At 51.9% G+C, this 138806-nt stretch overlaps 1 protein-coding gene across 1 annotated transcript; it reads left to right on the top strand.

Moving 5' to 3' along the window:
* Positions 1-39840: 39840 nt before the first annotated feature.
* LOC142497958 (ly6/PLAUR domain-containing protein 3-like) lies at positions 39841-111247 on the top strand. The gene is made up of 5 exons (XM_075606430.1): positions 39841-40075; positions 87805-87942; positions 88866-89036; positions 108796-108942; positions 110045-111247. Exons 1-5 carry the CDS (start codon positions 39997-39999, stop codon positions 110485-110487), a joined length of 978 nt encoding a protein of 325 aa, XP_075462545.1. The 5' UTR covers positions 39841-39996; the 3' UTR covers positions 110488-111247.
* Positions 111248-138806: the final 27559 nt, after the last annotated feature.

Here is a 138806-nt window from a genome sequence, read left to right on the forward strand (position 1 = left end):
ATAAAACCGGACACAGAGAGGACTGGCCATAAAACCGGACACAGAGACTGGCCATAAAACCGGACACAGAGAGGACTGGCCATAAAACCGGACACAGAGAGGACTGGCCATAAACCCGGACACAGAGAGGACTGGCCATAAACCCGGCCACAGAGAGGACTGGCCATAAAACCGCACACCGAGACTGGCAATAAAACCGACCACAGAGAGGACTGGTCATAAAACCGGACACAGGGAGGACTGGCCATAAACCCGGCCACAGAGAGGACTGGCCATAAAACCGGACACAGGGAGGACTGGCCATAACCCGGACACAGAGAGGACTGGCAATAAAACCGCACACCGAGACTGGCCATAAAACCGGACACAGAGAGGGCTGGCCATAAAACCGGACACAGAGAGGACTGGCCATAAAACCGGACACAGAGACTGGCCATAAAACCGGACACAGAGAGGGCTGGTCATAAAACCGGACACAGAGAGGGCTGGCCATAAAACTGGACACAGAGAGGACTGGCCATAAAACCGGACACAGAGACTGGCCATAAAACCGGACACAGAGAGGACTGGCCATAAAACCGGACACAGAGAGGACTGGCCATAAAACCGGACACAGAGAGGGCTGGCCATAAAACCGGACACAGAGAGGACTGGCCATAAAACCGGACACAGAGACTGGCCATAAAACCGGACACAGAGAGGGCTGGTCATAAAACCGGACACAGAGAGGACTGGCCATAAAACCGGACACAGGGAGGACTGGCCATAAAACCGGACACAGGGAGGACTGGCTATAAAACCGGACACAGAGAGGACTGGTCATAAAACCGGTCACAGAGAGGACTGGCCATAAAATCGGACACAGAGAGGACTGGCCATAAAACCAGACACAGAGAGGACTGGCCATAAAACCGGACACAGAGAGGACTGGCTATAAAACCGGATACAGAGAGGACTGGCCATAAAACCGGACACAGGGAGGACTGGCCATAAAAACGGACACAGGGAGGGCTGGCCATAAAACCTGACACAGAGAGGACTGGCCATAAAACCAGACACATAGACTGGCCATAAAACCGGCCACAGAGAGGACTGGTCATAAAACCGGACACAGAGACTGGTCATAAAACCGGCCACAGAGAGGACTGGCCATAAAACCGGACACAGAGACTGGCCATAAAACCGGACACAGAGACTGGTCATAAACCCGGCCACAGGAAGGGCTGGCCATAAAACCGGACACAGAGACTGGCCATAAAACTGGACACAGAGAGGAGTGGCCATAAAACCGGACACAGAGAGGACTGGCCATAACACCGGACACAGAGAGGACTGGCCATAAACCCGGCCACAGGGAGGACTGGCCATAAAACCGGCCACAGAGAGGTCTGGCCATAAAACCGGACACAGAGAGGACTGGCCATAAAACCGGACACAGAGAGGACTGGCCATAAAACCGGACACAGAGAGGACTGGCCATAAACCCGGCCACAGGGAGGACTGGCCATAAAACTGGCCACAGAGAGGTCTGGCCATAAAACCGGACACAGAGAGGGCTGGCCATAAACCCAGCCACAGGGAGGACTGGCCATAAAACCGGCCACAGAGAGGTCTGGCCATAAAACCGGACACAGAGAGGGCTGGCCATAAAACCGGACACAGAGAGGGCTGGCCATAAAACCAGCCACAGAGAGGACTGGCCATAAAACTGGTCACAGAAAGGACTGGCCATAAAACCGGACACAGAGGACTGGCCATAAAACCGGACACAGAGAAGACTGGTCATGAAACCGGACACAGAGAGGACTGGCCATAAAACCGGACAGAGAGACTGGCCATAAAACCGGCCACAGAGAGGACTGGCCATAAAACCGGACACAGAGAGTACTGGCCATAAAACCGGACACAGAGAGTACTGGCCATAAAACCGGACACAGAGACTGGCCATAAAACCGGACACAGAGAGGGCTGGCCATTAATCCGGACACAGAAAGGGCTGGCCATAAAACCAGACACAGAGAGGGCTGGCCATAAAACCGGCCACAGAGAGGACTGGCCATAAAACCAGACACAGAGAGGGCTGGCCATAAAACCGGACACAGAGAGGGCTGGCCATAAAACTGGCCACAAAACTGGACACAGAGAGGACTGGTCATAAAACCGGACACAGAGACTGGCCATAAAACCGGACACAGAGAGGACTGGCCATAAAACCGGACACAGAGAGGACTGGCCATAAAACCGGACACAGAGAGGACTGGCCATAAACCCGGCCACAGGGAGGACTGGCCATTAAACTGGCCACAGAGAGGTCTGGCCATAAAACCGGACACAGAGAGGGCTGGCCATAAACCCAGCCACAGGGAGGACTGGCCATAAAACCGGCCACAGAGAGGTCTGGCCATAAAACCGGACACAGAGAGGGCTGGCCATAAAACCGGACACAGAGAGGGCTGGCCATAAAACCAGCCACGGAGAGGACTGGCCATAAAACTGGTCACAGAAAGGACTGGCCATAAAACCGGACACAGAGGACTGGCCATAAAACCGGACACAGAGAAGACTGGTCATGAAACCGGACACAGAGAGGACTGGCCATAAAACCGGACAGAGAGACTGGCCATAAAACCGGCCAAAGAGAGGACTGGCCATAAAACCGGACACAGAGAGTACTGGCCATAAAACCGGACACAGAGAGGACTGGCCATAAAACCGGACACAGAGACTGGCCATAAAACCGGACACAGAGAGGGCTGGCCATTAATCCGGACACAGAAAGGGCTGGCCATAAAACCAGACACAGAGAGGGCTGGCCATAAAACCGGCCACAGAGAGGACTGGCCATAAAACCAGACACAGAGAGGGCTGGCCATAAAACTGGCCACAAAACTGGACACAGAGAGGACTGGCCATAAAACCGGACACAGAGACTGGCCATAAAACCGGACACAGAGAGGACTGGCCATAAAACCGGACACAGAGAGGGCTGGCCATAAAACCGGACACAGAGAGGACTGGCCATAAAACCGGACACAGAGAGGGCTGGCCATAAAACCAGCCACAGAGAGGACTGGCCATAAAACTGGACACAGAAAGGACTGGCCATAAAACCGGACACAGAGGACTGGCCATAAAACCGGACACAGAGAGGACTGGTCATGAAACCGGACACAGAGAGGACTGGCCATAAAACCGGACACAGAGACTGGCCATAAAACCGGCCACAGAGAAGACTGGCCATAAAACCGGACACAGAGAGTACTGGCCATAAAACCGGACACAGAGAGGACTGGCCATAAAACCGGACACAGAGACTGGCCATAAAACCGGACACAGAGAGGGCTGGCCATTAATCCGGACACAGAAAGGGCTGGCCATAAAACCAGACACAGAGAGGGCTGGCCATAAATCCGGCCACAGAGAGGACTGGCCATAAAACTAGACACAGAGAGGGCTGGCCATAAAACCGGACACAGAGAGGGCTGGCCATAAAACTGGCCACAAAACTGGACACAGAGAGGACTGGCCATAAAACCGGACACAGAGACTGGCCATAAAACCGGACACAGAGAGGACTGGCCATAAAACCGGACACAGAGAGGGCTGGCCATAAAACCGGACACAGAGAGGACTGGCCATAAAACCGGACACAGAGACTGGCCATAAAACCGGACACAGAGAGGACTGGCCATAAAACCGGACACAGAGGACTGGCCATAAAACCGGACACAGAGAGGACTGGTTATAAAACCGTACACAGAGAGGACTGGCCATAAAACTGGACACAGAGACTGGCCATAAAACCGGCCACAGAGAGAACTGGCCATAAAACCGGACACAGAGAGTACTGGCCATAAAACCGGACACAGAGAGGACTGGCCATAAAATCGGACACAGAGACTGGCCATAAACCCGGACACAGAGAGGGCTGGCCATTAATCCGGACACAGAGAGTGCTGGCCATAAAACCAGACACAGAGAGGGCTGGCCATAAAACCGGCCACAGAGAGGACTGGCCATAAAACCGGACACAGAGAGGACTGGCCATAAAACCGGACACAGAGAGGACTGGCCATAAAACCGGACACAGAGAGGACTGGCCATAAAACCGGACACAGAGAGGACTGGCCATAAAACCGAACACAGAGAGGGCTGGCCATAAAACCGGACACAGAGAGGGCTGGCCATAAAACCGGACACAGAGAGGTCTGGCCATAAAAACGGACACAGAGAGGACTGGCCATAAAACCGGACACAGAGAGGACTGGCCATAAAACCGGACACAGAGGAGGCGCATGCGCGAGGCTGGAGCAGATGGCAGCATAAAACCAGAGCTCCATCCCCCACCTCCCGAAAAGCAGTAAAAACGGCAATAATTACAAAAAAAACCCCACAAATAAAAGCAGGAATAGAGTAAGGGATACTCACACAATGGCCCCACTAACAGCAAAAAAGAAAAAGGAAGGTGATTTAAGGCGATATTTGGGACGCTCTACACCTCGAGGCGCTGCCGCGGCAGGGCCGCCAGAGTCAACTGCAGGATCCGATTCAGAAAGGGATGAAGACCCCCCCCTGCATCAGCCCACCCAGATGCCTGTCCGGATATGCGATTTTGATCGCTTATATCAGGATATGAAGGACATGATCTATGTCGGACTACAGGATATGAAAAAAGAGGTCCAAGGACTAGGAGATAGAACAAGCGCCTTGGAGGAAAAGATGGCGACCGCATCCAAACAAATAAAAAAAACGGACAAAAAAAACACACATTTGCAAAACCAGATCGCGGAGATAATGGATAGGTAAGAAGATGCTGAGAACCGGGACCGCAGAAACAAAATCAGGGTGCGCGGGGTCCCAGAAACGATTTCGGACGCAGAGGAATTCATAACCCGGTGGCTGGAAGCCTTACTCCCTGACATACCTGCGGCAGAAAGAGTGATGGATCGCTGCCATAGAGCCCTCAGAAGCCGCCCAGCAGCCGCGGATCAACCGCGAGATATAATAGCAAGATTACACTATTTTAAAACCAGGGACGCGGTCTTCAAATGCGCAAGAACAGAGGGGGCATGCCGGTTCGAGGGAATCGTGATCCAGCTGTTCCAGGACTTATCCCCGATCACCCTCATGAGGCGACGAGCACTGCACCCGGTCACCAAACTATTGAGAGACCGGGCAGTGAGATACCGCTGGACCTTTCCGTTCGGCCTGATGGTAATCAGGAACGGAAGGGCCATAACTATAAAAGACCCAGGGGAAAGCGAGGAATTCCTGCATAAACTGGGACTAAAGGAGGGCCAGTCACAAAGTCCCAGGAGAGAAGCACGAGAGGACCCAGAGTGGAGCACCGTGGGAACGCCAAAATCCCCTGAGATCCGATGAGCCCCCCAGTTTCCTAAACCTACCGAAGTCCAGTTGACTACACTTTCAGTTAAAAGTTGGGGAAGTAACAACCCCACCAGTTTGCCGAATAAAGTACTTCCAAAATGCCTGACAAAGTTGATCCCCGTTGGTAATGCCACTGAAAGGTCTTCACTAGATACCTGAAAAAGGAAATCCAAAATCTTACCTGAAGCTGCAAATGGCGATCCGAGGTGAAACGCAAGGCACCCAACATGGCGCCGCAGAGAGCGGCTCACAGCTTCGTTGCGGAAGTGAAGGGCTTCCAGACGCGGGAACAGGTGAGGAGACGTCCTTCTCCGCGGGCTAACTGAAGGACAATGGCGGCCGACGGAAACGCGTCACCGGAAGTGGCTCGGACGCCATCTTGGAGGGGGCAGATAGGAGGATCAGCCGGAATGCGTCATAGAAAAGCACCGGAAGAACGTAGCACTCTACAACCGACTGGCGCCCCCCACTCCAGAGGAACCAACAAGATGCCAATGATAATGGCAACAAGCAGCGGAGGAGAGACATTGAGCCACTGAGGGCGCTGAAAGCATTAGGAGACCAACTGAGTAACGGAGGAGCGGAGGGAGGGGGGACACAACAGATTACACAGCACATACCAGCAGATAAGAGGGGCGGGAGCATGGCATACAGGGCTAGGTAGAAGCAGACCACCATGAAACACTAGCTACCAACACGAACCCAGAATAACAGAGGGTGGAAACATGCATGGGTACCGAGGCAGGCAGGAAAGTACAAGAGAAGATAGCAAACAGAGGCAAACAGTTATCTTTTACAAGTTACAAGTTACACTCTAATTGTTAACATTTACAGCTGAACTTACAGTTTGCAAGCTAAGTTACACAAAGTGGCCGTTTCACTATTGCATTATTACTCCACTTAGACAAGGGAGGGGGGGGGAAGCGCTGCCCCTCGTGAAGGCTTTGTGTACGAGCCTCCACATGGGTGTGGGAGAGAAGACCCACAAGAGACCCATGGAAGTCCCGTTTAGGCCAGCTGAGAAGGATGGGAGAGGAGGAAGGAGGGCCATCCCGAACTCCATCCAGGCTGTACGCCTGAAAAGGGCAAAGAAGGGGACTGGGGCAGCTAGCTCTCGCCCAATCCCCGGAATGTTACTCTATGTTGAAATAATTGTTGATCTGTGTCTCTCGATGTTTCCCCAGTGTGTTTCCCTTTGTACCCCCATGCCATCGCTCCAGACTACGGACAAGTGGACTCAAGCACGGGACCACCCGACACCCGCATCGCTGTCACCAGAGGCTCAGACGGTTGATTACGCAAGAGTAAAGGTTGGAAACTACAATCATGAATAAAGGGATTACTATCATATCACATAATGTTAAGGGCTTCAATAATCCAGGGAAGCGCAGACTAGCTATGGCAGACCATAAAAAAACAGACCCTGACATCATCCTCTTACAGGAAACACATTTTTCTAAAACCAATGCACCAAAATTTATTGATTATAGGTTTAAGAACTGGTTCTCAGCCTCAGCCACAAAAAAAAGAGAGGGGTAGCCATCTTGGTGCATAACCGTTTGCCCCTGACGATTAAGACCATTAAAAAAGACTGCAACGGCCGATTTCTCATTTTAAGCGGTAAAATAAGAGGTCAACCAATCACGCTGGCAAATGTTTATGCTCCAAGCGAAGGCACGGAAGCTTTTCTAGAAAGATTCTTCGCTGTACTCCAGAGATTAGCGACAGGATGTGTTATACTGGGAGGCGACTTCAACCAAACCCTAGATCCTATACTAGATAGATGCACCCCGAGCAGTAAAAATAGCTCCAAGATAAGACAAACCTGGAATAGAGAGCTGCGCACCAATAACCTATTAGATATTTGGCGAGAACAGCACCGGCAGGAGAAAGGTTTCACATTCTACTCCCACCCTCATGACAGATACAGTCGGATAGACTACCTGTTTGTATCAAGTAGACTGGTTTCACAGATCTCCCACACGGGCATCCATGATATTTCGTGGTCAGATCACGCGCCGATAGCGCTGCGGTGCACTAATTTTAGTCTAGACAGACCAGGAGCGAACTGGAAGCTCAATGAAGTTTTACTCAAGATCCCCGCTATTGCACAAAACGTAGGGGATAAAATCAGGGAATATTTTCGGGAGAATGTAGGAAGTGTGACTTCGCAGGCTACCCTATGGGAGGCCCATAAGGCGACTCTGAGAGGAGAGCTCATGAGGATTGCAAGCAGGCGAAAGAGGGAGAAGGACAAAAAAATCAATCAGCTACAGAAAGAATTGGCAGTCCTCTCAACTCGACATAAAAAGAATAAAGACGCAATGACCCTTAAGGAGTTCCTAAACACTAAAACCAAATTGAATATTTTGTTGACCTCCCGAGCTGAGAAAGAGCTGACATGGACTAAGCGGAAATATTTTGAGAAAGCAAACAGGCCAGATACCCTACTTGCCAACAAACTAAGAGACAAAAACCAAGTCTCCCAAATTCAGACAATTCGAACAAAAAAAGGGGACCTGACCTCTGACCCTAAAAAAATAGTCAATGAATTTAAAAAATACTATGAGACCCTATACGATGGGGCGAAGGTGGCTCACACACCAACCACACAAGCACGGCTTAAGACGTTCATGACTGAGGCACAGCTGCCTACAGTGACCAGAGAGGAGAGGGACGCACTGCAGGCAGATTTTACTATTGAGGAGCTTCTAGAGGTAATGAAAGCATTGAAAGCAGCCAAGGCCCCAGGCCCAGATGGATTTTCCAACCTCTATTATAAAAAATTTCGTAAAATTTTAGCTCCTCATCTCCTAAAACTTTGTAACTCCTTCTTGGATGGTGCCCCCATCCCGAGCTCGATGCTCCAGGCGTCTATCTCAGTAATCCACAAACAAGGAAAAGACCCAGCGGACTGTAAAAGCTACAGACCCATCTCGTTAATAAACTCGGATATAAAAATCTTTTCCAAACTGTTAGCTAACCGCCTTAACCAGGTGTTGTCCAGGTTGGTCCATCCTGATCAAGTAGGGTTCATATGTGGTCGGCAAGCAGCTGATAACACCAGACGGATTATTAACTTAATTGATCTGGCGCAGAAAAAACGTATCCCGTCTATGGTGCTTAGTCTAGATGCTGAAAAAGCGTTCGACAGAATTGACTGGCCCTACTTGAGAGCGACGCTTGGGGCGTTTGGGTTGGGAAGGAGAATGATAGAGGCAATTCTCGCTCTGTATCGGGGACCGACGGCGAAGGTCAGACACCAGGGCTTCCCCTCGGAAGAATTCCAGATAAAGAGCGGCATCAGACAGGGCTGTCCTCTGTCACCCTTACTCTTTGCGCTTTGTATTGAACCCCTGGCGGCACACATCCGTCTCAGTCCAAATATAACAGGCATCCAAATCAGTGACCAGTCACATAAAGTGGCCCTGTATGCTGATGACGTGATACTCACACTATCACAGCCCCTCACCTCTCTGCCGAACGTCTTCCAATTGTTAGGGGAATTTAATACAATATCGGGATTTAAAATTAACCAGGCAAAATCAGAAGCCCTAAATATCAATTTACCTAAAGCACCTGAGAAATTGATCACGGTAAATTTTGAATTCAAATGGCAAACCTCCTGCATAAAATACTTAGGAGTAAATATCACAAAGCAATCTGATACCATTTATAAAGCGAATTACCCCAGATTGATTCGGACACTGAAGGAAGACCTCCGGAAATGGGCAGGGTACAACATATCCTGGATCGGAAGGATCCAATCACTGAAAATGAATCTCCTGCCCAGGATACTGTACCTATTTCAGACTCTTCCGGTCCCCATAAACAGGGAAGAGATCCTTCGGTTACAGTCCGCAATGGTGAAATTTATCTTGGGTAATAAAACCCCCCGCATCAAAACTAGCATACTAATTCGACCCACAACGAAAGGAGGACTAGCGGTACCTTGCCTGTTGTCGTACTATAGAGCGGCCCAATTAACTCAAATCATCCAGTGGCATACCCACCCTAGCCAGAGGCGCTGGGTAGCACTGGAAACGGCCTGCTGTGCCCCGGTGGCGTTGCAGGATCTGATATGGCTCCCAAACAAGGTCCGCAAGGACATCACAAACCCGCTCCCCGCGATTATCAGCTCTTTGGCAGTATGGGACAAAAGCAAATATAAACATGTCTTGATGCGACAACACTCCTTGATGACCCCAATTTTGGGAAACCCTGATTTCGCTCCGGGTCTGCAGAAAAGAGATTTTAATATATGGACACAGAAGGGATATACTCGCCTTCGACACCTGGAGGGTAGAATATCTATAAAACCGTTTGAGCAAATTAAGTCGGAGAAATCGATTCCAAATTCAGAATTCTTTAGATACCTCCAGTTAAGAGCGTTCTATGACAAATTTCCCATTCGCGCTAAACGCACTAATTTTGAACAGCTCTGTTCTACTGGAACAGGAACCAAGGGACTTATCTCTACAATGTATAAAGCTGTGGTCTGTCCGACTCCTGACGCTGACGTGACATTAAAATATAGGAACAGATGGGAAAGAGACATAGGAGACACATTAGAGGACAAAGACTGGGATAAGATCAGCTTGGCTGCAGCTAAAAGCTTGATTTGCACGACATTAAAGGAGAACGCGTATAAAGTCCTACTGAGGTGGTATCTGACTCCAACACGATTATCAAAGTTTGTCAGAGGCTACCCCCCATTGTGCCCTAAACAATGCGGGGAGCAGGCAGACTTGCTACACATGCTGTGGGGCTGCACCAAGGTACTCCCAATCTGGGAGGAGATCAGAAATTGGCTTCAGAGAATTCTCGACTGCACGATCCCTTTGGACCCCTGGTTGTTTCTGCTGGCCAGACGCACTAGGGGGCTAAACAGATCGGAGCACAAATTAATTGCACATTTTGCAACTGCCCTGAGGTGCGAACTCGCAGCATTGTGGAAGCAACCAAATATACCAAACATCCCAAAAATCAGAAATCGAATTTGGCACGTTTGCCGGATGGAACAGTTAACGAGTCTGGTTAACGACACCGGCACAAACTTTCTCAAAGTCTGGTCACCATGGCTAGGCCTGAACGATATCCCAGGGGTCAATGCCTCCAATATACTGCTTTAATAATTATAGGCGCGTTCTCCTTGGATGGAGGGTAGAGGACAGAACGACATACTGCACCGACACACTTTATTCGAGCAAATACCCAGTATGTACCTGGCAGATACCTGGAATGCGCCGCTCCTCACCTCTGACAAGCCCCGTTGTGTTTGCCTTCCCAGCCTGGGTTCATGCCTGGCTGACGGGCGGCTGATCTGTTAAATGATAATGATTAGGATTTAATAGGCTGCAATGCTTCGCGTGTCTACCAGATGGCATAAATTCATGAATTGTAATACAGTATATATATATATATACTGTGCAGTATTGCAGCCAGCGGGAATAAAATGCTTCAATCCCTGCCTGGAAAATAACCCAATGCACTCGGGCAGAAAACAGTCACAAACCTCAATACACCCGGGTATACCCGAATTCGTGGGACTAGCCGAGCTCGAATAAAGTGTGTCGCCAGTGTAGACTCTTACCAAACTAAGGGAATAAATAAATGTGGTAGAGAAGAAGACAAGCAAGGGCCAAGATACATCAAGAGAGCTCAGCAACCAATGCTACGACTGCAGACACCGTGAGTTCTCGTGGACCGGATGTCCTCTAAGCCCAGGAAGCCCAGGAGACAGCGAGAACTACAACCTCTACGCTAAGCCAGGATGAGCTGAATTAGTTCGGTGGCAATAAAACCGGCCACAGAGAGGACTGGCCATAAAACTGGAAACAGAGAGGGCTGGCCATAAAACCGGACACAGAGACTGGCCATAAAACCGAACACAGAGAGGACTGGCCATAAAACCGGACACAGAGAGGGCTGGCCATAAAACCGGACACAGAGAGGGCTGGCCATAAACCCGAACACAGAGAGGACTGGCCATAAAACCGGACACAGAGAGGGCTGGCCATAAAACCGGACACAGAGAGGGCTGGCCATAAACCCGAACACAGAGAGGACTGGCCATAAAATCGGCCACAGAGAGGACTGGCCATAAAACCGGACACAGAGAGGTCTTGTCATAAAACCGGACACAGAGAGGACTGGTCATAAAACCGGACACAGAGAGGACTGGCCATAAAACCGGACACAGAGAGGACTGGCCATAAAACCGTACACAGAGAGGACTGGGCCATAAAACCGGACACAAAGAGGTCTGGTCATAAATCTGGACACAGAGAGGACTGGTCATAAAACCGGACACAGAGAGGACTGGCCATAAAACCGGACACATAGAGGACTGACCATAAACCCGGCCACAGAGAGGACTGGCCATAAAACCGGCCACAGAGAGGACTGGCCATAAAACCGGACACAGAAAGGAATGGCCATAAAACCGAACACAGAGAGGGCTGGCCATAAAACCCGGACAAAGAGAGGTCTGGCCATAAAACCGGACACAGAAAGGGCTGGCCATAAACCCGGACACAGAGACTGGCCATAAACCCGGACACAGGGAGGACTTGCCATAAACCCGGACACAGAGACTGGCCATAAAACCGAACACAGAGAGGACTGGCCATAAAACCGGACACAGAGAGGGCTGGCCATAAAACCGGACACAGAGAGGGCTGGCCATAAACCCGAACACAGAGAGGACTGGCCATAAAACCGGACACAGAGAGGGCTGGCCATAAAACCGGACACAGAGAGGGCTGGCCATAAACCCGAACACAGAGAGGACTGGCCATAAAATCGGCCACAGAGAGGACTGGCCATAAAACCGGACACAGAGAGGTCTTGTCATAAAACCGGACACAGAGAGGACTGGTCATAAAACCGGACACAGAGAGGACTGGCCATAAAACCGGACACAGAGAGGACTGGCCATAAAACCGTACACAGAGAGGACTGGGCCATAAAACCGGACACAAAGAGGTCTGGTCATAAATCTGGACACAGAGAGGACTGGTCATAAAACCGGACACAGAGAGGACTGGCCATAAAACCGGACACATAGAGGACTGACCATAAACCCGGCCACAGAGAGGACTGGCCATAAAACCGGCCACAGAGAGGACTGGCCATAAAACCGGACACAGAAAGGAATGGCCATAAAACCGAACACAGAGAGGGCTGGCCATAAAACCCGGACAAAGAGAGGTCTGGCCATAAAACCGGACACAGAAAGGGCTGGCCATAAACCCGGACACAGAGACTGGCCATAAACCCGGACACAGGGAGGACTTGCCATAAACCCGGACACAGAGACTGGCCAAAAAACCGGACACAGAGAGGACTGGCCATAAAACCGGACACAGAGAGGACTGGTCATAAAACCGGACACAGAGAGGACTGGTCATAAAACCGGACACAGAGAGGTCTGGCCATAAAAACGGACACAGAGAGGACTGGTCATAAAACCGGACACAGAGAGGGCTGACCTTAAAACCGGACACAGAGAGGTCTGGCCATAAAACCGGACACAAAGAGGAATGGCCATAAAACCGGATACAGAGAGGACTGGCCATAAAACCGGACACAGACAGGACTGGCCACCAAACCTGCCACAGAGAGGACTGGCCATAAAACCGGCCACAGAGAGGACTGGCCAAAAAACCGGCCACAGAGAGGACTGGCTATAAAACCGGACACAGAGAGGGCTGGCCATAAAACCGGGCATAGAGAGGACTGGCCATAAAACCAGACACAGAGAGGACTGGCCATAAAACCGGACACAGAGAGGGCTGGCCATAAAACCGGACACAGAGACTGGCCATAAAACCGGACACAGAGAGGACTGGCCATAAAACCAGACACAGAGAGGGCTGGCCATAAAACCGGACACAGAGAGGACTGGCCATAAAACCGGCCACAGAGAGGACTGGCCATAAAACCGGCCACAGAGAAGACTGGCCATAAAACCGGCCACAGAGAGGACTGGCCATAAAACCGGCCACAGAGAGGACTGGTCATAAAACCAGACACAGAGAGGACTGGCCATAAAACTGGAAACAGAGAGGGCTGGCCATAAAACCGGACACAGAGACTGGCCATAAAACCGAACACAGAGAGGACTGGCCATAAAACCGGACACAGAGAGGGCTGGCCATAAAACCGGACACAGAGAGGGCTGGCCATAAACCCGAACACAGAGAGGACTGGCCATAAAACCGGCCACAGAGAGGACTGGCCATAAAACCGGACACAGAGAGGTCTGGTCATAAAACCGGACACAGAGAGGACTGGTCATAAAACCGGACACAGAGAGGACTGGCCATAAAACCGGACACAGAGAGGACTGGCCATAAAACCGTACACAGAGAGGACTGGGCCATAAAACCGGACACAAAGAGGTCTGGTCATAAATCTGGACACAGAGAGGACTGGTCATAAAACCGGACACAGAGAGGACTGGCCATAAAACCGGACACAGAGAGGACTGGCCATAAAACCGGCCACAGAGAGGACTGGCCATAAAACCGGACACAGAAAGGAATGGCCATAAAACCGAACACAGAGAGGGCTGGCCATAAAACCCGGACAAAGAGAGGTCTGGCCATAAAACCGGACACAGAAAGGGCTGGCCATAAACCCGGACACAGAGACTGGCCATAAACCCGGACACAGGGAGGACTTGCCATAAACCCGGACACAGAGACTGGCCAAAAAACCGGACACAGAGAGGACTGGCCATAAAACCGGACACAGAGAGGACTGGTCATAAAACCGGACACAAAGAGGACTGGTCATAAAACCGGACACACAGAGGACTGGCCATAAAACCGGCCACAGAGAGGGCTGGCCATAAAACCGGACACAGAGAGGACTGGCCATAAAACCAGACACAGAGAGGACTGGCCATAAAACCAGACACAGGGAGGGCTGGCCATAAAACCGGACACAGGGAGGGCTGGCCATAAAACCGGCCACAGAGAGGACTGGTCATAAACTGGCCAAAGAGAGGACTGGCCATAAACCCGGACACAGAGAGGACTGGCCATAAACCAGGACACAGAGAGGACTGGCCATAAAACCGGACACAGAGAGGACTGGCCATAAAACCGGCCACAGAGAGGACTGGCCATAAAACCGGACACAGAAAGGAATGGCCATAAAACCGAACACAGAGAGGGCTGGCCATAAAACCCGGACAAAGAGAGGTCTGGCCATAAAACCGGACACAGAAAGGGCTGGCCATAAACCCGGACACAGAGAGGACTGGCCATAAAACCGGACACAGAGAGGACTGGTCATAAAACCGGACACAGAGAGGACTGGTCATAAAACCGGACACAGAGAGGTCTGGCCATAAAAACGGACACAGAGAGGACTGGTCATAAAACCGGACACAGAGAGGTCTTGTCATAAAACCGGACACAGAGAGGACTGGTCATAAAACCGGACACAGAGAGGACTGGCCATAAAACCGGACACAGAGAGGACTGGCCATAAAACCGTACACAGAGAGGACTGGGCCATAAAACCGGACACAAAGAGGTCTGGTCATAAATCTGGACACAGAGAGGACTGGTCATAAAACCGGACACAGAGAGGACTGGCCATAAAACCGGACACATAGAGGACTGACCATAAACCCGGCCACAGAGAGGACTGGCCATAAAACCGGCCACAGAGAGGACTGGCCATAAAACCGGACACAGAAAGGAATGGCCATAAAACCGAACACAGAGAGGGCTGGCCATAAAACCCGGACAAAGAGAGGTCTGGCCATAAAACCGGACACAGAAAGGGCTGGCCATAAACCCGGACACAGAGACTGGCCATAAACCCGGACACAGGGAGGACTTGCCATAAACCCGGACACAGAGACTGGCCAAAAAACCGGACACAGAGAGGACTGGCCATAAAACCGGACACAGAGAGGACTGGTCATAAAACCGGACACAGAGAGGACTGGTCATAAAACCGGACACAGAGAGGTCTGGCCATAAAAACGGACACAGAGAGGACTGGTCATAAAACCGGACACAGAGAGGGCTGACCTTAAAACCGGACACAGAGAGGTCTGGCCATAAAACCGGACACAAAGAGGAATGGCCATAAAACCGGATACAGAGAGGACTGGCCATAAAACCGGACACAGACAGGACTGGCCACCAAACCTGCCACAGAGAGGACTGGCCATAAAACCGGCCACAGAGAGGACTGGCCAAAAAACCGGCCACAGAGAGGACTGGCTATAAAACCGGACACAGAGAGGGCTGGCCATAAAACCGGGCATAGAGAGGACTGGCCATAAAACCAGACACAGAGAGGACTGGCCATAAAACCGGACACAGAGAGGGCTGGCCATAAAACCGGACACAGAGACTGGCCATAAAACCGGACACAGAGAGGACTGGCCATAAAACCAGACACAGAGAGGGCTGGCCATAAAACCGGACACAGAGAGGACTGGCCATAAAACCGGCCACAGAGAGGACTGGCCATAAAACCGGCCACAGAGAAGACTGGCCATAAAACCGGCCACAGAGAGGACTGGCCATAAAACCGGCCACAGAGAGGACTGGTCATAAAACCAGACACAGAGAGGACTGGCCATAAAACTGGAAACAGAGAGGGCTGGCCATAAAACCGGACACAGAGACTGGCCATAAAACCGAACACAGAGAGGACTGGCCATAAAACCGGACACAGAGAGGGCTGGCCATAAAACCGGACACAGAGAGGGCTGGCCATAAACCCGAACACAGAGAGGACTGGCCATAAAACCGGCCACAGAGAGGACTGGCCATAAAACCGGACACAGAGAGGTCTGGTCATAAAACCGGACACAGAGAGGACTGGTCATAAAACCGGACACAGAGAGGACTGGCCATAAAACCGGACACAGAGAGGACTGGCCATAAAACCGTACACAGAGAGGACTGGGCCATAAAACCGGACACAAAGAGGTCTGGTCATAAATCTGGACACAGAGAGGACTGGTCATAAAACCGGACACAGAGAGGACTGGCCATAAAACCGGACACAGAGAGGACTGGCCATAAAACCGGCCACAGAGAGGACTGGCCATAAAACCGGACACAGAAAGGAATGGCCATAAAACCGAACACAGAGAGGGCTGGCCATAAAACCCGGACAAAGAGAGGTCTGGCCATAAAACCGGACACAGAAAGGGCTGGCCATAAACCCGGACACAGAGACTGGCCATAAACCCGGACACAGGGAGGACTTGCCATAAACCCGGACACAGAGACTGGCCAAAAAACCGGACACAGAGAGGACTGGCCATAAAACCGGACACAGAGAGGACTGGTCATAAAACCGGACACAAAGAGGACTGGTCATAAAACCGGACACACAGAGGACTGGCCATAAAACCGGCCACAGAGAGGGCTGGCCATAAAACCGGACACAGAGAGGACTGGCCATAAAACCAGACACAGAGAGGACTGGCCATAAAACCAGACACAGGGAGGGCTGGCCATAAAACCGGACACAGGGAGGGCTGGCCATAAAACCGGCCACAGAGAGGACTGGTCATAAACTGGCCAAAGAGAGGACTGGCCATAAACCCGGACACAGAGAGGACTGGCCATAAACCAGGACACAGAGAGGACTGGCCATAAAACCGGACACAGAGAGGACTGGCCATAAAACCGGCCACAGAGAGGACTGGCCATAAAACCGGACACAGAAAGGAATGGCCATAAAACCGAACACAGAGAGGGCTGGCCATAAAACCCGGACAAAGAGAGGTCTGGCCATAAAACCGGACACAGAAAGGGCTGGCCATAAACCCGGACACAGAGAGGACTGGCCATAAAACCGGACACAGAGAGGACTGGTCATAAAACCGGACACAGAGAGGACTGGTCATAAAACCGGACACAGAGAGGTCTGGCCATAAAAACGGACACAGAGAGGACTGGTCATAAAACCGGACACAGAGAGGGCTGACCTTAAAACCGGACACAGAGAGGTCTGGCCATAAAACCGGACACAAAGAGGAATGGCCATAAAACCGGATACAGAGAGGACTGGCCATAAAACCGGACACAGACAGGACTGGCCACCAAACCTGCCACAGAGAGGACTGGCCATAAAACCGGCCACAGAGAGGACTGGCCAAAAAACCGGCCACAGAGAGGACTGGCTATAAAACCGGACACAGAGAGGGCTGGCCATAAAACCGGGCATAGAGAGGGCTGGCCATAAAACCGGACACAGAGACTGGCCATAAAACCGGACACAGAGAGGACTGGCCATAAAACCAGACACAGAGAGGGCTGGCCATAAAACCGGACACAGAGAGGACTGGCCATAAAACCGGCCACAGAGAGGACTGGCCATAAAACCGGCCACAGAGAAGACTGGCCATAAAACCGGCCACAGAGAGGACTGGCCATAAAACCGGCCACAGAGAGGACTGGTCATAAAACCAGACACAGAGAGGACTGGCCATAAAACTGGAAACAGAGAGGGCTGGCCATAAAACCGGACACAGAGACTGGCCATAAAACCGAACACAGAGAGGACTGGCCATAAAACCGGACACAGAGAGGGCTGGCCATAAAACCGGACACAGAGAGGGCTGGCCATAAACCCGAACACAGAGAGGACTGGCCATAAAACCGGCCACAGAGAGGACTGGCCATAAAACCGGACACAGAGAGGTCTGGTCATAAAACCGGACACAGAGAGGACTGGTCATAAAACCGGACACAGAGAGGACTGGCCATAAAACCGGACACAGAGAGGACTGGCCATAAAACCGTACACAGAGAGGACTGGGCCATAAAACCGGACACAAAGAGGTCTGGTCATAAATCTGGACACAGAGAGGACTGGTCATAAAACCGGACACAGAGAGGACTGGCCATAAAACCGGACACAGAGAGGACTGGCCATAAAACCGGCCACAGAGAGGACTGGCCATAAAACCGGACACAGAAAGGAATGGCCATAAAACCGAACACAGAGAGGGCTGGCCATAAAACCCGGACAAAGAGAGGTCTGGCCATAAAACCGGACACAGAAAGGGCTGGCCATAAACCCGGACACAGAGACTGGCCATAAACCCGGACACAGGGAGGACTTGCCATAAACCCGGACACAGAGACTGGCCAAAAAACCGGACACAGAGAGGACTGGCCATAAAACCGGACACAGAGAGGACTGGTCATAAAACCGGACACAAAGAGGACTGGTCATAAAACCGGACACACAGAGGACTGGCCATAAAACCGGCCACAGAGAGGGCTGGCCATAAAACCGGACACAGAGAGGACTGGCCATAAAACCAGACACAGAGAGGACTGGCCATAAAACCAGACACAGGGAGGGCTGGCCATAAAACCGGACACAGGGAGGGCTGGCCATAAAACCGGCCACAGAGAGGACTGGTCATAAACTGGCCAAAGAGAGGACTGGCCATAAACCCGGACACAGAGAGGACTGGCCATAAACCAGGACACAGAGAGGACTGGCCATAAAACCGGACACAGAGAGGACTGGCCATAAAACCGGCCACAGAGAGGACTGGCCATAAAACCGGACACAGAAAGGAATGGCCATAAAACCGAACACAGAGAGGGCTGGCCATAAAACCCGGACAAAGAGAGGTCTGGCCATAAAACCGGACACAGAAAGGGCTGGCCATAAACCCGGACACAGAGAGGACTGGCCATAAAACCGGACACAGAGAGGACTGGTCATAAAACCGGACACAGAGAGGACTGGTCATAAAACCGGACACAGAGAGGTCTGGCCATAAAAACGGACACAGAGAGGACTGGTCATAAAACCGGACACAGAGAGGGCTGACCTTAAAACCGGACACAGAGAGGTCTGGCCATAAAACCGGACACAAAGAGGAATGGCCATAAAACCGGATACAGAGAGGACTGGCCATAAAACCGGACACAGACAGGACTGGCCACCAAACCTGCCACAGAGAGGACTGGCCATAAAACCGGCCACAGAGAGGACTGGCCAAAAAACCGGCCACAGAGAGGACTGGCTATAAAACCGGACACAGAGAGGGCTGGCCATAAAACCGGGCATAGAGAGGGCTGGCCATAAAACCGGGCATAGAGAGGACTGGCCATAAAACCAGACACAGAGAGGACTGGCCATAAAACCGGACACAGAGAGGGCTGGCCATAAAACCGGACACAGAGACTGGCCATAAAACCGGACACAGAGAGGACTGGCCATAAAACCAGACACAGAGAGAGCTGGCCATAAAACCGGACACAGAGAGGACTGGCCATAAAACCGGCCACAGAGAGGACTGGCCAAAAAAAACCGGCCACAGAGAGGACTGGCCATAAAACCGGCCACAGAGAGGACTGGCCATAAAACCGGCCACAGAGAGGACTGGTCATAAAACCGGTCACAGAAAGGACTGGCCATAAAACCGGACACAGAGAGGACTGGCCATAAAACTGGAAACAGAGAGGGCTGGCCATAAAACCGGACACAGAGAGGACTGGTCATAAAACCGGACACACAGAGGACTGGCCATAAAACCGGCCACAGAGAGGGCTGGCCATAAAACCGGACACAGAGAGGACTGGCCATAAAACCAGACACAGAGAGGACTGGTCATAAAACCGGACACAGAGAGGACTGGTCATAAAACCGGACACACAGAGGACTGGCCATAAAACCGGCCACAGAGAGGGCTGGCCATAAAACCGGACACAGAGAGGACTGGCCATAAAACCAGACACAGAGAGGACTGGTCATAAAACCGGACACAGAGAGGACTGGTCATAAAACCGGACACACAGAGACTGGCCAAAAAACCGGACACAGAGAGGACTGGCCATAAAACCGGACACAGAGAGGACTGGTCATAAAACCGGACACAGAGAGGACTGGTCATAAAACCGGACACACAGAGGACTGGCCATAAAACCGGCCACAGAGAGGGCTGGCCATAAAACCGGACACAGAGAGGACTGGCCATAAAACCAGACACAGAGAGGACTGGCCATAAAACCAGACACAGGGAGGGCTGGCCATAAAACCGGACACAGGGAGGGCTGGCCATAAAACCGGCCACAGAGAGGACTGGTCATAAACTGGCCAAAGAGAGGACTGGCCATAAACCCGGACACAGAGAGGACTGGCCATAAACCAGGACACAGAGAGGACTGGCCATAAAACCGGACACAGAGAGGACTGGCCATAAAACCGGACACAGAGAGGACTGGCCATAAAACCGGACACAGAGAGAGCAGGCCATAAAACCGGACACAGAGAGGGCTGGCCATAAAACCGGCCAGAGAAGACTGGCCATAAAACCGGACACAGAGAGGACTGGCCATAAAACCGGACACAGAGAGGACTGACCATAAACCCGGCCACAGAGAGGACTGGCCATAAAACCGGCCACAGAGAGGACTGGCCATAAAACCGGACACAGAAAGGAATGGCCATAAAACCGAACACAGAGACTGGCCATAAACCCGGACAAAGAGAGGTCTGGCCATAAAACCGGACACAGAAAGGGCTGGCCATAAACCCGGACACAGAGACTGGCCATAAACCCGGACACAGGGAGGACTTGCCATAAACCCGGACACAGAGAGGACTGGCCATAAAACTGGACACAGAGAGGACTGGCCATAAAACCGGACACAGAAAGGAATGGCCATAAAACCGAACACAGAGAGGGCTGGCCATAAAACCCGGACAAAGAGAGGTCTGGCCATAAAACCGGACACAGAAAGGGCTGGCCATAAACCCGGACACAGAGACTGGCCATAAACCCGGACACAGGGAGGACTGGCCATAAACCCGGACACAGAGAGGACTGGCCATAAAACTGGACACAGAGAGGACTGGCCATAAAACCGGACACAGAAAGGAATGGCCATAAAACCGAACACAGAGAGGGCTGGCCATAAAACCCGGACAAAGAGAGGTCTGGCCATAAAACCGGACACAGAGAGGGCTGGCCATAAAACCGGCCAGAGAAGACTGGCCATATAACCGGACACAGAGAGGACTGGCCATAAAACCGGACACAGAGAGGACTGGCCATAAAACCGGACACAGAGAGCACTGGCCATAAAACCGGACACAGAGACTGGCCATAAAATCGGACACAGAGAGGACTGGCCATAAAACCGGACACAGAGAGGACTGGCCATAAAACCGGACACAGAGAGGACTGGCCATAAAACTGGACACAGAGAGGACTGGCCATAAAACCGGACACAGAGACTGGCCATAAAACCGGACACAGAGAGGTCTGGCCATAAAACCGGCCAGAAAGGGCTGGCCATAAAACCGGACACAGAGAGGACTGGCCATAAAACCGGACACAGAGAGGACTGGCCATAAATCCGGCCACAGAGAGGATTGGCCCTATACCCGGACACAGAGAGGACTGGCCATAAAACCGGACACAGAGAGGACTGGCCATAAAACCAGACACAGAGAGGACTGGCCATAAAACCGGACACAGAGACTGGCCATAAAACCGGACACAGAGAGGACTGGCCATAAAACCGGACACAGAGAGAACTGGCCATAAACCCGAACACAGAGAGGACTGGCCATAAAACCGGACGCAGAGAGGGCTGGCCATAAAACCGGACACAGAGACTGGCCATAAAACCAGACACAGAGAGGGCTGGCCATAAAACCGGACACAGGGCCTCATGCAGTAAGCCCCGATAAGGCTTTTTCGGCATTTTATAGCCGTTTTTTGCCCTCCTGATTCAGTAAGCCCCGATAAGTGGGAATTATCGGCAACTTTTCTTGCGAAAAAAAAATTTTCGCCACCCGGCTGCCGATAAGCCACTTATCGGGACTTTTTTTTCCCGCCTGAATTCAGTAAGCCCCGATCAGCTTTTTGGTGCTGATCGGCAGGCCAGATTGGAGATTTTATGGCCAATCCAGCCCGCCAACTAAAGTTGGCAACTTGCTGAAGGAGAAGCATCGGCAAGGGCGACACTTAGGAAAAATCAGCCCTTTTTCCTGCCTGTGATTGATGCCGGGGGTCTCCGGAGCTGATACCCGCACCGGAGCCCCCCGGCATGCATCCGAGGCAGGAAAAAGGCATTTAAAAGCCACTTCATTACCTTAGCGGCTAACCGCTAAGGCAATGAAGGGGTTAACCCACCGTGCCAGCGTTATTGTGGGTAGCGGGGATGGGTGAGGGGGGTATTTGGCCCTGGGTGTGAGTGTAGGACTTGCGGGGGGGTTGCGAGGGCACTTAACCCCTTCACGACCGTAGCAGTTAATACCGCTACGGTCCTGAAGGGGTTAAGGCCTCCCGCTAACCACCCGCAAGCCCTAAACTACCACCGTTGGGGCTAATACCCCTTTCACCCACCCCCACTAGCCACAATATTAAAAAAATACACACCCCAGCCCCACAATAACTACATAAATAAATAATTATATTATATATATATATATATATATATATATATATATATATATACCCAACAACACCTATACCCCCCTAACATACTGTATAGTAATTGGTACAATGACTATTATCCACAAAAGGATAATAGTGCAGTTGTCCATTTACAATACATACACAACAATAAAGACTTTAAATACATATAGCACTCACCCATGTCCCACTGCCACGATGAAGGCCATCCTCATCTTCATCCTGCCCATGCCCCATCCGCTTCTGCAAAACAAACACAAGAATTACAACATCCAAATTAATGTCCCCTAACCCCTTAATCACCATAGCGGTTATTAACCGCTACAGTTATTAAGGGGTTAAGCCACCATCACCCACATACCCTCCCCCACAAAGCCCCCCAACCACCCTCACCCAATACCCACAGGGGAGTCCTACCAAATACCCTTGGGCCTAATACCCCCTCCCCCAGCACATACAGTACAATAATGTGCCAAATAACTATTATCCACATAGGGATAATACATTATTTGGCCATTATTAAACACATTCAATAACGTTAAAATGTAAAGAAACTTGTACTAACCTCATCAATAAGAAGTCTCCGTCGCCAGCATCATCCTTGGGGTCCGTTGCCAACATTAGAAATAGCCACAACATTTCAATATCATTAACATAACACTGAACCCCTTAATCACCTTATCGGGTACTAACCTGAAAGGTAATTAAGGGGTGAAGCCATCCTGCAATGCCTACAACAGTTATGCATAACATCTTCAGTGAAATAAAAACCAATTGCCTAACCAAATTCCATTTAATCATTCAATCTGTAGGCTCACATGCCTCATAAAACATTGCATTTACAGTGTATACATGTAGCATAACATGTAAACTGCATGTACACGCTGCAAATCAATGTTAACAATACAATAATGCCACTCAAATCGCCATACATCACAAGAAGTATATTATTTAATACAATAAACTCACCATCAATGAATTACCACACATCAATTACATCCCTAAACAATTAAAATACCATCCATACCAATTACACAATGAACTAAAGCTATCCTAACAGAGAACCACTTCAAAACATAGAAAAAAGTACACCAACAAATACAATATACTAAAGCAAGGCTTTCCATATCCTACTGTACGGCCTGGAAGCCCAAAACTTACATCTGTCTAAAAATAAAATACATTTAGCACACATCAATGCATAGCCACAATGATTAACAATACAGAATTAGAAGCTTTAACAACACTATCATTTCTTACCCTGTATATATATCTGTACACATACATACAGACATACATACAGTGGGAAGAAATGATATGCATTATAAAAAATGAAAACATGAAAAAGCAACACAAAAAACAGTTACATTAAGTACATTTCTTTATTTAACTTACCATTACTTGCCCCCACCGACTCCCGTTGATCAGCTTACTCACGAACCAATCCACGACACCATCCACGACACCATCCAGGAACAAATCCACGACACCATCCAGGAACAAATCCACGACACCATCCAGGAACCAATCCAAGAACAAGTGCAGGAACCAATCCAGGAAGCAAGCCACGAAGAAATCCAAGAAACAATCCACGACACGATCCAGGAACAGGAACCCATAAAAGAAAAGAAAAAAACAAATTAAACATTAAAATAATAAAACATGACAATCAAGGGTTGTACTAGTTTTATTCTTAGTGAATCTGTATTACAATACCTTGTTCCGGGGTCTTCTTGACATCCGGTGCCACGCCCTGGTCTTCAATCTTCAGGAGGAGGTCCGTCCTCCTCGGCATCTGCCTTCAAAATGAGACGACATAGGCTTTTATAGGCCTATGACGTCACATTTGTCGTCATATGGTTCCCACGGCCTTGATTGGGCCGTGAAAACCATGTGTTTTGGCCGATGTAAAAAAATTGATGACGTCACTTAAAGGCAATGCCAGCACAGCCAATCAGAATGGCTTTGCTGCTATTGCCTTTAAGAAAACGTCATGAAATGACACATGGCCGGACTCACATGGTAAGCCAGCCAATCAGAGCGTGGGAACTCCATCCCTACTCTGATTGGTTCAAGTACCATGTGAGTCCGGCCATGTGTCATTTCATGACGTTTTCTTAAAGGCAATAGCAGCAAAGCCATTCTGATTGGCTGTGCTGGCATTGCCTTTAAGTGACGTCATCAATTTTTTTACATCGGCCAAAACACATGGTTTTCACGGCCCAATCAGGGCCGTGGGAACCATATGACGACAAATGTGACGTCATAGGCCTATAAAAGCCTATGTCGTCTCATTTTGAAGGCAGATGCCGAGGAGGACGGACCTCCTCCTGAAGATTGAAGACCAGGGCGTGGCACCGGATGTCAAGAAGACCCCGGAACAAGGTATTGTAATACAGATTCACTAAGAATAAAACTAGTACAACCCTTGATTGTCATGTTTTATTATTTTAATGTTTAATTTGTTTTTTTCTTTTCTTTTATGGGTTCCTGTTCCTGGATCGTGTCGTGGATTGTTTCTTGGATTTCTTCGTGGCTTGCTTCCTGGATTGGTTCCTGCACTTGTTCTTGGATTGGTTCCTGGATGGTGTCGTGGATTTGTTCCTGGATGGTGTCGTGGATTTGTTCCTGGATGGTGTCGTGGATGGTGTCGTGGATTGGTTCGTGAGTAAGCTGATCAACGGGAGTCGGTGGGGGCAAGTAATGGTAAGTTAAATAAAGAAATGTACTTAATGTAACTGTTTTTTGTGTTGCTTTTTCATGTTTTCATTTTTTATAATGCATATCATTTCTTCCCACTGTATGTATGTCTGTATGTATGTGTACAGATATATATACAGGGTAAGAAATGATAGTGTTGTTAAAGCTTCTAATTCTGTATTGTTAATCATTGTGGCTATGCATTGATGTGTGCTAAATGTATTTTATTTTTAGACAGATGTAAGTTTTGGGCTTCCAGGCCGTACAATAGGATATGGAAAGCCTTGCTTTAGTATATTGTATTTGTTGGTGTACTTTTTTCTATGTTTTGAAGTGGTTCTCTGTTAGGATAGCTTTAGTTCATTGTGTAATTGGTATGGATGGTATTTTAATTGTTTAGGGATGTAATTGATGTGTGGTAATTCATTGATGGTGAGTTTATTGTATTAAATAATATACTTCTTGTGATGTATGGCGATTTGAGTGGCATTATTGTATTGTTAACATTGATTTGCAGCGTGTACATGCAGTTTACATGTTATGCTACATGTATACACTGTAAATGCAATGTTTTATGAGGCATGTGAGCCTACAGATTGAATGATTAAATGGAATTTGGTTAGGCAATTGGTTTTTATTTCACTGAAGATGTTATGCATAACTGTTGTAGGCATTGCAGGATGGCTTCACCCCTTAATTACCTTTCAGGTTAGTACCCGATAAGGTGATTAAGGGGTTCAGTGTTATGTTAATGATATTGAAATGTTGTGGCTATTTCTAATGTTGGCAACGGACCCCAAGGATGATGCTGGCGACGGAGACTTCTTATTGATGAGGTTAGTACAAGTTTCTTTACATTTTAACGTTATTGAATGTGTTTAATAATGGCCAAATAATGTATTATCCCTATGTGGATAATAGTTATTTGGCACATTATTGTACTGTATGTGCTGGGGGAGGGGGTATTAGGCCCAAGGGTATTTGGTAGGACTCCCCTGTGGGTATTGGGTGAGGGTGGTTGGGGGGCTTTGTGGGGGAGGGTATGTGGGTGATGGTGGCTTAACCCCTTAATAACTGTAGCGGTTAATAACCGCTATGGTGATTAAGGGGTTAGGGGACATTAATTTGGATGTTGTAATTCTTGTGTTTGTTTTGCAGAAGCGGATGGGGCATGGGCAGGATGAAGATGAGGATGGCCTTCATCGTGGCAGTGGGACATGGGTGAGTGCTATATGTATTTAAAGTCTTTATTGTTGTGTAAGTATTGTAAATGGACAACTGCACTATTATCCATTTGTGGATAATAGTCATTCTGCCCATTACTATACTGTATGTTGTGTATTGCTGCTATGTTTATTGGGGGCATTTGTCCCCAATAAACATGCTACTATGCGTTAACCCCTTCATTGCCTTAGCGGCTATCCGCTACGGTAATGAAGCAGCATTAATGTATTTTAATAATATTGTGCGGAAGCAGGAGGCCCCCTGAGCTGAAGCGCATTTATTTGTGGCTCAGAGACCCCCTGCCTCCCGAGTTACAGGCCCCGGTTTGGGCCATCGGTTACAGTGTGGACGCCATGTTTATTGCGGGGACGCTATAAACATGGCGGCGACACTGCCACCCGATGACACATACCGGGGCCTGTAACTCGGGAAGCAGGGGGTCCCTGGTCCACAAAGCAATGCGGTTCAGCTCAGGGGACCCCCTGCTCACTGTACAGTATAATTAAAAAGACATTCATGCTGCTTCATTACCGTTGCACATAGCCGCCAAGGTAAGGAACGAGTCTTTATTGATGTGTGTGTGTTTTATTTATACTATACATGTGCAGAGGGTCTCCGGAGCAGAACAGCGTTGGTTTGAGGCCGGGGACCCCCTGCCCCCCGAGATACAGGCCCCTTTATGGGGTGCCGGTATCCCTCTGGTTTGTTTACAGGCCGCGGTCACGTGATCGGGACCTTTAAACGCCGAGGGATACCGGCACCTCATAAAGGGGCCTGTATCTCGGGGGGCAGGGGGTCCCCGGACCTCAAACCAACGCGGTTCAGCTCCGAAGACCCCCTGCACATGTAGAGTATAAATAAAAGTTGTTTTTAAATACTTTTTTTGGTGCCGAAGTTTGCGCTGAGAGAGCGGCTTGTCTCTCTCAGCTGCAAACATCTATCGGCACCAAAGGCTTATCGGGAGCCTTATCGGGAGCCAGGCTGTATCGCCACAGCTCATCGGCAGCTTTGCTTTCGCAGTGCTTCAGCAGGGATCGGAAGGATTCGGCCCTTACTGAATACTGCGAGGGCAAATCGCCCAAAAAATACATTTTCGCAATTCGTGCCGAAAATTTTGTATCGGGGCTTACTGCATGAGGCCCACAGAGAGGACTGGCCATAAAACCGGACACAGAGAGGTCTGGCCATAAAACCGGACACAGAGAGGACTGGCCATAAAACAGGACACAGAGAGGACTGGCCATAAAACCGGACACAGAGAGGGATGGCCATAAAACCGGACACAGAGAGGACTGGCCATAAAACCGGACACAGAGAGGACTGGCCATAAAACCGGACACAGAGAGGACTGGCCATAAAACCGGACACAGAGAGGACTGGCCATAAAACCGGACACAGAGAGGACTGGCCATAAAACCGGACACAGAGAGGACTGGCCTTAAAACCGGACACAGAGAGGACTGGCCATAAAACTGGACACAGAAACGGCTGGCCATAAATCCGGACACAGAGAGGACTGGCCATAAAACCGGACACAGAGAGGGCTGGCTATAAAACCAGACACAGAGAGGACTGGCCATAAAACCGGACACAGAGAGGACTGGCCATAAAACCGGACACAGAGAGGGCTGGCCATGAAACCGGACACAGAGAGGTCTGGCCATAAAACCAGCCACAGAGAGGACTGGCCATAAAACCAGACACAGAGAGGACTGGTCATAAAACCGGACACAGAGAGGACTGGCCATAAAACCGGACACAGAGAGGACTGGCCATAAAACCGGACATAGAGAGGACTGGTCATAAAACCCGGACACAGAGACTGGCCATAAAACCGGACACAGAGAGGACTGGCCATAAAACCGGACACAGAGAGGACTGGTCATAAATCTGGACACAGATAGGACTGGCCATAAAACCGGACACAGAGAGGGCTGGCCATAAAACCGGACACAGTGAGGACTGGTCATAAAACCGGACACAGAGAGGACTGGCCATAAAACCGGACACAGAGAGGACTGGTCATAAAACCGGACACAGAGAGGACTGGCCATAAAACCGGACACACGATGCTTTGTCAGGACAGCGCTGATTTTGAAACGTTCCTCCCCCGTGTGTACCCCATGGCGTTAGGATTTGGGGAGCGGTTACAGGGTGACCCGCAGACGCGCAGATATACAAAGATCTACGTGAATTCAACCTCTTCCCCCAAGTGCGGTAAAGTAATCCGGCTGCAGGGTGGGTGCCTGATGTCTGACTTGTGTTACAAGCCCATCACACGCATTACTGTGTTACTTTGTGGTGTGGTGTGGTGTGGTGTGTCTGGTTACACACGTTGCATTATAGTTACACACAGCACCTATAAAGACTTGTTTCCTAAAGCGACACAAAAACAGCAGCAGATCTTTCTCTCGTGTGAGGAAACCGGTGCATTTCTTTGGCACTGGTGAAACCGGAGTAAATAACCCCCAACATATGATATCATGTCCTGATATATCACGATATACGGTGCGGGACACAGCGGTGGGAGGTGGCCCACGTGCGCGGCAGAGGATCTCAAACACAGAGGGACGCGGGTGGGGAGAAAGCTTGGAGGTGTGGTGCGATGGCACATAAGACAAGTTCCAATCTGGGTGGGTGGGAGTGAGTCACGCAGCTCTCACTGGAGCAGAGCGTGCCTCGGGTGCCGGGGACTGTGAGATGCACCAAACTCCTCCCGCGGTGAGAGGCAGGAAGACAAAGGAATGCCAGGCACAGCAACGAGGCGTTCTCTGCTTTGGGATATCGGGGGGCTGTGCGGTTCTACCCCAGCTCTGCCGCCTGGAGATTGTAGTAAATAAAGAAGCACAATGTTAAAATTGATCAGCAAACTCCCAGCAAGAGAACAGTGTGACCATTGGACATGTTATCTCCATGATGCAGATTGCAGCTTGTTTCTCAGGGAAAGGAATCAATGGAGTTTTTCTAGAAGGAATCGGGTGCATTTTGTCGCCGGTTTGCAGCCAGATTGGGATAATAACTCTCCCAAATTGTGGCTCTTCTTACCCGCAGGTTCCTTTGTAGAGGAACGTCCCATTGACTTGAATGGGAGTTAACGCCTATTTAGGTGCGGTAACCCATATCGGAGCTTGAAGTATAAACCCCTTAAACAGGAGCACAGGATATTAGTGGGTCCAAGTCATCCCGCAGCCTGTGGCTCTGTAAGGGACAGGACCACACATTCCTATAACAGGGCAACCCCAGTCCTCAAGGGCCACCAACAGGCCAAAGACTGAGCCACCTGTGCTGAAGCAGGGATATCCTTAACACCTCACATGTTGGAGGCCATTGAGGACTGGAGTTGCCCACTCCTGCTATAACACCTTCACTTCAGCAGACATGGACGCTCACTCTGTATAGCACACATGCTAATAATGAGTGTAGTTATGGAACTGAATATTAAATGAAATTAGGCGAGAGACATCATATAACTCCTGGGCGTGGGGTAACATGTATCCCAGATTCCCTTCGGCGTGCCCGGGCGTGTGCGCTGCCGTGTGACTCAGGGAGACTCCCAGCCTGTAGCAGCAGGAAGGACTTCAGTGCAGGATTAAAGTGCGGTGGCAAAGTGCCGGAGAGACGCTGCCGAGAAGGATTTATCTCCCGTGATAGATGTGCAGTAACGCGGCCTGCGTTTTGTGGCAGAGCTGTTTGCTGTATATAGGCAGTAACGCGGCCTGCGTTTTGTGGCAGAGCTGTTTGCTGTATATAAGCAGTAACGCGGTCTGCGTTTTGTGGCAGAGCTGTTTGCTGTATATAGGCAGTAACGCGGCCTGCGTTTTGTGGCAGAGCTGTTTGCTGAATATAGGCAGTAACGTGGTCTGCGTTTTGTGGCAGAGCTGTTTGCTGTATATAAGCAGTAACGCGGTCTGCGTTTTGTGGCAGAGCTGTTTGCTGTATATAGGCTGTAACACGTCCTGCGTTTTGTGGCAGAGCTGTTTGCTGTATATAGGCAGTAACGCAGCCTGCGTTTTGTGGCAGAGCTGTTTGCTGTATATAGGCAGTAACGCGGCCTGCGTTTTGTGGCAGAGCTGTTTACTGTATATAGGCAGTAACGCGGCCTGCGTTTTGTGGCAGAGCTGCTTGCTGTATATAGGCAGTAACATGTCCTGCGTGGGTGGGTGGGGGGCAGAGCTGTTTGCTGTATATAGGCAGTAAAATCATGGAATAGCAGAGTGAGCTACAGTACAAGGCCTGATGAAGGATCAGTGACAGTACTGCATGTATAGAGCAGGGGCGGTGTTTATAAGGGATACCACACGGTAGGACTGAGGGGCAGGGGCAGTGTATATAAGGGATGCCACATGGCAGGACGGAGGGGCAGGGGCAGTGTATATAAGGGATGCTACAAGGTAGGACAGAGGGGCAGGGGCGGTGTTTATAAGGGATGCCACCCGGCAGGACGGAGGGGCAGGGGCAGTGTATATAAGGGACGCCACATGGCAGGACTGAGGGGCAGGGGCAGTGTATATAAGGGATGCCACACGGCAGGACTGAGGGGCAGGGGCAGTGTATATAAGGGATGCTAGATGGCAGGACTGAGGGGCAGGGGCGGTGTATATAAGGGATGCCACATGGCAGGACTGAGGGGCAGCGGCAGTGTATATAAGGGATGCCACATGGCAGGACTGAGGGGCAGGGGCAGTGTATATAAGGGATGCCACATGGCAGGACTGACGGGCAGGGGCAGTGTATATAAGGGATGCCACACGGTAGGACTGAGGGGCAGGGGCAGTGTATATAAGGGATGCCACACGGCAGGACTGACGGGCAGGGGCAGTGTGTATAAGGGATGCCATATGGTAGGACTGAGTGGCAGGGGCAGTGTATATAAGGGACGCCACACGGTAGGACTGAGGGGCAGGGGCAGTGTATATAAGGAAAGCCACATGGCAGAACTGAGGGGCAGGGGGAGTGTATATAAGGGATGCCACACGGCAGGACTGAGGGGCAGGGGCAGTGTATATAAGGGATGCCACACAGCAGGACTGAGGGGCAGGGGCAGTGTATATAAGGGATGCCACACGGCAGGACTGACGGGCAGGGGCAGTGTATATAAGGGATGCCACACGGCAGGACTGACGGGCAGGGGCAGTGTATATAAGGGATGCCACACGGCAGGACTGACGGGCAGGGGCAGTGTATATAAGGGACGCCACACAGCAGGACTGACGGGCAGGGGCAGTGTGTATAAGGGATGCCACACGGTGGGGCAGGGGCAGTGTATATAAGGGATGCTACACGGTAGGACAGAGGGGCAGGGGCGGTGTTTATAAGGGATGCCACACGGCAGGACGGAGGGGCAGGGGCAGTGTATATAAGGGACGCCACATGGCAGGACTGAGGGGCAGGGGCAGTGTATATAAGGGATGCCACACGGCAGGACTGAGGGGCAGGGGCAGTGTATATAAGGGATGCTAGACGGCAGGACTGAGGGGCAGGGGCGGTGTATATAAGGGATGCCACATGGCAGGACTGAGGGGCAGCGGCAGTGTATATAAGGGATGCCACATGGCAGGACTGAGGGGCAGGGGCAGTGTATATAAGGGATGCCACATGGCAGGACTGACGGGCAGGGGCAGTGTATATAAGGGATGCCACACGGTAGGACTGAGGGGCAGGGGCAGTGTATATAAGGGATGCCACACGGCAGGACTGACGGGCAGGGGCAGTGTGTATAAGGGATGCCACATGGTAGGACTGAGTGGCAGGGGCAGTGTATATAAGGGACGCCACACGGTAGGACTGAGGGGCAGGGGCAGTGTATATAAGGAAAGCCACATGGCAGAACTGAGGGGCAGGGGGAGTGTACTATATAAGGGATGCCACACGGCAGGACTGAGGGGCAGGGGCAGTGTATATAAGGGATGCCACACAGCAGGACTGAGCGGCAGGGGCAGTGTATATAAGGGATGCCACACGGCAGGACTGACGGGCAGGGACAGTGTGTATAAGGGATGCCACACGGTGGGGCAGGGGCAGTGTATATAAGGGATGCCACACGGCAGGACTGAGGGGCAGTGTATATAAGGGATGCCACATGGCAGGACTGAGGGGCAGTGTATATAAGGGATGCCACACGGCAGGACGGAGGGGCAGGGGCAGTGTATATAAGGGATGCCACATGGCAGGACTGAGGGGCAGGGGCAGTGTGTATAAGGGATGCCACATGGCAGGACGGAGGGGCAGGGGCAGTGTATATAAGGGATGCCACACGGCAGGATGGAGGGGCAGGGGCAGTGTATGTAAGGGATGCCACACGGCAGGATGGAGGGGCAGGGGCAGTGTATGTAAGGGATGCCACACGGCAGGACTGATGGGCAGGGGCAGTGTTTATAAGGGATGCCACACCGGCATAGAGTAACCAGCTGATTAGGTGGAGGGGCGGCATTACTACAGGCCCAGGGTCACCTCCTAATGGTTGTTAAGGATGAAGGGGTTTGGGCTGGATGTGAGGTGTTGGGTTTGGGGGGGTACGTAAGGTTACACTGACCTTGATCCAGCCTCTTTTTTCAGCGTAGCCATGTGGAGAAGCCCCACCCAGGCACCCCCCTCCCTTAATGTGTTTTGTGTAAGGTTTAGGGTGTGTCCTTGGTTTGGGGGTACGGTATGCTTTCTGCTTGTAAGTGACTTGGAGTTGGGGAGGGGAGACGTGTCACTGACGACCCAGCAGGAAGGATAGTGTGGGATGTGTTGGGGCGACCGTGGCTCTGTTAGTGGCGGTCTGTGGACCTGTGGAGTTGTGGTTGTGGGCGAGGCCGTGTCACACGAGGCGAACGCGGCACGTTTATTTTCAGTGTCATCACGCATGTGGCGGTGGTGGCGATTTGGGGTTCAAGCCACAGGGTGTCCTGTGTTCAAAGCAAACAGCCGGGTCCTGGGGGGTGGGGGGGTGCTACGTTAATTCTTGTTGTTATGTTGTGTTAATAAATGCGGTGACCCAATATATCCACAAATTCTGGTGCCAGCAGGGAGATTATAAGTTTGAGGAAGAAATAAACAAATCTGAGGCAGGGTAAGACAAGCATGGCAGGACGGCGGTGTCACGCTTGTGCTCGCCACAAACCTGGGTCGGACCGCGGGGCTGAGGTGGGGTTGTAAAAGCACCGACCTTAGACCGCGCAGGCGGATACGGATTGCGCAGTTCATAGTCGTACGTAGCAGGATCAGGATAGGAGAAGACAGCATCGTCGCTGGACAAGCCAGGGTCAGGACAGGAGACATCAGGGTAAACGTTGTTCAAGCAGGGGTTCGGCAACAGGTAGTCAGGAGAGCCCAGCTTCAGCTTAGGAGCGCGGGAGTGGCCTCTGCGTGTGCGGTGACCATGGCACTGGTCTCAGGAGGTGGTAGGCAGACCAGAGTAGCACACCGCCTAGCTGCACTGGAAACCAGTGCTTCAGCGCAAGAGTCCTGAGCGGGCTGGGGAATCCTCCGTTTCAGCACAGGAACCAGGACACGGCCTCTGCAATAGGGAAAGAGCAGCAGGCCCCAGGAACCAGGAAGCTGAAGAAACACAGGGGAAACCTCCGCTTCAGCACAGGCGTCAGGAACAGACCGCTGCGTGAATATAGCAGCCGGTCACAGGAAACAAGGAGCTGAAGTCAACAAGGAGAGTACTCAGCTTCAGCACAGGAGACAGGAACAGACCGCTGCAGGACAATAGCAGCCGGTCTCAGGAAACCAGGAGAACAAGCCAGGGGCTTGTGGCAGAACAGTTAGTGACATCCAGAAAGGACTATGCTCGGCAGGGAGCATTGTGGGAAAGCAGTGCTTAAAGGTCAGTGAACCAATGGCAGAAGGGGCGTGTGACAGTATTGCTTTGGTGAGTGAATCCAGGCTGCAGTAAATCTCAGGGGAAGTGTTCCAGGACTGCACAAGTCTACAAGGTAAGGCAAACAGTAAACCGAGGAGCGGATTCCTTACAGTACCCCCCCCCCCCCCTTCACGCGAGACCTCCGGGCGAACAAAACAAATCATAGAGTTGGGGAACCAGGAATTGTTCCTGAACCGTCTAGGATTGGGGGTAGAGTCGTGGTCCAGAGACTCGTGGTCACTCCTTTGTGTACCCCCACCCCCCGATGAGAACTGCGGCCAGACAGGCCCATCCATGGGTCTCGGGGACACTGAGTTGTTCCTAAAGTTTTTTAGGCGGAAAGGGGATCCGTAAACGAGCAGTTCCTTGGTGAGTACTGTTCTAGGATATGAGAGTGGTGGTAGAGACATCATTGGTACGTGGCTCGCCCCGCGAAAAGGCTTTGGAATCCAGGGCTGTGAAGAACCAGAGGGTTCCGGAGCAGAAACGGCAGAAGAACCCCCACTGGAAGCCCAGACTTTAGTAAAGGGACCAGAATTTAGGATAAGCGGCCTTGATAGTTGATCGAATATACCAGGGCGACCTTCGGGACAGACAAAGTCTTGGCTGGCCTCTGCATGTAGGAATTTGAGAGGGAGTTCTCCTCCAGAGGTCTCCCAGGTAGTGGTCAGCGAGGGTATAGGGTGGAAGGGAGCATTTCCCAGTATTGGTATGGAAGGTGACAAGGCAAGCAGTAAACCAGGCATAGAGACCGAAAACTTGGGATACGTACAGAGTATTTCCAACTGAGAGGAATTAACAGGGGCAACAGAAGGTTCCGAGGGAGAAAACCATGGTTTAGCGGGGGCAGAGAAGCAATCATCAGTGGAGCTCTCAAATACTGGGAAATCCTCAGTGGGAGATAGTACTGTCTGGGAATCAGGAATAGGCTTTGGGATTTTCATATCAGGAGCTTGAGAAAAGGGCAGAGCAAGGGTAGCGGAGGGAGGGGAGCTAACATCAGAAGCTGAAGTCTGTACTTCAGTGACAGGGACCTGGGGGACAACAAGCAGCAAGTATGAACTATGAAAACTCTTAATGACAGACACCTTAGGAGCACAAGGAGTCTTATCCGAAACTGCAAGGACCCTAACAACAGGGGTACCTAACCTGACAAAAACATGAATAGGCGTGTTTTCTACTGCAAAAATTCTGATAACAGGACTCCTAGCCAGTAGTGAGGGTGTCTGGGTTTGACCAGTGAAAAAAATCAGATGTATTGGTAAGTGACTTAGAATCAATTACTGAGGTTCTAGATTTGCTGGACATGTGTGAAAAATTACCCTTTAAGACAGGAGCTTTAATTTCTTCCCCGAGTAACCCAACGGTTGCTGGGGAATATTTAGACGCAGTGCTGAGGGACTGAGTTTTAGCAAGGGCAGGAAAACTAAATAGCTCAGATTTAAACACCAGGACTAGTAATATAGGCAGGGTGGTCTCAGACTGTACTAAGGGAGTAACCACAGATATGCTGATCCCTGGAGGATTGGCATGGGCAGAGAAAATCAGGGGAACCAACAGCCAGGATGACCATTGTAGGAAGAGATTCTGAATCTGAAGGGGGGTTTTTACCTCTCAGAGTTTCAGGACCGGTAAGGCACAATTCAGCGAAAGGGAAAACTGTGTGCGGGCTTCTAGCTAGCATATGAAAAAGCGTCACTTTTGAGAGAAAGCAGTGTGTCAGCAAACATTCCTGGGAACACAACATGAACCCCAGGAGGGGCATAATAACCACTATATGCTTTTAACCCTAAGCTTAGAGAAAAGGAGAACACAGACAGTACACGGGGGGTAATCATAAGTGTACTGGTCTCTGAAGTGGGTATTTGGTAAGGAGTGTCTGGGAAACCAGAAATGACTGCAGACTCCACAACGTGGGGACTATGCACTGAAGCAGGGATCACCGCTCTCTGGGTGACAGGCTGGTTCAGTGAAATACCCGGGAGGAGGAACTCTGCGACCAAGCTTAGGGAAAAACCTGATTCCTGAATACATTTTACAGGAACCAGAATTTTAGCCGAAGTCTCCGGAGGTAAAACTGCGGAAACTTGAGCTGAAGCAGGGGATTTATAGCAAAGAATTTCTAAGGACTCCGTAAGGTTAGGGGAATCCTTCAATGCAACCTCTGCTGTCTGACTTGGGGACTCATTCTCTGAGGCTAAAACGAAGGCATTAACTTGGAGGCAGCAAGAATTTACAGGGGTTAATGCAGACAGTACCTGAGAGTAGAACATAGGGAGTCTTCTCTCTGTATTAGGGGAGACAAGGAATCTCTCCTCTGGAGATAGGGACGTGACCATGGCTGACAGAGAACAGGGAATTACCAAAGGAGACTCAGAGAGCTGCCCCACAGGGGTTAATACAGAAATGACCCTGGGAACAGAACTTAGGGATTCAAGCTTAAAATGTGGAAGTAGAAGGGATTCTTTCTCTGACGGGGAAAGCGCACAGGACTGCCTAGCAGGGGTTAAAGCTGGAAAACCCTCAAGGGCTGGAGTGAGGGATTCAGAGTTAGAAATAGAGGGAAAAAGGGACTTGTTCTCTGACACTTGAACCTTAGTGTTGGCTAGAGAAACATACGTATACTCCAGAGGAGCCACACAGGACTGATCGGCAGGGGTTAACGTAGACTTATCATTGGTGTCAGCGTATCCGGGCATACAATCAGGGCTAGGGACCGTGGCAGCTTCTGCATTAGGGGGCAGTGATAGTGGGACAGTTTGGACATTCCCTGGAGAGAGGGATACGTCCCCAGGTTTAGCGACAGGACTGGCAGTAAAGGGGATCCTGTTTTATCATACACATGTCCAATGTCAAGGAAAGTACAAGCAGCGTTTCCTGAGCGTGAGTCAACATGAAGAAAGGGTCCGGTTGTACTATGTGAATGTCCAATGATAAGGACAGGGCATTGAGTGTAATACGGGCGTTGGCCAGTTCCACAGGATTCACCTTATCCCAGGTTAAAGGGGAATCAGGAGAGAGAACACAAGTGGCCAGATACTGTTTTAAGTCCTTGAGGCAGTAAGCCTTACTAAAGAGATCATTACGGCATTTCTTTTGCAAAGGGGTTAAACCTTCAAACATAAACAGATCTTCCATCAGGGGTAGTATATCGCACAGATATTCGTTTTCAAACTGGGACTGGTCTACAGACCGGGACAGGTTTTTAGGAAAAAACTTACCAACCCTCACCACAGGGCGGTCCGAGTTTGTGGGGCCGAGCATACTGTCACGCTTGTGCTCGCCACAAACCTGGGTCGGACCGCGTGGCTGAGGTGGGGTTGTAAAAGCACCGACCTTAGACCGCGCAGGCGGATACGGATTGCGTAGTTCGTAGTCGTACATAGCAGGATCAGGATAGGAGAAGACAGCATCGTCGCTGGACAAGCCAGGGTCAGGACAGGAGACATCAGGGTAAACGTTGTTCAAGCAGGGGTTCGGCAACAGGTAGTCAGGAGAGCCCCGCTTCAGCTTAGGAGTGCGGGAGTGGCCTCTGCGCGTGCGGCGACCATGGCACTGGTCTCAGGAGGTGGTAGGCAGACCAGAGTAGCACACCACCAAGCTGCACTGGGAAACCAGTGCTTCAGCGCAAGAGTCCTGAGCGGGCTGGGGAATCCTCCGTTTCAGCGCAGGAACCAGGACACGGCCTCTGCAATAGGGAAAGAGCAGCGGGCCCCAGGAACCAGGAAGCTGAAGAAACACAGGGGAAACCTCCGCTTCAGCACAGGCGACAGGAACAGACCACTGCGTGAATATAGCAGCCGGCCTTAGGAAACCTGGAGCTGCAGACAACAAGGAGAGTACTCAGCTTCAGCACAGGAGACAGGAACAGACCGCTGCAGGACAATAGCAGCCGGTCTCAGGAAACCAGGAGAACAAGCCAGGGGCTTGTGGCAGAACAGTTAGTGACATCCAGAAAGGACTATGCTCGGCAGGGAGCATTGTGGGAAAGCAGTACTTAAAGGTCAGTGAACCAATAGCAGAAGGGGCGTGTGACAGTATTGCTTTGGTGATTGAATCCAGGCTGCAGTAAATCTCAGGGGAAGTGTTCCAGGACTGCACAAGCCTACAAGGTAAGGCAAACAGTAAACCGATGAGCGGATTCCTTACAGGCAGGGGCAGTGACAGTGATTATAGTGGGTTAGCCCTCAAAGGGCTTAGCCCGAAACGCGTCAGAGTGAGTGATTGTCCGGTTTTATGGTGTCTCCCCCTATATACTAATAAATTAGTTTAACCTATGGTGTGCTAGTCCTGCTGTCCGTCCTTGTGCTGTGCTCCACTCTCCTCCCTAGAGGTTTTTTTCCCCCTGCTCTGCAATCAAGTTGGAGGCACGTCTGCATGGATTCCTTGCTGATCTACACCACTCTACAAATCAAAAGTCAGTGGACTATGATATGTATACTGCTCTCTGACTATGTCACCAATTCTGTTCTGTGACTTACTTGAGTGTGGTAGGAGAACAGGGAACTTTACCTTTGGCGTTATGTTCCCCTAATACCCTATAAATCCCACTCTAAGATTGGAAGCCCTATTGGCAGTCACATATTCATGAACAGTTTCAAAAGGTTGACTATGGATATTTATCCCCCAAAGAGCAGTTTTTCCTCACTTAACAATTCAAGCAAAAAGAATATATATCCGTGGCATATACGACTTATTACATTATATACCTGTAAATATATCTGTTGCACCATTTTGGACTCTAGTCCTGTTCTCTAGTCACATGGCAGGACTGGGGGGCAGTGACGGTGATTATAGGGGGGTAGCACTGGGATATGAGAGTTAGTCACATGGCAGGATGGGGGGGGCAGGACGGGGGGGGCAGGACGGGGGGGGCAGGACGGGGGGGGGCAGGACGGGGGGGGGGCAGGACGGGGGGGGGCAGGACGGGGGGGGCAGGACGGGGGGGGCAGGATGGGGGGGGCAGGACGGGGGGGGGCAGGACGGGGGGGGCAGGACGGGGGGGGGAGGACGTGGGGGGGCAGGACGTGGAGGGGGGGCAGGACGTGGGGGGGGCAGGACGTGGGGGGGGCAGGACGTGGGGGGGCAGGACGGGGGGAGCAGGATGGTTGGGGCAGGACGGGGGGGGGCAGGACGTGGGTGCAGTCACAGTGATGCATTCATAGGGGTTGCGATCCTGGGATGAGAGAGGAGGCTGCAGGGCAGGTTTGGCTCGCGTTGTTGATGTTATAATGCTGATGATGATGTTTGGAAGGGAGTCTCCCTGTAATGACTCGTGGAAATCAGCCAAACTAAGATAATATACAGCAGGGCAGGACCAGCACATCTCACCTTGTATGTGGCAGCGCCGAGAGCTGTCTCACTTAACCGGGAGCTGGAAGCATCGGGGAGGATGGAACGGACCCGAAGCTGGAGCTGGAGGTCTCACGTGATACCCATCATCTGCGTGGTCTCCACTCTCATCATACCAGGTGAGGGCCCCCCCATAACACTGCAGGATGCCACACACAGAGCAGGTGCATCAGCAGCAGGGCATGTCCCCCCCCCCCCACACACACACAATACACATATTGCTCTCCAATTATACACAGCCAGGAATTCCAGACCCCTCCTCACACACACACACACACACACAAACACACACACACACACATACAAACTCAAACACAAACTCACACACACACACAAACACACACATACATACACACACACACAAACTCAAACACAAACTCACACACACACACATACACATACTCAAACACAAACTCACACACAAACTCACACCCACTCACACACACACACACAAACTCACACCCACTCACACACACACACACAAACTCACACCCACTCACACACACACACACACACACACAAACTCTCACAAACACACACACACACACACACACACACACAAACTCTCACACACAAACTCACAAACACACACAAACTCACACACACACACACACTCACACACACTCACACACACTCACACACACATGCTGTGCTGTGAAACTTCCCGAGGGTTTCTCTGCATTACTCGTGGTCCTGTGGCTGATTTATAAAACTCTAAATGTATTAAACATTATTTGAAAGATCTTCCTGAGAAATATTGCCAGGAATCTGTGGTTAGAACAGGCGAAGATAATCTTTCAAAAATAAAGCTTTATACGTAACTTGAAAGTAGGATTATTAGCGTGTAAATAAATAGTAGTGGTACTCCACACTCCGTGGTATCGTAGCACGTTGATAACAGCAGATCAGGTACAGCTCTGTCGCAGGAGTGAACGTCGCTATTAATGCTGCACCTTGTATACACTCCCAGCCCTGCTAAAACGCCCAGCTCATACACCCGGGGGCCTCTGCCCGTAACTACCACACCCTAACTCTCTCCCAGCTCATACACTGGGACCTCTGCCCGCAACTACCACTTCCTAACTCTCTCCCAGCTCATACACCCGGGGGCCTCTGCCCGTAACTACCACTTCCTAACTCTCTCCCAGCCCATACACCTGGGGGTCTCTGCCCACAACTACCACTTCCTAACTCTCTCCCAGCTCATACACCCGGGGCCTCTGCCCGTCACTACCACTTCCTAACTCTCTCAAAGCTCATACACTGGGGCCTCTGCCCGTAACTACCACTTCCTAACTCTCTCCCAGCTCATACACCCGGGGGCCTCTGCCCGTAACTACCACACCCTAACTCTCTCCCAGCTCATACACCCGGGGCCTCTGCCCGCAACTACCACTTCCTAACTCTCTCCCAGCTCATACACTGGGGCCTCTGCCTGCAACTACCACTTCCTAACTCTCACCCAGCTCATACACCCGAGGGCCTCTGCCCACAACTACCACTTCCTAACTCTCCCCCAGCTCATACACCCGGGGGCTCTTCCCGCAGCTACCACTTCCTAACTCTCTCGCAGCTCATACACCTGGGGGCCTCTGCTGGCATCTACCACCTCCTAACTCTCTCCCAGCTCATACACCCGGGGCCTGTGCCCGCAACTACCACTTCCTAACTCTCTCCCAGCTCATACACCCGGGGCCTCTGCCCACAACTACCACTTCCTAACCCTCTCCCAGCTCATACACCCGGGGCCTCTGCCCACAACTACCACTTCCTAACTCTCTCCCAGCTCATACACTGGGACCTCTGCCCGCAACTACCACTTCCTAACTCTCTCCCAGCTCATACACCCGGGGGCCTCTGCCCGTAACTACCACTTCCTAACTCTCTCCCAGCCCATACACCTGGGGGTCTCTGCCCACAACTACCACTTCCTAACTCTCTCCCAGCTCATACACCCGGGGCCTCTGCCCGTCACTACCACTTCCTAACTCTCTCAAAGCTCATACACTGGGGCCTCTGCCCGTAACTACCACTTCCTAACTCTCTCCCAGCTCATACACCCGGGGGCCTCTGCCCGTAACTACCACACCCTAACTCTCTCCCAGCTCATACACCCGGGGCCTCTGCCCGCAACTACCACTTCCTAACTCTCTCCCAGCTCATACACTGGGGCCTCTGCCTGCAACTACCACTTCCTAACTCTCACCCAGCTCATACACCCGAGGGCCTCTGCCCACAACTACCACTTCCTAACTCTCCCCCAGCTCATACACCCGGGGGCTCTTCCCGCAGCTACCACTTCCTAACTCTCTCGCAGCTCATACACCTGGGGGCCTCTGCTGGCATCTACCACCTCCTAACTCTCTCCCAGCTCATACACCCGGGGCCTGTGCCCGCAACTACCACTTCCTAACTCTCTCCCAGCTCATACACCCGGGGCCTCTGCCCACAACTACCACTTCCTAACCCTCTCCCAGCTCATACACCCGGGGCCTCTGTCGGCAACTACCACCTCCTAACTCTCTCCCAGCTCATACACTCAGGGGCCTCTGCCGGCAACTACCACCTCCTAACTCTCTTCCAGCTCATACACCCGGGGGCCTCTGCCGGCAACTACCACTTCCAAACTCTCTCCCAGCTCATACACCCGGGGCCTCTGCCCGCAACTACCACTTCCTAACTCTCTCCCAGCTCATACACCCGGGGGCCTCTGCCCGCAACAACCACTTCCTAACTCTCTCCCAGCTCATACACTGGGGCCTCTGCCTGCAACTACCACTTCCTAACTCTCACCCAGCTCATACACCCGAGGGCCTCTGCCCACAACTACCACTTCCTAACTCTCCCCCAGCTCATACACCCGGGGGCTCTGCCCGCAGCTACCACCTCCTAACTCTCTCCCAGCTCAAACACCTGGGGGCCTCTGCCCGCAACTACCACTTCCTAACTCTCTCCCAGCTCATACACCCGGGGCCTGTGCCCGCAACTACCACTTCCTAACTCTCTCCCAGCTCATACACCTGGGGGCCTCTGCCCGCAACTACCACTTCCTAACTCTCTCCCAGCTCATACACCCGGGGGCCTCTGCCCGTAACTACCACACCCTAACTCTCTCCCAGCTCATACACCCCGGGGCCTCTGCCCGTAACTACCACTTCCTAACTCTCTCCCAGCTCATACACCCGGGGCCTCTGCCCGCAACTACCACTTCCTAACTCTCTCCCAGCTCATATACCTGGGGGTCTCTGCCCGCAACTACCACTCCCTAACTCTCTCCCAGCTCATACACCCGTGGGTCTCTGCCCGCAACTACCACTTCCTAACTCTCTCCCAGCTCATACACCCGGGGGCCTCTGCCCGTAACTACCACACCCTAACTCTCTCCCAGCTCATACACCCCGGGGCCTCTGCCCGTAACTACCACTTCCTAACTCTCTCCCAGCTCATACACCCGGGGCCTCTGCCCGCAACTACCACTTCCTAACTCTCTCCCAGCTCATATACCTGGGGGTCTCTGCCCGCAACTACCACTCCCTAACTCTCTCCCAGCTCATACACCCGTGGGTCTCTGCCCGCAACTACCACTTCCTAACTCTCTCCCAGCTCATACACCCGGGGGCCTCTGCCCGTAACTACCACACCCTAACTCTCTCCCAGCTCATACACCCCGGGGCCTCTGCCCGTAACTACCACTTCCTAACTCTCTCCCAGCTCATACACCCGGGGCCTCTGCCCGCAACTACCACTTCCTAACTCTCTCCCAGCTCATATACCTGGGGGTCTCTGCCCGCAACTACCACTCCCTAACTCTCTCCCAGCTCATACACCCGTGGGTCTCTGCCCGCAACTACCACTTCCTAACTCTCTCCCAGCTCATACACCCGGGGGCCTCTGCCCGTAACTACCACACCCTAACTCTCTCCCAGCTCATACACCCCGGGGCCTCTGCCCGTAACTACCACTTCCTAACTCTCTCCCAGCTCATACACCCGGGGCCTCTGCCCGCAACTACCACTTCCTAACTCTCTCCCAGCTCATATACCTGGGGGTCTCTGCCCGCAACTACCACTCCCTAACTCTCTCCCAGCTCATACACCCGTGGGTCTCTGCCCGCAACTACCACTTCCTAACTCTCTCCCAGCTCATACACCCGGGGGCCTCTGCCCGTAACTACCACACCCTAACTCTCTCCCAGCTCATACACCCCGGGGCCTCTGCCCGTAACTACCACTTCCTAACTCTCTCCCAGCTCATACACCCGGGGCCTCTGCCCGCAACTACCACTTCCTAACTCTCTCCCAGCTCATATACCTGGGGGTCTCTGCCCGCAACTACCACTCCCTAACTCTCTCCCAGCTCATACACCCGTGGGTCTCTGCCCGCAACTACCACTTCCTAACTCTCTCCCAGCTCATACACCCGGGGGCCTCTGCCCGTAACTACCACACCCTAACTCTCTCCCAGCTCATACACCCCGGGGCCTCTGCCCGTAACTACCACTTCCTAACTCTCTCCCAGCTCATACACCTGGGGGCCTCTGCCCGCAACTACCACTTCCTAACTCTCTCCCAGCTCATATACCTGGGGGTCTCTGCCCGCAACTACCACTCCCTAACTCTCTCCCAGCTCATACACCCGTGGGTCTCTGCCCGCAACTACCACTTCCTAACTCTCTACCAGCTCATACACCCGGGGCCTCTGCCTGCAACTACCACTTCCTAACTCTCTCCCAGCTCATACACCCGGGGGCCTCTGCCCGCAACTACCACTTCCTAACTCTCTCCCAGCTCATACACTGGGGCCTCTGCCTGCAACTACCACTTCCTAACTCTCACCCAGCTCATACACCCGAGGGCCTCTGCCCACAACTACCACTTCCTAACTTTCCCCCAGCTCATACACCCGGGGGCTCTGCCCGCAGCTACCACTTCCTAACTCTCTCGCAGCTCATACACCTGGGGCCTCTGCCCGCAACTACCACTTCCTAACTCTCTCCCAGCTCATACACCCGGGGGCCTCTGCCCGTAACTACCACACCCTAACTCTCTCCCAGCTCATACACCCCGGGGCCTCTGCCCGTAACTACCACTTCCTAACTCTCTCCCAGCTCATACACCCGGGGCCTCTGCCCGCAACTACCACTTCCTAACTCTCTCCCAGCTCATACACTGGGGCCTCTGCCTGCAACTACCACTTCCTAACTCTCACCCAGCTCATACACCCGAGGGCCTCTGCCCACAACTACCACTTCCAAACTCTCCCCCAGCTCATACACCCGGGGGCTCTTCCCGCAGCTACCACTTCCTAACTCTCTCGCAGCTCATACACCTGGGGGCCTCTGCTGGCAACTACCACCTCCTAACTCTCTCCCAGCTCATACACCCGGGGCCTGTGCCCGCAACTACCACTTCCTAACTCTCTCCCAGCTCATACACCCGGGGCCTCTGCCCACAACTACCACTTCCTAACCCTCTCCCAGCTCATACACCCGGGGCCTCTGTCGGCAACTACCACCTCCTAACTCTCTCCCAGCTCATACACTCAGGGGCCTCTGCCGGCAACTACCACCTCCTAACTCTCTTCCAGCTCATACACCCGGGGGCCTCTGCCGGCAACTACCACTTCCAAACTCTCTCCCAGCTCATACACCCGGGGCCTCTGCCCGCAACTACCACTTCCTAACTCTCTCCCAGCTCATACACCCGGGGGCCTCTGCCCGCAACAACCACTTCCTAACTCTCTCCCAGCTCATACACTGGGGCCTCTGCCTGCAACTACCACTTCCTAACTCTCACCCAGCTCATACACCCGAGGGCCTCTGCCCACAACTACCACTTCCTAACTCTCCCCCAGCTCATACACCCGGGGGCTCTGCCCGCAGCTACCACCTCCTAACTCTCTCCCAGCTCATACACCTGGGGGCCTCTGCCCCCAACTACCACTTCCGAACTCTCTCCCAGCTCATACACCCGGGGCCTGTGCCCGCAACTACCACTTCCTAACTCTCTCCCAGCTCATACACCTGGGGGCCTCTGCCCGCAACTACCACTTCCTAACTCTCTCCCAGCTCATACACCTGGGGGCCTCTGCCCGCAACTACCACTTCCTAACTCTCTCCAGCTCATATACCTGGGGGTCTCTGCCCGCAACTACCACTCCCTAACTCTCTCCCAGCTCATACACCCGTGGGTCTCTGCCCGCAACTACCACTTCCTAACTCTCTACCAGCTCATACACCCGGGGCCTCTGCCTGCAACTACCACTTCCTAACTCTCTCCCAGCTCATACACCCGGGGGCCTCTGCCCGCAACTACCACTTCCTAACTCTCTCCCAGCTCATACACTGGGGCCTCTGCCTGCAACTACCACTTCCTAACTCTCACCCAGCTCATACACCCGAGGGCCTCTGCCCACAACTACCACTTCCTAACTTTCCCCCAGCTCTTACACCCGGGGGCTCTGCCCGCAGCTACCACTTCCTAACTCTCTCGCAGCTCATACACCTGGGGCCTCTGCCCGCAACTACCACTTCCTAACTCTCTCCCAGCTCATACACTGGGGCCTCTGCCTGCAACTACCACTTCCTAACTCTCACCCAGCTCATACACCCGAGGGCCTCTGCCCACAACTACCACTTCCTAACTTTCCCCCAGCTCATACACCCGGGGGCTCTGCCCGCAGCTACCACTTCCTAACTCTCTCGCAGCTCATACACCTGGGGGCCTCTGCCGGCAACTACCACCTCCTAACTCTCTCCCAGCTCATACACCCGGGGCCTGTGCCCGCAACTACCACTTCCTAACTCTCTCCCAGCTCATACACCTGGGGGCCTCTGCCCGCAACTACCACTTCCTAACTCTCTCCCAGCTCATATACCTGGGGGCCTCTGCCCGCAACTACCACTTCCTAACTCTCTCCCAGCTCATACACCTGGGGACCTCTGCCCGCAACTACCACTTCTTAACTCTCTCGCAGCTCATACACCCGGGGCCTCTGCCCACAACTACCACTACCTTACTCTCTCCCAGCTCATACACCCGGGGCCTCTGCCCACAACTACCACTTCCTTACTCTCTCCCAGCTCATACACCCGGGGCCTCTGCCCACAACTACCACTTCCTTACTCTCTCCCAGCTCATACACCTGTGGCCTCTGCCGGCAATTACCACTTCCTAACTCTCTCCCAGCTCATACACCTGGGGACCTCTGCCGGCAACTACCACCTCCTAACTCTCTCCCAGCTCATTCACCCGGGGGTCTCTGCCCGCAACTACCACTTCCTAACTCTCTCCCAGCTCATATACCTGGGGCTCTCTGCCCGCAACTACCACTCCCTAACTCTCTCCCAGCTCATACACCCGTGGGTCTCTGCCCGCAACTACCACCTCCTAACTCTCTCCCAGCTCATACACCCGGGGCCTCTACCCGCAACTACCACTTCATAACTCTCTCCCAGCTCATACACCTTGGGCCTCTGCCCACAACTACCACTTCCTTACTCTCTCCCAGCTCATACACCCGTGGCCTCTGCCGGCAACTACCACTTCCTAACTCTCTCCCAGCTCATACACCTGTGGCCTCTGCCGGCAATTACCACTTCCTAACTCTCTCCCAGCTCATACACCTGGGGACCTCTGCCGGCAACTACCACCTCCTAACTCTCTCCCAGCTCATTCACCCGGGGGTCTCTGCCCGCAACTACCACTCCCTAACTCTCTCCCAGCTCATACACTGGGGCCTCTTCCGGCAACTACCACTTCCTAACTCTCTCCCAGCTCATACACCCGGGGCCTCTGCCGGCAACTACCACCTCCTAACTCTCTACCAGCTCATACACCCGGGGCCTTTGCCCGTAACTACCACTTCCTAACTCTCTACCAGCTCATACACCCAGGGCCTTTGCCCGCAACTACCACCTCCTAACTCTCTCCCAGCTCATACACCCGGGGCCTCTTCCGGCAACTACCACTTCCTAACTCTCTCCCAGCTCATACACCCGGGGCCTCTGCCGGCAACTACCACTTCCTTACTCTCTCCCAGCTCATACACCTGGGGCCTCTGCCCACAACTACCACTTCCTAACTCTCTCCCAGCTCATACACCCGGTGACCTCTGCCCTCAACTACCACCGCCTAACTCTCTCCCAGCTCATACACCTGGGGCCTCTGCCGGCAACTACCACACCCTAACTCTCTCCCAGCTCATACACCCGGGCCTCTGCCCGCAACTACCATTTCCTAACTCTCACCCAGCTCATACACCCGAGGGCCTCTGCCCGCAGCTACCACTTCCTAACTCTCTGTCAGCTAATACACCCGGGACCTCTGCCGGCAACTACCACTTCCTAACTCTCTCCCAGCTCATACACCTGGGGACCTCTGCTGGCAACTACCACCTCCTAACTCTCTCCCAGCTCATTCACCCGGGGGTCTCTGCCCGCAACTACCACTTCCTAACTCTCTCCCAGCTCATACACCTGGGGGTCTCTGCCCGCAACTACCACACCCTAACTCTCTCTCAGCTCATACACTGGGGCCTCTGCCCGCAACTACCACTTCCTAACTCTCTCCCAGCTCATACACACGGGGGCCTCTGCCCGCAACTACCACTTCCTAACTCTCTCCCAGCTCATACACACGGGGGCCTCTGCCCACAACTACCACTTCCTAACTCTCTCCCAGCTCATACACTGGGGCCTCTGCCTGCAACTACCACTTCCTAACTCTCACCCAGCTCAGACACCAGAGGGCCTCTGCCCACAACTACCACTTCCTAACTCTCCCCCAGCTCATACACCCGGGGGCTCTGCCCGCAGCTACCACTTCCTAACTCTCTCGCAGCTCATACACCTGGGGGCCTCTGCCGGAAACTGCCACCTCCTAACTCTCTCCCAGCTCATACACCCGGGGCCTGTGCCCGCAACTACCACTTCCTAACTCTCTCCCAGCTCATACAGCCAGGGCCTCTGCCCGCAACTACCACTTCCTAACTCTCTCCCAGCTCATACACCTGGGGGCCTCTGCCCGCAACTACCACTTCCTAAATCTCTCCCAGCTCATACACCTGGGGACCTCTGCCCGCAACTACCACTTCTTAACTCTCTCGCAGCTCAAACACCCGGGGCCTCTGCCCGCAACTACCACTCCCTAACTCTCTCCCAGCTCATACACCCGGGGCCTCTGCCCACAACTACCACTTCCTAACTCTCTCCCAGCTCATACACCCGGGGCCTCTGCCCGCAACTACCACTTCCTAACTCTCTCCCAGCTCATACACCCGGGGCCTCTGCCCGCAACTACCACTTCCTAACTCTCTCCCAGCTCATACACCTAGGGGCCTCTGCCCGCAACTACCACTTCCTAAATCTCTCCCAGCTCATACACCTGGGGGCCTCTGCCCGCAACTACCACTTCTTAACTCTCTCAAAGCTCATACACCTGGGGGCCTCTGCCGGCAACTACCACCTCCTAACTCTCTCGCAGCTCATACACCTGGGGCCTCTGCAGGCAACTACCACTTCCTAACTCTCTGCCAGCTCATACACCCGGGGCCTCTGCCCACAACTACCACTTCCTTACTCTCTCCCAGCTCATACACCCGGGGCCTCTGCCCGCTACTACCACTTCCTAACTCTCTCCCAGCTCATACACCAGGGGGCCTCTGCCCGCTACTACCACTTCCTAACTCTCTCCCAGCTCATACACCCGGGGCCTCTGCCCACAACTACCACTTCCTTACTCTCTCCCAGCTCATACACCCGGGGCCTCTGCCCACAACTACCACTTCCTAACTCTCTCCCAGCTCATACACCCCCCGGGGCCTCTGCCCACAACTACCACTTCCTTACTCTCTCCCAGCTCATACACCCGGGGCCTCTGCCCGCAACTCCCACTTCCTAACACTCTCCCAGCTCATACACCTGGGGACCTCTGCCGGCAACTACCACCTCCTAACTCTCTCCCAGATCATAAACCCGTGGGTCTCTGCCCGCAACTACCACCTCCTAACTCTCTCCCAGCTCATACACCCGGGGCCTCTGCCCGCTACTACCACTTCCTAACTCTCTCCCAGCTCATACACCCAGGGCCTCTGCCCACAACTACCACTTCCTTACTCTCTCCCAGCTCATACACCCGTGGCCTCTGCCGGCAACTACCACTTCCTAACTCTCTCCCAGCTCATACACCTGGGGACCTCTGCGGGCAACTTCCACCTCCTAACTCTCTCCCAGCTCATACACCCGGGGGTCTCTGCCCGCAACTACCACTTCCTAACTTTATCCCAGCTCATACACCTGGGGGTCTCTGCCCGCAACTACCACTTCCTAACTCTCTCCCAGCTCATACACCCAGGGCCTCTGCCGGCAACTACCACCTCCTAACTCTCTCCCAGCTCATACACCCGGGGCCTCTTCCGGCAACTACCACTTCCTAACTCTCTCCCAGCTCATACACCCGGGGCCTCTGCCCACAACTACCACTTCCTTACTCTCTCCCAGCTCATACACCCGGGGGTCCTCTCCCGCTACTACCACTTCCTAACTCTCTCCCAGCTCATACACCCGGGGCCTCTGCCCACAACTACCACTTCCTTACTCTCTCCCAGCTCATACACCTGTGGCCTCTGCCGGCAATTACCACTTCCTATCTCTCTCCCAGCTCATACACCTGGGGACCTCTGCCGGCAACTACCACCTCCTAACTCTCTCCCAGCTCATATACCTGGGGGTCTCTGCCCGCAACTACCACTCCCTAACTCTCTCCCAGCTCATACACTGGGGCCTCTGCCCGCAACTACCACTACCTAACTCTCTCCCAGCTCATACACCCGGGGCCTCTTCCGGCAACTACCACTTCCTAACTCTCTCCCAGCTCATACACCCGGGGCCTCTGCCAGCAACTACCACCTCCTAACTCTCTACCAGCTCATACACCAGCGGCCTTTGCCCGCAACTACCACTTCCTAACTCTCTACAAGCTCATACACCCGGGGCCTTTGCCCGCAACTACCACTTCCTAACTCTCTCCCAGCTCATACACCCAGGGCCTCTGCCGGCAACTACCACCTCCTAACTCTCTCCCAGCTCATACACCTGGGGCCTCTTCCGGCAACTACCACTTCCTAACTCTCTCCCAGCTCATACACCTGGGGGCCTCTGCCCGCAACTACCACTTCTTAACTCACTCGTAGCTCATACACCTGGGGGCCTCTGCCGGCAACTACAACCTCCTAACTCTCTCGCAGCTCATACACCTGGGGCCTCTGCAGGCAACTACCACTTCCTAACTCTCTCCCAGCTCATACACCCGGGGCCTCTGCCCGCTACTACCACTTCCTAACTCTCTCCCAGCTCATACACCAGGGGGCCTCTGCCCACTACTACCACTTCCTAACTCTCTCCCAGCTCATACATCCGGGGCCTCTGCCCACAACTACCACTTCCTTACTCTCTCCCAGCTCATACACCCGGGGCCTTTGCCCGCAACTACCACTTCCTAACTCTCTCCCAGCTCATACACCCAGGGCCTCTGCCGGCAACTACCACCTCCTAACTCTCTCCCAGCTCATACACCCGGGGCCTCTTCCGGCAAATACCACTTCCTAACTCTCTCCCAGCTCATACACCCGGGGCCTCTGCCGGCAACTACCACCTCCTAACTCTCTCCCAGCTCATACACCCGGGGCCTCTGCCGGCAACTACAACTTCCTAACTCTCTCCCAGCTCACTCACCCGAGGCCTCTGCCGGCAACTACCACCTCCTAACTCTCTCCCAGCTCATACACCCGGGGCCTCTGCCGGCAACTACCACTTCCTTACTCTCTCCCAGCTCATACACCTGGGGCCTCTGCCCACAACTACCACTTCCTAACTCTCTCCCAGCTCATACACCTGGGGCCTCTGCCCACAACTACCACTTCCTAACTCTCTCCCAGCTCATACACCTGGGGCCTCTGCCCACAACTACCACTTCCTAACTCTCTCCCAGCTCATACACCCGGGGACCTCTGCCCACAACTACCACCTCCTAACTCTCTCCCAGCTCATACACCTGGGTCCTCTGCCGGCAACTACCACACCCTAACTCTCTCCCAGCTCATACACCCGGGGCCTCTGCCCGCTACTACCACTTCCTAACTCTCTCCCAGCTCATACACCCGAGGCCTCTGCCAGCTACTACCACTTCCTAACTCTCTCCCAGCTCATACAGCCAGGGCCTCTGCCCGCTACTACCACTTCCTAACTCTCTCCCAGCTCATACAGCCAGGGCCTCTGCCCGCTACTACCACTTCCTAACTCTCTCCCAGCTCATACACCCGGGGCCTCTGCCGGCACCTACCACTTCCTAACTCTCCCAGCTCATACACCCGGGGGCCTCTGCCAGCAACTACCACTTCCTAACTCTCTCCCAGCTCATACACCTGGGGACCTCTGCCAGCAACTACCACTTCCTAACTCTCTCCCAGCTCATACACCTGGGGGCCTCTGCCGGCCACTACCACTTCCAAACTCTCTCCCAGCTCATAAACGTGGGGGCCTCTGCCCACAACTACCACTTCCTAACTCTCTCCCAGCTCATACACCCGGGGCCTCTGCCCACAACTACCACTTCCTAACTCTCTCCCAGCTCATACACCCGGGGTCTCTGCCCGCAGCTACCACTTCCTAACTCTCTCCCAGCTCATACACCCGGGGCCTCTGCCCGCAACTACCACTTCCTAACTCTCCCAGCTCATACACCCGGGGCCTATGCCCGCAACTACCACTTCCTAACTCTCTCCCAGCTCATACACCTGGGGACCTCTGCCGGCAACTACCACTTCCTAACTCTCTCCCAGCTCATACAACCGGGGGCCTCTGCCGGCCACTACCACTTCCTAACTCTCTCCCAGCTCATACAACCGGGGGCCTCTGCCGGCCACTACCACTTCCAAACTCTCTCCCAGCTCATAAACGTGGGGGCCTCTGCCGGCAACTACCACTTCCTAACTCTCTCCCAGCTCATACACCCGGGGCCTCTGCCCGCAGCTACCACTTCCTAACTCTCTCCCAGCTCATACACCCGGGGCCTCTGTCGGCAACTACCACTTCCTAACTCTCTCCCAGCTCATACACCCGGGGACCTCTGCCCACAACTACCACCTCCTAACTCTCTCCCAGCTCATACACCTGGGTCCTCTGCCGGCAACTACCACACCCTAACTCTCTCCCAGCTCATACACCCGGGGCCTCTGCCCGCTACTACCACTTCCTAACTCTCTCCCAGCTCATACACCCGAGGCCTCTGCCCGCTACTACCACTTCCTAACTCTCTCCCAGCTCATACAGCCAGGGCCTCTGCCCGCTACTACCACTTCCTAACTCTCTCCCAGCTCATACAGCCAGGGCCTCTGCCCGCTACTACCACTTCCTAACTCTCTCCCAGCTCATACACCCGGGGCCTCTGCCGGCACCTACCACTTCCTAACTCTCCCAGCTCATACACCCGGGGGCCTCTGCCAGCAACTACCACTTCCTAACTCTCTCCCAGCTCATACACCTGGGGACCTCTGCCAGCAACTACCACTTCCTAACTCTCTCCCAGCTCATACACCTGGGGGCCTCTGCCGGCCACTACCACTTCCAAACTCTTTCCCAGCTCATAAACGTGGGGGCCTCTGCCCACAACTACCACTTCCTAACTCTCTCCCAGCTCATACACCCGGGGCCTCTGCCCACAACTACCACTTCCTAACTCTCTCCCAGCTCATACACCCGGGGTCTCTGCCCGCAGCTACCACTTCCTAACTCTCTCCCAGCTCATACACCCGGGGCCTCTGCCCGCAACTACCACTTCCTAACTCTCCCAGCTCATACACCCGGGGCCTATGCCCGCAACTACCACTTCCTAACTCTCTCCCAGCTCATACACCTGGGGACCTCTGCCGGCAACTACCACTTCCTAACTCTCTCCCAGCTCATACAACCGGGGGCCTCTGCCGGCCACTACCACTTCCTAACTCTCTCCCAGCTCATACAACCGGGGGCCTCTGCCGGCCACTACCACTTCCAAACTCTCTCCCAGCTCATAAACGTGGGGGCCTCTGCCGGCAACTACCACTTCCTAACTCTCTCCCAGCTCATACACCCGGGGCCTCTGCCCGCAGCTACCACTTCCTAACTCTCTCCCAGCTCATACACCCGGGGCCTCTGTCGGCAACTACCACTTCCTAACTCTCTCCCAGCTCATACACCCGGGGACCTCTGCCCACAACTACCACCTCCTAACTCTCTCCCAGCTCATACACCTGGGTCCTCTGCCGGCAACTACCACACCCTAACTCTCTCCCAGCTCATACACCCGGGCCTCTGCCCGCAACTACCATTTCCTAACTCTCTGCCAGCTCATACACCCGGGGCCTCTGCCGGCAACTACCACTTCCTAACTCTCTCCCAGCTCATACACCTGGGGACCTCTGCCGGCAACCACCACCTCCTAACTCTCTCCCAGCTCATACACCCGGGGGTCTCTGCCCGCAACTACCACTTCCTAACTCTCTCCCAGCTCATACACCTGGGGGCCTCTGCCGGCCACTACCACTTCCAAACTCTCTCCCAGCTCATAAACGTGGGGGCCTCTGCCCACAACTACCACTTCCTAACTCTCTCCCAGCTCATACACCCGGGGCCTCTGCCCACAACTACCACTTCCTAACTCTCTCCCAGCTCATACACCCGGGGTCTCTGCCCGCAGCTACCACTTCCTAACTCTCTCCCAGCTCATACACCCGGGGCCTCTGCCCGCAACTACCACTTCCTAACTCTCCCAGCTCATACACCCGGGGCCTATGCCCGCAACTACCACTTCCTAACTCTCTCCCAGCTCATACACCTGGGGACCTCTGCCGGCAACTACCACTTCCTAACTCTCTCCCAGCTCATACAACCGGGGGCCTCTGCCGGCCACTACCACTTCCTAACTCTCTCCCAGCTCATACAACCGGGGGCCTCTGCCGGCCACTACCACTTCCAAACTCTCTCCCAGCTCATAAACGTGGGGGCCTCTGCCGGCAACTACCACTTCCTAACTCTCTCCCAGCTCATACACCCGGGGCCTCTGCCCGCAGCTACCACTTCCTAACTCTCTCCCAGCTCATACACCCGGGGCCTCTGTCGGCAACTACCACTTCCTAACTCTCTCCCAGCTCATACACCCGGGGACCTCTGCCCACAACTACCACCTCCTAACTCTCTCCCAGCTCATACACCTGGGTCCTCTGCCGGCAACTACCACACCCTAACTCTCTCCCAGCTCATACACCCGGGGCCTCTGCCCGCTACTACCACTTCCTAACTCTCTCCCAGCTCATACACCCGAGGCCTCTGCCCGCTACTACCACTTCCTAACTCTCTCCCAGCTCATACAGCCAGGGCCTCTGCCCGCTACTACCACTTCCTAACTCTCTCCCAGCTCATACAGCCAGGGCCTCTGCCCGCTACTACCACTTCCTAACTCTCTCCCAGCTCATACACCCGGGGCCTCTGCCGGCACCTACCACTTCCTAACTCTCCCAGCTCATACACCCGGGGGCCTCTGCCAGCAACTACCACTTCCTAACTCTCTCCCAGCTCATACACCTGGGGACCTCTGCCAGCAACTACCACTTCCTAACTCTCTCCCAGCTCATACACCTGGGGGCCTCTGCCGGCCACTACCACTTCCAAACTCTCTCCCAGCTCATAAACGTGGGGGCCTCTGCCCACAACTACCACTTCCTAACTCTCTCCCAGCTCATACACCCGGGGCCTCTGCCCACAACTACCACTTCCTAACTCTCTCCCAGCTCATACACCCGGGGTCTCTGCCCGCAGCTACCACTTCCTAACTCTCTCCCAGCTCATACACCCGGGGCCTCTGCCCGCAACTACCACTTCCTAACTCTCCCAGCTCATACACCCGGGGCCTATGCCCGCAACTACCACTTCCTAACTCTCTCCCAGCTCATACACCTGGGGACCTCTGCCGGCAACTACCACTTCCTAACTCTCTCCCAGCTCATACAACCGGGGGCCTCTGCCGGCCACTACCACTTCCTAACTCTCTCCCAGCTCATACAACCGGGGGCCTCTGCCGGCCACTACCACTTCCAAACTCTCTCCCAGCTCATAAACGTGGGGGCCTCTGCCGGCAACTACCACTTCCTAACTCTCTCCCAGCTCATACACCCGGGGCCTCTGCCCGCAGCTACCACTTCCTAACTCTCTCCCAGCTCATACACCCGGGGCCTCTGTCGGCAACTACCACTTCCTAACTCTCTCCCAGCTCATACACCCGGGGACCTCTGCCCACAACTACCACCTCCTAACTCTCTCCCAGCTCATACACCTGGGTCCTCTGCCGGCAACTACCACACCCTAACTCTCTCCCAGCTCATACACCCGGGCCTCTGCCCGCAACTACCATTTCCTAACTCTCTGCCAGCTCATACACCCGGGGCCTCTGCCGGCAACTACCACTTCCTAACTCTCTCCCAGCTCATACACCTGGGGACCTCTGCCGGCAACCACCACCTCCTAACTCTCTCCCAGCTCATACACCCGGGGGTCTCTGCCCGCAACTACCACTTCCTAACTCTCTCCCAGCTCATACACTGGGGCCTCTGCCCGCAACTACCACTTCCTAACTCTCTCCCAGCTCATTCACCCGGGGGTCTCTGCCCACAACTACCACTTCCAACTCTCTCCCAGCTCATACACCTGGGGGCCTCTGCCCGCAACTACCACCTCCTAACTCTCTCCCAGCTCATACACCCGGGGGTTTTTGCCTGCTACTACCACTTCCTAACTCTCTCCAAGCTCATACACCCGGGGCCTCTGCCCACAACTACGACTTCCTTACTCTCTCCCAGCTCATACACCCGGGGCCTCTTCCGGCAACTACCACTCCCTAACTCTCTCCCAGCTCATACACCCGGGGCCTCTGCCCGCTACTACCACTTCCTAACTCTCTCCCAGCTCATACAGCCAGGGCCTCTGCCCGCTACTACCACTTCCTAACTCTCTCCCAGCTCATACACCCGGGGCCTCTTCCCACACCTACCACTTCCTTAGTCTCTCCCAGCTCATACACCCGGGGCCTCTGCCGGCACCTACCACTTCCTAACTCTCCCAGCTCATACACCCGGGGGCCTCTGCCAGCAGCTACCACTTCCTAACTCTCTCCCAGCTCATACACCTGGAGACCTCTGCCAGCAACTACCACTTCCTAACTCTCTCCCAGCTCATACACCTGGGGGCCTCTGCCGGCCACTACCACTTCCAAACTCTCTCCCAGCTCATAAACGTGGGGGCCTCTGCCCACAACTACCACTTCCTAACTCTCTCCCAGCTCATACACCCGGGGCCTCTGCCCACAACTACCACTTCCTAACTCTCTCCCAGCTCATACACCCGGGGTCTCTGCCCGCAGCTACCACTTCCTAACTCTCTCCCAGCTCATACACCCGGGGCCTCTGCCCGCAACTACCACTTCCTAACTCTCCCAGCTCATACACCCGGGGCCTATGCCCGCAACTACCACTTCCTAACTCTCTCCCAGCTCATACACCTGGGGACCTCTGCCGGCAACTACCACTTCCTAACTCTCTCCCAGCTCATACAACCGGGGGCCTCTGCCGGCCACTACCACTTCCTAACTCTCTCCCAGCTCATACAACCGGGGGCCTCTGCCGGCCACTACCACTTCCAAACTCTCTCCCAGCTCATAAACGTGGGGGCCTCTGCCGGCAACTACCACTTCCTAACTCTCTCCCAGCTCATACACCCGGGGCCTCTGCCCGCAGCTACCACTTCCTAACTCTCTCCCAGCTCATACACCCGGGGCCTCTGTCGGCAACTACCACTTCCTAACTCTCTCCCAGCTCATACACCCGGGGACCTCTGCCCACAACTACCACCTCCTAACTCTCTCCCAGCTCATACACCTGGGTCCTCTGCCGGCAACTACCACACCCTAACTCTCTCCCAGCTCATACACCCGGGCCTCTGCCCGCAACTACCATTTCCTAACTCTCTGCCAGCTCATACACCCGGGGCCTCTGCCGGCAACTACCACTTCCTAACTCTCTCCCAGCTCATACACCTGGGGACCTCTGCCGGCAACCACCACCTCCTAACTCTCTCCCAGCTCATACACCCGGGGGTCTCTGCCCGCAACTACCACTTCCTAACTCTCTCCCAGCTCATACACCCGAGGGCCTCTGCCCGCAACTACCACTTCCTAACTCTCTCCCAGCTCATTCACCCGGGGGTCTCTGCCCACAACTACCACTTCCAACTCTCTCCCAGCTCATACACCTGGGGGCCTCTGCCCGCAACTACCACCTCCTAACTCTCTCCCAGCTCATACACCCGGGGGTCTCTGCCTGCTACTACCACTTCCTAACTCTCTCCAAGCTCATACACCCGGGGCCTCTGCCCACAACTACCACTTCCTTACTCTCTCCCAGCTCATACACCCGGGGCCTCTTCCGGCAACTACCACTCCCTAACTCTCTCCCAGCTCATACACCCGGGGCCTCTGCCCGCTACTACCACTTCCTAACTCTCTCCCAGCTCATACAGCCAGGGCCTCTGCCCGCTACTACCACTTCCTAACTCTCTCCCAGCTCATACACCCGGGGCCTCTTCCCACACCTACCACTTCCTTAGTCTCTCCCAGCTCATACACCCGGGGCCTCTGCCGGCACCTACCACTTCCTAACTCTCCCAGCTCATACACCCGGGGGCCTCTGCCAGCAACTACCACTTCCTAACTCTCTCCCAGCTCATACACCTGGGGGCCTCTGCCGGCCACTACCACTTCCAAACTCTCTCCCAGCTCATAAACGTGGGGGCCTCTGCCCACAACTACCACTTCCTAACTCTCTCCCAGCTCATACACCCGGGGCCTCTGCCCACAACTACCACTTCCTAACTCTCTCCCAGCTCATACACCCGGGGTCTCTGCCCGCAGCTACCACTTCCTAACTCTCTCCCAGCTCATACACCCGGGGCCTCTGCCCGCAACTACCACTTCCTAACTCTCCCAGCTCATACACCCGGGGCCTATGCCCGCAACTACCACTTCCTAACTCTCTCCCAGCTCATACACCTGGGGACCTCTGCCGGCAACTACCACTTCCTAACTCTCTCCCAGCTCATACAACCGGGGGCCTCTGCCGGCCACTACCACTTCCTAACTCTCTCCCAGCTCATACAACCGGGGGCCTCTGCAGGCCACTACCACTTCCAAACTCTCTCCCAGCTCATAAACGTGGGGGCCTCTGCCGGCAACTACCACTTCCTAACTCTCTCCCAGCTCATACACCCGGGGCCTCTGCCCGCAGCTACCACTTCCTAACTCTCTCCCAGCTCATACACCCGGGGCCTCTGTCGGCAACTACCACTTCCTAACTCTCTCCCAGCTCATACACCCGGGGTCTCTGCCCGCAGCTACCACTTCCTAACTCTCTCCCAGCTCATACACCCGGGGCCTCTGTCGGCAACTACCACTTCCTAACTCTCTCCCAGCTCATACACCAGGGCCTCTGTCGGCAACTACCACCTCCTAACTCTCTCCCAGCTCATTAACTCAGGGGCCTCTGCCGGCAACTAACACCTCCTAACTCTCTTCCAGCTCATACACCCGGGGGCCTCTGCCGGCAACTACCACTTCCAAACTCTCTCCCAGCTCATACACCCGGGGCCTCTGCCCGCAGCTACCACTTCCTAACTCTCTCCCAGCTCATACACCCGGGGCCTCTGCCCACAACTACCACTTCCTAACTCTCTCCCAGCTCATACACCCGGGGCCTCTGCCCGCAACTACCACCTCCTAACTCTCTCCCAGCTCATACACCTGGGGCCTCTGCCCACAACTACCACTTCCTAACTCTCTCCCAGCTCATACACCCGGGGACCTCTGCCCACAACTACCACCTCCTAACTCTCTCCCAGCTCATACACCTGGGGCCTCTGCCGGCAACTACCACACCCTAACTCTCTCCCAGCTCATACACCCGGGCCTCTGCCCGCAACTACCATTTCCTAACTCTCACCCAGCTCATACACCCAAGGGCCTCTGCCCACAGCTACCACTTCCTAACTCTCTGCCAGCTCATACACCCGGGGCCTCTGCCGGCAACTACCACTTCCTAACTCTCTCCCAGCTCATACACCTTGGGACCTCTGCCGGCAACTACCACCTCCTAACTCTCTCCCAGCTCATACACCCGGGGGTCTCTGCCCGCAACTACCACTTCCTAACTCTCTCCCAGCTCATACACCTGGGGGTCTCTGCCTGCAACTAGCACACCCTAACTCTCTCCCAGCTCATACACTGGGGCCTCTGCCCGCAACTACCACTTCCTAACTCTCTCCCAGCTCATTCACCCGGGGGTCTCTGCCCACAACTACCACTTCCAACTCTCTCCCAGCTCATACACCTGGGGGCCTCTGCCCACAACTACCACCTCCTAACTCTCTCCCAGCTCATACACCCGGGGGTCTCTGCCTGCTACTACCACTTCCTAACTCTTTCCAAGCTCATACACCCGGGGCCTCTGCCCACAACTACCACTTCCTTACTCTCTCCCAGCTCATACACCCGGGGCCTCTTCCGGCAACTACCACTCCCTAACTCTCTCCCAGCTCATACACCCGGGGCCTCTGCCCGCTACTACCACTTCCTAACTCTCTCCCAGCTCATACAGCCAGGGCCTCTGCCCACAACTACCACTTCCTTACTCTCTCCCAGCTCATACACCCGGGGGTCTCTGCCCGCTACTACCACTTCCTAACTCTCTCCCAGCTCATACACCCGGGGCCTCTTCCCACACCTACCACTTCCTTAGTCTCTCCCAGCTCATACACCCGGGGCCTCTGCCGGCACCTACCACTTCCTAACTCTCCCAGGTCATACACCCGGGGGCCTCTGCCAGCAACTACCACTTCCTAACTCTCTCCCAGCTCATACACCTGGGGACCTCTGCCGGCAACTACCACCTCCTAACTCTCTCCCAGCTCATACACCCGGGGGCCTCTGCCGGCAACTACCACTTCCTAACTCTCTCCCAGCTCATACACCCGGGGCCTCTGCCCGCAACTACCACTTCCAAACTCTCTCCCAGCTCATAAACGTGGGGGCCTCTGCCCGCAACTACTACTTCCTAACACTCTCCCAACTCATACACTCAGGGGCCTCTGCCGGCAACTACCACCTCCTAACTCTCTTCCAGCTCATACACCCGGGGGCCTCTGCCGGCAACTACCACTTCCAAACTCTCTCCCAGCTCATACACCCGGGGCCTCTGCCCGCAACTACCACTTCCTAACTCTCTCCCAGCTCATACACCCGGGGCCTCTGCCCGCAGCTACCACTTCCTAACTCTCTCCCAGCTCATACACCCGGGGCCTCTGCCCGCAACTACCACCTCCTAACTCTCTCCCAGCTCATACACCCGGGGCCTCTGTCGGCAACTACCACTTCCTAACTCTCTCCCAGCTCATACACCCGGGGTCTCTGCCCGCAACTACCACTTCCAAACTCTCTCCCAGCTCATACACCCGGGGCCTCTGCCCGCAGCTACCACTTCCTAACTCTCTCCCAGCTCATACACCCGGGGCCTCTGCCCGCAACTACCACCTCCTAACTCTCTCCCAGCTCATACACCCGGGGCCTCTGTCGGCAACTACCACTTCCTAACTCTCTCCCAGCTCATACACCCGGGGTCTCTGCCCGCAGCTACCACTTCCTAACTCTCTCCCAGCTCATACACCCGGGGCCTCTGCCCACAACTACCACTTCCTAACTCTCTCCCAGCTCATACACCCGAGGGCCTCTGCCCGCAACTACCACTTCCTAACTCTCTCCCAGCTCATTCACCCGGGGGTCTCTGCCCACAACTACCACTTCCAACTCTCTCCCAGCTCATACACCTGGGGGCCTCTGCCCGCAACTACCACCTCCTAACTCTCTCCCAGCTCATACACCCGGGGGTCTCTGTCTGCTACTACCACTTCCTAACTCTCTCCAAGCTCATACACCCGGGGCCTCTGCCCACAACTACCACTTCCTTACTCTCTCCCAGCTCATACACCCGGGGCCTCTTCCGGCAACTACCACTCCCTAACTCTCTCCCAGCTCATACACCCGGGGCCTCTGCCCGCTACTACCACTTCCTAACTCTCTCCCAGCTCATACAGCCAGGGCCTCTGCCCGCTACTACCACTTCCTAACTCTCTCCCAGCTCATACACCCGGGGCCTCTTCCCACACCTACCACTTCCTTAGTCTCTCCCAGCTCATACACCCGGGGCCTCTGCCGGCACCTACCACTTCCTAACTCTCCCAGCTCATACACCCGGGGGCCTCTGCCAGCAACTACCACTTCCTAACTCTCTCCCAGCTCATACACCTGGGGGCCTCTGCCGGCCACTACCACTTCCAAACTCTCTCCCAGCTCATACACCCGGGGGTCTCTGCCCACAACTACCACTTCCTAACTCTCTCCCAGCTCATACACCCGGGGCCTCTGCCCACAACTACCACTTCCTAACTCTCTCCCAGCTCATACACCCGGGGTCTCTGCCCGCAGCTACCACTTCCTAACTCTCTCCCAGCTCATACACCCGGGGCCTCTGCCCGCAACTACCACTTCCTAACTCTCCCAGCTCATACACCCGGGGCCTATGCCCGCAACTACCACTTCCTAACTCTCTCCCAGCTCATACACCTGGGGACCTCTGCCGGCAACTACCACTTCCTAACTCTCTCCCAGCTCATACAACCGGGGGCCTCTGCCGGCCACTACCACTTCCTAACTCTCTCCCAGCTCATACAACCGGGGGCCTCTGCAGGGCACTACCACTTCCAAACTCTCTCCCAGCTCATAAACGTGGGGGCCTCTGCCGGCAACTACCACTTCCTAACTCTCTCCCAGCTCATACACCCGGGGCCTCTGCCCGCAGCTACCACTTCCTAACTCTCTCCCAGCTCATACACCCGGGGCCTCTGTCGGCAACTACCACTTCCTAACTCTCTCCCAGCTCATACACCCGGGGTCTCTGCCCGCAGCTACCACTTCCTAACTCTCTCCCAGCTCATACACCCGGGGCCTCTGTCGGCAACTACCACTTCCTAACTCTCTCCCAGCTCATACACCAGGGCCTCTGTCGGCAACTACCACCTCCTAACTCTCTCCCAGCTCATACACTCAGGGGCCTCTGCCGGCAACTACCACCTCCTAACTCTCTTCCAGCTCATACACCCGGGGGCCTCTGCCGGCAACTACCACTTCCAAACTCTCTCCCAGCTCATACACCCGGGGCCTCTGCCCGCAACTACCACTTCCTAACTCTCTCCCAGCTCATACACCCGGGGCCTCTGCCCGCAGCTACCACTTCCTAACTCTCTCCCAGCTCATACACCCGGGGCCTCTGCCCACAACTACCACTTCCTAACTCTCTCCCAGCTCATACACCCGGGGCCTCTGCCCGCAACTACCACCTCCTAACTCTCTCCCAGCTCATACACCTGGGGCCTCTGCCCACAACTACCACTTCCTAACTCTCTCCCAGCTCATACACCCGGGGACCTCTGCCCACAACTACCACCTCCTAACTCTCTCCCAGCTCATACACCTGGGGCCTCTGCCGGCAACTACCACACCCTAACTCTCTCCCAGCTCATACACCCGGGCCTCTGCCCGCAACTACCATTTCCTAACTCTCACCCAGCTCATACACCCAAGGGCCTCTGCCCACAGCTACCACTTCCTAACTCTCTGCCAGCTCATACACCCGGGGCCTCTGCCGGCAACTACCACTTCCTAACTCTCTCCCAGCTCATACACCTGGGGACCTCTGCCGGCAACTACCACCTCCTAACTCTCTCCCAGCTCATACACCCGGGGGTCTCTGCCCGCAACTACCACTTCCTAACTCTCTCCCAGCTCATACACCTGGGGGTCTCTGCCTGCAACTAGCACACCCTAACTCTCTCCCAGCTCATACACTGGGGCCTCTGCCGGCCACTACCACTTCCTAACTCTCTCCCAGCTCATACAACCGGGGGCCTCTGCAGGGCACTACCACTTCCAAACTCTCTCCCAGCTCATAAACGTGGGGGCCTCTGCCGGCAACTACCACTTCCTAACTCTCTCCCAGCTCATACACCCGGGGCCTCTGCCCGCAGCTACCACTTCCTAACTCTCTCCCAGCTCATACACCCGGGGCCTCTGTCGGCAACTACCACTTCCTAACTCTCTCCCAGCTCATACACCCGGGGTCTCTGCCCGCAGCTACCACTTCCTAACTCTCTCCCAGCTCATACACCCGGGGCCTCTGTCGGCAACTACCACTTCCTAACTCTCTCCCAGCTCATACACCAGGGCCTCTGTCGGCAACTACCACCTCCTAACTCTCTCCCAGCTCATACACTCAGGGGCCTCTGCCGGCAACTACCACCTCCTAACTCTCTTCCAGCTCATACACCCGGGGGCCTCTGCCGGCAACTACCACTTCCAAACTCTCTCCCAGCTCATACACCCGGGGCCTCTGCCCGCAACTACCACTTCCTAACTCTCTCCCAGCTCATACACCCGGGGCCTCTGCCCGCAGCTACCACTTCCTAACTCTCTCCCAGCTCATACACCCGGGGCCTCTGCCCACAACTACCACTTCCTAACTCTCTCCCAGCTCATACACCCGGGGCCTCTGCCCGCAACTACCACCTCCTAACTCTCTCCCAGCTCATACACCTGGGGCCTCTGCCCACAACTACCACTTCCTAACTCTCTCCCAGCTCATACACCCGGGGACCTCTGCCCACAACTACCACCTCCTAACTCTCTCCCAGCTCATACACCTGGGGCCTCTGCCGGCAACTACCACACCCTAACTCTCTCCCAGCTCATACACCCGGGCCTCTGCCCGCAACTACCATTTCCTAACTCTCACCCAGCTCATACACCCAAGGGCCTCTGCCCACAGCTACCACTTCCTAACTCTCTGCCAGCTCATACACCCGGGGCCTCTGCCGGCAACTACCACTTCCTAACTCTCTCCCAGCTCATACACCTGGGGACCTCTGCCGGCAACTACCACCTCCTAACTCTCTCCCAGCTCATACACCCGGGGGTCTCTGCCCGCAACTACCACTTCCTAACTCTCTCCCAGCTCATACACCTGGGGGTCTCTGCCTGCAACTAGCACACCCTAACTCTCTCCCAGCTCATACACTGGGGCCTCTGCCCGCAACTACCACTTCCTAACTCTCTCCCAGCTCATTCACCCGGGGGTCTCTGCCCACAACTACCACTTCCAACTCTCTCCCAGCTCATACACCTGGGGGCCTCTGCCCACAACTACCACCTCCTAACTCTCTCCCAGCTCATACACCCGGGGGTCTCTGCCTGCTACTACCACTTCCTAACTCTTTCCAAGCTCATACACCCGGGGCCTCTGCCCACAACTACCACTTCCTTACTCTCTCCCAGCTCATACACCCGGGGCCTCTTCCGGCAACTACCACTCCCTAACTCTCTCCCAGCTCATACACCCGGGGCCTCTGCCCGCTACTACCACTTCCTAACTCTCTCCCAGCTCATACAGCCAGGGCCTCTGCCCACAACTACCACTTCCTTACTCTCTCCCAGCTCATACACCCGGGGGTCTCTGCCCGCTACTACCACTTCCTAACTCTCTCCCAGCTCATACACCCGGGGCCTCTTCCCACACCTACCACTTCCTTAGTCTCTCCCAGCTCATACACCCGGGGCCTCTGCCGGCACCTACCACTTCCTAACTCTCCCAGGTCATACACCCGGGGGCCTCTGCCAGCAACTACCACTTCCTAACTCTCTCCCAGCTCATACACCTGGGGACCTCTGCCGGCAACTACCACCTCCTAACTCTCTCCCAGCTCATACACCCGGGGGCCTCTGCCGGCAACTACCACTTCCTAACTCTCTCCCAGCTCATACACCCGGGGGCCTCTGCCGGCAACTACCACTTCCAAACTCTCTCCCAGCTCATACACCCGGGGCCTCTGCCCGCAACTACTACTTCCTAACACTCTCCCAACTCATACACTCAGGGGCCTCTGCCGGCAACTACCACCTCCTAACTCTCTTCCAGCTCATACACCCGGGGGCCTCTGCCGGCAACTACCACTTCCAAACTCTCTCCCAGCTCATACACCCGGGGCCTCTGCCCGCAACTACCACTTCCTAACTCTCTCCCAGCTCATACACCCGGGGCCTCTGCCCGCAGCTACCACTTCCTAACTCTCTCCCAGCTCATACACCCGGGGCCTCTGCCCGCAACTACCACCTCCTAACTCTCTCCCAGCTCATACACCCGGGGCCTCTGTCGGCAACTACCACTTCCTAACTCTCTCCCAGCTCATACACCCGGGGTCTCTGCCCGCACCTACCACTTCCAAACTCTCTCCCAGCTCATACACCCGGGGCCTCTGCCCGCAGCTACCACTTCCTAACTCTCTCCCAGCTCATACACCCGGGGCCTCTGCCCGCAACTACCACCTCCTAACTCTCTCCCAGCTCATACACCCGGGGCCTCTGTCGGCAACTACCACTTCCTAACTCTCTCCCAGCTCATACACCCGGGGTCTCTGCCCGCAGCTACCACTTCCTAACTCTCTCCCAGCTCATACACCCGGGGCCTCTGCCCACAACTATCACTTCCTAACTCTCTCCCAGCTCATACACCCGAGGGCCTCTGCCCGCAACTACCACTTCCTAACTCTCTCCCAGCTCATTCACCCGGGGGTCTCTGCCCACAACTACCACTTCCAACTCTCTCCCAGCTCATACACCTGGGGGCCTCTGCCCGCAACTACCACCTCCTAACTCTCTCCCAGCTCATACACCCGGGGGTCTCTGCCTGCTACTACCACTTCCTAACTCTCTCCAAGCTCATACACCCGGGGCCTCTGCCCACAACTACCACTTCCTTACTCTCTCCCAGCTCATACACCCGGGGCCTCTTCCGGCAACTACCACTCCCTAACTCTCTCCCAGCTCATACACCCGGGGCCTCTGCCCGCTACTACCACTTCCTAACTCTCTCCCAGCTCATACAGCCAGGGCCTCTGCCCGCTACTACCACTTCCTAACTCTCTCCCAGCTCATACACCCGGGGCCTCTTCCCACACCTACCACTTCCTTAGTCTCTCCCAGCTCATACACCCGGGGCCTCTGCCGGCACCTACCACTTCCTAACTCTCCCAGCTCATACACCCGGGGGCCTCTGCCAGCAACTACCACTTCCTAACTCTCTCCCAGCTCATACACCTGGGGGCCTCTGCCGGCCACTACCACTTCCAAACTCTCTCCCAGCTCATAAACGTGGGGGCCTCTGCCCACAACTACCACTTCCTAACTCTCTCCCAGCTCATACACCCGGGGCCTCTGCCCACAACTACCACTTCCTAACTCTCTCCCAGCTCATACACCCGGGGTCTCTGCCCGCAGCTACCACTTCCTAACTCTCTCCCAGCTCATACACCCGGGGCCTCTGCCCGCAACTACCACTTCCTAACTCTCCCAGCTCATACACCCGGGGCCTATGCCCGCAACTACCACTTCCTAACTCTCTCCCAGCTCATACACCTGGGGACCTCTGCCGGCAACTACCACTTCCTAACTCTCTCCCAGCTCATACAACCGGGGGCCTCTGCCGGCCACTACCACTTCCTAACTCTCTCCCAGCTCATACAACCGGGGGCCTCTGCAGGCCACTACCACTTCCAAACTCTCTCCCAGCTCATAAACGTGGGGGCCTCTGCCGGCAACTACCACTTCCTAACTCTCTCCCAGCTCATACACCCGGGGCCTCTGCCCGCAGCTACCACTTCCTAACTCTCTCCCAGCTCATACACCCGGGGCCTCTGTCGGCAACTACCACTTCCTAACTCTCTCCCAGCTCATACACCCGGGGTCTCTGCCCGCAGCTACCACTTCCTAACTCTCTCCCAGCTCATACACCCGGGGCCTCTGTCGGCAACTACCACTTCCTAACTCTCTCCCAGCTCATACACCAGGGCCTCTGTCGGCAACTACCACCTCCTAACTCTCTCCCAGCTCATACACTCAGGGGCCTCTGCCGGCAACTACCACCTCCTAACTCTCTTCCAGCTCATACACCCGGGGGCCTCTGCCGGCAACTACCACTTCCAAACTCTCTCCCAGCTCATACACCCGGGGCCTCTGCCCGCAACTACCACTTCCTAACTCTCTCCCAGCTCATACACCCGGGGCCTCTGCCCGCAGCTACCACTTCCTAACTCTCTCCCAGCTCATACACCCGGGGCCTCTGCCCACAACTACCACTTCCTAACTCTCTCCCAGCTCATACACCCGGGGCCTCTGCCCGCAACTACCACCTCCTAACTCTCTCCCAGCTCATACACCTGGGGCCTCTGCCCACAACTACCACTTCCTAACTCTCTCCCAGCTCATACACCCGGGGACCTCTGCCCACAACTACCACCTCCTAACTCTCTCCCAGCTCATACACCTGGGGCCTCTGCCGGCAACTACCACACCCTAACTCTCTCCCAGCTCATACACCCGGGCCTCTGCCCGCAACTACCATTTCCTAACTCTCACCCAGCTCATACACCCAAGGGCCTCTGCCCACAGCTACCACTTCCTAACTCTCTGCCAGCTCATACACCCGGGGCCTCTGCCGGCAACTACCACTTCCTAACTCTCTCCCAGCTCATACACCTGGGGACCTCTGCCGGCAACTACCACCTCCTAACTCTCTCCCAGCTCATACACCCGGGGGTCTCTGCCCGCAACTACCACTTCCTAACTCTCTCCCAGCTCATACACCTGGGGGTCTCTGCCGGCAACTAGCACACCCTAACTCTCTCCCAGCTCATACACTGGGGCCTCTGCCCGCAACTACCACTTCCTAACTCTCTCCCAGCTCATTCACCCGGGGGTCTCTGCCCACAACTACCACTTCCAACTCTCTCCCAGCTCATACACCTGGGGGCCTCTGCCCACAACTACCACCTCCTAACTCTCTCCCAGCTCATACACCCGGGGGTCTCTGCCTGCTACTACCACTTCCTAACTCTTTCCAAGCTCATACACCCGGGGCCTCTGCCCACAACTACCACTTCCTTACTCTCTCCCAGCTCATACACCCGGGGCCTCTTCCGGCAACTACCACTCCCTAACTCTCTCCCAGCTCATACACCCGGGGCCTCTGCCCGCTACTACCACTTCCTAACTCTCTCCCAACTCATACAGCCAGGGCCTCTGCCCACAACTACCACTTCCTTACTCTCTCCCAGCTCATACACCCGGGGGTCTCTGCCCGCTACTACCACTTCCTAACTCTCTCCCAGCTCATACACCCGGGGCCTCTTCCCACACCTACCACTTCCTTAGTCTCTCCCAGCTCATACACCCGGGGCCTCTGCCGGCACCTACCACTTCCTAACTCTCCCAGGTCATACACCCGGGGGCCTCTGCCAGCAACTACCACTTCCTAACTCTCTCCCAGCTCATACACCTGGGGACCTCTGCCGGCAACTACCACCTCCTAACTCTCTCCCAGCTCATACACCCGGGGGCCTCTGCCGGCAACTACCACTTCCTAACTCTCTCCCAGCTCATACACCCGGGGCCTCTGCCCGCAACTACCACTTCCTAACTCTCCCAGCTCATACACCCGGGGCCTATGCCCGCAACTACCACTTCCTAACTCTCTCCCAGCTCATACACCTGGGGACCTCTGCCGGCAACTACCACTTCCTAACTCTCTCCCAGCTCATACAACCGGGGGCCTCTGCCGGCCACTACCACTTCCTAACTCTCTCCCAGCTCATACAACCGGGGGCCTCTGCCGGCCACTACCACTTCCAAACTCTCTCCCAGCTCATAAACGTGGGGGCCTCTGCCGGCAACTACCACTTCCTAACTCTCTCCCAGCTCATACACCCGGGGCCTCTGCCCGCAGCTACCACTTCCTAACTCTCTCCCAGCTCATACACCCGGGGCCTCTGTCGGCAACTACCACTTCCTAACTCTCTCCCAGCTCATACACCCGGGGACCTCTGCCCACAACTACCACCTCCTAACTCTCTCCCAGCTCATACACCTGGGTCCTCTGCCGGCAACTACCACACCCTAACTCTCTCCCAGCTCATACACCCGGGCCTCTGCCCGCAACTACCATTTCCTAACTCTCTGCCAGCTCATACACCCGGGGCCTCTGCCGGCAACTACCACTTCCTAACTCTCTCCCAGCTCATACACCTGGGGACCTCTGCCGGCAACCACCACCTCCTAACTCTCTCCCAGCTCATACACCCGGGGGTCTCTGCCCGCAACTACCACTTCCTAACTCTCTCCCAGCTCATACACCTGGGGGTCTCTGCCCGCAACTACCACACCCTAACTCTCTCCCAGCTCATACACCCGAGGGCCTCTGCCCGCAACTACCACTTCCTAACTCTCTCCCAGCTCATTCACCCGGGGGTCTCTGCCCACAACTACCACTTCCAACTCTCTCCCAGCTCATACACCTGGGGGCCTCTGCCCGCAACTACCACCTCCTAACTCTCTCCCAGCTCATACACCCGGGGGTCTCTGCCTGCTACTACCACTTCCTAACTCTCTCCAAGCTCATACACCCGGGGCCTCTGCCCACAACTACCACTTCCTTACTCTCTCCCAGCTCATACACCCGGGGCCTCTTCCGGCAACTACCACTCCCTAACTCTCTCCCAGCTCATACACCCGGGGCCTCTGCCCGCTACTACCACTTCCTAACTCTCTCCCAGCTCATACAGCCAGGGCCTCTGCCCGCTACTACCACTTCCTAACTCTCTCCCAGCTCATACACCCGGGGCCTCTTCCCACACCTACCACTTCCTTAGTCTCTCCCAGCTCATACACCCGGGGCCTCTGCCGGCACCTACCACTTCCTAACTCTCCCAGCTCATACACCCGGGGGCCTCTGCCAGCAACTACCACTTCCTAACTCTCTCCCAGCTCATACACCTGGGGGCCTCTGCCGGCCACTACCACTTCCAAACTCTCTCCCAGCTCATAAACGTGGGGGCCTCTGCCCACAACTACCACTTCCTAACTCTCTCCCAGCTCATACACCCGGGGCCTCTGCCCACAACTACCACTTCCTAACTCTCTCCCAGCTCATACACCCGGGGTCTCTGCCCGCAGCTACCACTTCCTAACTCTCTCCCAGCTCATACACCCGGGGCCTCTGCCCGCAACTACCACTTCCTAACTCTCCCAGCTCATACACCCGGGGCCTATGCCCGCAACTACCACTTCCTAACTCTCTCCCAGCTCATACACCTGGGGACCTCTGCCGGCAACTACCACTTCCTAACTCTCTCCCAGCTCATACAACCGGGGGCCTCTGCCGGCCACTACCACTTCCTAACTCTCTCCCAGCTCATACAACCGGGGGCCTCTGCAGGCCACTACCACTTCCAAACTCTCTCCCAGCTCATAAACGTGGGGGCCTCTGCCGGCAACTACCACTTCCTAACTCTCTCCCAGCTCATACACCCGGGGCCTCTGCCCGCAGCTACCACTTCCTAACTCTCTCCCAGCTCATACACCCGGGGCCTCTGTCGGCAACTACCACTTCCTAACTCTCTCCCAGCTCATACACCCGGGGTCTCTGCCCGCAGCTACCACTTCCTAACTCTCTCCCAGCTCATACACCCGGGGCCTCTGTCGGCAACTACCACTTCCTAACTCTCTCCCAGCTCATACACCAGGGCCTCTGTCGGCAACTACCACCTCCTAACTCTCTCCCAGCTCATACACTCAGGGGCCTCTGCCGGCAACTACCACCTCCTAACTCTCTTCCAGCTCATACACCCGGGGGCCTCTGCCGGCAACTACCACTTCCAAACTCTCTCCCAGCTCATACACCCGGGGCCTCTGCCCGCAGCTACCACTTCCTAACTCTCTCCCAGCTCATACACCCGGGGCCTCTGCCCACAACTACCACTTCCTAACTCTCTCCCAGCTCATACACCCGGGGCCTCTGCCCGCAACTACCACCTCCTAACTCTCTCCCAGCTCATACACCTGGGGCCTCTGCCCACAACTACCACTTCCTAACTCTCTCCCAGCTCATACACCCGGGGACCTCTGCCCACAACTACCACCTCCTAACTCTCTCCCAGCTCATACACCTGGGGCCTCTGCCGGCAACTACCACACCCTAACTCTCTCCCAGCTCATACACCCGGGCCTCTGCCCGCAACTACCATTTCCTAACTCTCACCCAGCTCATACACCCAAGGGCCTCTGCCCACAGCTACCACTTCCTAACTCTCTGCCAGCTCATACACCCGGGGCCTCTGCCGGCAACTACCACTTCCTAACTCTCTCCCAGCTCATACACCTTGGGACCTCTGCCGGCAACTACCACCTCCTAACTCTCTCCCAGCTCATACACCCGGGGGTCTCTGCCCGCAACTACCACTTCCTAACACTCTCCCAGCTCATACACCTGGGGGTCTCTGCCTGCAACTAGCACACCCTAACTCTCTCCCAGCTCATACACTGGGGCCTCTGCCCGCAACTACCACTTCCTAACTCTCTCCCAGCTCATTCACCCGGGGGTCTCTGCCCACAACTACCACTTCCAACTCTCTCCCAGCTCATACACCTGGGGGCCTCTGCCCACAACTACCACCTCCTAACTCTCTCCCAGCTCATACACCCGGGGGTCTCTGCCTGCTACTACCACTTCCTAACTCTTTCCAAGCTCATACACCCGGGGCCTCTGCCCACAACTACCACTTCCTTACTCTCTCCCAGCTCATACACCCGGGGCCTCTTCCGGCAACTACCACTCCCTAACTCTCTCCCAGCTCATACACCCGGGGCCTCTGCCCGCTACTACCACTTCCTAACTCTCTCCCAGCTCATACAGCCAGGGCCTCTGCCCACAACTACCACTTCCTTACTCTCTCCCAGCTCATACACCCGGGGGTCTCTGCCCGCTACTACCACTTCCTAACTCTCTCCCAGCTCATACACCCGGGGCCTCTTCCCACACCTACCACTTCCTTAGTCTCTCCCAGCTCATACACCCGGGGCCTCTGCCGGCACCTACCACTTCCTAACTCTCCCAGGTCATACACCCGGGGGCCTCTGCCAGCAACTACCACTTCCTAACTCTCTCCCAGCTCATACACCTGGGGACCTCTGCCGGCAACTACCACCTCCTAACTCTCTCCCAGCTCATACACCCGGGGGCCTCTGCCGGCAACTACCACTTCCTAACTCTCTCCCAGCTCATACACCCGGGGCCTCTGCCCGCAACTACCACTTCCAAACTCTCTCCCAGCTCATAAACGTGGGGGCCTCTGCCCGCAACTACTACTTCCTAACACTCTCCCAACTCATACACTCAGGGGCCTCTGCCGGCAACTACCACCTCCTAACTCTCTTCCAGCTCATACACCCGGGGGCCTCTGCCGGCAACTACCACTTCCAAACTCTCTCCCAGCTCATACACCCGGGGCCTCTGCCCGCAACTACCACTTCCTAACTCTCTCCCAGCTCATACACCCGGGGCCTCTGCCCGCAGCTACCACTTCCTAACTCTCTCCCAGCTCATACACCCGGGGCCTCTGCCCGCAACTACCACCTCCTAACTCTCTCCCAGCTCATACACCCGGGGCCTCTGTCGGCAACTACCACTTCCTAACTCTCTCCCAGCTCATACACCCGGGGTCTCTGCCCGCAACTACCACTTCCAAACTCTCTCCCAGCTCATACACCCGGGGCCTCTGCCCGCAGCTACCACTTCCTAACTCTCTCCCAGCTCATACACCCGGGGCCTCTGCCCGCAACTACCACCTCCTAACTCTCTCCCAGCTCATACACCCGGGGCCTCTGTCGGCAACTACCACTTCCTAACTCTCTCCCAGCTCATACACCCGGGGTCTCTGCCCGCAGCTACCACTTCCTAACTCTCTCCCAGCTCATACACCCGGGGCCTCTGCCCACAACTACCACTTCCTAACTCTCTCCCAGCTCATACACCCGAGGGCCTCTGCCCGCAACTACCACTTCCTAACTCTCTCCCAGCTCATTCACCCGGGGGTCTCTGCCCACAACTACCACTTCCAACTCTCTCCCAGCTCATACACCTGGGGGCCTCTGCCCGCAACTACCACCTCCTAACTCTCTCCCAGCTCATATACCCGGGGGTCTCTGTCTGCTACTACCACTTCCTAACTCTCTCCAAGCTCATACACCCGGGGCCTCTGCCCACAACTACCACTTCCTTACTCTCTCCCAGCTCATACACCCGGGGCCTCTTCCGGCAACTACCACTCCCTAACTCTCTCCCAGCTCATACACCCGGGGCCTCTGCCCGCTACTACCACTTCCTAACTCTCTCCCAGCTCATACAGCCAGGGCCTCTGCCCGCTACTACCACTTCCTAACTCTCTCCCAGCTCATACACCCGGGGCCTCTTCCCACACCTACCACTTCCTTAGTCTCTCCCAGCTCATACACCCGGGGCCTCTGCCGGCACCTACCACTTCCTAACTCTCCCAGCTCATACACCCGGGGGCCTCTGCCAGCAACTACCACTTCCTAACTCTCTCCCAGCTCATACACCTGGGGGCCTCTGCCGGCCACTACCACTTCCAAACTCTCTCCCAGCTCATACACCCGGGGGTCTCTGCCCACAACTACCACTTCCTAACTCTCTCCCAGCTCATACACCCGGGGCCTCTGCCCACAACTACCACTTCCTAACTCTCTCCCAGCTCATACACCCGGGGTCTCTGCCCGCAGCTACCACTTCCTAACTCTCTCCCAGCTCATACACCCGGGGCCTCTGCCCGCAACTACCACTTCCTAACTCTCCCAGCTCATACACCCGGGGCCTATGCCCGCAACTACCACTTCCTAACTCTCTCCCAGCTCATACACCTGGGGACCTCTGCCGGCAACTACCACTTCCTAACTCTCTCCCAGCTCATACAACCGGGGGCCTCTGCCGGCCACTATCACTTCCTAACTCTCTCCCAGCTCATACAACCGGGGGCCTCTGCAGGGCACTACCACTTCCAAACTCTCTCCCAGCTCATAAACGTGGGGGCCTCTGCCGGCAACTACCACTTCCTAACTCTCTCCCAGCTCATACACCCGGGGCCTCTGCCCGCAGCTACCACTTCCTAACTCTCTCCCAGCTCATACACCCGGGGCCTCTGTCGGCAACTACCACTTCCTAACTCTCTCCCAGCTCATACACCCGGGGTCTCTGCCCGCAGCTACCACTTCCTAACTCTCTCCCAGCTCATACACCCGGGGCCTCTGTCGGCAACTACCACTTCCTAACTCTCTCCCAGCTCATACACCAGGGCCTCTGTCGGCAACTACCACCTCCTAACTCTCTCCCAGCTCATACACTCAGGGGCCTCTGCCGGCAACTACCACCTCCTAACTCTCTTCCAGCTCATACACCCGGGGGCCTCTGCCGGCAACTACCACTTCCAAACTCTCTCCCAGCTCATACACCCGGGGCCTCTGCCCGCAACTACCACTTCCTAACTCTCTCCCAGCTCATACACCCGGGGCCTCTGCCCGCAGCTACCACTTCCTAACTCTCTCCCAGCTCATACACCCGGGGCCTCTGCCCACAACTACCACTTCCTAACTCTCTCCCAGCTCATACACCCGGGGCCTCTGCCCGCAACTACCACCTCCTAACTCTCTCCCAGCTCATACACCTGGGGCCTCTGCCCACAACTACCACTTCCTAACTCTCTCCCAGCTCATACACCCGGGGACCTCTGCCCACAACTACCACCTCCTAACTCTCTCCCAGCTCATACACCTGGGGCCTCTGCCGGCAACTACCACACCCTAACTCTCTCCCAGCTCATACACCCGGGCCTCTGCCCGCAACTACCATTTCCTAACTCTCACCCAGCTCATACACCCAAGGGCCTCTGCCCACAGCTACCACTTCCTAACTCTCTGCCAGCTCATACACCCGGGGCCTCTGCCGGCAACTACCACTTCCTAACTCTCTCCCAGCTCATACACCTGGGGACCTCTGCCGGCAACTACCACCTCCTAACTCTCTCCCAGCTCATACACCCGGGGGTCTCTGCCCGCAACTACCACTTCCTAACTCTCTCCCAGCTCATACACCTGGGGGTCTCTGCCGGCAACTAGCACACCCTAACTCTCTCCCAGCTCATACACTGGGGCCTCTGCCCGCAACTACCACTTCCTAACTCTCTCCCAGCTCATTCACCCGGGGGTCTCTGCCCACAACTACCACTTCCAACTCTCTCCCAGCTCATACACCTGGGGGCCTCTGCCCACAACTACCACCTCCTAACTCTCTCCCAGCTCATACACCCGGGGGTCTCTGCCTGCTACTACCACTTCCTAACTCTTTCCAAGCTCATACACCCGGGGCCTCTGCCCACAACTACCACTTCCTTACTCTCTCCCAGCTCATACACCCGGGGCCTCTTCCGGCAACTACCACTCCCTAACTCTCTCCCAGCTCATACACCCGGGGCCTCTGCCCGCTACTACCACTTCCTAACTCTCTCCCAGCTCATACAGCCAGGGCCTCTGCCCACAACTACCACTTCCTTACTCTCTCCCAGCTCATACACCCGGGGGTCTCTGCCCGCTACTACCACTTCCTAACTCTCTCCCAGCTCATACACCTGGGGGTCTCTGCCTGCAACTAGCACACCCTAACTCTCTCCCAGCTCATACACTGGGGCCTCTGCCGGCCACTACCACTTCCTAACTCTCTCCCAGCTCATACAACCGGGGGCCTCTGCAGGGCACTACCACTTCCAAACTCTCTCCCAGCTCATAAACGTGGGGGCCTCTGCCGGCAACTACCACTTCCTAACTCTCTCCCAGCTCATACACCCGGGGCCTCTGCCCGCAGCTACCACTTCCTAACTCTCTCCCAGCTCATACACCCGGGGCCTCTGTCGGCAACTACCACTTCCTAACTCTCTCCCAGCTCATACACCCGGGGTCTCTGCCCGCAGCTACCACTTCCTAACTCTCTCCCAGCTCATACACCCGGGGCCTCTGTCGGCAACTACCACTTCCTAACTCTCTCCCAGCTCATACACCAGGGCCTCTGTCGGCAACTACCACCTCCTAACTCTCTCCCAGCTCATACACTCAGGGGCCTCTGCCGGCAACTACCACCTCCTAACTCTCTTCCAGCTCATACACCCGGGGGCCTCTGCCGGCAACTACCACTTCCAAACTCTCTCCCAGCTCATACACCCGGGGCCTCTGCCCGCAACTACCACTTCCTAACTCTCTCCCAGCTCATACACCCGGGGCCTCTGCCCGCAGCTACCACTTCCTAACTCTCTCCCAGCTCATACACCCGGGGCCTCTGCCCACAAATTCCACTTCCTAACTCTCTCCCAGCTCATACACCCGGGGCCTCTGCCCGCAACTACCACCTCCTAACTCTCTCCCAGCTCATACACCTGGGGCCTCTGCCCACAACTACCACTTCCTAACTCTCTCCCAGCTCATACACCCGGGGACCTCTGCCCACAACTACCACCTCCTAACTCTCTCCCAGCTCATACACCTGGGGCCTCTGCCGGCAACTACCACACCCTAACTCTCTCCCAGCTCATACACCCGGGCCTCTGCCCGCAACTACCATTTCCTAACTCTCACCCAGCTCATACACCCAAGGGCCTCTGCCCACAGCTACCACTTCCTAACTCTCTGCCAGCTCATACACCCGGGGCCTCTGCCGGCAACTACCACTTCCTAACTCTCTCCCAGCTCATACACCTGGGGACCTCTGCCGGCAACTACCACCTCCTAACTCTCTCCCAGCTCATACACCCGGGGGTCTCTGCCCGCAACTACCACTTCCTAACTCTCTCCCAGCTCATACACCTGGGGGTCTCTGCCTGCAACTAGCACACCCTAACTCTCTCCCAGCTCATACACTGGGGCCTCTGCCCGCAACTACCACTTCCTAACTCTCTCCCAGCTCATTCACCCGGGGGTCTCTGCCCACAACTACCACTTCCAACTCTCTCCCAGCTCATACACCTGGGGGCCTCTGCCCACAACTACCACCTCCTAACTCTCTCCCAGCTCATACACCCGGGGGTCTCTGCCTGCTACTACCACTTCCTAACTCTTTCCAAGCTCATACACCCGGGGCCTCTGCCCACAACTACCACTTCCTTACTCTCTCCCAGCTCATACACCCGGGGCCTCTTCCGGCAACTACCACTCCCTAACTCTCTCCCAGCTCATACACCCGGGGCCTCTGCCCGCTACTACCACTTCCTAACTCTCTCCCAGCTCATACAGCCAGGGCCTCTGCCCACAACTACCACTTCCTTACTCTCTCCCAGCTCATACACCCGGGGGTCTCTGCCCGCTACTACCACTTCCTAACTCTCTCCCAGCTCATACACCCGGGGCCTCTTCCCACACCTACCACTTCCTTAGTCTCTCCCAGCTCATACACCCGGGGCCTCTGCCGGCACCTACCACTTCCTAACTCTCCCAGGTCATACACCCGGGGGCCTCTGCCAGCAACTACCACTTCCTAACTCTCTCCCAGCTCATACACCTGGGGACCTCTGCCGGCAACTACCACCTCCTAACTCTCTCCCAGCTCATACACCCGGGGGCCTCTGCCGGCAACTACCACTTCCTAACTCTCTCCCAGCTCATACACCCGGGGGCCTCTGCCGGCAACTACCACTTCCAAACTCTCTCCCAGCTCATACACCCGGGGCCTCTGCCCGCAACTACTACTTCCTAACACTCTCCCAACTCATACACTCAGGGGCCTCTGCCGGCAACTACCACCTCCTAACTCTCTTCCAGCTCATACACCCGGGGGCCTCTGCCGGCAACTACCACTTCCAAACTCTCTCCCAGCTCATACACCCGGGGCCTCTGCCCGCAACTACCACTTCCTAACTCTCTCCCAGCTCATACACCCGGGGCCTCTGCCCGCAGCTACCACTTCCTAACTCTCTCCCAGCTCATACACCCGGGGCCTCTGCCCGCAACTACCACCTCCTAACTCTCTCCCATCTCATACACCCGGGGCCTCTGTCGGCAACTACCACTTCCTAACTCTCTCCCAGCTCATACACCCGGGGTCTCTGCCCGCACCTACCACTTCCAAACTCTCTCCCAGCTCATACACCCGGGGCCTCTGCCCGCAGCTACCACTTCCTAACTCTCTCCCAGCTCATACACCCGGGGCCTCTGACCGCAACTACCACCTCCTAACTCTCTCCCAGCTCATACACCCGGGGCCTCTGTCGGCAACTACCACTTCCTAACTCTCTCCCAGCTCATACACCCGGGGTCTCTGCCCGCAGCTACCACTTCCTAACTCTCTCCCAGCTCATACACCCGGGGCCTCTGCCCACAACTATCACTTCCTAACTCTCTCCCAGCTCATACACCCGAGGGCCTCTGCCCGCAACTACCACTTCCTAACTCTCTCCCAGCTCATTCACCCGGGGGTCTCTGCCCACAACTACCACTTCCAACTCTCTCCCAGCTCATACACCTGGGGGCCTCTGCCCGCAACTACCACCTCCTAACTCTCTCCCAGCTCATACACCCGGGGGTCTCTGCCTGCTACTACCACTTCCTAACTCTCTCCAAGCTCATACACCCGGGGCCTCTGCCCACAACTACCACTTCCTTACTCTCTCCCAGCTCATACACCCGGGGCCTCTTCCGGCAACTACCACTCCCTAACTCTCTCCCAGCTCATACACCCGGGGCCTCTGCCCGCTACTACCACTTCCTAACTCTCTCCCAGCTCATACAGCCAGGGCCTCTGCCCGCTACTACCACTTCCTAACTCTCTCCCAGCTCATACACCCGGGGCCTCTTCCCACACCTACCACTTCCTTAGTCTCTCCCAGCTCATACACCCGGGGCCTCTGCCGGCACCTACCACTTCCTAACTCTCCCAGCTCATACACCCGGGGGCCTCTGCCAGCAACTACCACTTCCTAACTCTCTCCCAGCTCATACACCTGGGGGCCTCTGCCGGCCACTACCACTTCCAAACTCTCTCCCAGCTCATAAACGTGGGGGCCTCTGCCCACAACTACCACTTCCTAACTCTCTCCCAGCTCATACACCCGGGGCCTCTGCCCACAACTACCACTTCCTAACTCTCTCCCAGCTCATACACCCGGGGTCTCTGCCCGCAGCTACCACTTCCTAACTCTCTCCCAGCTCATACACCCGGGGCCTCTGCCCGCAACTACCACTTCCTAACTCTCCCAGCTCATACACCCGGGGCCTATGCCCGCAACTACCACTTCCTAACTCTCTCCCAGCTCATACACCTGGGGACCTCTGCCGGCAACTACCACTTCCTAACTCTCTCCCAGCTCATACAACCGGGGGCCTCTGCCGGCCACTACCACTTCCTAACTCTCTCCCAGCTCATACAACCGGGGGCCTCTGCAGGCCACTACCACTTCCAAACTCTCTCCCAGCTCATAAACGTGGGGGCCTCTGCCGGCAACTACCACTTCCTAACTCTCTCCCAGCTCATACACCCGGGGCCTCTGCCCGCAGCTACCACTTCCTAACTCTCTCCCAGCTCATACACCCGGGGCCTCTGTCGGCAACTACCACTTCCTAACTCTCTCCCAGCTCATACACCCGGGGTCTCTGCCCGCAGCTACCACTTCCTAACTCTCTCCCAGCTCATACACCCGGGGCCTCTGTCGGCAACTACCACTTCCTAACTCTCTCCCAGCTCATACACCAGGGCCTCTGTCGGCAACTACCACCTCCTAACTCTCTCCCAGCTCATACACTCAGGGGCCTCTGCCGGCAACTACCACCTCCTAACTCTCTTCCAGCTCATACACCCGGGGGCCTCTGCCGGCAACTACCACTTCCAAACTCTCTCCCAGCTCATACACCCGGGGCCTCTGCCCGCAACTACCACTTCCTAACTCTCTCCCAGCTCATACACCCGGGGCCTCTGCCCGCAGCTACCACTTCCTAACTCTCTCCCAGCTCATACACCCGGGGCCTCTGCCCACAACTACCACTTCCTAACTCTCTCCCAGCTCATACACCCGGGGCCTCTGCCCGCAACTACCACCTCCTAACTCTCTCCCAGCTCATACACCTGGGGCCTCTGCCCACAACTACCACTTCCTAACTCTCTCCCAGCTCATACACCCGGGGACCTCTGCCCACAACTACCACCTCCTAACTCTCTCCCAGCTCATACACCTGGGGCCTCTGCCGGCAACTACCACACCCTAACTCTCTCCCAGCTCATACACCCGGGCCTCTGCCCGCAACTACCATTTCCTAACTCTCACCCAGCTCATACACCCAAGGGCCTCTGCCCACAGCTACCACTTCCTAACTCTCTGCCAGCTCATACACCCGGGGCCTCTGCCGGCAACTACCACTTCCTAACTCTCTCCCAGCTCATACACCTGGGGACCTCTGCCGGCAACTACCACCTCCTAACTCTCTCCCAGCTCATACACCCGGGGGTCTCTGCCCGCAACTACCACTTCCTAACTCTCTCCCAGCTCATACACCTGGGGGTCTCTGCCGGCAACTAGCACACCCTAACTCTCTCCCAGCTCATACACTGGGGCCTCTGCCCGCAACTACCACTTCCTAACTCTCTCCCAGCTCATTCACCCGGGGGTCTCTGCCCACAACTACCACTTCCAACTCTCTCCCAGCTCATACACCTGGGGGCCTCTGCCCACAACTACCACCTCCTAACTCTCTCCCAGCTCATACACCCGGGGGTCTCTGCCTGCTACTACCACTTCCTAACTCTTTCCAAGCTCATACACCCGGGGCCTCTGCCCACAACTACCACTTCCTTACTCTCTCCCAGCTCATACACCCGGGGCCTCTTCCGGCAACTACCACTCCCTAACTCTCTCCCAGCTCATACACCCGGGGCCTCTGCCCGCTACTACCACTTCCTAACTCTCTCCCAGCTCATACAGCCAGGGCCTCTGCCCACAACTACCACTTCCTTACTCTCTCCCAGCTCATACACCCGGGGGTCTCTGCCCGCTACTACCACTTCCTAACTCTCTCCCAGCTCATACACCCGGGGCCTCTTCCCACACCTACCACTTCCTTAGTCTCTCCCAGCTCATACACCCGGGGCCTCTGCCGGCACCTACCACTTCCTAACTCTCCCAGGTCATACACCCGGGGGCCTCTGCCAGCAACTACCACTTCCTAACTCTCTCCCAGCTCATACACCTGGGGACCTCTGCCGGCAACTACCACCTCCTAACTCTCTCCCAGCTCATACACCCGGGGGCCTCTGCCGGCAACTACCACTTCCTAACTCTCTCCCAGCTCATACACCCGGGGCCTCTGCCCGCAACTACCACTTCCAAACTCTCTCCCAGCTCATAAACGTGGGGGCCTCTGCCCGCAACTACTACTTCCTAACACTCTCCCAACTCATACACTCAGGGGCCTCTGCCGGCAACTACCACCTCCTAACTCTCTTCCAGCTCATACACCCGGGGGCCTCTGCCGGCAACTACCACTTCCAAACTCTCTCCCAGCTCATACACCCGGGGCCTCTGCCCGCAACTACCACTTCCTAACTCTCTCCCAGCTCATACACCCGGGGCCTCTGCCCGCAGCTACCACTTCCTAACTCTCTCCCAGCTCATACACCCGGGGCCTCTGCCCGCAACTACCACCTCCTAACTCTCTCCCAGCTCATACACCCGGGGCCTCTGTCGGCAACTACCACTTCCTAACTCTCTCCCAGCTCATACACCCGGGGTCTCTGCCCGCAACTACCACTTCCAAACTCTCTCCCAGCTCATACACCCGGGGCCTCTGCCCGCAGCTACCACTTCCTAACTCTCTCCCAGCTCATACACCCGGGGCCTCTGCCCGCAACTACCACCTCCTAACTCTCTCCCAGCTCATACACCCGGGGCCTCTGTCGGCAACTACCACTTCCTAACTCTCTCCCAGCTCATACACCCGGGGTCTCTGCCCGCAGCTACCACTTCCTAACTCTCTCCCAGCTCATACACCCGGGGCCTCTGCCCACAACTACCACTTCCTAACTCTCTCCCAGCTCATACACCCGGGGCCTCTGTCGGCAACTACCACCTCCTAACTCTCTCCCAGCTCATACACTCAGGGGCCTCTGCCGGCAAATACCACTTCCTAACTCTCTCCCAGCTCATACACCCGGGGTCTCTGCCCGCAGCTACCACTTCCTAACTCTCTTCCAGCTCATACACCCGGGGGCCTCTGCCGGCAACTACCACTTCCAAACTCTCTCCCAGCTCATACACCCGGGGCCTCTGCCCGCAACTACCACCTCCTAACTCTCTCCCAGCTCATACACCCGGGGCCTCTGTCGGCAACTACCACTTCCTAACTCTCTCCCAGCTCATACACCCGGGGTCTCTGCCCGCAACTACCACTTCCAAACTCTCTCCCAGCTCATACACCCGGGGCCTCTGCCCGCAACTACCACTTCCTAACTCTCTCCCAGCTCATACACCCGGGGCCTCTGCCCGCAACTACCACCTCCTAACTCTCTCCCAGCTCATACTGCTGCGGCCAAGTTTATTCGAGCATTTGCCCGTTCTTGGCCGCAGCAGTAGCCTGGCGCGCGCCCGAGTGTGACGGGCGCGCGCCGAAGCAGCGGAAGAGCGCCCTCCGATCGGGGCGCTCTCCCTACCACTACCGGGTCCGCCGGGTCCCCCGGAACCCCCTGCCGCCGTCCCGCAGATCGCGGGACACCAGGGCTCCCTCGGGGAGCCCTGGACGCGCGTGCAGGGGGCGCAGGCTCCCGAAGACGCGTGACCGCGCGTCTATGACGCGCGGCACGCCGAGGGGCAGCCACAAGCAAGCCGGGAAATATCCCGGCTTGCGGTACCGACCACACTGCAATAAAGTGTGTCGGTACTGTACACCCGGGGCCTCTGCCCGCAACTACCACTTCCTAACTCTCTCCCAGCTCATACACCCGGGGCCTCTGCCAACAACTACCACTTCCTAACTTTCTCCCAGCTCATACACCCGGGGCCTCTGCCTGCAACTACCACTTCCTAACTCTCTCCCAGCTCATACACCCTGGGCCTGCCCGCAACTACCACCTCCTAACTCTCTCCCAGCTCATACACCCGGGGCCTCTGTCGGCAACTACCACTTCCTAACTCTCTCCCAGCTCATACACCCGGGGCCTCTGCCCGCAACTACCACTTCCTAACTCTCTCCCAGCTCATACACCCGGGGCCTCTGCCCGCAGCTACCACTTACTCTCTTCTCCCAACAACACAGAAGCCTTGGCCCTTGGTTTACACAGTGTGGTGGCTGCACGCGGGCTGTACATACCTGCACCAGTTAATTACTCCCCTCCAAGCAGACGGGCGTTTTTCTTTGATGCATTGTTGAAACTTGAATGAAAAACCCTAACTGCTGCAAAGCGATTTACAAGGACGGGCGGGTATTTATACAGCTACTTTACACGGCCCAGACTGTCTGATCCTGTGTGTGGGCGATGTTACTTGTGCGTGAATATGGAAGGCAGGAGGTGCAGGCAGGACAGGAGGTGCAGGCAGGACAGGGGGAGTGGGCAGGACAGGAGGTGCCGGCAGGACAGGGGGAGTGGGCAGGACAGGAGGTGCGGGCAGGACAGGAGGTGCGGGCAGGGCAGGAGGTGCGGGCAGGACAGGAGGTGCCGGCAGGACAGGGAGCGGGCAGGACAGGAGGAGCGGGCGGGACAGGGGGTGCGGGCAGGACAGGGGGTGCGGGCAGGACAGGGGGTGCGGGCGGGACAGGAGGTGCGGGCGGGACAGGGGGAGCGGGCAGGACAGGAATAGCGGGCAGGACAGGGGGAGCGGGCAGGACAGGAGGTGCGGGCGGGACAGGGGGAGCGGGCGGGACAGGAGGTGCGTGCGGGACAGGGGGAGCGGGCGGGACAGGAGGTGCGGGTGGGACAGGGGGAGCGGGCGGGACAGGAGGTGCGGGCAGGACAGGGGGAGCGGGCGGGAAAGGATGTGCGGGCAGTACAGGGGGAGCGGGCAGGACAGGAGGTGCGGGCAGGAAAGGGAGAGCGGGCAGGACAGGAGGTGCGGGCAGGACTGCGGGAGCGGGCAGGACAGGAGATGCGGGCAGGACAGGAGGTGCGGGCAGGACAGGAGGAGCGGGCAGGACAGGGAGCGGGCAGGACAGGAGGTGCGGGCAGGACAGGAGGTGCGTGCAGGACAGGAGGTGCGGGCAGGACAGGAGGTGCGGGCAGGACAGGAGGTGCGGGCAGGACAGGGGGTGCGGGCAGGACAGGAGGTGCGGGCAGGACAGGGGGTGCGGGCAGGACAGGGGGAGCGGGCAGGACAGGGGGTGCGGGCAGGACAGGGGAAGCGGGCAGGACAGGGGGAGCGGGCAGGACAGGGGGAGCGGGCAGGACAGGGGGAGCGGGCACACCACCGTTGGAAATCTTGCAATGAGATGTGCAGATCATATGTACGCGTGTTCTGCTAACCCTTGTGGGGCCTGCATGGAGAAGCCGATCATACGTACGCGTGTACTGCTAACCCTTGTTGTGTGGCCTGCATGGAGAAGCAGATCATATGTACGCGTGTTCTGCTAACCCTTGTTGTGTGGCCTGCATGGAGATCAGATCATATGTACGCGTGTTCTGCTAACCCTTGTTGTGGGGCCTGCATGGAGAAGCAGATCATATGTACGCGTGTTCTGCTTACCCTTGTTGTGGGGCCTGCATGGAGAAGCAGATCATATGTACGCGTGTTCTGCAAACCCTTGTTGTGTGGCCTGCATGGAGAAGCAGATCATATGTACGCGTGTTCTGCTAACCCTTGTTGTGTGGCCTGCATGGAGAAGCAGATCATATGTACGCGTGTTCTGCTAACCCTTGTTGTGTGGCCTGCACGGAGAAGCAGATCATACGTACGCGTGTACTGCTAACCCTTGTTGTGTGGCCTGCATGGAGAAGCAGATCATATGTACGCGTGTTCTGCTAACCCTTGTTGTGTGGCCTGCACGGAGAAGCAGATCATATGTACGCGTGTTCTGCTAACCCTTGTTGTGTGGCCTGCACGGAGAAGCAGATCATACGTACGCGTGTACTGCTAACCGTTGCTGTGGGGCCTGCATGGAGAAGCAGATCATATGTACGCGTGTTCTGCTAACCCTTGTTGTGTGGCCTGCATGGAGATCAGATCATATGTACGCGTGTTCTGCTAACCGTTGCTGTGGGGCCTGCATGGAGAAGCAGATCATATGTACGCGTGTTCTGCTAACCCTTGCTGTGGGGCCTGCATGGAGAAGCAGATAATATGTACGCGTGTTCTGCTAACCCTTGCTGTGGGGCCTGCATGGAGAAGCAGATAATATGTACGCGTGTTCTGCTAACCCTTGCTGTGGGGCCTGCATGGAGAAGCAGATCATATGTACGCGTGTTCTGCTAACCCTTGCTGTGGGGCCTGCATGGAGAAGCAGATCATATGTACGCGTGTTCTGCTAACCCTTGCTGTGGGGCCTGCATGGAGAAGCAGATAATATGTACGCGTGTTCTGCTAACCCTTGCTGTGGGGCCTGCATGGAGAAGCAGATCATATGTACGCGTGTTCTGCTAACCCTTGCTGTGGGGCCTGCATGGAGAAGCAGATAATATGTACGCGTGTTCTGCTAACCCTTGCTGTGGGGCCTGCATGGAGAAGCAGATCATATGTACGCGTGTTCTGCTAACCCTTGCTGTGGGGCCTGCATGGAGATCAGATCATATGTACGCGTGTTCTGCTAACCCTTGCTGTGGGGCCTGCATGGAGATCAGATCATATGTACGCGTGTTCTGCTAACCCTTGCTGTGGGGCCTGCATGTTGCACTTATACCTGGAGAATTGGCTGTGGGTGCTGATATGGAAATGGCTGCGTGTAACATCTTGAAGTGTAACATTGAAAGTGTGGCGATAATTTTGGAGATTAATTTGGAGGTGAAGATTAGAAGAAGACCTTGACTCTGCACAACAACAACTCTGCAGCTGTGAGAACTTGATTTTCTAAATGCTCTGATTCTTTGTACTCTTCCTGTCCTCCAATACCTGGACTGTCTCTCCTCCTACATCTCACCATGCCCTCCCTATTGCTTTTTCTGGTTACTGCTTCCTCACTCCTTTGTTAATATCTCTGTTCTCTCCAACTTCACCACTCCCCACTGCACAATTATTTATACACCTCTTTCCCAACAACTTCTTTACCCCTCAATAAAAAACAGCCACACAAATCCTCTATTCACACTTTCTATCTAATCCTTGCTGCTGGGGATCTCCCCTAAGTCTGAACCCAGACATACACACCTGAACTCACCCATGCATCCCTGCCATCTCTTCCCCTGTAAATGGTGTTAACCTTCTGATCTAATACTCACTAACCTTAAAACTCACCCCACAAGTTAAGCATCCCAACAGACTGCACTCATGGTTACTGTCCCACTCAGCCACTCCTACCACCCATTGTGGCCAAGCACTGCCATACACAGCACTTATTCCCTCACCTGCTGTCTCTGTAAGTCTCCCATCAAACATCTTAGATTGTAAGCTCTTCGGGGCAGGAATTTCCTTTCCTAGTGTCTGATTTTGCTGCACTTATTGTGTAATTATAATTCCCTGTACTGTATTCTTTGTGAAGCGCTGAGTACACTTTTGGCGCTATATAAATAAAGACATACAATACAATTCTTTCCTCCTGTGCTATCTCAGGGGTCCAGTCTCAGACCATGGAGTGCTTCTCCTGTACGGATCGAGGTGACGGTGGCTGCTCTGCAGAGAAGGTCCTGAAAGTCTCCTGCAGCCGGGAACACAATGTGTGTATTGAGACCGTCACAGCCATGCAAACAAGTACGTTTCAGACATTGGGATATGGAGCCTATCCCTTCAGCGGTGGGTGGGTGCAGTCCTGCTGAGTCCGCACCCTCTATAACTGAAAGCCTCTGTAGGTGGATATCGAAATACAGATGTTGTCACCTCTGTGCCTGAAGGGCTCCAGTTAAAGCTGCTGACCAGGCAATATCTGGGGTGTGTTTCTTTAATAAATCAGTTCTGTAATAGGAGAAAATACTTGCAGCATTTTTTTTTTAAACACTAAGTGTAATTTTTAATGTATTATAATGTAACAGAGCAGTTTTTGTTTCAATAGCAACCATTTACAAAGTCACATCCCCTTCTTCTTCTGTAACAGGCTCTGGCACACCCCTTTTGGGGCCCTGCCCCCTCTCTAGCAGTACACCAATTGTATCTAGTGGCTGCCTGGTCACATGATCTTCTCCACAGAACTTTGCATCTTTGGTCCTCTTCTGCTGCACTGACAGCCATTTAGTGAACCCCCGAGCCGAATCTTCGCCGATCGATCACAGGAGAACGGATCGACGGACAACTTAGCTAATTACTTATCAGTGTGAGAATTGTATTGATGAACATATTAAAGGGAAAAAATATATAAATTAAATTTAACAAAACGGCAGCTTGGACTGCAGCTTTAATGGGTGTCCAATGACAGAGCGTGTAATCTGCAGGACTGGGGGGTGCAGGACTAGGGGTGCAGACCGGGGGGTGCAGAAGGACAGACCTGCATAGATGGCCCGACCAGTCCCTGCTTCAGCACAGGTGGCTCAGTTGCCTGTGCTGAAGCAGGGACATCCCTGTTGGAGGGGGGTTTGGGACTGACCCGCAGTCCTGCACAGCTCATGGGATGGATGTGAGGGGTTAGGGAGGAGGCACGCCTGAGGTTATTCTAATAAAACGCCGTTGATCCGGTCTCACAGGCCATGACCAGTTCACCGTGGTGGTGAAGGGCTGCGGATACGGAGGGTCGGGAAGGCTGGATAAAGGCATCTCCTTCCACGGGATCACCACCTTCATCCAAGTGAATCTGTGCAACAGCAGCCTGTGCAACACCAAGCTGGAGCTGGAGAAGTTCCAGCTCCTACCCACAGGTAATCACACTGGGGGGGGGGGGGGAGGGGGAGGGGGGAGGGAGGGGAGAGGGAGGAGAGGGGAGAGGGACGGGAGAGGGAGGGGGGGAGAGGGAGGAGGAGGGGGGAGGGGAGAGGGAGAGGGAGGAGGAGGGAGGGGTAGGGGGGGAGAGGGAGGAGGGGGGAGGGAGGGGAGAGGGAGAGGGAGGAGGAGGGAGGAGAGGGGGGGAGGGAGGGGAGGGGGAGGAGAGGGGGGGGAGGGAGGGGTAGGGGGGGAGAGGGAGGAGGGGGGAGGGAGGGGAGAGGGAGGAGGGGGGAGGGAGGGGAGAGGGAGGAGGAGGGAGGGAGGGGAGAGGGAGGAGGAGGGAGGGAGGAGAGGGGGGAGAGGGAGGAGGGGGGAGGGAGGGGAGTGGGAGAAGGGGGGAGAAGGAGAGGGGGAGAGAGGGCGAGAAAGAGACACAGATAGAGGGTGAGAGAGAGAGACACAGATAGAGGGTGAGAGAGAGACACAGATAGAGGGTGAGAGAGAGAGACAGAGAGAGAGGGAGAGAGAGAGCGCTGGACAAAGAGAGGAACAGAGAGAGAAAGACAGAGTTGGAGAGAGAGTGTGACAGACAGTGGAAGAGAAAGAGACGCAGACAGTGGAAGAGAGAGAGGGACGGAAAGAAAGAGAGAGGGGGGAGACAGAGAGAGGAAGAGAGAGCGCTGGACAAAGGGTAGGACAGAGAGTTGGAGAGAGAGACACTAGTGGAATAGAGAGAGGGAGGGAGAGAAAAAAAGAAAGAGGAGAGAATGTTACAAAGCGAGATAGAGACACAAAAAGAAAGTAAGAGAGAGAATTGGGGTCATTTACTAAAGATTCCCAACTGCAAAATGGGAGTAAACCCCCAAACCCCCGTGCAATATACACCGCAGCAGCAGCAGCGTATCACGGAGACGCGATCCCACGGAAAATACTTCCAGTGTTTCCTTTCTTAAATCTGGTGCTGTTTTTTGTACTGTTTTTTTGTACTGTTTTTGTCCCAGTTTTGCAGCCGGGAAGGTTTCTTTTTTTAACACTCCAAATCTTACGGCTGCAAAACGAATGCATGAGATTTATTAAAGGGAAAGGAAATCGCGTTTTCCATGGCGTTCTGTGCTGTGCGAGAATCCCTGTGCTGTTTTCCATGGCGTTCTGTGCTGTACGAGAATCCCTGTGCTGTTTTCCATTGCGTTCTGTGCTGTGCGACAATCCCTGTGCTGTTTTATATGGCGTTCTGTGCTGTGCGAGAATCCCTGTGCTGTTTTACATGGCGTTCTGTGCTGTGTGAGAATCCCTGTGCTGTTTTACATGGCGTTCTGTGCTGTGCGAGAATCTCTGTGCTGTTTTACATGGCGTTCTGTGCTGTGCGAGAATACAGTGTAAAGCTTTAAAAGTGAGGAGAAGAATGGAGTGTGAGATGCGGGATTTAATCGGAAGCCAGGAGAGGGATTTCAGGAGGGGAGATGCTGAGACAGATCTAGGAAAGAGTAGAGTGATTCTGGCAGCAGCGTTTAGGATAGATTGTAGGGGAGACAGGTGAGAGGCAGGAAGGCCGGACAGCAGGAGGTTACAGTAATCAAGACGGGAGAGAATGAGGGCCTGAGTCAGAGTTTTAGCAGTCGAGTAACAGAGGAAAGGGCTTATGTTTGTGATATTGCGGAGGAAAAAGAAACAGGTTTTAGAAACGTTTTGAATGTGAGAAGAGAATGTGAGAGAGGAGTCGAGTGTGACCCCTAGGCAGCGTGCTTGGGCTACTGGGTGAATGATTGTATTTCCAACAGTAATGTGGAAGGAGGTAGTAGGGCCAGGTTTGGGAGGAAGTATGAGGAGCTCTGTTTTTGCCATGTTAAGTTTCAGTCGGCGGAGGGACATCCAGGATGATATTCCAGACAGACATTCAGAAACTTTGGTCTGTACAGCAGGTGTAAGGTCAGGGGTTGAAAGGTAAATTTGTGTGTCGTCAGCATAGAGGTGATATTTAAAACCAAAAGATGTGATTAGGTCACCTATAGAGAGAGTGTGTAAAGAGAGAAGAGAAGGGGTCCGAGGACAGAGCCCTGGGGTACCCCCACAGAGAGATCAATAGAGGAGGAGGTGTTAGCAGGAGAGACACTGAAAGTACGATGGGAGAGGTAGGAGGAGATCCAGGATTTATTTATTTTATTTATTTATAAAATGTTTTACCAGGAAGTAATACATTGAGAGTTACCTCTCGTTCTCACGCATGTCCTGGACATAGTTAATATGACAAATAATACATGGTTACAAATACAGTTACATAAATGAACAGGGTATACATTATATACAATACATTGCATGCACAGTTAGAGAAGATATATATTATGGGCGTATGAAACAGTTACAGATAATATATATTATGAGCGTATGAAACAGTTACAGACCATATTAAAATGTGAGACAGCCTTAGTTTTGAAAGAAATTAAACTGGTGGTGGATATGAGAGTCTCTGGTAGGTTTTTCCAGTTTTGGGGTGCACGGTAAGAGAAGGAGCAGCAAGATACTTTGTTGAGCCTTGGGACCATGAACAGTCTTTTGGAGTCTGATCTCAGATGATAAGTGCTGCATGTGGTAGGGGTGAGGAGCTTGTTCAGATAGGTGGGTAGCTTGCCCAGAAAGTATTTGAAGGCAAGACAGGAAAGGTGAACTTTGAGTCCACACATGCATTTTTGGGTAAAGTTTAATATTTGAGTGGTTTTATTGTCCACAAAAACAACTGAAAAATTGGGGCTACTGCCCCTTTAAAACAAAATATATCCTAAAACAAAACCCTACCACACGTTAGGAGACTAAATAAACATTACTCCGGCCCGTTCGATCTGACTGGCTGGGTAGGCCAGGTCCCAGTCCAAAACATATAAAGACAATAGAAGGGAACAATATATAAAGTCTTATCCGACTGTGTTCTTGTCCGGCATCTCCGATTTCTCCAGATGTAGGGTGTTGAGGTCCTGCTGTTCCCAGGAAAGTCTTTTGCCCCATCCGTGCAGGCTTCTCTGCTGTGTGTTGCTTTTGGTTTCCCACTGTTCCCAGGAAAACCCCTCTGGTAAACAAAGCCTGGATCCCTGCGGACGGGAGCTGTGTTGTCTATGTTCCTCTAACAGACTCCAACATGGACTTTGAAAAGCAGCTACATCCTGCCTTTTATTCCCTTTTCAATCAGGAGTTTACACATCACCTGCAGGAAACCCGACACCTTGTTCAGTCTCCTGCCTTGTAAAGGGAGTTTAACTCCTTGACTCCCTTACAGTGACTCATATGCTGACAAAATCCACTGTAAACATGTTCTGTTAAATAATTGCTTTATTGACCAATAAAGTTGGCCCATTAATATTGACTACATTTGTGTCAGGAATCTGCCCCTGGCTTTGGCTGGAGCCCATCCACCCGGCGCTTTGCAGGTTCCAGACAAACTATTCCCTGCTTCTGCAATCACCTGCCTCTTGCTGCCTCCTGTGCAGCTCTGGCCTGATTGGCCTCCTGTGCTATTTAGTTCCTGCCCCGCCCTCAGGAAGTTGCTGGACATAGACTTTGCAATCCATGTTGCAAGTAACGGTGCTTGTCACGTACTCTCTGTTTGGCCTGCTAGCCTCCTTATGCCTTGTCTCCTGCTCCTAGCCCCTGCATCCCAAGGCCTTCTCGCATAGTAGCCCCGGCGCTGCTTTCCTTGTTCCTGGCAGACTTCGCCTTTGCCGTGCTGAAGCGGCTACGCTGGTTTCCCCAGTGTTTCCTGTGGCGTGTCTGCAACCCTGGTTCCTGTGGCGTTCGTCCTTCTCTGTTCCTGTTCCCTCCTTCCAGAAACCCTGCCACGCCAAAGCTTCTTGTTCCTGTGAATCCTGGCCTTTTCCCTGACGTGCTGCAGCACCTTTGCTGAAGCGTCTCCGCTGAAGTGCTTCACCCAAGATTGCCTTTTGATGACCTCGGGCTTGTTTCCTCGACCACCGCTCCTGTGCCGCCTGCCTTGACCCTTGCCTGGATAACGTTAACCCTGCTTTCTCCAATCCTGACCTGGCTATGTCTGACCATGGAATCCACACTCCGGACCTGACTTCGTGGCCTAAGGTCGGTGCTTATACATTCCCACCTCAGCCCCGCGGTCCGGTACCAGTTTGTGGCGAGCACGATCGTTACAATTTGAGCTGCACGTATCCATACAGACACATCCACTGTGCCGTTTCCTACAGGATAGAGCTTTGTTCTGAATACCAAGAGTATGGAGAATGTGAAGGAGAAGGGGGTGGTCCACGGTGTCAAATGCTGCAGAGAGGTCGAGTAATATGAGCAGAGTGTAATGACCTCTGTCTTTGGCAACATGGAGGTCGTCGGTTATTTTAGTGAGGGCTGTTTCAGTGGAGTGAGCAGTGCGGAAGCCAGATTGTAGAGGGTCTAGAAGAGAATATGTGTTGAGAAAGTGTAGCAATCGAGAGAATACAAGACGTTCAAGGAGTTTGGAGTCAAAAGGCAGGAGGGAGACAGGTCGATAGTTAGGACAGGTAGGGTCAAGCTTGCTGTTTTTGAGCAATGGTATCACGGTTGCATGTTTGAAGGAGGATGGAAAAGTACCAGAGTAGAGGGAAGAGTTAAAGGTCTGTGTGAACATAGGGATTATAGAAGGAGCAAGAGGCTTTAGGAGATGGGAAGGAATGGGATCAAGAGGGCAGGTGGTAGAGGGAGAAGAGGAGATCAGCAGTGACACATCCTCCTCCGAGATAGCAGAAAAATAGTCCAGAAAGGCAGGAGGAGAGTTAGGAAGAGATGTGGGATGGGAGGAGGCAACAGATGGGATGTTCTGGTGTATTGATTCCACCTTTTCCTTAAAAAAGTCATTAAAGTCCTGAGGTGAGATGGAGGAAGAAGAGGAGGCAGCCGAGGGTGGTCTGAGTAGAGAGTCAAAGACAGAAGAGTCGACGTGGGTTAGACTTGTGCGTGTTGATTAGTGATGAAAAGTAGGTTTGTTTAACCTGAGAGAGGGCAGAGGTGAAACAGGACAGCATAAATTTGTAGTGAAGTAAGTCTGTGAGTGTGAGAGATTTCCTCCAGAGGCATTCAGAGGACCGAGTGCAGGAATGCAGCATGCGTGTGTGGGAGTTTAGCCAGGGTCTGGGGTTAGGAGGGCGAGGACGGCAGAGAGAAAGCGGGGCATGTAGATCAAGAGAGGAGGATAAGGCAGAGTTGTAGTTCCTGACCAGGTTGTCAGGGTCTGAAGAAGAACTGAGAGAGGAGATGGAGGAGCGTAAAGTGGAATCAAAAGCTGGTAGGTTAATAGAGTGCAGGTTTCTGCAAAAAAAAGGGCGAGATGGTGAGGGGAAGAAGCGTGATAGAGAAAATGAGATGAGGTGATGGTCAGAGAGAGGAAGAGGAGAAATTGAGAAATCGGTGAGAGAAAAGTTTTTAATGAAAACCAGGTCTAGGTAGTGGCCATCTTTGTGGGTGCTAGCTTCAGTCCACTGTTGCAGGCCAAAAGAAGAGGTTAGAGAGAGAAAGCGGGAGGCCGAAGGAAGAGAGGGGTCATCAATGTGGCAGTTGAAGTCCCCAAGGAGAAGAAAAGGGGCGACTGAGGAGAGAAAGAAAGAGAGCCAGGATTCAAAGTGAGAGAGAAAGGCAGAAGGGGGATGAGTAGCGGTAGGTGGGCGATAGATGACCGCCACGTGGACTGGGAGAGGCGAGAAGATCTGGACAGTGGGAACCTCAAAGAAGGGAAAAGCAAGAGAGGGGGGAATAGGAAGGGTTCGGTAACGGCAGAGAGAGGAGAGCAGGAGCCCCACGCCTCCACCCCTGCCATAACAATGCGATAATACTGCTGTATATTGCATGGAATTACACCAGGCTCAGTAACAATGCGCTAATACTGCTGTATATTGCAGGGAATGACACCAGGCTCAGTAACAATGCAATAATACTGCTGTATATTGCAGCGAATGACACCAGGCTCAGTAACAATGCAATAATACTGCTGTATATTGCAGGGAATGACACCAGGCTCAGTAACAATGCAATAATACTGCTGTATATTGCAGGGAATGACACCAGGCTCAGTAACAATGCGCTAATACTGCTGTATATTGCAGGGAATGACACCAGGCTCAGTAACAATGCGATAATACTGCTGTATATTGCAGCGAATGACACGAAGCTCAGTAACAATGTGCTAATACTGCTGTGTATTGCAGGGAATGACACGAGGCTCAGTAACAACGCGCTAATACTGCTGAATATTGCAGTGAATGACACCAGGCTCAGTAACAATGCGATAATACTGCTGTATATTGCAGGGAATGACACCAGGCTCAGTAACAATGTGCTAATACTGCTGTATATTGCAGGGAATGACACGAGGCTCAGTAACAATGTGATAATACTGCTGTATATTGCAGGGAATGACACCAGGCTCAGTAACAATGCAATAATACTGCTGTATATTGCAGCGAATGACACCAGGCTCAGTAACAATGCAATAATACTGCTGTTTATTGCAGGGAATGACACCAGGCTCAGTAACAATGCGCTAATACTGCTGTATATTGCAGGGAATGACACCAGGCTCAGTAACAATGCGATAATACTGCTGTATATTGCAGGGAATGACACCAGGCTCAGTAACAATGCGATAATACTGCTGTATATTGCAGGGAATGACACCAGGCTCAGTAACAATGCGCTAATACTGCTGTATATTGCAGCGAATGACACGAAGCTCAGAAACAATGTGATAATACTGCTGTATATTGCAGGGAATGACACCAGGCTCAGTAACAATGCGATAATACTGCTGTATATTGCAGAGAATGACACGAGGCTCAGTAACAATGTGATAATACTGCTGTATATTGCAGGGAATGACACCAGGCTCAGTAACAATGCGCTAATACTGCTGTATATTGCAGGGAATGACACCAGGCTCAGTAACAATGCGATAATACTGCTGTATATTGCAGGGAATGACACGAGGCTCAGTAACAACGCGCTAATACTCCTGAATATTGCAGTGAATGACACCAGGCTCAGTAACAATGCGATAATACTGCTGTATATTGCAGGGAATGACACCAGGCTCAGTAACAATGTGCTAATACTGCTGTATATTGCAGGGAATGACACGAGGCTCAGTAACAATGTGATAATACTGCTGTATATTGCAGGGAATGACACCAGGCTCAGTAACAATGCGCTAATACTGCTGAATATTGCAGTGAATGACACCAGGCTCAGTAAAAATGCGATAATACTGCTGTATATTGCAGGGAATGACACGAGGCTCAGTAACAACGCGCTAATACTGCTGAATATTGCAGTGAATGACACCAGGCTCAGTAACAATGCGATAATACTGCTGTATATTGCAGGGAATGACACCAGGCTCAGTAACAATGTGCTAATACTGCTGTATATTGCAGGGAATGACACGAGGCTCAGTAACAATGTGATAATACTGCTGTATATTGCAGGGAATGACACCAGGCTCAGTAACAATGCAATAATACTGCTGTATATTGCAGCGAATGACACCAGGCTCAGTAACAATGCAATAATACTGCTGTTTATTGCAGGGAATGACACCAGGCTCAGTAACAATGCGCTAATACTGCTGTATATTGCAGGGAATGACACCAGGCTCAGTAACAATGCGATAATACTGCTGTATATTGCAGGGAATGACACCAGGCTCAGTAACAATGCGATAATACTGCTGTATATTGCAGGGAATGACACCAGGCTCAGTAACAATGCGCTAATACTGCTGTATATTGCAGCGAATGACACGAAGCTCAGAAACAATGTGATAATACTGCTGTATATTGCAGGGAATGACACCAGGCTCAGTAACAATGCGATAATACTGCTGTATATTGCAGAGAATGACACGAGGCTCAGTAACAATGTGATAATACTGCTGTATATTGCAGGGAATGACACCAGGCTCAGTAACAATGCGCTAATACTGCTGTATATTGCAGGGAATGACACCAGGCTCAGTAACAATGCGATAATACTGCTGTATATTGCAGGGAATGACACGAGGCTCAGTAACAACGCGCTAATACTCCTGAATATTGCAGTGAATGACACCAGGCTCAGTAACAATGCGATAATACTGCTGTATATTGCAGGGAATGACACCAGGCTCAGTAACAATGTGCTAATACTGCTGTATATTGCAGGGAATGACACGAGGCTCAGTAACAATGTGATAATACTGCTGTATATTGCAGGGAATGACACCAGGCTCAGTAACAATGCGCTAATACTGCTGAATATTGCAGTGAATGACACCAGGCTCAGTAAAAATGCGATAATACTGCTGTATATTGCAGGGAATGACACGAGGCTCAGTAACAACGCGCTAATACTGCTGAATATTGCAGTGAATGACACCAGGCTCAGTAACAATGCGATAATACTGCTGTATATTGCAGGGAATGACACCAGGCTCAGTAACAATGTGCTAATACTGCTGTATATTGCAGGGAATGACACGAGGCTCAGTAACAATGTGATAATACTGCTATATATTGCAGGGAATGACACCAGGCTCAGTAACAATGCGCTAATACTGCTGTATATTGCAGGGAATGACACCAAGCTCAGTAACAATGCGATAATACTGCTGTATATTGCAGGGAATGACACCAGGCTCAGTAACAATGCGATAATAATGCTGTATATTGCAGGGAATGACACCAGGCTCAGTAACAATGCGATAATACTGCTGTATATTGCAGGGAATGACACCAGGCTCAGTAACAATGCGCTAATACTGCTGTATATTGCAGGGAATGACACGAGGCTCAGTAACAATGTGCTAATACTGCTGTATATTGCAGGGAATGACACCAGGCTCAGTAACAATGTGATAATACTGCTGTATATTGCAGGGAATGACACGAGGCTCAGTAACAATGTGATAATACTGCTGTATATTGCAGGGAATGACACGAGGCTCAGTAACAATGCGATAATACTGCTGTATATTGCAGAGAATGACACGAGGCTCAGTAACAATGTGATAATACTGCTGTATATTGCAGGGAATGACACGAGGCTCAGTAACAATGCGATAATACTGCTGTATATTGCAGGGAATGACACGAGGCTCAGTAACAATGTGATAATACTGCTGTATATTGCAGGGAATGACACCAAGCTCAGTAACAATGTGATAATACTGCTGTATATTGCAGGGAATGACACGAGGCTCAGTAACAATGCGATAATACTGCTGTATATTGCAGGGAATGACACGAGGCTCAGTAACAATGTGCTAATACTGCTGTATATTGCAGGGAATGACACGAGGCTCCGTAACAATGCGATAATACTGCTGTACTGTATATTGCAGCGCATGACACCAGGCTCAGTAACAACGCGATAATACTGCTGTATATTGCAGCGAATGATACGAGGCTCAGTAACAATGCGCTAATACTGCTGTATATTGCAGGGAATTACACCAGGCTCAGTAACAATGCAATAATACTGCTGTATATTGCAGAGAATAACACCAGGCTCAGTAACAATGCGATAATACTGCTGTATATTGCAGCGAATGACACCGGGCTCAGTAACAATGCAATAATACTGCTGTATATTGCAGGGAATGACACCAGGCTCAGTAAGAATGCGCTAATACTGCTGTATATTGCAGCGAATGACACGAGGCTCAGTAACAATGCGCTAATACTGCTGTATATTGCAAGGAATGACACCAGGCTCAGTAACAATGCGATAATACTGCTGTATATTGCAGCGAATGACACGAGGCTCAGTAACAATGCGCTAATACTGCTGTATATTGCAGGGAATGACACCAGGCTCAGTAACAATTCAATAATACTGCTGTATATTGCAGAGAATAACACCAGGCTCAGTAACAATGCGCTAATACTGCTGTATATTGCAGGGAATAACACGAGGCTCAGTAACAATGTGATAATACTGCTGTATATTGCAGGGAATGACACCAGGCTCAGTAACAATGTGATAATACTGCTGTATATTGCAGGGAATGACACGAGGCTCAGTAACAATGCGATAATACTGTTGTATATTGCAGTGAATGACACGAGGCTCAGTAACAATGCGCTAATACTGCTGTATATTGCAGGGAATGACACCAGGCTCAGTAACAATGCGATAATACTGCTGTATATTGCAGCGAATGACACGAGGCTCAGAAACAATGCGGTAATACGGCTGTATATTGCAGGGAATGACACGAGGCTCAGTAACAATGCGCTAATACTGCTGTATATTGCAGAGAATAACACCAGGCTCAGTAACAATGCGCTAATACTGCTGTATATTGCAGGGAATAACACGAGGCTCAGTAACAATGTGATAATACTGCTGTATATTGCAGGGAATGACACCAGGCTCAGTAACAATGCGCTAATACTGATGTATATTGCAGGGTATGACACCAGGCTCAGTAACAATGCGATAATACTGCTGTATATTGCAGGGAATGACACCAGGCTCAGTAACAATGCGATAATACTGCTGTATTTTGCAGCGAATGACACCAGGCTCAGTAACAATGCGATAATACTGCTGTATATTGCAGCGAATGACACGAAGCTCAGTAACAATGCGATAATACTGCTGTATATTGCAGGGAATGACACGAAGCTCAGTAACAATGCGATAATACTGCTGTATATTGCTGCGAATGACACGAGGCTCAGTAAAAATGCGCTAATACTGCTGTATATTGCAGCGAATGACACGAGTCTCAGTAACAATGCGCTAATACTGCGGTATTTTGCAGCGAATTACACCAGGCTCAGTAACAATGCGAAATACTGCTGTATATTGCAGCGAATAACACGAGGCTCAGTAACAATGTGATAATACTGCTGTATATTGCAGCGAATGACACGAGGCTCAGTAACAATGCGATAATACTGCTGTATATTGCAGGGAATGACACGAAGCTCAGTAACAATGCGATAATACTGCTGTATATTGCAGGGAATGACACGAGGCTCAGTAACAATGCGCTAATACTGCTGTATATTGCAGGGAATGACACCAGGCTCAGTAACAATGCGATAATACTGCTGTATATTGCAGGGAATAACACGAGGCTCAGTAACAATGTGATAATACTGCTGTATATTGCAGCGAATGACACCACGCTCAGTAACAATGCGCTAATACTGCTGTATATTGCAGGGAATTACACAAGGCTCAGTAACAATGTGATAATACTGTTGTATATTGCAGGGAATGACACGAGGCTCAGTAACAATGCTATGATACTGCTGTATATTGCAGCGAATTACACCAGGCTCAGTAACAATGTGATAATACTGCTGCATATTGCAGGGAATTACACCAGGCTCAGTAACAATGTGATAATACTGCTGTATATTGCAGGGAATGACACCAGGCTCAGTAACAATGCGATAATACTGCTGTATATTGCAGGGAATTACACCAGGCTCAGTAACAATGTGATAATACTGCTGTATATTGCAGGGAATTACACCAGGCTCAGTAAAAATGCGATAATACTGCTGTATATTGCAGAGAATGACACCAGGCTCAGTAACAATGCGCTAATACTGCTGTATATTGCAGGGAATGAAACAAGGCCCAGTAACAATGCGCTAATACTGCTGTATATTGCAGGGAATGACACGAGGCTCAGTAACAATGCGCTAATACTGCTGTATATTGCAGCGAATGACACCAGGCTCAGTAACAATGTGCTAATACTGCTGTATATTGCAGGGAATGACACGAGGCTCAGTAACAATGTGATAATACTGCTGTATATTGCAGGGAATAACACGAGGCTCAGTAACAATGCGCTAATACTGCTGTATATTGCAGCGAATGACACCAGGCTCAGTAACAATGTGATAATACTGCGGTATATTGCAGGGAATGACACCAGGCTCAGTAACAATGCGCTAATACTGCTGTATATTGCAGGGAATGACACCAGGCTCAGTAACAATGCGATAATACTGCTGTGTATTGCAGGGAATTACAGCAGGCTCAGTAACAATGCGCTAATACTGCTGTATATTGCAGGGAATGAAACAAGGCCCAGTAACAATGCGCTAATACTGCTGTATATTGCAGGGAATGACACGAGGCTCAGTAACAATGCACTAATACTGCTGTATATTGCAGCGAATGACACCAGGCTCAGTAACAATGTGCTAATACTGCTGTATATTGCAGGGAATGACACGAGGCTCAGTAACAATGCGATAATACTGCTGTATATTGCAGGGAATGACACGAGGCTCAGTAACAATGCGCTAATACTGCTGTATATTGCAGGGAATGACACCAGGCTCAGTAACAATGCGATAATACTGCTGTATATTGCAGAGAAGGACACGAGGCTCAGTAACAATGTGATAATACTGCTGTATATTGCAGGGAATGACACGAGGCTCAGTAACAATGCGCTAATACTGCTGTATATTGCAGGGAATGACACCAGGCTCAGTAACAATGCGATAATACTGCTGTATATTGCAGGGAATGACACGAGGCTCAGTAACAATGCGCTAATACTGCTGTATATTGCAGAGAATGACACCAGGCTCAGTAACAATGTGATAATACTGCTGTATATTGCAGAGAATTACACGAGGCTCAGTAACAATGCGCTAATACTGCTGTATATTGCAGGGAATGACACCAGGCTCAGTAACAATGCGCTAATACTGCTGTATATTGCAGAGAATGACACCAGGCTGAGTAACAATGCGCTAATACTGCTGTATATTGCAGGGATTGACATGAGGCTCAGTAACAATGCGATAATACTGCTGTATATTGCAGCGAATGACACGAGGCTCAGTAACAATGCGCTAATACTGCTGTATATTGCAGGGATTGACATGAGGCTCAGTAACAATGTGATAATACTGCTGTATATTGCAGCGAATGACACCAGGCTCAGTAACAATGCGCTAATACTGCTGTATATTGCAGGGATTGACATGAGGCTCAGTAACAATGTGATAATACTGCTGTATATTGCAGGGAATGACACCAGGCTCAGTAACAATGTGCTAATACTGCTGTATATTGCAGAGAATGACACCAGGTTCAGTAACAATGTGATAATACTGCTGTATATTGCAGAGAATGACACCAGGCTCAGTAACAATGTGATAATACTGCTGTATATTGCAGAGAATGACACCTGGCTCAGTAACAATGCGCTAATACTGCTGTATATTGCAGGGAATGACACGAGGCTCAGTAACAATGTGATAATACTGCTGTATATTGCAGGGAATGACACCAGGCTCAGTAACAATGCGCTAATACTGCTGTATATTGCAGGGAATGACACCAGGCTCAGTAACAATGCGCTAATACTGCTGTATATTGCAGGGAATGACACCACGCTCAGTAACAATGCGCTAATACTGCTGTATATTGCAGGGAATGACACGAGGCTCAGTAACAATGTGATAATACTGCTGTATATTGCAGGGAATGACACCAGGCTCAGTAACAATGCGCTAATACTGCTTTATATTGCAGGGAATGACACAAAGCTCAGTAACAATGCGCTAATACTGCTGTATATTGCAGGGAATGACACGAAGCTCAGTAACAATGCGCTAATACTGCTGTATATTGCAGAGAATGACACCAGGCTCAGTAACAATGTGATAATACTGCTGTATATTGCAGAGAATGACACCAGGCTCAGTAACAATGCGCTAATACTGCTGTATATTGCAGGGAATGACATGAGGCTCAGTAACAATGCGATAATACTGCTGTCTATTGCAGGGAATGACATGAGGCTCAGTAACAATGCGATAATACTGCTGTATATTGCAGGGAATGACACCAGGCTCAGTAACAATGCGATAATACTGCTGTATATTGCAAGGATTGACACGAGGCTCAGTAACAATGCGATAATACTGCTGTATATTGCAAGGATTGACACGAGGCTCAGTAACAATGCGATAATACTGCTGTATATTGCAGCGAATGACACCAGGCTCAGTAACAATGTGATAATACTGCTGTATATTGCAGGGAATGACACGAGGCTCAGTAACAATGCGATAATACTGCTGTATATTGCAGAGAATGACACGAGGCTCAGTAACAATGCGATAATACTGCTGTATATTGCAGCGAATGACACCAGGCTCAGTAACAATGCGCTAATACTGCTGTATATTGCAGCGAATGACACGAGGCTCAGTAACAATGTGATAATACTGCTGTATATTGCAGGGAATGACACGAGGCTCAGTAACAATGCAATAATACTGCTGTATATTGCAGGGAATGACACCAGGCTCAGTAACAATGCGCTAATACTGCTGTATATTGCAGGGAATGACACCAGGCTCAGTAACAATGTGATAATACTGTTGTATATTGCAGAGAATGACACCAGGCTCAGTAACAATGTGATAATACTGCTGTGTATTGCAGAGAATGACACCAGGCTCTGTAACAATGCGCTAATACTGCTGTATATTGCAGCGAATGACACGAGGCTCAGTAATAATGTGATAATATTGCTGTATATTGCAGGGAATGACACCAGGCTCAGTAATAATGTGATAATATTGCTGTATATTGCAGGGAATGACACCAGGCTCAGTAACAATGCGCTAATACTGCTGTATATTGCAGGGAATGACACCAGGCTCAGTAACAATGCGCTAATACTGCTGTATATTGCAGGGAATGACACGAGGCTCAGTAACAATGTGATAATACTGCTGTATATTTCAGGGAATGACACGAGGCTCAGTAACAATGCGCTAATACTGCTGTATATTGCAGGGAATGACACGAGGCTCAGTAACAATGCGATAAAACTGCTGTATATTGCAGCGAATGACACGAGGCTCAGTAACAATGTGATAATACTGCTGTATATTGCAGGTAATGACACGAGGCTCAGTAACAATGCGATAATACTGCTGTATATTGCAGAGAATGACACCAGGCTCAGTAACAATGCGATAATACTGCTGTATATTGCAGGGAATGACACGAGGCTCAGTAACAATGCGCTAATACTGCTGTATATTGCAGGGAATGACACAAGGCTCAGTAACAATGTGATAATACTGCTGTATATTGCAGGGAATGACACCAGGCTCAGTAACAATGCGATAATACTGCTGTATTTTGCAGCGAATGACACCAGGCTCAGTAACAATGCGCTAATACTGCTGTATATTGCAGCGAATGACACCAGGCTCAGTAACAATGTGATAATACTGCTGTATATTGCAGGGAATAAAACGAGGCTCAGTAACAATGTGATAATACTGCTGTATATTGCAGGGAATGACACGAGGCTCAGTAACAATGCGCTAATACTGCTGTATATTGCAGGGAATGACACGAGGCTCAGTAACAATGCGATAATACTGCTGTATATTGCAGCGAATGACACCATGCTCAGTAACAATGTGATAATACTTCTGTATATTGCAGGAAATGACACAAGGCTCAGTAACAATGCGCTAATACTGCTGTATATTGCAGAGAATGACACCAGGCTCAGTAACAATGCGATAATAATGCTGTATATTGCAGAGAATGACACCAGGCTCAGTAACAATGCGCTAATACTGCTGTATATTGCAGGGAATGACACCAGGCTCAGTAACAATGTGATAATACTGCTGTATATTGCAGGGAATGACACGAGGCTCAGTAACAATGTGATAATACTGCTGTATATTGCAGCGAATGACATGAGGCTCAGTAACAATGCACTATTACTGCTGTATATTGCAGGGAATGACACGAGGCTCAGTAACAATGCGATAATACTGCTGTATATTGCAGGGAATGACACCAGGCTCAATAACAATGCGATAATACTGCTGTATATTGCAGGGAATGACACCAGGCTCAGTAACAATGCGATAATACTGCTGTATATTGCAGGGAATGACACCAGGCTCAGTAACAATGCGATAATACTGCTGTATATTGCAGGGAATGACACCAGGCTCAGTAACAATGCGATAATACTGCTGTATATTGCAGGGAATGACACGAGGCTCAGTAACAATGCGATAATACTGCTGTATATTGCAGGGAATGACACCAGGCTCAGTAACAATGTGATAATACTGCTGTATATTGCAGGGAATGACACCAGGCTCAGTAACAATGCGATAATACTGCTGTATATTGCAGGGAAAGACACCAGGCTCAGTAACAATGCGATAATACTGCTGTATATTGCAGGGAATGACACGAGGCTCAGTAACAACGCGCTAATACTGCTGAATATTGCAGGGAATGACACCAGGCTCAGTAACAATGTGATAATACTGCTGTATATTGCAGGGAATGACACGAGGCTCAGTAACAATGTGATAATACTGCTGTATATTGCAGAGAATGACACGAGGCTCAGTAACAATGCGATAATACTGCTGTATATTGCAGGGAATGACACCAGGCTCAGTAACAATGTGATAATACTGCTGTATATTGCAGGGAATGACACGAGGCTCAGTAACAATGCGATAATACTGCTGTATATTGCAGGGAATGACACCAGGCTCAGTAACAATGTGATAATACTGCTGTATATTGCAGGGAATGACACGAGGCTCAGTAACAATGCGATAATACTGCTGTATATTGCAGCGAATGACACGAGGCTCAGTAACAATGTGATAATACTGCTGTATATTGCAGGGAATGACACGAGGCTCAGTAACAATGTGATAATACTGCTGTATATTGCAGGGAATGACACGAGGCTCAGTAACAATGTGATAATACTGCTGTATATTGCAGGGAATGACACCAGGTTCAGTAACAATGCGATAATACTGCTGTATATTGCAGGGAATGACACGAGGCTCAGTAACAATGTGATAACACTGCTGTATATTGCAGGGAATGACACCAGGCTCAGTAACAATGTGATAATACTGCTGTATATTGCAGCGAATGACACGAGGCTCAGTAAAAATGCGATAATACTGCTGTATATTGCAGCGAATGACACGAGGCTCAGTAACAATGTGATAATACTGCTGTATATTGCAGGGAATGACACGAGGCTCAGTAAAAATGCGATAATACTGCTGTATATTGCAGGGAATGACACCAGGTTCAGTAACAATGTGATAATACTGCTGTATATTGCAGGGAATGACACGAGGCTCAGTAAAAATGCGATAATACTGCTGTATATTGCAGGGAATGACACCAGGTTCAGTAACAATGTGATAATACTGCTGTATATTGCAGGGAATGACACGAGGCTCAGTAACAATGTGATAATACTGCTGTATATTGCAGGGAATGACACCAGGCTCAGTAACAATGTGATAATACTGCTGTATATTGCAGCGAATGACACGAGGCTCAGTAACAATGCGATAATACTGCTGTATATTGCAGCGAATGACACGAGGCTCAGTAACAATGTGATAACACTGCTGTATATTGCAGGGAATGACACGAGGCTCAGTAACAATGTGATAATACTGCTGTATATTGCAGGGAATGACACCAGGCTCAGTAACAATGTGATAATACTGCTGTATATTGCAGGGAATGACACCAGGCTCAGTAACAATGTGATAATACTGCTGTATATTGCAGGGAATGACACCAGGCTCAGTAACAATGCTCTAATACTGCTGTATATTGCAGGGAATGACACCAGGCTCAGTAACAATGTGATAATACTGCTGTATATTGCAGGGAATGACACGAGGCTCAGTAACAATGCGATAATACTGCTGTATATTGCAGGGAATGACACCAGGCTCAGTAACAATGTGATAATACTGCGGTATCTTGCAGGGAATGACACCAGGCTCAGTAACAATGTGATAATACTGCTGTATATTGCAGGGAATGACACCAGGCTCAGTAACAATGTGATAATACTGCGGTATATTGCAGGGAATGACACGAAGCTCAGTAACAATGTGATAATACTGCTGTATATTGAAGAGAATGACACCAGGCTCAGTAACAATGTGATAATACTGCTGTATATTGCAGGGAATGACACCAGGCTCAGTAACAATGCGCTAATACTGCTGTATATTGCAGGGAATGACACCAGGCTCAGTAACAATGCGCTAATACTGCTGTATATTGCAGGGAATGACACGAGGCTCAGTAACAATGTGATAATACTGCGGTATCTTGCAGGGAATGACATGAAGCTCAGTAACAATGTGATAATACTGCTGTATATTGCAGGGAATGACACGAGGCTCAGTAACAATGCACTAATACTGCTGTATATTGCAGGGAATGACACCAGGCTCAGTAACAATGCGATAATACTGCTGTATATTGCAGGGAATGACACGAGGCTCAGTAACAATGTGATAATACTGCTGTATATTGCAGGGAATGACACGAGGCTCAGTAACAATGTGATAATACTGCTGTATATTGCAGGGAATGACACCAGGCTCAGTAACAATGCGCTAATACTGCTGTATATTGCAGGGAATGACACCAGGTTCAGTAACAATGTGATAATACTGCTGTATATTGCAGGGAATGACACCAGGCTCAGTAACAATGTGATAATACTGCTGTATATTGCAGGGAATGACACGAGGCTCAGTAACAATGCGATAATACTGCTGTATATTGCAGGGAATGACACGAGGCTCAGTAACAATGTGATAATACTGCTGTATATTGCAGGGAATGACACCAAGCTCAGTAACAATGTGATAATACTGCAGTATATTGCAGGGAATGACACCAGGCTCAGTAACAATGTGATAATACTGCTGTATATTGCAGGGAATGACACCAGGCTCAGTAACAATGTGATAATACTGCTGTATATTGCAGGGAATGACACCAGGCTCAGTAACAATGTGATAATACTGCTGTATATTGCAGGGAATGACACCAGGTTCAGTAACAATGCGATAATACTGCTGTATATTGCAGGGAATGACACGAAGCTCAGTAACAATGTGATAATACTGCTGTATATTGCAGGGAATGACACCAGGCTCAGTAACAATGCGATAATACTGCTGTATATTGCAGGGAATGACACGAGGCTCAGTAACAATGTGATAATACTGCTGTATATTGCAGGGAATGACACCAGGCTCAGTAACAATGTGATAATACTGCAGTATATTGCAGGGAATGACACCAGGCTCAGTAACAATGTGATAATACTGCAGTATATTGCAGGGAATGACACCAGGCTCAGTAACAATGTGATAATACTGCTGTATATTGCAGGGAATGACACCAGGCTCAGTAACAATGTGATAATACTGCTGTATATTGCAGGGAATGACACCAGGCTCAGTAACAATGTGATAATACTGCTGTATATTGCAGGGAATGACACCAGGCTCAGTAACAATGTGATAATACTGCTGTATATTGCAGGGAATGACACCAGGTTCAGTAACAATGCGATAATACTGCTGTATATTGCAGGGAATGACACGAAGCTCAGTAACAATGTGATAATACTGCTGTATATTGCAGGGAATGACACCAGGCTCAGTAACAATGTGATAATACTGCTGTATATTGCAGGGAATGACACCAGGCTCAGTAACAATGTGATAATACTGCTGTATATTGCAGGGAATGACATGAAGCTCAGTAACAATGCGATAATACTGCTGAATATTGCAGGGAATGTCACGAGGCTCAGTAACAATGCGATAATACTGCTGTATATTGCAGGGAATGACACGAGGCTCAGTAACAATGCGATAATACTGCTGTATATTGCAGGGAATGACACCAGGCTCAGTAACAATGTGCAGTGTTACAGCTGCATCGGGAAGGCTCCTGGTCAGTGCTCACCTTCCAGTGCTCCCACCACGCATTGCTACAACCGTTATGAGTCCTGCTTTGATGGAAATGCCACGGTCACCATTGGTAAGTCTCCCCCCCCCCCCCCCGGACTGGGTTCCAGGGACCGGTAGATTCCAGAATCCACAGGTTGGCATGTTCTCCGAATACACAGTAATGGAAAACCTTATATTATAGTTTCCATGGGAGTGCTGTTAGGGTGCGACCCTGTGTATAGGAGCACACGTACAAAATACCAACGGTCTTATACCTAATATAGCGCTATATATATAATGAACCACGTCATCTGTCAGTTCTGTTCCACGTGCTGCGTGACGCCTGCAACACTATCATTCAATTATCATTTTGCTGTTACCCCTTCATGTATCTTCATTTACAAGAAGGGATCTTTACTTACAGATTTTGGCCAAACGATGATAGATTATATGACACAACAATAGACCATATGATAACGATAGACTATATGACACAATGATAGACCTTATGATGTAACGATAGATCATATGACACAACTATAAACCATACAGTATGACACAACAATAGACCATATGACACAACGATAGACCACATGACACAACGATAGACCATATGGCACAATGATAGACCACATGACACAACGATAGACCATATGACACAACGATAGACCGTATGGCACAATGATAGACCATATGACACAACGATAGACCACATGACACAACGATAGACCATATGACACAACGATAGACCGTATGGCACAATGATAGACCATATGACACAACGATAGACCGTATGACACAACGATAGACCGTATGACACAACGATAGACTATATGACATAACGATAAACTATATGACATAACGATAGACCATATGACACAACAATAGACATATGACACAACGATAGACTATATGACATAACGATAGACTATATGACATAACGATAGACCATATGACACAATGATAGACCATATTGTTCACGTCAGTGAGGTGTCTTCCGGCTCAGATCTATGGATCAGGGCAGAGTGTTCAGTTAAATGGTTTATATCCGCATCCAATCTGCTGCTCTTTCTTACTGCAAGCAACACATTTACACCAGGACTGTCACTGATTCAATGGGTTCTTGTGTTTATCTCAATCCTTCTGATATTTAACCATGGATAGTGATATACTTTCCCTGTGTACCTCTCCAGGGAATGCCACCACTGTTATACCCATCAGGAGCTGCTCCCAGAGGCATAGCTGCCCCCTCCAAACGCTAACCTACGGAGGCGCAACGTTTGTGATCAAAGGTGCCTGCTGTGCGGGGAACATGTGCAACCAAGACCTCTCCAACGTGACCCAGTATCCCGAGCCTCCACCCGTGGTTCTAATCAGTGACCCAGATAAAAAGTTGACCACCACAATGAGCACACCTCACTGGTTAACCACTGGCCACGCGCTGGCACGCTCACCTGGACCCACGGAGACGCACAGCGAGACCGATAAAAAGGTTGTCACCCCTATGTCTTCATTATCCGGTGAACCCCGACCCAAGGAAGACCACCCCAAAAATGTTTCCGGGCTGCCCGTGCCTCTCTGGCTTCTTTATCTCTTGGCTCTTTTCACGTGCGCTTGCATCCACTCCCTGGGTTAATTAAATGGCTGCCACACCTACAGGTATACAGGAAGTTGTTCAGTGGGGTTACAGGAATGTGCGCGGTCAGGAAATGGCCCTTTGCGGAGAACCTCACTGCAAATGCCCAACCTCTTCCCCTTTCTAGAAAGCTTTGGGGCAATGAGCGTCTCCCCCATTCCGGTCACTCTTTTAAAATACGGGGTATCGTTGGGAATCGACGACTAATTCGCTTTGTTTTTGTATCACACGTTATTTGCCAGCCAGGTGCAGAAAATAAAAAGGCATTCCCAAGGCACAGAAAATAATCCCCGCGCTGCGAGTACGAGCCGTGGCACCTTCTTCGCACCGCTAATATTGCACCCACGCTGGCGCCATGCTTGAAATATTTTGCCTGCATAATAATGGGTTAGTTGTGGATAAGTAGTTTCTTCAAAACATGTTTAAAATAAGCTAGCCAGCACCCGATGGGTTAATGATGTGTTCTCACCACATCCGCCAGCGGCTTTGATTAAGGGGGATGTGCCAGTTCGGTATAGCAGCGCACAGGCTCCAGCTATGGTTATAAGTCAGGGACGGGACAGGCACCGACCGGTCAGGTATTGGGGAGATCAGTGCGGGGCTCGTGCTGGATATGGGGGGACACCAGTAGAGCATTGACTGCACTTTAAAGATCGTTAGCACTGACTTAATGACTTTGCATCGTATTTAATAGGGTGGTTTGTGAATATACTATGTATTTGATATTTAGCTGCTACAATAAAACTGTGTATGTATAACGTGGGGTATTCCTTTGTTTTTATTACCGGAAATATGATACTTCCGCCAGGAAACATCCGGCTGCGGAAAGCAAGAAATGTGGTATTATCGGCCTAAAAATGTATTTTTTCTTTTTATAGTGCAATAAATCAACATTGCACGGCTGAAAATAACTATTTTTTTTAGCAGATCCGGTTAAAAAAAAATAGGCTTAATACCGTATTGTTTCGTATTATCGGCCAAACATCACGCTCCGATGTACCCTCGGGGCTGGTCGCGCTGCCCTCATGAAACCCGCTGTCGCCACGGTTTTTTTCCCTCTGTGCTCGCGGACCCCCAGGACGGAGGCTAATGGCCGCTCAGGATTAACACAGCGGGGGTCCCGGCGCCTGAATGGGACTCGCGCTGTGTGAATCCAACCGAGCCGCCACCTGTCTGTAAGAGACGCGCAGCAAGAGGCAGAATCAGTCACTCCCTGCGCGCCTCTAGCAGGCGATCGCGGGGGGTTTATTTAAATAACACAGTAATGTAGCAGGGGGACTCCAGAGCTGAATCACATTCATTTCAGCATCGGGCACCCCGAGTTACAGGCCCTGATATGGGGTGCCGGTATCGCCGCCATGTTTTAATGTCCCGCATCCCGGCCCACGAGACGCGGGGCGTGTAAACCATGCACTTTCACCCTTTACAGATGATATTATCTTGACTATTCGCGAGCCACGGACCACCCTCCCAAATTCACAGGCAGTGCTATCAGAATGTGGAACCTTATCAGGACATAGAAAACATTTAGGCAAATCGGAGGCAATGAATTTGACCCTTCCAAAATCGGAGAAACTCCTCCAATTAAATTTTAACTACAGATGGAGAGGTGCGGAGAAGAAATACATGGGCATATTTCTTTCAAAAATCTATAAAAATGTCTATTTGTAAATAACGTCCAAAAATTACTTGTTAGACCTAAAAAAGACCGCCAAAAATGGATTAAATATCAAATATCTGGGGCGAATCACTGACTAAATAAACAGGTAGGGGAGGAAATGGACAAGAAGAGGAAGGCGTTTAGATTCTTTAAGTCAGAAGGGACGGAGGCATTGTATCAGAATTATAAGGAATGTAACAAAAATTGCAAAAGGGCAATCAAATTAGCAAAAATGGATAATGAAGAAAGGATTGCAATAGAAAGTAAGATCAACCCTAAAATGTTCTTTAAGTACCTTAATAACAAAAAAATGAGAAAAGACAATATAGAACCCTTTCAGTGTGAGATGGGCAGGCAGATTATTGGAGATAATTAAAAAGCTGAGGTATTAAACACATTCTTTGCCTCGGTGTTTACCAGGGAAGAATCAATTTCAATAGTAGTGCCGCAGGAGGAAGTCACAACCTCCATATTAATGACCAATTGGTTAACTGAGGAAGAAGTTCATAAGCAGCTTGAAAAAATTAAAGTAAATAAGGCACCTGGCCCCGATGGCATACATCCAAGAGTTCTCAAGGAGTTAAGCTCAGTAATAGCCAAACCATTATATTTAATATTCAAGGACACCATTTCCACAGGCTCAGTACCACAAGATTGGCATAAAGCAGATGCGGTGCCTATATTTAAAAAGGGAGCTAGATCACACCCGGGGAATTACAGACCTGTAAGCCTGACTTCAATATTGGGGAAACTACTTGAAGGTTTAATACGGGATAATATTCAGGAATACCTAATGGAAAACAAAATTATTAGTAATAGTCAGCATGGATTTATGAAGGATAGATTTTGCCAAATTAACCTTATTTGTTTCTTTGAGGAGGTAAATAGGAATTTAGACCAGGGTAATGCAGTTGATGTGGTCTACTTAGATTTTGCAAAGGCTTTTGATACGGTTTCACACAAGAGGTTGGCGTATAAAATAAAGAAAATTGGACTCAGTAATAATATATATACCTGGATTGAAAACTGTTTGAAGGACAGACATACACAAATTTTATCCTAGAAGGACATAAAGAATTCCTCTTCTTGCACTCTCTATTATATCGTGTGTGTAAAATACATATGTTATTTTCTATGAGGCTCTTGGATCGGTAGAGACTTGTTAAAACCAAAAATAAAAAAAGCTTATTACATCAAAAAACAATATAGTGACTCTGTGAATAAGTATATATAAAAAAGTTTTAAAAAGTCTTATTCACAAAGGGAAGAAGTGGTGAGAGACTCTGTAGTAATTTTCAGACTAAAACACATTAATATGTGTGTCTGTTTATTTGAAACCACTCTGACAGCTCAGTATTATAATCAATCAATTATGATACATTTCTAACAGCTCAGTTTATTGTGATAATTAGTAAACACTAGGTTAAATACATATCTAGATGGTCAGTATCAAATCCCATAATAGAGAGACATATATAGCATATATACATTTTAATCTATATATGTGGCTCTAAATAACCATCTGAATGGCATAGTAGCCCGTGGTGTCACATCAATAGCCATAAAATACATATAATATCTCTCTGTGGGTATGTTGTTATCCTAATGTTTCCTAGAGACCAGTAACACTTGTATATAGTATAATTCGCAGTGTAGCTAAACGAAGATGTATTCGTAGAGCAATAAAGTGTTAAACTCTTATGGTTTCAGCGGACCAAGATTGTGCAAAAACCAGTGATAATCATTTGAAGGTCACGGCGGACCACAGATCACATATACTCAAGGGGTTTGCCATGTCTCCTCCTTTCTGAAGAAGCGTGTCCAATCACGCGAAACGCGTCATACGTCGAGTCCTCACGTCACAGAGGGGCGACACCTCAGTTCAGGAAACGCGGCCAGTGTATTGGTGTCAAGACACTACACCTTCTGGGGAACTTGTATACCGTGTCTTAGACACGGCAAACCCCTTGATTATATGTGATCTGTGGTCCGCCGTGACCTTCAAATGATTATCACTGGTTTTTGCACAATCCTTGATGGAGAAGGATTTAGGAGTGCTTGTAGACAGCAGGCTTAGCAATAGTGCCCAATGTCATGCAGTAGCTGCAAAGGCAAACAAGATCTTATCTTGCATTAAAGGGGCAATGGATGGAAGGGAAGTAAACATAATTATGCCCCTTTACAAAGCATTAGTAAGACCACACATTGAATATGGAGTACAATTTTGGGCACCAATCCTAAGAAAATACATTCTGGAACTAGAGAGAGTGCAGAGAAGAGCCACCAAATTAATAAAGGGGACGGACAATCTAACTTATGAGGAGAGGCTAGCTAAATTAGATTTATTTACATTATATATATATATGTGACATGACAATTGTCAATAAAGCATTTTTAGACGCTAGTCTTCTAGATCGTGCTACACTATTGGAAAAATCAAAATTAAAAACAATTTGTAACTCTAGTAATGAGGCTAAATTTAAAGGGTCCACACCAAAATTTATTACGCAATATAATCAATCTGCAAAACAAATTAAAAAAGTTTTAAATTGTCATTGGAACATTCTGGTCAGCGATCCAGAAATTGGTCATCTTTTGCCAAAACATGCTCCTGTGATTTTCAGAAAAGCAAGGAGTATCAAAACAATGATTGCTCCAAGCAAATGAAACACATCAAAAGTAGTAAACACAAAAAGAGTGGACAGTTCCATTCACATCAGGATAAAGGGAAACTTTGGATGTGGGAGAGGCAGGTGTCTTACGTGTAAACATTTGATTAAAACTAATAAATTTACATCTCAATCTAATGGCATTTCGCATGAAATAACAGAATATATTAACTGTCTCAGTGAGTATGTTACTTATCTGATATCATGCGAATGCGGCTTACAATATGTGGGCCGCACTACAAGAGCTCTAAGTACAAGATTTTTAGAGCACCGAAGAAATATAATAAATGGATGCCAAACACACAACCTCTCCCGCCATTACTGCACTAAACATCTTAAAGATCCAAAGTCCCTACGAGTTATGGGCATTGAGTACATTCCCTCCAAATATATGGGTGGAGATCGCTTTAAAAGATTGTGTATGAGGGAGACTTACTGGATGTATATTTTAGATACCATGCACCCTAAGGGACATAATGACCATATTGACACAAGCACCATAGTGTGATCACCCATGGAGGGTGATCCTTCGGAGGTCTGGTTTGAATGCTTTACAGCATTCCCTCTGAACTATGGTGACATGTCAGGTCTAAAAATATAACTTTCCATACTGTTATCTTTAGAGATTATATATAATAACCCTATTGTAGGTTGATTTATCTATGGTTCACACCATTTTGCGGATGTGTCTGTTCTGGTTCGCGAATGGCCTTACCCTATTTAGTCACAACATAAATAGCTTCAGTGTTAATTTCACACATTATATGATTAGTTAGATCTTTACAACATCTATTCACGTTAATTTATACACACATTTATTCACATTCACTTCATTATATACATCATAATTTATTCAATGTTTCACATATAGGTAGTTTTATCAACATCACATAGGTTAATAATATGTACTTTTATATTGCACACACTTTCAATATTACATGATTCATGTTGAGGGTTCTTCTGTCCTTGCTTAATAACAACCTTTGCTGCACCAATGACTCCAACTGCAATCCATATACTTGTAAATTGCTAATGGATAACACCAGGTATATTTACTAAGACTTGGTAAGTGGAACTTCAGTCGGTGTAATATCCTAGTAACTAAGCTGCTGGCTAATGGTGTAAGGGGTTAAACTGGTAGTTTCATTCTATATGTACAAGTAATAGCTTCTCCAATTCTTGACATAACCTTTTTTTTCATATATAACATATTTGTCACTTAGTCATTTGTTCAAATCAGACTTCGAAATTATTGTAAGAGGTTATTAAAATCAAAATCAGATTCAATTTACAAACAAAAATAGAACTAATACTAATTACTACTCAAACAATGATAATAGCATATTAAGCTTATGAATTAATACATCAAGCAATACTCTGCAAAAATTCCAACGAATTGAGCATATCTCTGTAAATTGTAAAATACAAACATTCATCTAATCACATTTTTTGAAAGATAGTGTGGTCCTCATAACCAGTCTATTGGGATTTGCACAGCATTAAGATTAAAGCAATAGACTGGTTGAACTTTTGTAATTAACTTTTTAATTGTTTTATTAGTATATGCAAATATCCTTGCTATAAATACTGTGGGGGCACATCCAATGGGTACCCCTGATGAAGTCATCATAGATGATGAAACGCGTAGGGCGTGGCTAAGACAGAGGAGTCATTTTCCCACGGAGATCTTTACTGCGGGTTGAGAACTATTGCAGGCTGTGAGAGGCAAAGCAGAAGTTTGGATCCCTCTTTCCCCCGGTGGTGCAGCGACCAGAAGCAGGCAGCTGAAGGTACTGGTTCCCGGAGGGATCTCCTGTGAGGGGCACCCGACCGGGTGGACGTCACTTCCGGTTGCAGGAGACCACGCGGAGAGCACACAGGAGAAGGACACCATTGCTGAGTCGGACGGCAGTATTGGCTTATGGGAGCCTATCTCATACCTGCTTATATACCGTGTACACTTGTGAGTGGGCATTTGGCTGTTTTTATTGTTCTATAAACCGAATTGTTATACTTTAATGCACTAGGTGTGCGCCTGTTTTTTTTCTTTTTCTTTTCTTTTTCATATATATATATATACTAGCTGAGAGACCCGGCGTTGCCCGGGATGTAATGTTCCCGTTCCTCTCTCTCCTCCCCCCTCTCTCTGTTTGTCCCCCATTCACATCAATCCAGTCCCCCCCCTCCCTCCCTCCTTTACAGCTTCATGTAGCGTGTGTGCGTCAGTCACTGTGTGTTTGCTCGCGCGTCAGTGAGTCTGAGGCAGAAACACAAACACACACAGACTGACTGACGCACACACAGTCAGTGTGTGCCTCAGTCAGTGTGTGCGTGCGTCAGTCAGGCTTTGTGTGCGCGTCAGTCAGTGTGTGCGTGCGTGCGGCAGTCAGTCAGTGTGTGCGCGCGGGGCGTCAAAGGCAGGGGGGGGCGTCAAAGGCAGGGGGGGGCGTCAAAGGGAGGGGGGGGCGTCAAAGGGAGGGGGGGGGCGTCAAAGGGAGGGGGGGGGCGTCAAAGGGAGGGGGGGGGGCGTCAAAGGGAGGGGGGGGGGCGTCAAAGGGAGGGGGGGGGGCGTCAAAGGGAGGGGGGGGGCGTCAAAGGGAGGGGGGGGGCGTCAAAGGGAGGGGGGGGCGTCAAAGGGAGGGGGGGGCGTCAAAGGGAGGGGGGGGCGTCAAAGGGAGGGGGGGGCGTCAAAGGGAGGGGGGGGCGTCAAAGGGAGGGGGGGGCGTCAAAGGGAGGGGGGGGGCGTCAAAGGGAGGGGGGGGCGTCAAAGGGAGGGGGGGGGCGTCAAAGGGAGGGGGGGGGGCGTCAAAGGGAGAGGGGGGCGTCAAAGGGAGAGGGGGGGTCGTCAAAGGGAGGGGGGGGGGCGTCAAAGGGAGGGGGGGCGTCAAAGGGAGGGGGGGGCGTCAAAGGGAGGGGGGGGGGCGCCTCAAAGGCATGGATTCCTCCCCCTGCATTTCCTGCAGTGGACAGGAGGGGGGGGGGCAGTGGACAGGAGGGGGGGGGCAGTGGACAGGAGGGGGGGGCAGTGGACAGGAGGGGGGGGCAGTGGACAGGAGGGAGGGGGCAGTGGACAGGAGGGGGGGGGCAGTGGACAGGAGGGGGGGGGCAGTGGACAGGAGGGGGGGGGGCAGTGGACAGGAGGGGGGGGCAGTGGACAGGAGGGGGGGGGCAGTGGACAGGAGGGGGGGGGGCAGTGGACAGGAGGGGGGGGCAGTGTACAGGAGGGGGGGCAGTGGACAGGAGGGGGGGGGGCAGTGGACAGGAGGGGGGGGCAGTGGACAGGAGGGGGGGGCAGTGGACAGGAGGGGGGGGGCAGTGGACAGGAGGGGGGGGGCAGTGGACAGGAGGGAGGGGGCAGTGGACAGGAGGGGGGGGGCAGTGGACAGGAGGGGGGGGCAGTGGACAGGAGGGGGGGGCAGTGGACAGGAGGGGGGGGCAGTGGACAGGAGGGGGGGGCAGTGGACAGGAGGGGGGGCAGTGGACAGGAGGGGGGGGGCAGTGGACAGGAGGGGGGGCAGTGGACAGGAGGGGGGACAGGAGGGGGGACGCAGTGGACAGGAGGGGGGACGCAGTGGACAGGAGGGGGGGGCAGTGGACAGGAGGGGGGGGCAGTGGACAGGAGGGGGGGGCAGTGGATAGGAGGGGGGGGCAGTGGACAGTGACACACACACACACACACACACACACACACACACACCTCAGTTGATGCGCCCTTTCTCAGTTCCGTTTGGCGCCGGAGGTGGGGAGCGACACCTACCTGCACTTCCGTGCGCCGCCACCGTCTGACTCGGCGCCGCGAGGGAGGAAGGGGGTCCGCCATCTTACGCGCCGCGTGGCAGCTGCGGGAAGCGAGGTGATTTGGAGCGGGGAGGGGGGAGAGGTGATTTGGAGCGGGGAGAGGTGATTTGGAGCGGGGAGAGGTGATTTGGAGCGGGGAGAGGTGATGCCGCTGGGGAGGGGGAAGAGGTGATGCCGCTGGGGAGGGGGAAGAGGTGATGCCGCTGGGGAGGGGGAAGAGGTGATGCCGCTGGGGAGGGGGAAGAGGTGATGCCGCTGGGGAGGGGGAAGAGGTGATGCCGCTGGGGAGGGGGAAGAGGTGATGCCGCTGGGGAGGGGGAAAAGGTGATTTGGAGAGGGGAGAGAGGTGTGTGTGTGTGTGTGTGTGTGTGTGTGTGTGTGTGTGTGTGTGTGTGTGTGTGTGTGTGTGTGTGTGTGTGTGTTTATTTATTTTTTTGGACCTTTGGCCCGTCACTCCGCCTCAGGCCAATGAGAGGTGTGGGGGGCGGGCCAAGGGGGTGGTGTGAGTGTGTGAGGCCAATGAGAGGTGTGCGGGGGCGGGCGGGCCAAGGGACCAATGAGATTGCCGCTAGGGACACCGGACATCCAGCAGGCAGGCATGCATGCAGGCAGGCAGGCAGGCAAACATACAGTGCTTTCACTAATATAGTATAAGATATATATATATATATATATATATATATATATATATATATATATATATATATATATATATATATACATATACAAGAATAGAGATAGGATAAAGTATCTGTTGTCTAAATTTAGCATAGGTTGAACTTGATGGACGTACGTCTTTTTTCAACCTCATCGACTATGTTACTATGTAACCATGCATGTAACTATGTAACTATGTATGTGAATTTTTAACTATGTAACTGCAGTTCAGATGAATGTGCTACAAAACTCTTTTACCATTTCCAAACTCTCCCAATGGAAATTCCATCTACAGTAGCTATTTTAGGGACGTACAGAACTGTATATTTCAATTTATTTCGAGGGGGAAAGAGACCAAGAACCCTAAGATCAGTCATGCATTCCTCAAAAAATGGAGGAGCAAATACAAATATAAAGGTAAAAATAGTAAAAATAAGGACTAATGCACTGAAAAATGCAAAGATCCAGTTTCAATGTCTGCATTTAACTCATCAGGTATCAGTGTTTTTAATTTAACAATCCAAAAGATTTCCCTCTGCTACAGATCCCGTATAATGTCACCTCCTCTGCGATATGTCCCGTATAATGTCACCGCCTCTGTGACAGGTCCCGTATAATGTCACCTCCTCTGTGATAGGTCCCGTATAATGTCACCTCCTCTGTGATAGGTCCCGTATAATGTCACCTCCTCTGTGATAGGTCCCGTATAATGTCACCTCCTCTGTGATAGGTCCCGTATAATGTCACCTCCTCTGTGACAGGTCCCGTATAATGTCACCGCCTCTGCGATAGGTCCTGTATAATGTCACCTCCTCTGCGATAGGTCCCCTATAATGTCACCTCCTCTGTGACAGGTCCCGTGTAATGTCACCTCCTCTGTGATAGGTCCCGTATAATGTCACCTCTTCTGCGATAGGTCCCGTATAATGTCACCTCCTCTGCGATAGGTCCCGTATAATGTCACCTCCTCTGCGATAGGTCCCGTATAATGTCACCTCCTCTGTGATAGGTCCCGTATAATGTCACCTCCTCTGTGATAGGTTCCGTATAATGTCACCTCCTCTGTGATAGGTTCCGTATAATGTCACCTCCTCTGTGATAGGTCCCGTATAATGTCACCTCCTCTGTGATAGGTCCCGTATAATGTCACCTCCTCTGTGATAGGTCCCGTATAATGTCACCTCCTCTGTGATAGGTCCCGTATAATGTCACCTCCTCTGCGACAGGTCCCGTATAATGTCACCGCCTCTGCGATAGGTCCCGTATAATGTCACCTCCTCTGCGATAGGTCCCGTATAATGTCACCTCCTCTGTGATAGGTCCCGTATAATGTCACCTCCTCTGTGATAGGTTCCGTATAATGTCACCTCCTCTGTGATAGGTTCCGTATAATGTCACCTCCTCTGTGATAGGTCCCGTATAATGTCACCTCCTCTGTGATAGGTCCCGTATAATGTCACCTCCTCTGTGATAGGTCCCGTATAATGTCATCTCCTCTGTGATAGGTCCCGTATAATGTCACCTCCTCTGTGACAGGTCCCGTATAATGTCACCGCCTCTGCGATAGGTCCTGTATAATGTCACCTCCTCTGCGATAGGTCCCCTATAATGTCACCTCCTCTGTGACAGGTCCCGTGTAATGTCACCTCCTCTGTGATAGGTCCCGTATAATGTCACCTCCTCTGCGATAGGTCCAGTATAATGTCACCTCCTCTGCGATAGGTCCCGTATAATGTCACCTCCTCTGTGATAGGTCCCGTATAATGTCACCTCCTCTGTGATAGGTCCCGAATAATGTCACCTCCTCTGTGATAGGCCCTGAATAATGTCACCTCCTCTGTTATAGGTTCCGTATAATGTCACCGCCTCTGTGATAGGTCCCGTATAATGTCACCTCCTCTGTGACAGGTCCCGTGTAATGTCACCTCCTCTGTGACAGGTCCCGTATAATGTCACCTCCTCTGTGATAGGTCCGTATAATGTCACCTCCTCTGCGATAGGTTCCGTATAATGTCACCTCCTCTGCGATAGGTCCCGTATAATGTCACCTCTGCGATAGCTCCCGTATAATGTCACCGCCTCCGCGATAGGTCCCGTATAATGTTATCGCCTCTGTGACAGGTCCCGTATAATGTCACCTCCTCTGTGATATGTCCCGTATAATGTCACCTCCTCTGTGATAGGTCCCGTATAATGTCACCTCCTCTGTGATATGTCCCGTATAATGTCACCTCCTCTGTGACAGGTCCCGTATAATGTCACCTCCTCTGCGATAGGTCCCGTATAATGTCACCTCCTCTGTGATAGGTCCCGTATAATGTCACCTCCTCTGTGACAGGTCCCGTATAATGTCACCTCCTCTGTGACAGGTCCCGTATAATGTCACCTCCTCTGTGATAGGTTCCGTATAATGTCACCTCCTCTGTGATAGGTTCCGTATAATGTCACCTCCTCTGTGATAGGTCCCGTATAATGTCACCTCCTCTGCGATAGGTCCTGTATAATGTCACCTCCTCTGCGATAGGTCCCGTATAATGTCACCTCCTCTGTGACAGGTCCCGTATAATGTCACCTCCTCTGTGATAGGTCCGTATAATGTCACCTCCTCTGTGATAGGTTCCGTATAATGTCACCTCCTCTGTGTTAGGTCCCGTATAATGTCACCTCCTCTGTGATAGGTTCCGTATAATGTCACCTCCTCTGTGATAGGTCCCGTATAATGTCACCGCCTCTGTGACAGGTCCCGTATAATGTCACCTCCTCTTTGACAGGTCCCGTATAATGTCACCTCCTCTGTGATAGGTCCCGTATAATGTCACCTCCTCTGTGATAGGTTCCGTATAATGTCACCTCCTCTGTGATAGGTTCCGTATAATGTCACCTCCTCTGTGATAGGTACCGTATAATGTCACCTCCTCTGTGATAGGTCCCGTATAATGTCACCTCCTCTGTGATAGGTCCCGTATAATGTCACCTCCTCTGTGATAGGTCCCGTATAATGTCACCTCCTCTGTGATAGGTCCCGTATAATGTCACCTCCTCTGTGATAGGTTCCGTATAATGTCACCTCCTCTGTGATAGGTCCCGTATAATGTCACCTCCTCTGTGATAGGTCCCGTATAATGTCACCTCCTCTGCTACAGGTCCTGTATAATGTCACCTCCTCTGTGATAGGTCCCCTATAATGTCACCTCCTCTGTGACAGGTCCTGTGTAATGTCACCTCCTCTGTGACAGGTCCCGTATAATGTCACCTCCTCTGCAATAGGTTCCGTATAATGTCACCTCCTCTGTGATAGGTCCCGTATAATGTCACCTCCTCTGTGATAGGTCCCGTATAATGTCACCTCCTCTGTGATAGGTCCGTATAATGTCACCTCCTCTGTGATAGGTCCGTATAATGTCACCTCCTCTGTGATAGGTCCCGTATAATGTTATCGCCTCTGTGACAGGTCCCGTATAATGTCACCTCCTCTGTGATATGTCCCGTATAATGTCACCTCCTCTGTGATAGGTCCCGTATAATGTCACCTCCTCTGTGATATGTCCCGTATAATGTCACCTCCTCTGTGACAGGTCCCGTATAATGTCACCTCCTCTGTGATAGGTCCCGTATAATGTCACCTCCTCTGTGATAGGTTCCGTATAATGTCACCTCCTCTGTGATAGGTTCCGTATAATGTCACCTCCTCTGTGATAGGTCCCGTATAATGTCACCTCCTCTGCGATAGGTCCCGTATAATGTCACCTCCTCTGCGATAGGTCCCGTATAATGTCACCTCCTCTGTGACAGGTCCCGTATAATGTCACCTCCTCTGTGATAGGTCCGTATAATGTCACCTCCTCTGTGATAGGTCCCGTATAATGTCACCTCCTCTGTGACAGGTCCTGTATAATGTCACCTCCTCTGTGATAGGTCCCGTATAATGTCACCTCCTCTGTGATAGGTTCCGTATAATGTCACCTCCTCTGTGTTAGGTCCCGTATAATGTCACCTCCTCTGTGATAGGTTCCGTATAATGTCACCTCCTCTGTGATAGGTCCCGTATAATGTCACCGCCTCTGTGACAGGTCCCGTATAATGTCACCTCCTCTTTGACAGGTCCCGTATAATGTCACCTCCTCTGTGATAGGTCCCGTATAATGTCACCTCCTCTGTGATAGGTTCCGTATAATGTCACCTCCTCTGTGATAGGTTCCGTATAATGTCACCTCCTCTGTGATAGGTACCGTATAATGTCACCTCCTCTGTGATAGGTCCCGTATAATGTCACCTCCTCTGTGATAGGTCCCGTATAATGTCACCTCCTCTGTGATAGGTCCCGTATAATGTCACCTCCTCTGTGATAGGTCCCGTATAATGTCACCTCCTCTGTGATAGGTTCCGTATAATGTCACCTCCTCTGTGATAGGTCCCGTATAATGTCACCTCCTCTGTGATAGGTCCCGTATAATGTCACCTCCTCTGCTACAGGTCCTGTATAATGTCACCTCCTCTGTGATAGGTCCCCTATAATGTCACCTCCTCTGTGACAGGTCCTGTGTAATGTCACCTCCTCTGTGATAGGTCCCATATAATGTTACCTCCTCTGTGACAGGTCCCGTATAATGTCACCTCCTCTGCAATAGGTTCCGTATAATGTCACCTCCTCTGTGATAGGTCCCGTATAATGTCACCTCCTCTGTGATAGGTCCCGTATAATGTCACCTCCTCTGTGATAGGTCCGTATAATGTCACCTCCTCTGTGATAGGTCCCGAATAATGTCACCTCCTCTGTGATAGGTCCTGAATAATGTCACCTCCTCTGTTATAGGTTCCGTATAAAGTCACCGCCTCTGTGATAGGTCCCGTATAATGTCACCTCCTCTGTGACAGGTCCCGTGTAATGTCACCTCCTCTGTGACAGGTCCCGTATAATGTCACCTCCTCTGTGATAGGTCCGTATAATGTCACCTCCTCTGCGATAGTTTCCGTATAATGTCACCTCCTCTGCGATAGGTCCCGTATAATGTCACCTCTGCGATAGGTCCCGTATAATGTCACCGCCTCCGCGATAGGTCCCGTATAATGTTATCGCCTCTGTGACAGGTCCCGTATAATGTCACCTCCTCTGTGATATGTCCCGTATAATGTCACCTCCTCTGTGATAGGTCCCGTATAATGTCACCTCCTCTGTGATATGTCCCGTATAATGTCACCTCCTCTGTGACAGGTCCCGTATAATGTCACCTCCTCTGCGATAGGTCCCGTATAATGTCACCTCCTCTGTGATAGGTCCCGTATAATGTCACCTCCTCTGTGACAGGTCCCGTATAATGTCACCTCCTCTGTGACAGGTCCCGTATAATGTCACCTCCTCTGTGATAGGTCCCGTATAATGTCACCGCCTCTGTGACAGGTCCCGTATAATGTCACCTCCTCTTTGACAGGTCCCGTATAATGTCACCTCCTCTGTGATAGGTCCCGTATAATGTCACCTCCTCTGTGATAGGTTCCGTATAATGTCACCTCCTCTGTGATAGGTTCCGTATAATGTCACCTCCTCTGTGATAGGTACCGTATAATGTCACCTCCTCTGTGATAGGTCCCGTATAATGTCACCTCCTCTGTGACAGGTCCCGTACAATGTCACCTCCTCTGTGATAGGTCCTGTATAATGTCACCTCCTCTGTGACAGGTCCCGTATAATGTCACCGCCTCTGTGACAGGTCCCGTATAATGTCACCTCCTCTGTGACAGGTCCCGTATAATGTCACCTCCTCTGTGACAGGTCCCGTATAATGTCACCGCCTCTGCGATAGGTCCCGTATATTGTCACCGCCTCTGCGATAGGTCCCGTATAATGTCACCTCCTCTGTGACAGGTCCCGTATAATGTCACCTCCTCTGTGACAGGTCCCGTATAATGTCACCTCCTCTGTGATAGGTCCCGTATAATGTCACCTCCTCTGTGACAGGTCCCGTATAATGTCACCTCCTCTGTGATATGTCCCGTATAATGTCACCTCCTCTGCGATATGTCCCGTATAATGTCACCTCCTCTGTGATAGGTCCCGTATAATGTCACCTCCTCTGCGATAGGTCCCGTATAATGTCACCTCCTCTGCGATATGTCCCGTATAATGTCACCTCCTCTGCGATAGGTCCCGTATAATGTCACCTCCTCTGTGATAGGTCCCGTATAATGTCACCTCCTCTGTGATAGGTCCCGTATAATGTCACCTCCTCTGTGACAGGTCCCATATAATGTTACCTCCTCTGTGATAGGTCCCGTATAATGTCACCTCCTCTGTGATAGGTCCCGTATAATGTTACCTCCTCTGTGATAGGTCCCGTATAATGTCACCTCCTCTGTGATAGGTCCCATATAATGTCACCCCCTCTGCGATAGGTCCCGTATAATGTCACCTCCTTTGCGATAGATCCCGTATAATGTCACCTCCTCTGTGACAGGTCCCGTATAATGTCACCCCCTCTGTGATAGGTCCCGTATAATGTCACCTCCTCTGTGACAGGTCCCGTATAATGTCACCTCCTCTGTGATAGGTCCCATATAATGTCACCTCCTCTGTGACAGGTCCCGTATAATTTCACCTCCTCTGTGACAGGTCCCGTATAATGTCACCTCCTCTGTGACAGGTCTCGTATAATGTCACCTCCTCTGTGACAGGTCCCGTATAATGTCACCTCCTCTGTGATAGGTGCCGTATAATGTCACCTCCTCTGCGATAGGTCCCGTATAATTTCACCGCCTCTGTGACAGGTCCCGTATAATGTCACCTCCTCTTTGATATGTCACGTATAATGTCACCTCCTCTGCGATATGTCCCGTATAATGTCACCTCCTCTGTGATATGTCCCGTATAATGTCACCTCCTCTGCGATATGTCCCGTATAATGTCACCTCCTCTGTGATAGGTGCCGTATAATGTCACCTCCTCTGCGATAGGTCCCGTATAATGTCACCGCCTCTGTGACAGGTCCCGTATAATGTCACCTCCTCTGTGATACTGTATGTCCCGTATAATGTCACCTCCTCTGCGATATGTCCCGTATAATGATGTATAGAGAGCAAAGTCCTTGGCGCACTATCAAGTGCGTAAACCTGATATTTCAGTCCTGTTCAGGAGAGAAAGTTCGTAGAAATCCACAGTCTGGCCACTTGCTTCCCTTCTGATGTTGATATATCTGGAATCAGAGAAAACAAGAGACCATTGCGCAGTATCTCATGTGTATTGAAGCCTCAATCACACAGCTGCTAGGTACTTACATCTAGAAAATTGGATGCAGGCCTTGAAAGGTATCTTTAAACCGGGGGTCTGTGTTGCTCGTGGGGTTATCTTAGGTTCTCCAATTGCAATACTCCCGCTCCACAGATGGCCGATTTGCCCAATAGTACAAAAAGATAAAATACCAAATAGTGTGGTACAGTACAGTTTAATAAAACATTAAAAAGATCAACAGTCAGTGCACTCACATGCTATATGATCTTGCTGCACGATTTACAACGTGCCGTCCGCAAGCATGAGGAGGTAAGCCGTGGTGTGTAGGGAGGCTGGATCCCGTGTGTGCCTCTTCCTCGCGGCCACAAATCACAGCGCCGGGTCCACCTCAGATGACGTCACCACCCTCAGCGATCTCCTCTGCTGGTACTATCTCCGATAACGAGTCCGGGGTAAGTTTTGAGGAATCGTGCGCTTTATCAGAAGTATGGTTTATCAGGACAGCCCTGGTGAAGCTGAAGGAAGCAAATGTGAAATGAAAACGAATTTTCCAATCAAGCACACAGACTTTACTTTGATGAGCATGAACACAAAATAAACTATATGTGAGCCTGAAGAAGGGACCACACTATACAACCAGGTATCCTGCAAAGGACATCTCTCTATGCCGGAGGACACTTCATGGTACATGGTTGTGAGACTAAGGAGTGTGCATATAACAGTACTTACAAATAATTATTTCCGTTGGTATGCACGGAGAAATAAGGAAAGCCTTCAGATACAGTGGCGTACACACTGCAGCCCGACAGATCGACAGTGTTTTCCACTGGCTCAAGTTTCTTCTGCTCAAAACAATACAAGATCAGTTCTTCTTCCTTCAGCTTCACCAGGGCTGTCCTGATAAACCATACTTCTGATAAAGCGCACGATTCCTCAAAACTTACCCCGGAGACTCGTTATCGGAGATAGTACCAGCAGAGGAGATCGCTGAGGGTGGTGACGTCATCTGAGGTGGACCCGGCGCTGTGATTTGCGGCCGCGAGGAAGAGGCACACACGGGATCCAGCCTCCCTACACACCACGGCTTACCTCCTCATGCTTGCGGACGGCACGTTGTAAATCGTGCAGCAAGATCATATAGCATGTGAGTGCACTGACTGTTGATCTTTTTAATGTTTTATTAAACTGTACTGTACCACACTATTTGGTATTTTATCTTTTTGTACTATTGGGCAAATCGGCCATCTGTGGAGCGGGAGTATTGCAATTGGAGAACCTAAGATAACCCCACGAGCAACACAGACCCCCGGTTTAAAGATACCTTTCAAGGCCTGCATCCAATTTTCTAGATGTAAGTACCTAGCAGCTGTGTGATTGAGGCTTCAATACACATGAGATACTGCGCAATGGTCTCTTGTTTTCTCTGATTCCAGATATATCAACATCAGAAGGGAAGCAAGTGGCCAGACTGTGGATTTCTACGAACTTTCTCTCCTGAACAGGACTGAAATATCAGGTTTACGCACTTGATAGTGCGCCAAGGACTTTGCTCTCTATACATCACTTGTTTTTAGCTATATGGAATAGCTTGTTTGTAGTCCTAGGCAGCCCCATTCCTTTACCCTCCCCTAATCTGGTGGTAATGGTTTATTGTGTCCAGTGGTTATCTAAACCAAAGTTGTTTAAATAATTGTCACTATTTCACAATTTTATTTTTTATTAGTATTTTTGTTACATTATATATTAGTGTCACAAACACATCCACAATAGGTTGAGCGCTTGGTTTGTAGTTTAGTTTCTCTTATTTCACTATAGCGATGTCCCGTATAATGTCACCTCCTCTGTGATAGGTCCCGTATAATGTCACCTCCTCTGCGATAGGTCCCGTATAATGTCACCGCCTCTGTGACAGGTCCCGTATAATGTCACCTCCTCTGTGACAGGTCCCGTATAATGTCACCTCCTCTGCGATAGGTCCCGTATAATGTCACCTCCTCTGTGACAGGTCCCGTATAATGTCACCGCCTCTGCGATAGGTCCCGTATAATGTCACCTCCTCTGTGACAGGTCCCGTATAATGTCACCGCCTCTGTGATAGGTCCCGTATAATGTCACCTCCACTGTGATAGGTCCTGTATAATGTCACCTCCTCTGTGACAGGTCCCGTATAATGTCACCCCCTCTGTGATAGGTCCATTATAATGTCACCGCCTCTGCGATAGGTACCGTATAATGTCACCTCCTCTGCGATAGGTCCCGTATAATGTCACCGCCTCTGCGACAGGTCCCGTGTAATGTCACCTCCTCTGTGACAGGTCCCGTATAATGTCACCTCCTCTGTGATAGGTTCCGTATAATGTCACCTCCTCTGCGATAGGTACCGTATAATGTCACCTCCCCTGCGATAGGTCCCGTATAATGTCACCTCCTCATTAGGCGATGACACTACTTATGGAATTCTAAAGAAAAACCCTACTGAAGAATTTAATAGAGAGCTCAATATCTTATTGGAAGGGGGTAAAAACCTAGGTATTCTAACAGAATCTGAATACAAATTTTTATGCAATAAAACACCTCAAATTCCTATTTTTTACATCTTGCCTAAAATTCACAAGTGCCTTCAAAATCCGCCTGGTAGGCCAATTATTTCAGGCATCAATTCACTTACGTCCAACCTGTCGGCCTATATTGATAGCTTCCTCCAGGGCTATGTTAAAGATATGCAATCATATTTAAAGGATACCTCTGATATTATTAATATACTGGACAAATTTGTATGGAAGGAAAATTACTTATTAGCTACTATAGATGTGAGCTCATTATACACATCCATCGCACATCACTTAGGATTACAAGCTGTGGAGCACTTCCTTAAAAATGACCCAGAGCTACATGAATCTCAGATAAAGTTCCTTTTAGATAGTATTTCATTCATTTTACAGAAAAATTTCTTTTTGTTTAATAACACATTTTATGTTCAGAAATGTGGCACTGCCATGGGAACAAAATTTGCCCCCAGCTACGCTAATCTCTTCATGGGATATTGGGAGGACCGCACCATCTGGTCCGAGGGCGAGCTGGGGGAGAATCTCATCCTATGGCGGCGCTACATTGATGACATTATTCTTATTTGGCAGGGAGACAAAGGAGGTTTAGAGCAATTTATTTTGAATCTTAATAAAAACAATTTTAATCTTAAATTTACATATACTATAAGTGAGATTTTTATTGAATATCTAGACATGAATATATACATAGAGGAAGGCATTATAAAAACTAAGACACATTTTAAAAATGTTGACTGCAATAATTTTATTTTGAGATCCAGCTGTCATCACCATCATTGGATGGACGGAGTCCCCTATAGTCAATATAGAAGACTCCGTAGGAATTGCACCGAAGACAATATTTTCAAAGATCAGTGCAAAATTTTGGAGACAAGATTTGAGGAGAAAAATTATAGTAAAGACATTTTAGATAAGGCTCTGACAAAAGCTAAAAATTTAGATAGAAAGGAAACTTTACAGCCTAAAAAGAAGAACGAATCTCACAATTCAGTGAATCCTTATGATACAGCATTCCTGACGACTTTCAATAAAGAATCTAAAAATATAGAAAGGATCTTGCGGAAACATTGGCATGTTCTAAAATCTGATAATATATTAAGGGATATTTTACCAGATAATCCAAAAATAATTTTTAAGAAGGCACAGAACATAAAAAACATTATTGCACCAAGCGCTTTAAAAAGCACAAGAGAGACCAAACAAGGGTGGTTAAAAAACCTGACTGGATTTTATGGTTGTGCAACATGCAAGGCCTGTCAGCATAAACTGAAAGATAAAACTAGTTTTATATGTCATAGAAATAAAGAAACTTTTAAAATCAAGCAATATATTAACTGTTCTACCGATTTTGTAATTTATATCCTCCAGTGCCCCTGTGGGTTACAATATGTAGGGAAGACATCAAGACCCATTCGTACCCGCATTATCGAACATCTGAGCAATATCAGAAGGGGTATTTTAACTCACAGCGTTTCCAAGCATTACGCTAAGTATCACCAATCAAATCCAGATAGTCTAAGATTTACGGCTATAGAACAGGTTAAACAACACTGGAGGGGCCGTTCCAGAGAGGTGGGTTTAAGTAAAAGGGAAATGTTCTGGATTCATAAGCTTGACACATTAATTCCACATGGCTTGAATTCAGATTTTGAAATCTTACCCTTTTTACATGATTAATAGATATATATAACTCAGTGTCTCTTTTAATATGCCCTTTTTTCTGTGTAAATTATTACAGTTTTCTAATTTAGATAATCTTTTATATACATTTTTTATTATGTTTTTAAAAACATTTTATCAAATTACTATTTTAAAAATTTTTTTGGTAAATCAAATTGTATTTTCTCACTTTAATATATTTTAAATGTCCTTTAATGTAAATTTAGCCAAATCTCATTTCGATAATTAACTACAATGCAATGCTCCCACTGGATAAATGCTTTTATTTAAATTGACCTCTCTTGGTATATAATCCATATTACTCTGGAAACCTCTTATATCTGTTCTTTTGAAGAAAATATCTAATATACTAACATATGTTTTTCCATGTCTCTCTTGTTTGTTTCTCTCTCCCATTCTATGAGTTTTCAAATACGTTCTACACATTTTAATGAAGTATATGCACAATTTGAAGTTAGCCATTAATAAATAGTTTTTAATTGTATTAATTGTTTATATGAGCATTTTTCTTTTTTTACTTTGGTTTTAAAATTATTAAAGATTGTATCACCTATTTAATATGTAATTCACAATGTATTGTTATAGCAGTGATTTTATGTTTTGAACCACAGAGATGATTGTGCCTATGTAAAGGCAACCATGTGGGTTAAATTAAATAATAATGAGTTTAAACAGATAGACAACACACAGTCAATTAGACTCTAACAGTATAAATATGTGACGCCCACACAACACGTCATGACGCTCCTGACGAAGCTGTATGCGACAGCGAAACGCGTAGAGCCATCTCATCTAGCTGCAGCTGCTTTGAAGAGAAGACTCCAGATTCCAGCCGTTTGATTCACCCGCGATTCCTCTCCCAGCGCGCCACAGCCTGCCTCCTTTGGATACGATCAGCCGTTCAGAGGGACGTGACGTCACACGCCATTGGCGGCAGCAGGACTGAGGTTAGAGGAGGACGGGGAGAAGCGACAGCGGGCGCACACAGCGCTAAAGATACCTTTATGTGCATTATATACATGTACAGAGTGTGAGTACATGTCTTTTACTTGCTATTTATAAAATCCTGTTCTACAACCTACACCATCGGTCTATTTCTCTGCTCTTTGTCCACATATACCCTATGGGAATTTGAATATTACCAACTCTGAGCTTATCCATATGTGTCAAGACCAAGTGGGGATATAAGTACACCTTAAAGGAACCTCATCATTTCTACACTATCTGACAGAGTCAGACAAATGCGAATTTTCTTCTATGTTGCTGTAAGTAGGTTTTCCCCAAGAGCCAAGATTCTTGAACAAGCCAAAAAATAATCACAATACTGCACAATTATTGCTTTATATGTTTTTTATTTTCATGTTGTATTCCTGACGGGGTCGCTCACTTTCCACAAACAACTACGACAGGTCCCGTATAATGTCACCTCCTCTGTGATAGGTCCCGTATAATGTCACCTCCTCTGTGATAGGTCCCGTATAATGTCACCTCCTCTGTGACAGGTCCTGTATAATGTCACCTCCTCTGTGACAGGTCCTGTATAATGTCACCTCCTCTGTGACAGGTCCCGTATAATGTCACCTCCTCTGTGACAGGTCCCGTATAATGTCACCTCCTCTGTGACAGGTCCCGTATAATTTCACCCCCTCTGTGATAGGTCCCGTATAATGTCACCTCCTCTGTGATAGGTCCCGTATAATGTCACCTCCTCTGTGACAGGTCCCGTATAATGTCACCTCCTCTGTGATAGGTCCCGTATAATGTCACCTCCTCTGTGACAGGTCCTGTATAATGTCACCTCCTCTGTGACAGGTCCTGTATAATGTCACCTCCTCTGTGACAGGTCCCGTATAATGTCACCTCCTCTGTGACAGGTCCCGTATAATGTCACCGCCTCTGTGACAGGTCCCGTATAATTTCACCCCCTCTGTGATAGGTCCCGTATAATGTCACCTCCTCTGTGATAGGTCCCGAATAATGTCACCTCCTCTGTGATAGGTCCCGTATAATGTCACCTCCTCTGTGACAGGTCCCGTATAATGTCACCTCCTCTGGGACAGGTCCCGTATAATGTCACCACCTCTGGGACAGGTCCCGTATAATGTCACCGCCTCTGTAATTTCTCTGGCCACTATCTCTCTGTATCTCAAACACGAGGGATTTCCGTTATGTATCAATTTAAAATGTTTTGGGAACCTGTTGTTTCTCTTTTTTTTCTTATATATTTTCAGGGAGTAGCGATCCCTTTGAAACGGGCTGCCAATACCTGGATGTCATTGCTTTTGGGACGGGACTTTGTTTTTTCAGAGATTTTTTTATAAAAGTTTTTTATTTATCATTTTTTACATTTTTTTTTATTATTATCATTGAGTTTTTTATTGTATTGTTATTTTTAATTAGTAGATTGGTGTTAAAGTTAACATCATATATACTATTTTAATTTCTTTGAAATTACTGGTCTTACAGTTTTATTTTGCTATCATCACACCACCCCACTGGACGCATTTACAGTCCAGGATATATTAGAGGCGCTACTTCACTTTCCTTTGTTTCTTTTGTCATATATATATAAATATATATATATATATATATATATATATATATATAAATAAATATATATATATATATATAAATATATATATATATATATATATATCTACTATATATTTGTGAAATCACTGTATGTCTGCGTCCCAAGGGTCAATCGCATTGGACCTTGGGCCTGTCACTCCTGCTCAGGCCATGCCCGCCCCCGCACACCTCTCATTGGCCTACGTCCAACACTGCCCCACCCCTCACTGACTCTCATTGGCCTGCGTCCAATGCCCGCCCCCGCACACCTCTCATTGGCCTGCGTCCCACCCCTCACTGACTCTCATTGGCCTGCGTCCAATGCCCGCCCCCGCACACCTCTCATTGGCCTGCGTCCAACACCAATGCCCTAATACAGTGTTTCCCAAACTTGGCTAGAGGGGCGCCGCGATCAGGGCCGCCAGCAGCGGGAAACAAGGGCTGCTAGCTCATTTAAAAAAAAAAAAAAAAAAACCTCTGAGGGGAAGCAGAGGGGCGGTCACGTGACCGCTCCCATCCAATGGGGCTGCAGCCTGCCCGGTATTGCAACTGCAGAGCCACCAGACAGCACCAAGGTGTGTGTGTGTGTGTGTGTGTGTGTGTGTGTGTGTGTGTGTGTGTGTGTGTGTGTGTGTGTGTGTGTGTGTGTGTGTGTGTGTGTGTGTGTGTGTGTGTGAGAAAAACGGGCTGCAGGGTGTGTGTGTGTGTGTGTGTGTGTGTGTGTGTGTGTGTGTGTGTGTGTGTGTGTGTGTGTGTGTGTGTGTGAAAAACGGGCTGCAGGGTGTGTGTGTGTGTGTGTGTGTGTGTGTGTGTGTGTGTGTGTGTGTGTGTGTGTGTGTGTGTGTGTGTGTGTGTGTGTGTGTGTGTGAAAAACGGGCTGCAGGGTGTGTGTGTGTGTGTGTATATATGTGTGGTGTGTGTGTATATATGTGTGGTGTGTGTGTGTGTGTGTGTGTATATATGTATATATGTGTGTGTATGTGTGGTGTGTATATATATATATATATATATATATATATATATATAAAATGTGTGGTGTGTATATATGTATGTGTGGTGTGTATCTACTATATATTTCTGACATGTCTGTATGTTTGTCTGCATGCCCTGTGTCCCTAGGGCCAATCGCATTGCACCTTTGGCCTGTCACTCCACCTCAACACTGTCCCACCCCTCACCACACTGTCCCACCCCTCACTGACTCTCATTGGCCTTCGGCCAACACCACTGCCACACTGTCCCACCCCTCACCCCACTGTCCCACCCCTCACTGACTCTCATTGGCCTTTGGCCAACACCACTGCCACACTGTCCCACCCCTCACCCCACTGTCCCACCCCTCACTGACTCTCATTGGCCTTTGGCCAACACCACTGCCACATTGTCCCACCCCTCAGTGACCTTTGGGAATGCTTCTAAGCACCTAACACTCACCGCACTGCCTCTTACAAACACCCCCCTCCACCACCACCCCCCCAACCTCATGCACCCCCCTCCACCACCACCCCCCTCCTCAACCTCATGCACCCCCCTCCACCATCACCCCCCCCAACCTCATGCACACTACAAACGCACGCCACAGCTCTCCCGCTACTGCAGCCCATCACCAACCCCCCTCACCCAAACATACAACGCACGATGCTCCATCAACCCCCCCCTCACACCAACAGCAAACGCACGCTGCTGAACATACAACGCACGATGCTCCATCACACCCCCCCCCCCCTCACCCGAACATCCCCGGAGCACACCCAAAACTACCCCACCCCCCTCACCCATATATCCACCGCACGATGCTCCTCCGGAGCCCCTCACCCCCCCCCCCCCCCCCCACCATCCACCGCACGATGCTGCTCCGGAGCCCCTCTATCCCCCCCCCCCCCCCACTCACCCGAACATCCACCGCACAATGCTGCTCCGGAGCCCCTCACCCCCCTCCTCACCCTCTGTCCGCCCCCCCCCCCTTTCCTGGCCGCTGGCCCGCAACAACGGAACTACCCCCTATCACCACTCCGCGGGACCTCAACATCACCCGCTTTCCTGGAGCACCCTCTCCCCCGGTGCTCCCCCCCTCCCCCCCCCTCCAGAGCACCCTCTCTCCCGGTGCTCACCCGCTCCCCCGGTGCTCCCCCCCTCCCCCCCCACAGAGCACCCTCCCTCCCCCCCCCCCCAGAGCACCCTCTCTCCCGGTGCTCACCCGCTCTCCCGGTGCTCCCCCCCCCCAGAGCACGCTGTCGCCGCTCTCACCTTCAGGCCTAGAGGCCGCGCCCCCAGCTCCCCATCCCCGCGCGCGCTGCTCCGGCTCTCAGGCCTAGCTGTCTCTGTCAGGAGCTGCACGGGCCGCGGCCCACACCCCCCCCTCACCTGAGCGTCTCAGCTCCGCATCGCCGGGGGGAACCGCCGAGGAACCCGAGGAGGAGCGCGGCCCGGTGCGAGGTAAGTAACCGCACGGGAAGAGATCTTTCACCCCCGGCCCGGCACTTCACCCCACCCGGCGCTTCACCCGGGCCGGCGCTTCACCCCCCACCCCCGCCCTGGCCCTTCACCCCCCCCCCCCCCGCCCTGGCCCTTCACCCGCCCTGGCCCTTCACCCGGCCCTGCCCTTCACCCCCCCCCTACCCTTCACCCCCCCCCTGCCCTTCACCCCCCCTGCCCTTCACCCCCCCCCCCGGCCCTGCCCTTCACCCCCCCCCCCGGCCCTGCCCTTCACCCCCCCCCCGGCCCTGCCCTTCACCCCCCCCCCCGGCCCTGCCCTTCACCCCCCGCCCCCCCGGCCCTGCCCTTCACCCCCCCCCCCCCCGGCCCTGCCCTTCACCCCCCGGCCCTGCCCTTCACCCCCCCCCTCCCGGCCCTGCCCTTCACCCCCCCCCCCCCCGGCCCTGCCCTTCACACCCCCCCCCCGGCCCTGCCCTTCACCCCCCCCCCCGGCCCTGTCCTTCACCCCCCCCCCCGGCCCTGCCCTTCACCCCCCCCCCCCCCCGGCCCTGCCCTGCCCTTCACCCCCCCCCGGCCCTGCCCTTCACCCCCCCCCCCCCTCCGGCCCTGCCCTTCACCCCCCCCCCCCTCCGGCCCTGCCCTTCACCCCCCCCCCCCCGGCCCTGCCCTTCACCCCCCCCCCCGGCCCTGCCCTTCACCCACCCCCGTCCCTGCCCTTCACCCCTGCCCTTCGCTCCCGCCCTTCGCCCCTGCCCTTCGCCCCACCCTCCCTGCCCTTCGCCCCCACCCTCCCTGCCCTTCGCCCCCACCCTCCCTGCCCTTCGCCCCCACCCTCCCTGCCCTTCGCCCCCACCCTCCCTGCCCTACACACGTACACACACGTACACACACGTATACACACGTACACACACACGTATATACACACACGTAGGCACATGTAGACACACACGCGTAGACACACACACGTACACATACACACGCAGGCACACGTAGACACGCAGGCACACGTAGACACGCAGACACGCAGGCACACGTAGACACGCAGGCACACGTAGACACGCAGGCACACGTAGACACGCAGGCACACGCAGACACGCAGGCACACGTGTACACACACACACGTGTACACACACGTGTACACACACACACACGTGTACACACACACACACACGTGTACACACACACGTGTACACACACGTGTACACACACGTGTACACACACACACACGTGTACACACACGTGTACACACACACACACGTGTACACACACACACACGTGTACACACACACACGTGTATACACACACACGTGTATACACACACACACGTGTATACACACACACACGTGTATACACACACACACGTGTATACACACACACGTGTATACACACACACACGTGTATACACACACACGTGTATACACACACACGTGTATACACACACACACGTGTATACACACACACACGTGTATACACACACACACGTGTATACACACACACACGTGTATACACACACACGTGTATACACACACACACGTGTATACACACACACACGTGTATACACACACACACACACACGTGTATACACACACACACGTGTATACACACACGTGTATACACACACACACATGTATACACACACACACACATGTATACACACACACGTACACATACACAATGTATACAAACAAACATGTATACACACACACACAAACATGTATACACACATGTATACACACACGTGTGTGTATATATACACACACACACACGTATACACACACATACACTATCCCCAGCACCACCACATCAGCACACCGGTATCCCATGCCCCCCCCCCCCCCCCAGCACACTGGCATTCTCGGCTCCCCACCATTCCCAGCCCCCATCAACACCATCAGCACCCACACATTGGCACCTTCGCACCTCCCCATCGGCACACCCACATCCGCACCCCCACATCAGCAACAAACCCTCCCAAATCAGCACACCAATACAATCACCATCAGTACAGCCACAGCAGCAGTACCACCGCACACTGCCATGGGCCGCGTGGACCACTCCCCACCGCACACTGCCATGGGCCGCGTGGACCACTCCCCACCCAAATGCCACCCCCACACCACAAACATCCCGGGCAACGCCGGGGCTCTCAGCTAGTATATATATAAATATATATATATATATATATATATATATATATAAATATATATATATATATATATATAAATATATATATATATATAAATATATGTATATAGCATTGTTGGATTCAATATGTACATATTTTTAGATTATATTGATTTTATCTTACAACTGTTGTGAATAAAGTATTTGATTGTTATTAAGATTGTAATTACCCATTAGTCTGAGGGGTATATATTATAGACAGTATACTGGCACCGCAGTATCAGACTCCTAACGAAGCTGCAAGGCGAAACGCGTAGAGTTTGGAGCCACCTGAGCCAGCACCTCAGCGCAGAGGAGAGCGAGGCGTTCATGTATTATGATGAGCGCATGCGCGGCAATGAGACACCTGTCTGCCGATGACAGTATCCACTGCCGACGCAGCTTGGAAGAAATCGATTAGAAATGGTATTTTTATTAGGCGCCACGCGGCGTGTGCCTGTCTTCTCCGCCTTTCCGTATCCATGTAAGGATTGAAGAACCAGCTGAGAACGCGTTTTCCCTTCTGGCGTCCATCACCCGCGCCGCCCAGAGGCAATATCTGCCGCCCGACTACTTTGCCTTGGAGAACCTTGCGCCAGGGAGAGCCCCCATTTTAGTGTTTGACGTGGTGGATTCCGAGAGACTCCGGGGGTTTCTCGGCAGTCTCACGTCGAGACTTTAATGCACGTTGCAATGTTTGGACGAATTATCCAAAGTGGGTGGGACTTCCGAAGCATGATCATACATTCACGCCATTGTGTATATCGGGGGCGCTCAATACCCCCCAAAGGCCACGTTTAAGGATATCCCAGCATCAGCACAGGTGGCTCAATCAGTGGCACAGCCGAGCCATCTGTGCTGAAGCAGGGATATCCTGAGAAGCAGACATGTTGGGG

This window comes from Ascaphus truei, chromosome 6, assembly GCF_040206685.1.
Source record: "Ascaphus truei isolate aAscTru1 chromosome 6, aAscTru1.hap1, whole genome shotgun sequence".
NCBI classification, from domain to species: domain Eukaryota; kingdom Metazoa; phylum Chordata; class Amphibia; order Anura; family Ascaphidae; genus Ascaphus; species Ascaphus truei.

Coding starts and splice junctions, on each gene's coding strand:
- LOC142497958 (XM_075606430.1), top strand. CDS start 39,997: ATGGAACGGACCCGAAGCTGGAGCTGGAGGTCTCACGTGATACCCATC. Junction 87,943..88,865: donor CGTCACAGCCATGCAAACAA/GTACGTTTCAGA, acceptor CCGGTCTCACAG/GCCATGACCAGTTCACCGTG. Junction 108,943..110,044: donor AAATGCCACGGTCACCATTG/GTAAGTCTCCCC, acceptor GTACCTCTCCAG/GGAATGCCACCACTGTTATA.